General features: G+C 38.2%; 1 protein-coding gene across 1 annotated transcript; it reads right to left on the bottom strand.

Annotated features, from left to right (window-relative positions):
• Window positions 1-62145: 62145 nt before the first annotated feature.
• On the bottom strand, window positions 62146-121975 carry LOC131029958 (uncharacterized). Its single transcript, XM_057960644.2, has 4 exons — window positions 121746-121975; window positions 63332-63961; window positions 63140-63238; window positions 62146-62715 (listed from the first exon to the last, which is right to left on the bottom strand). Exons 1-4 carry the CDS (start codon window positions 121899-121901, stop codon window positions 62347-62349), a joined length of 1254 nt encoding a protein of 417 aa, XP_057816627.1. The 5' UTR covers window positions 121902-121975; the 3' UTR covers window positions 62146-62346.
• Between the last annotated feature and the right edge of the window lie 22204 nt (window positions 121976-144179).

The raw sequence follows: 144179 nt of genomic DNA, 5'->3' as shown, positions 1-144179 counted from the left end.
CTTTTTCTTCAGGGAAAACTGCTACAAAGAAGCCGTTGGGCAGAAATTTAATCATTCTGTGCTTCCCCTAGTTTTCCTTGATCTAGGTATGAATAGCCTTCCTTGGTAATTTTGGCCCCACAATTTTTGCTATGATCGCATGACTTTCAAAGATCAGTTTTTCATTATCAATGTCTTCGGTTAGGTCAATTTCAATGCCATCGGATGACTTCTCCTTTTCTGTGAAAGGGCGATGGATTAAACTATCTCCATTGTTTTCTGCTGCTCCTTCCGATTTTGTCTGCTCCTCGCAAGGGATTTCGGGATTATTTCAATCTACTTCCAATATTCGCCATTTCACAGGTCTTCGCATTCCTGTGTCTGCATCATCTCCATACTGCCCTTCGTGTGCGGTTCTCTACTTCTCGCTCCTCTGCTTTTCGCTCTCCATTTTTTTATATTTATTTATCATTGGATGATTTTATATATATATATAATCTATCTCCTTCATTATATTGTTCATAAATTTCATATAATACATCATAGAATCAACTTTAAGATGTAACATATTGACTTGAAAAACATATATTTCTCTAAATTTCTATTAAAGATATAAAATATCCCATCAATTTTATATTAACCTTAGCAATAAAGTGAAATTAAAAAATATCGCAATAATTTAGATGTAAAGTAAAAGTCAAACTGTGTCACAAGACTCTTTGCATCAATTGTGCAGTCTGATGGCTGCTAAACAATATGGTATAATTAAACATACATCATCGTATCTTGGACGGAAAATAAAAGGTAAAACAATTTACAATACCCGGGATTCTTCTGTCCCTTCCATCAGTTTAGCAGATTCTGAAGCCGCATGTTTTGTTCTATTCCATTGAATCTAATGCAGATTTTTCATCGACTGGTATAAGCTGTGTTCCCACAAAGATTGATGGAAGAAACATTCAAGTAGAAGCATTAATATAAATAGACAGTTTCTTAGTCTGGAGCACAAAAAGAAACTGCTAAATCTTTCAAGAAGTGAGATAAAACTTCATAAACAATTTGTAAATGGAGAATAGAGAAAGCAACTAACCAGTGGTTGTTGATATAGATGAGTGAAATGTAAAGCGAGGGTTGTAGTTGAAACTCCAACTGCATGTTTGGGAATATATAATTCCATAAAAACATCTGATTTTGAGGGCCCTAATGCAACGCCAAAGTCTGTCCCTCCATATTATCACTGACATTGATCCAAGCTCAATCATTGACTAAAAATAGCATAGTTGGACTACTCGTCAAAAATTCGGTGAGTTTCTAAAAACTCACTAGTTTTTCTGGCCGGTGAGTAGTAACGCCATTGACTCGCAAAAGAAACTCGTCGAGTTTTTGGCCAGTTTTTCACAAAAACTTGGCTGCATAAAAAATAGAGGCCCGAACATGTCAAAAAATTATCTTTTTTTTTTTTTCAAGTCAGTCACATTCTCTTCGTCAGAATATATACATGAAATATAACATTTAAGTATATAAGTATACTTTAAGTTATATTTCATGTATATATTGGCAGGATGTTTGAAAGTTATTTTAGATCTCTAGGAAGTATAATGCAAATTCTAGGTTTTAGAAGATCTTTTAAATTTTCAGACTTAGTCAAATTTCAGTAATCAGTAGGCTCCTATCAGCATTCTCTCGCTCTTTCTATCTCACTCACTTTATCTGCCCCGAATTTTAGACCTATCTATCTCCCTATCACTCTTCCTCTATCCCCTGTCTACCATTCTCCATCTCACTCTCTCCTCTCTCCCCCAAGATCTAGACCTATCTCTCTACCCCTCTCATTCTCACCCTCAAACCCTCGCGAAGGGTGCTACCCTCAACCTAATTTTATTTTGCAGATGCTTGGTGGCAAAGTTGGGGTGGAAATACCCCGAATCTCAAAAAAATTGCCCTCAAAATCTTATGTCAGCCTTGTAGTTCATCCAGTTGTGAGCGCAATTGGAGCTTGTTTAAGGCCATCCACACGAACAAGAGGAGAAAGTTAGCTCAAAAATGCCTTAATGACCTTGTCCTTGTGCAATATAATCCTTAGTTGTGCATAAGGAAGGTAGAGGAAGCACTAGCTGGTCCACTTGATTTGTATGATATAGATCCTTGCAATGATTGAACATCACAGGAGCAACCTCCATTGTTTATAGAGGATGACATCAATGATTTGGAGAGGCAAGCTACGAAGGAGGAGGGGGGTGGATTTGGTTTCACAATGGATGACATTGAGGAGGCACAATCACGCCCACAACAAACTTCTAGGACTAGACCCTCTAGTTCTACCTCTCCCCTAGTTTTTACTAGAGCTAGGAAGAGGAAGATGTAATTGTATTGATTTATTTACTTTTAATTCTACAAAAACTATTTATTATTTTTCTTGCATCCATTAGCATTCCTCATAAGGATGCAATTCTGTACCCACTTTGCGTTTAAATATATCGAGACTCGGCTTGTTTTTTTTGTTTTCTCATTTATTGACTCATGGTATTCATCTTCTCATTGAATTTTGCCAAAAAAATGCATTTCTAATTAAATTTAAGCAATTTTTTAAGTTTTTGAGTTTTTCCTAAGTTTTTTTTAGAGCCTTGGCGAGTTTTTGGTTTTGGCGAGTAGTTCAATTATAGATCCAACAAATACAATCCCCAACCATAATCCTACACCAACCACTAAGACATGCTCATCTACTCTGCTCCACATTGACTTCTTTGCATATGATGAAGGTGGAAGTGGAACCAAATGTCACATTTTTACATTTTGGAAAAGGGTATTCGCACAAACAAGGTGAGTTTCCATGGTAAAATATGGGATCAAAAGTTGCAAACTGTAGTCCTCCTGGTATTCAGCGACACGGACTATTGAAAGAAAAATTGAAATAGCTCAAGAGGTAAAATTTAGAGAGTTCTTGGGCTATCTACCTGCTCAAATTATTTCGAGACAAGTCCAACCACTCCAAGGTTGATATTTGACCCAGAGATGCAGGTATCCCACCTTCCAAATGATTTCCACTTAGATTTAGCAATCTCATCTAAGATAGATTCCTGATGCCTTTGGGTATTTCACCACTTAAATTGTTGTTTGATAGATTCAGTGTGGTGTTTGTTGCTAGCACATATTATAGTGAATAATCATTTCGTTTCATCACTATCTGCGGTATATCCTGATAGAGTGTGTTGTCATTAACTTGTGAAATTTCCAAGGTTATAAATCCTTGCAGCCCCTCTAAAGTAGTAGGAATATCTCCAGAAAATCTATTATTTGATAAGTCCAGCACTTGCAATCTGGTGAGATTGGTGATCCCTAGAGAAATATTCCCCTTGAGCTCATTCCGCCCCAAGCTTACAACTCTTATCTCTAAACAATTTGCAGGCAAGTTCGAAGGAAACTCACCTGTCAATCTATTATGGCTGAAATCAACAAGCTTAATCTATCTATAATTGGTCAAAGGTGCAAGCAACATCCCTAGAAAATTATTAGAGTGAACAGATAGTAATTATATGGAAGAAGAAAATCCAATTTCAAGATCTACATAGAATTATTTTTTGGACAGCTTTAGCCTCTTTAAGGTTGTACAGTTACCCAATGTTGTTGGGATTCTTCCGGACAAAAGATTGTCTGCCAATACTAGAGCACTTAGACGATTGTACTCCCCTATGGATTTTGGAATTCTTCCTCTTAGCTGGCTCTTAGATGCATCTAGTGTTTCTAGTGAAATCAACCCACCAATGCTTTGAGGAAAACCACCAAAGAGATTATTGTCGGAGATGATAAACTCCCTAAGGTTCTTGAGCTGACCAATATTATGGGGTATAGGTCCAGTCAAATTGTTTCTATACATATGCAATCCTTTCAAAGATTAGATCTCTCCTATGGCCGCTAGAATTTTCCCTGTGAAACTATTTCTATCTAAAAACTATTGTTTAAGCTTTGTTAAATTAACTATTCCTCCAAGGAGTACACCTATTAATCAATTTGATTCAAGATACAATGGACAAGCTCGTTCAGATATCCTGTCTCCTCTAGAACAAATCCGTTGAATTCATTTCTAGAGAAATTTAAATAATTCAATTGGGCCATATTAAAAATGAAATATGGTAATCTACCTCAAATAAGATTGCCACCTAAAGCAGGGTTGTGAGAGGAAGCTTTGAGATACTCATGGGCAGTGGTCCCTTATTTTGGTTTTCTGCTATATCAGGCCATTCAAGATTACTATAGTTTCCTAATTCTTGTGGAATATGGCCAATGAGATTTTCGGGCCCATACAGTCACACCGAACGAGGAGGCACAATCACGCCCACAATAGACTTCTAGGACTAGACCCTCTAGTTCTACCTCTGGGTAAGTGCACAAAGATGGGAAACCAAATAGGGGTCTTAAGATACCACTTTGTTTCTGAAATCAACAAAGTCTGAACTTTGACAAGAAAATGAACATAGTTACACTCAAAATATAAGGATGCAGCAAAATCAAGACTTGTAGTGCTCCGAGTCTACTTTCTAAACTACTAATTTTTTTTTGAAAATGGTGGAGATTAAGGGTTTCAAAAAGGGGGAGCACAAAAAGTGGTGTTATTTTTTCAGAAAAAAAAAAAACATAGCACCTAGTGTGCTCCCCCTAAAATGTCAACTTTTTTTTGGAATTTTTAAAATCTCTTCAGTGAGAAATTAGCTAACACCATGTAGTTTATGACAAATTTTTCAGCTAATTTTTTTATGAATATATGATTTTTTACTAATTTTCGAAGTGGACACATCCTAAAAAATATATATTTGACCGTACTCCCCCTAAAAATTTGTCAAAACTAATCAAAAATCATTTTTTTTTAAAATTGTGTAGAATAGTCTAGTTTTTTAAAAAGTGATTTTTTTCAAAATTCGATAAACGAGTAAAAATCTATGGCCAAAATACTACATGTTGGTTTTTTGACAAAAAACAAACACAAGTTAACAAAAGAAATTATGGATGAAGACCTTAACATTGTCAAAATTTGAAAAGAATTATATGGATGAATAGCTAAGAGAGAGCTTGATGATTGTATGGTGTTTTTTATTGCATTGAAACACGTGCAAACCTAACAAAGAGCAAGAACAAAAATTAAAAACAATATTTGTTAGAAAACATGTCTCAGGCCTGAGAAGGTTCTCTATGCCTTTGGGTTGGATTCCCAAGGCAAACCCAAGCCTTTGGCTTGGTGTTTTCCAAGGCAGCACATTTGGTGCACGCCAAATGTATTTCATAGCAATTTTTCATCTTAGAAAGAACAAAGTGTTCTCTCTCTTGGAATATATATATATAACATTTAAGTATAAGTCACATTATACTTAAAGTTATATATATATATATATATATATATATTGTCAAGATGTTTAAGAGTGGTTCCAGATCTCTAGGAGTTATAATGCAGATTCTAGTTTTTTAAGTATTCATATAAATTTCAGACTTAGTCAAATTTCAGTAATCAACATGCTCGTATCAGCATTATCTCTTTGGTCTCTTCCCTGAATTCCCCCTCTATCTTCCTTAACCCCTACCTCTCTCTCTCTTAGGTCTCTCCCTCTCTACTTCCTTCCCTCTCTCAAGTTTCTCTCCCTCTTTTTCCCATCTCGCTCACCCTATCTCTCTCTTTCATCTATCCCTCTCTTTTCCTCTTTCACTTGGGCTCTCTTTCTCTCCCCCTCTTAAGTATCTCTATCTCTCACTCTCTCCCCCTCTCTTAGGTGTCTCTCTCTCCCATTCTCTCTCTCTCTCTCTCTCTCTCTCTCTCTCTCTCTCTCTCCTCCTCTCTTAGGTATCTCTCTCTCATTCTTTCTTTATCTTTCCCTCTAACTCTTGTTCCCTCTTTGTCCCATTCCCTCTCTCCCTCTCTCTATCTCTCTTTCCCTCCCTTTCTCTCCCATTCTTTCTCTCTTAATTCTATCTCCCTCTTTGCCTCTATCTCTCTATCTCACTCTCCTCCTCTCTCAAGTGTATCTCTCTCCCATTCTCTCCCTCTCTCTCTCTCTCTCTCTCTCTCTCTCCCATTATTTATCTCTTAAGTCTCTCCCTCTCAGCCTATATCTCTATATCTCACTCTCCTCTCTCAAGTGTATCTCTCTCCCATTTATCCCTCTCCTCCCCTCCCTCTCTCCCATTCTCATTATCTCTCTTTATCTCTATCTCTCTCTCTTCACCTCTCTCTCTCTAGTCTCTTGCACTCTCCTTCCATCCCTTCTTCGCTCTCACTCAGGCTCTATCTCTCACCCTCTCTTTCTCTCTCTCACCATCCCTCCCTCCACCTCTTAGGTCTCTCTCTCTCTCACAATCCCTTCATCCACCTCTCTCTCTCTCTCTCTCTCTCTCTCTCTCTCTCTTAAGTCTCTCCCTCCCAACCTCTATCTCTCTATCTCACTCTCCTCCTCTTTCAAGTGTATCTCTCTCCCATTCTCTTCCTCTCTCCTCCCCCTCCCTTCCTCTCTAGGGTCATATGGTGTCCTAAGGGGTCATATGGTGTCCTACGGGGCCATGCATGTGTTAGAACACCATATGACCCCTTAGGACACCATATGACCCATTAGGACATCATATTGTCCTAAGGGGCCATATGTTCTCCTAAGGGGTCATATAGTATCCTAAGGCGTCATATGAGGTCCTAAGGGGCCAAGCATGTGTTAGAACACCATATGACCCCTTAGGACACCATATGACCCCTTAAGACACCATATGACCCATTAGGACATCATATTGTCCTAAGGGGTCATATGGTGTCATAAGGGGTCACATGGTGTTGTTATGGGTCATAAGGGATCCTAAGGGGCCACGCATATGTTAGAACACCATATGACCCCTTAAGACACCATGTGGACATCATATGGTCCTAAGGGGTCATATGTTGTCCTAAGGAGTGTCATAAGGGGTCATTGTTGGATATTAGAGTTGATGGAATATGTTGTTGTCATTGATGTCAACACATTCCTGTTGCAGAGAATTGGTTTGTTGCGGAGAGTTGTTTGGGTGATTTGTTGTAAATGTGTTGATGCAGTTTAATGGATTTTGAGATACTTATCTCTAGTTGATTCAGTATGAGTTTCATGATGCTATGTGGTGATTTGGTCAAGTTATGAGGTCTGGTATGTGGACTGACTTTTCAGTATTCTATGTTGTAGAGTTGTGGTATTTGATCCATATTGCTCTAGAATGATTATATCTTGAGTTGTGGGATTTTGAGAATGTTTGGAATGTTCATGTGTGTCCTCTAATCGGATGATTCATGATTTGAAAATTCACAAGTGTATCTTTCAGTTTGTCAGATGCCATTCTTGAGCTCCGGTGATGTAATAATGATGAATTTTGTTATCCAAGTTGTTGCAATGATTGCGGTGGAATTCATTTTGCTTGTTGATGTTCTCTAATCGTGTGCTATGTGTTTTGGTAGTCCGCGTTGATCATGATGAGCGTTAATAAATATTTTATTGGTCTGGTGGTATTCTTCATGTTATGCGACATATTCAGGGGTGTAACATGTTGCAGATGATCTTGGCAAATTATTTGATGGTGTAGCGTATTCGAGGATTTGATTTGGGTCCATGCTATGTCCTTATCGACATTCTATTGGTCCATTATGGATTTATGTATTGTGTGATGTAATTTTATCACTAGGTCTTATGTGTTGAGCTGACCTTAAGGTTAAGGTTGATGACTTGTATAAATAAGCATTGTAATCATGTTAGTTGTGTGTCTCCGAGTTGTATGAGGTTGTTATATGTGCGAACAAGTGAATCTATCATTCGGAAGTGTGGAGAAGAGATGAGAAGAGTTATTGTGCAGACAGTGTGCTTAACTGAAACTTTAATCAAGCATTTGGAGATGCTATTCTTTCAATTCATGTAATCTGAATTTGTTGTCCAATCTTTGTAAGGTAGTGAGCCTTGATCTGGGTTGTATCCCTTCATGTTTTTTAACAGTGAGTTCTAGGTAGTGTGCCTGAATGCATGTCCACTCATCATTGTAATATTTACACATACTACTGCAGAGTATCATCATATTGTGGGTAGGTTCCCACCGTGGTTTTTCCCTTAACTAGGTTTTCCACATTAAAAAACCATGTATTATGTGTGTTGTTGGTGTGGTGTTTATCTTTGCTATTATTTTTGTTCATCAAATCTGAAGTTGTTGTTAATTTGGTTGAGATTGGTGAAAATTGATTCACCCTCCCCCCCTCTCAGTTTTCCTGCATTGTTTCTTCCTTGCCATCAACAATTGGTATCAGAGTTAGATCCTCTGGAAGGAGCTTGACCGCTTGAGGAGATCTGGGATGGCAGCTGTTATTTTTAAAAAGGAGAGTCTGACATTTAATGGAACTAATTACTCTATATGGAAGAATCTGATGAAGTGCACTTGAATTGTCTTGGAGAAGATTATTGGAAAATTACAAAGAATGCATACATTGTTCCTACAAATGGTCATGCTACTGCAGTTGAGATCAAAGATGTTGAACATAATATATGAGCTAAGGAAGCATTGTTGAAAGCCCTGACTGATGCAGAGATGACTAATGTGATGGGATTGCAGACTACACATGAGATTTGGGTGAAGCTTAAAACCCTATATGAAGGAAATAAACATGTGAAAGTTGCTAAATTGCGGAGCTTGAAAGGAAAGTATGAGATGCTAAAGATGGGAGAAGATGAGAAATATTTCATCCTTTATGGCTAAAGTGAATGATCTTGTGCTGAACATCAGATGTACCGGTGGAGTCCTTGAAAAAGATGAGATTATGTCTAAAGTGTTGAGATCTTTGCCTCCTACTTATAAACATAAAGTTGTCGCTATTGATGAGATCGGGACTGTGACAACTGTGACAAGATATATGTTGGTTGGTAAGATTGTTGCTTTTGAATAGAGTGAACTTGGTGAATCACATGGTAAAAATAAGACTGCATTTAAAGCTACTATATCCAGAAAGCAAAAGTATGATCCGAGAGAAAGTTCAACTAGAGTTTCCATATATGAAAGAGAAATGAGAGAGATGGAAGCACGGGAAAGAGAATTGGAAGAGCTTGAAGAACTTATTGCCAGAAGATTGCCTAAGGGAGTCAGTAAGTATGAAGGAAAGTTGCCTTTGAAATGTTTTTCATGCAATAAGATTAGTCATTTTGCTTCTAGGTGTCCTCCAAGAGTTGAAAGATTGTCAAAGTATGATAAGCCTTACAAGCCCAACTAGAAGTATAGATATCAAAAGAAATATTATTATGTTGTTGATGAAGGTGTGACTGATGAGGATTCTAAGAAAGGGAATTCAAAAGACGAATTTGTGTTCATTGCTATCAAGGAAGATGATCATGTATCTACTGATTCTACAAGCTCTACTATTGAAGAGAAAGTTTTGGCTACTAAGATTGATGAGAAATATGAATGGGTGATTGACAATGGTTGTTCACATCATATGATAGGTGATAAAGGTAAATTTATAAATAAGGAGAAGTATGATAACGGTGTAGTGACATTTGGAGACAATAAAGCTTGTGTAATATGTGGTAGATGTTCTATTTCTCTTGATGGTAAGCATAATACTGATGATGTTTTATATGTTGAAGGTATGAAGCATAATCTTTTGAGTGTTGGACAAATGGTTGATCAACGATATGATTTGCAATTCAAGAATGGGCAATGTAAGATATTTAATAGCTCTCGTATAGAGATTGCATCAGGTACTAAGACTAAAGGTAATATCTTTCATCTGAATGTTGGTGCAAAAATTTGTTTGATTGCTCAAATTGATGAGAGTTGGTTGTGGCATAGAAGAATGTGTCATGTTAACTTTGACTGCATGATTAAGATTAGTTCTACTCAAGATGTTAGAAATATGTCAAAGATAGTGAACCCTACTAATGCAACATGTAAAGATTGTCAATTGGGAACACAAACAAGAATTCCATTGAAGAGAAAACTATATACATCTAATAGATTATTAGATCTTGTGCATACTGATTTATGTGGACCTTCTAGAGTGAGAAGCTTGCAGGGAGATAGATACTTAATGTTGTTGATTGATGACTATTCTAGAATTATGTGAGTCACTTTTCTAAGGGAGAAATCCGAAGCATTGGAGAAATTCAAAATATTCAAAGCTAGAGTGGAGAGAGAGATTGGATTGAAGCTAAAGTGTTTGAGGTCCGATAGAGGTGGATAATTTACCTCTGGTGAGTTTAGTTCCTTTTGTGAAGAGCATGGAATCAAAAGAAAGTTATATGCTTTGAGAACCCCTCAGCAAAATGGAGTTGTTGAAAGGAAGAACAAAACAGTTTTGGATGTTGCTAGAACTATGATGATTGAAGGAAATTTTCCGCATATCTATTGGAGAGAAGTTGTTAGAACTGTTGTATACACATTCAATCAGGTGCATATAAAAGGTGATTCTGGTAAGACCCCTTATGAACTATGGTTTGGTCATGTTCCTACAATTAGATATTTCAGAATCTTTGGAAGAAAATATTTTTGATTAAGTAAAAGCAAGTTTTAAAGGGACCAAAAACCCTATACAAGGCAGATTTTAGAAGGACCTGCAACCCGAACCAGAAGATAAACTTGAAATACCACTCAAAGAAACAGAACACAAGACAGAATTGGCCCAACCAATCAAAAGAAGGGGAACAACATTAACCCCCACCAAAAACCAATAAGTTATCAAAAACCAGTAGCCCTACCCCAACCAGGAAAGATCAAGAATTTGACCTACCCTTATGGGATCGAAGGGTCATATCAAAAGAGGACTGGGACAATTTAGATTTTTTACTTTTAACAGTAATCCATCCCTCCTCAACCCTAGCAGCAACCTTTTTCCAAGAGGAAGGGTCCAGAATAGAGGACCTCCCATCATCAGGAGGAGCAAAGCCAACATCCACAGAGACAGAGATGGCAGAAGATCCAACAACAACCTGAGATGCGGGAGGGTCATCCATCGAATCATTTTTCTCACTTGGGGTGCCACCGCAGGCATTCACACATTCCTGAGACACAGCAACACCAGGCGTACCCTCAGTCTGAGGAACCTGTGCCACCACCTAGGAGAAGCTTTTCTTTTTAACAAAATAATGTTCAGAGGATGCACCTTTCCACCAAGAAGCAGATCTTTTTTTCTTTTTATCTGTTTTACACCCTGCAGCAACATGTCCAGTCTGGAAGCACTTTCGACATCTAAAGGGGATACCTTCAAAGTCGAGTGGTTGGACCCAAGATCCCAAGGAAGATTCAATCTCTAACTCAGCTGGAAGCCCTTTAGAGATATCAATGTTAACCAAAATATGAGCATAAGTAGGATGATAAATTTGGCAAGATTCCTTATCAATCATTAGGAATTCACCTAAAGCCTCCCCCACTTCCTCTAGTAGAGAATCCATCCAAAGATGAAGGGGAAGGTTGGGGAGCCTAACCCAAATAGGAATCTCATTAAATGAATCAGTAGATGGATTAAAGCTTGAGAACCAGGGTTTAACCATCAAAACATATTTGTCCTCCCAGCTGAAAGGATTAATCCCTAAGATTTTTTATCTGTCCTCTGCAAATTCAAATTTAGCAATGAAAAAACCCTTGGCTGAGGGAAAAATGTTAACTGAACCTTTTATGATCGATTCCCAGCTTTGGGAGATCCAAGTGTGCAGCTGAGGAAGGCTTGGCCAAAAACCTCGGAACCTGCAAATCAGACCATGAGCTTCAAACACTGAGGAAGTGTGGACGATCTCCATGTCCGTATCTGCAGACACCTTGAAAACCAGAGGTTTGCAAACAGAAACCACCACAGGTCCTAAGCCACGGGTACCTCGACCAGCTGCAGATGGCGTAGGAAGCACCATACCACCATCTGAAACCCTTGTAGAGCTCCCAAGCACAGCACTAGGACTAGCCACACCAGGGGTTAGGGCAGAATGCAAAGAGTCGGTATCGCGAACAGCAGCGGCGGCCTTAGCAGCAGTCGCAGGTGGCAACATGACGGCCTTAGCAGCAGTCGTAGCCACACCAGGGGTTAGGGCAGATTGCAAAGGGTCAGCCTCACAAGCAACAGCGGTGGCCTTAGTAGTAGTTGTAGATGGCAACGCGGTGGCCTTAGCAGTCGCAGACGACATCGGCATCGGCAACAAATAAATTTCCATCACCACCCTTTGTTAATAATACCCCACAGAATGTTGAGCTCAAAGTCTTCTTCAATTTATCACTTAAAATTCATTCTTTGTGGTCAATCATTTATACACTTGCATTCTATTTGATGGGGAAAATCTAGCTGCGTTGAAGGTAAACAATCGGTGATTCTTTGGAAGCAAATGTTATATCAAAAGAGATGAGGATATAGGAAAATTTGATGCAAGATGTGATGAAGGAATCTTTTTGGGATATTCTACTAAGAGCAAAGCCTACCGGTGTTACAACAAGAGACTGAGAAAGATAGTGGAAAGTAAAAATGTGAAGGTTGATGACAATCATGAGAAGCAAATCAGAGCATGCGGATATGAGTTTGATGATCAAGATGTTACTTCAAAGAAAGTGTAGACTAAGAGTATGAAGCAGAGTAATCCGAAAGAATTTGTAATTCAAGATGTTATCAATGAAGAAATTCAAGAAGATGAAAATCAGAATAACCAGAAGACCCTTAAGTATGTAAGACTAAATCATTTAGAAAATCAGATTATTGGTGATAAAAATACAGGTGTGATGACTAGGAGAAGGATTGTTGTTGAAGATACATGTTTGATTTCTAAAATTAAGCCTAAATATGTTTTTGAAGCTTGTAAAGATGGAAATTGAGTAAAAGCTATGGAAGAAGAGTTAGATCAGATTGAGAACAAAACATGGGAACTTTTTCTTGTTAGTCCTAATCAGTGTTGAGAGGGGAGGGGTGAATCAACACTTGATCAAATCTTCACAATTAAAACTTTTAAATCTAATCTATATTTATTTAATATTCATCAATATACTTAATCACTGAAGTAGAATATGCATGCATGAAAAGTTGACAGTGAGACCAAGATTTATCTCGTGGAAACCCAAATGGGAGAAAACTACGGTGTGAGTAGGAACTCACAAAATTTGTACTCTTCTGGAGTACGCCTGGTGAGGAGCCATCCATGTTAGGAGATTACAAAGACACTTTTAGGTGCCACCTGGTTAAGGGATTTTGTTTAAGGCCCGTTAGTGCCTTTACCCTATTAAAAGTAGACTGATTAAAGGACTTAAGAACATCAATTAAGATGTCACCCGGTTAAGGGATTTTACAAAGGGGACATGTTAAAGTCCACCCGGTTAAGGGATTTAAGTTACAATGGCTAGAAAGCAACAAATGGATGATCTACTGAATTAGCTACTGATAGCTTGATCAAATCACAAATAGAATCACACTCTATTCACACCGATTGTGTCTGCTCTTACACAACACCGGTTTTCTTCTTACACCTTCAGCTCTGCACTCATTCAGTCCTCTATCCCTTGGCTCTGCACTCTGTCGGTCCTCTGACCTTCAGCTCTGCACTCTATCAGTCCTCTAACCTTTGGCTCTGCACTTAGCCGATCCTCTGCCTCTTGGCTATGCACTCAACCGGTCTTCTCAAACACCCTCTGCTCTGCTAAATCCTTTTAGCACTTCCTCTCACATTGCTCTTCACTTTGGATCGCCTTCTACAAGATCTGCCTTTTGCAAATTTTACAATCAAGTCTTTCTGAATGAACTCAAAAATATTTTATACATTTTCTATCGACACCTTCAGGTGTTCCCTCAATCAAAGCAATCACATATTTCAGAAGATTTCAAATTCAAAAATCTCCAACTCTTTCTCTGTGTGCCCTGCAACAATTCCACCAACTGTCCCACTAATTATGCCACCGCATCCCCTAAAAATAGTAACTTCTGAGTCGAGTTTAGTCATTAAGGTGAGAACCAAAAAATTTGCAGGTAATCATGGCTTGATTGCATGATAATTGAAGTTGACCTCACTGACTTGTGATTCGGCGTAGCCACAAGCTCACCAAACTCACCAACTCACCTTTTCCCACCACAATTGAATAACCGATCACCGCTCTGAGATTTATGGTGATCACCTATCTTCTTTTTCTCATATCGGTGTACCGGTAAGTCACTATGCTTTTATATTACTGGTCCATCCTTTGATTGCTAGTTTACGGTGCTATCATCAAGTCTCTTTCTATGTTTGCCAATGAGGTTCCAATTTGTATACAACCTCAAGCCTTCTTTCCTAAGTCACCTTTTGTGACTTCATCATCATCAGACTGGCCAGCCTGAAGATTTGACCTCAACACTGATCTTCTTGAGTGACAGATCGATTAGCTTAGTCTATCTTCCCTTGAGCTGATTGAACTTTGGCCATCTGCCTCTTATGTTATTTTCATGTGTTTATAAGTGTTCACCTTTTCTTGTTGAAATACACCACTCTACCAATACCACTTCACTGGTCAATGTTAGACATCAATGACAAATCTTAGTTCATATACCGGTTCTCAGGATTGACCGGTTTTGTCAATGCCAACAATCTCCCCCTTTGGCATTGATGGCAACACTTTAGAATTTGTCTTATCAGTTTCATTTCAATACCACTCATTACTTATTCCCTGAGTAATGAATATCTCCCCCTAACACTGGTAAAACTATATTTCAGCAACTTGCAACTTCAGCTCAACCAATGCTTACCAATGCTTAAAACATTATAATCATATCTCCCCCTTTGACAACAATGCCAAAGATTCATTTTAGTACACTTACAAGACTGCTCCCCCTAACTGGAGTAGTCCACACTTATCAATCAAGTCTTAGAAAAAAAAATTGAAATCATACCATATTGATATAGAGCCCTTTTTGCTTACTTTACTGTAGGTAGGGGCATCACCCCCAACTTACCACTGAGATATTCAAAGGTGTCCTTTTGTAGTGGCTTGGTGAAGATATCAGCCACCTTCTCTTTTGTTGGGATATACTCCAACATCACTTCTTTTCCTGAACTTGTTCCCTTAGATAGTGATATTTGATAGCTATATGCTTCATTTTGGAATGCATCACCAGATTCTTGGATATGTTAATGGCATGGGTCTTGTCACAATGAATCACTACCAGTCCAATCACCTTTTCTTAGATACCTTCAAATAATTGCTTGATCCAAACTATCTGTGTGCAGTTGATTGCAGTAGCTACATACTCAGCCTCGACTGTAGATTGAGTTATGCAATTTTGTTTCTTGCTTGTCCAAGATACAATCCTATCTCCAAGAAAGAATGCACCTCCACTAGTGCGCTTTATATCATCAATGCTCCCTACCCAATCCAAATCAGTGGAGACACTTAATCTAAAGTCTCCTTTATGTGGATACCAGAGACCATACTCATCAGTCCCCTTGAGGTATCTAAATATTCTCTTGACTACCATCATGTGAGTCTCTTTCAGATTTACAAAGAATCTGGCAACCAAGCCAATAACTTGTGCTATGTCTGGTCTACTATGGACAGCATACTGCAACTTACCGATCATGGACTGGTAAAGTGTCTCATTTACTTCTTCAGCATCTTCATATTTAGAGAGCTTGCATCCTGTAACTATTTAAGTTTCAATGGGTTTGCAATCTTCCATTCCAAAATTTTTTAGAATTTCTCTTATGTACTTAGTCTAACTAATGAAAATGTCATTCTTTAGCTATGAGACTTGCAGACCAATAAAAAAAATTATCTCGCCAATCATGGACATCTCAAATTCTTGCTTCATTTGTTTTGGAAAACTTCTACTCATCTCATCAACTCCTCCAAAGATGATGTCATCTACAAAGATCTTAGCAATTAGATGTTTACTTTCAGCTTCATTCTTTAGATACAAGTTACTATTATCACTAGTTGTTTTGAACCCTATGCTTAGTAGGTATGAGTGCAGCCTCTCATACCAAGCTCTTGGTGCTTGTTTTAGCCCATATAGAGCCTTCTGCAACCTGCATACCATAATTCTTCCATCTTCAGATGCAAACCCTTCTCATTGATCTATGTACACTTCTTCCTCTAACACCCCATTTAAGAATGCCGATTTGACATCCATTTGGTAAACTTTAAAAAAATTATAAGCAACATAGGCCAGCAAAATTATGACCCCTTCCAACCTGGCCACCGATGCGAAGGTTTCTCCATATTCCAAACCTTTTCTTCAGCATAACCCTTATAGACTAATCTTGCTTTGTTTCTTATCACTTTACCGGTTTCATCCATTTTATTTCTGAACACCCACTTAGTGCCAATCACATTTTTGTTTTTCGGTCTAGGTACTAGAGTCCATGTTTCATTTTTCTCAATTTGCTCTAGTTCTTCCTCCATGGCTTTGACCCAGTCATCATCTTTTAGAGCCTCCTTTGTTGTTTTGGGCTCAAACATGGAGAGTATACAACCATTCTCTCTTGCTCTTCTTATGGTTAGAACTCCTACATCTTTGTCACCGATGATATTTTCTGCATAGTGATTGTTTCTAACATACTTAGTCAATACCAGTTCACCTCTTGGAGCTTCTTCTATCAGTTGTGCGGGTTCTACTTCATAGGCTTCTTCATTTTCCACTTCAACAGGATCTTCTTCAATAGGTTCCACCGATACATTGTACTCGAACCCTTTATAGTCCTTTGGTTCACTCTTACTGTCCTATTCATTTTTCTCAGAGTACTCATCTACTCTAACATTTGCACTTTCCATAATCTTACTGGTCCTTTTGTTCAAACACTGGTATGCCTTACTCTTTGTGGAGTAACCTAAGAAGGTTCCTTCATCACTCTTGGGATCAAATTTTCTAGTGTACTCATCCCTCTTGATATAGCAATGCTTCCAAATACTTTGAAATAACAAATATTAGGTGAATATCCACACCATAATTCATAGGGAGTTTTATTCGTCCCTTTCTTTACCTGTATCCAGTTCAAGGTGTATACAACAGTGCTTATTGCTTCTTTCCAGAAAATATGTGGAATGTCCTTCTGTATCATCAGAGTCCTTGCACAATCAATAAGAGTTGTGTTTCTTCTTTTAGCAACCCCATTCTACTGAGGTGTTCTGGGTGTAGACATTTGTCTCATAATCTCCTATTCCTCACAGTAATTCATGAACTCTTGAGAGGTGAACTCTCATCCTCTATCTAATCTCAAAGACTTCATATTCTTACCGGTTCCTCTCTCTACTCGAGCCTTAAAGACTTTAAACTTGTGAAAGGCTTCAGATTTTTCCTTCAAGAATACAACCCACATCATTCTAGAGAAATCATCCACAAACAACATAAAATATCGGTCTCCATAGCAACTCTTGGTTCTCATAGGACCGCATAGGTCTGTATGAACTTAGTCCAACACATTTTCATATGAAAAGGATTTACTGCTGAAACTAGACTCGGTCAACTTTCCTAGTTGACATTCTTTGCACATAGCATTTTCAGTTTTCACTATATTAGGCATACCTCTGACAGACTTTGTCTTACTGACTTTTTCTATGCTATCAAAGTTAACATGACACGTGTCATAACCAACTATCTTCTACCTTAGCCATTATACAGCTACCTTGTTAGGATTCTCAAATATACTGAGAGGGGGGGGGTGAATCAGTATCTGACCGATTGATGAATTTTCTGAACTTATTATATGAAAAGCATACCAAAACTGTGTACCGGTAAACTAAAATTAATGCAGCAAATAAGAACAATAAGCACAACATGAAAGACACACCATAACACAATGTTTTAATGAGGAAACCTGGTGTGGGAAAAACCTCAGTGGGATTTGTGACCCATAATATTCGCTTACTGGCCAATAAGAGAATATTACTGTTACAATAGGGCACTGCACATGCAGGAAGGCCAAGTGCCTAGAGCTCACTGCTCAGTTACAAAAGAAGTCTCACTGACTTACAAAAATGGATTATACAAATCCAATGTCATGTACTGCTTCAAATCAGCATCTTCTATGCCAAGTTCAATCATGGCTTAAGCTCTGCAATAATCATAAACCCTTATCCAAAATCTGCCTTACAATTTGCACATTAGGTCTGCAATAATCCTTCCATACATACATCTCCTAAATGATATACAAGATCTCATACTTATATGAGTCATATTACAATCCGCCATGTCGGCTTAAAAAAATATTTTACAATTAAATACAAAATATAATTAAACAAAATTCATGTCTGCCATGGTATCGGTAATCTTTCTTTTCGGTGTCGGTGAACTGTATGTCGGTGTCGGTGCCTGCCTATATCATATGATTGTAAGGTTTCTATCAATGACAATACCTTCAATCACCTACAATTTCTCATTGGAGTGTGCATTTGCCAACAATCTCCCCCTTTGGCATTGATGGCAACACTCATGAGAAAAATCCAAGATTGTCCAAAAAAAGAATTTGCCAAAACTTGTCAAAACTGTGTTACCAAAATGTGTGCTCCCCATGAGCTGATGATGTCTTTCTTCTAATCATTTTTGTCATCTCCACTACTCCCCCTTTGGCATCAATGACAAAGGTTGTCATTCACTGTCAGTGGATTGTGGTTCCTGCCTAGATCCTTGTAACTGGTGGGTTACAATCTGATAGATGTCTGCCAATGCAAAATTTTGACTGTCGCTAAACCTTTCACTGTCGTTTAATGTCGCTTTTGTTCTCTGAATTGTATCGGTGAGTATGTGCATTTTCTCTTCCGGTGTCTTAAGTCTGGGAACCAGAGCCTCAGAAATTTCTTTTCTCAAAGAAATGAGGTAATCCAGTTTAGGGCCTAGTTTGCATTTTAAATCCTTTGTCTTAACCTTTATCTTTTCTTTATCTTTTTCTAACTTTTCAATTTTCTCCTCAAGAACTTCAATGTTCTTTTCAACTTCCAAAAATTAATCTGATGTTCCTATTAAGTTGTCAGCAATATTGTTGATTTCTTTTTATGTTTTGTTGATCTCTGAATCTATGTCCTCTATCAAAATATTAGTTTTGTAGGTATCTTTGTACAATTTCTTGAAATCCAAAATTGTTTCTCCTAATGTCAGTAATAAGGTTTCCATTTGTTCCTTATTCTTCTTCATTGTTTCCTCAAAGAATTTTTCTTTCTCCTTATTCATTTTCTCTTTGAATGTATCTTCATTTATCTGGTCTGGTGTTATTAGGTTGTCGGTTATATACTTAGACAATGTGTCTAGTTGATTTAAAGAATCTTTATTTTCCAAATTGCACTTTGGAGCTATCATCTTCAAAATTGGTAAAGTGTCATCTATAGTCTCATAAGCTTGTGCATTACACTATGTTATCTTATTTATTGAATCCAATAGTACCTCTGTTACATTTATTGGCCTGAATTTAGTCATTGATGTGCCGGATGACTGTCCAACTATTCTCACAATCTGTAGTTTGCTGGTTGTAGTGATAGCTTTGCTTTCCTCTTTCTCTGGAGGATCTGTTTGAGTTTGTGTTTCCATTACCAAAGGCTTGGGCTTTTTAGATGAAGCCGGTGGCACTGTCTCTGGATGAACCTATACCTCAACCTTTTTCTGTTCTTGTTTCTCAACATGTGCCTCAGTAGGTTTCACTGTGCTCTCTACTGTCGATTTCTCTGATGAAGTCTCAGTATTCACTATCGGTTTCTTAGTATGCACCTCTATACTATCCACTATCAATATCTCAACTAGTTTCACTGTGTTGTTAGCCGGTCATTCTAGCTCAGTGGGTTTAGCAATGTTTGTATTAGTCACCATTCCAGTAGACAGGGGATCAACTGATTGTTTAGTTTGTGTCTCAGCCTCAATCTCACCTTCTGCAGTCAGTGGCTCAGTAGCCACATCTTTCTTCTTATCTTCAGTGGTCTCTTTATCAACCATAATATTTACCTCTTAGGTGTCTATGTTCATAGTGTACAAAATTTCAGACTTAGGATTTTTATCTTCTTGAGGAGTCTCCATACTCTCTGTTGCCAGTTGTTTGTCAGCAATATGTACCGTTGGAGTGTCAGAAGGAGGTGGGGGTAGGTTATCAGTTATCTTTAGGCTTGGAGGTCCACTTACCTTACCTTTCCCCTTATCCTTGTCCTTTTGGTAGACTCTGATGGTCTTAGGTCTTTTAAGTTCTTCTTGTTTCTCCTTTTCAACAAAGAACATATCCCATTGATCAGCAGTTTCTTCAAATATTTCATTCATTTTGCCTGCCATTAGTGCTACATGCCGATGACTGGTTAAAAATACTGTCTGGTTGGCCTCACTGATTAATTCATCTATCTCTTTAATGGAGTTCACTGGGTGAACTGCAAGTATTTTTTCTATTTTTATCTTTTTATCTAACTCAACAATAGCTACCCTTCTTGCTTCTAGTCTTCTGTATAAATCATTGGGTATATCATCAACAATCTCCATAAAAAATTTCTTGTATATGTCTAAGTGTAAAATTACACTATTCTCTATGCTCTCTTTATCATCATTGGGAAGTGTGTTAAATAGCTTGCTAATATTTTTCAATTTTCCATCCTCAATTATTTCATTTAGAAGTTTGTCGTGTGGAGAAATAGCCTATTTTTCCTTCTTTTTCTTTGGGGTTAACTTCTTAGCTAGAGGCCTAACTGCCTATTGCTTTTGTCTTGTCTTTCTGGATGTAGGAGAGGGTGTCGGTGAGGGTTTTATTTTCCTTTCTACCCTTTTGAATACAGTCAGTATCTCACTATCAGAAGAAGTTGCAACCAGTGAAATATGTGCTTCTGGTTGAAGTCCTTCCAGTTCACTTTCCTTAATACCAGTTTTCTTTAATACATCTTCTTTTATTGCTTTAGCCTGTCTAGTTCCCTTCCTCACTATCTGTTCAGTTTTCTTGACTCTTTTCTGAGATTGGATACCACTCTCAATTGTTTCTGCATTGCCAAAAACTTTCTTAATGGTTCCTTTGGTGCTTCAAGGAGGGCTTTTGCATAAGTCTCAATTATGTTATCATTTGTATCATATCCCATCTCGATTACCCAAATAGTCTTAGGGACAACTGCCTCCATCCAGATTTCATCTTTCTTAATTCCAAAGCATATCTCTTTTTGATATTTATCAACAATTGCTTGAGATAGCCTTATTCTTGTCTTCATTCTAGCCTTCAGTGCTTGAAAATGTTCATTTGTATGTTTCTCTCTATCATCTCCCATGTTGTTTAATATATCCAACAGTTGCTTTCCTACCAGTATATCAAAACCAAAGTCTTTCCTACCAATACCGGATACTTCCTTGGTAATGTATAGCATTAAACATACAAGCAGATTTCCAAATCAGAAAGTTCCCTTCTTATCACCTTTGATTTTCTTCAGGTTGTCTATCAACTAATCTTTAAGTCATTCACACACATCAATTCTTGCATTGTTATTCACCATGTCATATGCACTTTTAATACATAGGCTGGATATTGAGTTTAACCTATTTGCATGTGTAGCCTTATAGCCAAGAATCATATTGACAAATCTAACATTCATGTCCTTCACATCATTGACTCTTAGGGATCTTTTGTCAAATGTTGTGCCGATTAAGTTCATCACAGTGTCATTAGAAACTTTATTACTTTTGTCAGGCTTGCTACCGGTGGAAGGTAATCTTGTTATTGCCCTAACTACCTCTTTAGTGATTTATGGATGGAATCCAACTAAAATAATTCGCCATGGACTCTGCTTAGGACTATTCTTATCACATCTTCAGAAAAATTAGGAATGCTAAGAATATCCATAAAACCTAGGGTTTCCACAACCTTGTGTTCCTGTTTGATATTACCATTTACATCACAGATTACAGTCCTATACATGTTCTTAATTTCATCATCTCCTAATTCCTCAATATAACAATGTATATACAGTCTAGGATCCTTTGCATAAACTACTCCCTTAGGTATTTTCGAAAATGCTCCTAGGGTATCATCTTTCTTCGCAATTTTGGGAATCAGTTTGAATACGGGTCTAGGATGCTTGATAACCTCAATCACAGTAGGGTTTGCAATAAATTCAGGTGTAGATGAAGAAGCCATAGTTATAAATACCTCAATCTGCCTTTAGGATGAGTGCTTGGATGAATTGCTTCACTTTTCGCTCAGGATTTTCGTGCTCTCGGAGATTTGAATGCTCAGTGAATGAAAAAGGAGCCAAAACACTTGCTTTATAATGTTATTTCTTTCAAGTACCACATTTAATGCCTACCGGTTAAGTCAAAAATTTAACTCATCTGCCAGTAAAGAAGTAACTCAACTTCTCACCATCAACCAAGGGTATATTAGCATATTTTTCAATTTGTTGTCAAACCCCCAAAGGATTTTTCTTCAGTTGGATGAAGAGTTTCCTACCGGTGGAGTGATACTCTATTATGCCAGTGGAGTATTCCCATCAACATTCTGATCTGACTTTCTAATCCATTGTTTTGAGAATTCTTGCTTTACCTCTTCAACTTTTTCTTTACCTCTCAGGTCGGGTCCTTTGTTGTTTGCCGGTGATGTCTTACTTCTACAAAATTTTGCAATATGTCCAATCTTGTTACAAGCATAACAAGTCACATTGTTTTTCTGAATAGCTTTCCCATATCCTATGCCGGTGTGTGTTCTGCATTGATTAGATAAGTGTCCAAATCTTCCACAAACATAACATCTTACATTCATTTTGCAATTTTCTAAATTATGACCAACTTTGTTGCATTTAGAACATTGACCGGTGGGTGTATTAGTGTTCTGATAATTTCTAGATCTACACTGATTTTCTCTATGACCATACTTGTTACAGTTAAAGCATTTCCCATTAAATTTGTAAGCATTAGGTTATCTTACTGGTTTGCTCTAATCATGATTGTTTGCAATACCAGAGCTTTCACCAACTTCAAAGCCAAGGTCATTTGTATCACCATTAGGTTTCTGATTCTTCAGCATGTCATCAAGTTCTTTTGAACTTTTCTTGAATTTCTCCTCGTGTTGATTTGCAGCAGCTAGTTCATTCTCCAAGATTCCTTTCTGTCTGATGAGTTCATTTGTGTCATTTTGTGTATGCATCAAGTCTGTCTTCAACATATCATTTACTAAGTCTTGTGTTTTCATTTCCAACATCATTCAGTCTTCTAACCAAGTCATCTTCATTCTTCTTCCGATTTTCAGTCTCTTTACAAAATATCATAGTCATATCCTGCATCTCATTCTTCATTGTACTGTTTTCTTGTCTCAATTTGTTTACCAGATCATTAAGAGTTTCCTTTTCATCATCATCATTCTGCATCTTTTCACAAAGTTCTCTTCTTTTGTTTCTTGCAATAGTGAGATTTTCTTGAAGTCCTTGAATGATATCCTGTGCAGCCTTCAGATCATCTTCAAGTTTGATATTCTTCACTTTTTATGCATCATAGTCTGAAAGAGTTGTTTCCAATTGCTTTCTCAAGTTTTCCATCTCTACCGGTGTCAGAATCTTCCTCAAGTTGTTAGGCTTTTGAAAATAGAGGACCAGGCTCTGATACCAATTGTTAGGATTTCCAAAGATACTGAGAGGTGGGGGGTGAATCAGTATCTGACTGGTTGATGAATTTTCTGAACTTATTATATGAAAAGCATACCAAAACTGTGTACCGGTAAACTAAAATTAATGCAGCAAATAAGAATAATAAGCACAACACGAAAGACATGCCATAACACAATGTTTTAACGAGGAAACCCAGTGTGTGAAAAACCTCGGTGGGATTTATGACCCACAATATTCATTTACTGGCCAATAAGAGAATATTACTGTTACAATAGGGGCCTGCACATGCAGGAAGGCCAAGTTCCTAGAGCTCACTGCTCAGTTACAAAAGAAGTCTCACTGACTTACAAAAATGGATTATACAAATCCAATGTCATGTACTGCTTCAGATCAGCATCTGCTATGCCAGGTTCAGTACCGGTTTAAGCTCTACAATAATCATAAACCCTTATCCAAAATATGTCTTACAATTCGCACATTAGGTCTGCAATAATCCTTCCATACATACATCTCCTAAATGATCTACAAGATCTCATACTTATATGAGTCATATTACAATCCGCCATGTCGACTGACAAAAATATTTTACAATTAAATACAAAATACAATTAAACAAAATTCCTGTCGGCCATGGTGCCAATAATCTTTCTTTTTGGTGTCGGTGAACTATATGTTGGTGTAGAGTCTGTCGGTGCCGATGCCTGCCAGTATCATATGATTGTAAGGTTTCCATCAATGACAATACCTTCAATCACCTACAATTTCTCATTGTTGTGTACATTTGCCAACATACCTATGGTGGTGTCTAGGTGAAACAGATTGCCTCTTGATTGTTTACCAGTAGCAATCAGACTTCCTTATTTGTCATTTATTTTGCATATTCCTTCATTGAATTCTAACCGGTAACCCTTATTGTTAAGTTGTGCAACACTTAACAAATCATATTTTAGCCCTTCTACCCAATAGACATCATCACAATGTATTGTATCATTCAGGGCTATAGATCCCTTACCTTTTACTGCACAAGGAGAATCATTTCTGAATCTCACAGTTCCTCCATTGCAATCCTCCATGCTGAGGAATTTGTTTCTGTCACCGGTCACGTGGTGAGTGCAACCACTATCAATCACCCATTCTCCACACCTGTTTGTACTAGAAATCAGTGTCATATCTCCTTCCTTTGTGCTATCCTCCTTGACTACCACAAATGCAATTCCATCTCCATCAGATCCTTCTCATTCTTCATTAGTAACTCCTTCTGCAAGATAATACTCCTTCTTGCTCTTGTCCCTATAGCTTCTGAAATTATCCTTCCTATCTCTATCATTGTCAGGACATCTTGAAGCAATATGACCTATCTTATTATAAGAGAAACACTTTAAGGGTAATTTACCTTTATACTTTCCTTTTCCTCTCGGCAATCTTCTTGCCAATAGAGCTTCGATTTCATCTTTCTCTTGTTCCTTAGATAACAAGTTGTCACTTTCATGGGAATGATCGATTCTTGTATTAGAACTATTTCCGGTTTCTTTCCTTCTCCTTGGTGCATGCATCATGGAGGCTTTGAATGCAACATCAATCTTTGGTACACTATGATGAATAATGATGAACAGTAAATACCCAACAGATATTGAGAGCGGGGGGTGAATCAGTATGGACAAAAACTTCTTAAACAACTTAAACTACAAAGACAGCACTAACTGGTAAACAATATCACCAATCTAAATCAAGGCACTACCGGTAAAACATAGTATGACTGTAAAAGACATAAAGTTGTAACATCTAGATCTTCTCAAAACCTAATATCTCATCTCAACTTCACCCATATGCTTAAGAAAGTAATACATCAGAAATACACTAACCATTGGATCAGCTTGCATTACCACTTAATAGAAAACACTAAAACATCAAATGAAAAAGCATCACACATAACATATTGATTTTTCACGTGGAAACCCAACTGGGAAAACCACGGTGGGGATGAATACCCACAAGTTGTTCTTGAACTCTTCTGAAGTCCACTCTGTTAGGAGCCTAGTTCGGTTAAATAGTTTACAACAGGTTCTGCTAGGAACCGATCCTGCTAGGAATCACTCGGTTAAGGGATGGCTAAATACCCGGTTAGAGGTTAAAACCCTGTTAAAGGTTACCTTGTAAGAGGATTTGAAGAACTCAATGATTTTGAGTCACCCTGTTAAAGGATTTACAAAAATCCTATTAAAGCTACCCGGTAAAGGGATTTTCCAACTACTGAAATGGTTAGAAGTCAACAGGTAATACATTGATCTGATAACAGCACATAATGCCAAGGCAGATCCGCTTCAATTTCTTTACATTTGCAATCACACTCTACAGATCTCTACTTACTCCTTTGGTCTGGCAAGAATCACCTCACATACATTCATTTGCCAACAACTTCAAATAAAAATCATCATCGACCTTATAGACAACAATTAGGTCGGTGGCCAAAACCTAAAACCCTAAGCATCTAGATTAATAATACAGTCGGTCCAATCCTGGCCGTTTAAACACGTTACATAGGGTAAAACAATCTTGAACAAATCTCAAGACATTCTCCATCATCTGTTCTTCACCGCTTCAGGAAGCTGATAACCCATCATGCACTCTCTACGGTTTACTAAGATTTTGCACATTCCCAAGGTAGATAGAATCAATCTTCTTCATGCAAGATCCTCAAGGAGAGCCTTCACGCGCACAAGGCTGACATGGCAACATGATCTAATCTTAATTTCAATGCTAACTCATCATAGAATGTCGTCGGTCAAATCACACAGACTTGGAATGCATCAACCAGAAACCCTGAAGCTGAGACTACCAACTGGTAGTCATATCAAATGAAACCCCAATACAAACTTTGCATATACTGGTTCACTTTTTGCATATAGACATCAATGACAACATACAATCCCATCATGTCATCAAACTCTACACATATGTGAACAATCTCCCCCTTTGGCATTGATGGCAATACACAAAGATATCTCTACATCTTCTTCCATATAATATGTCTTCAATACTACAGATAGCTTCTCTGCTTCACATCTTCTCCCCCTTTGGCATCAATACCAAATTGGAGGCACAAACATCCATGATCTACTATGTTGCTCCCCCTGAGGAGTAGCATCCTTCAACACATCAATCCTGAAAAGATTTGACAATGCAATACCTGACTGATGTGGAGCACATACCTTTAGTTCACCTCTTGAAGGGGCAGCACCCCTAATTCACCTCTTAAATAGGTAAATGTAGCCTTCGGTAGAGGCTTGTTGAATATATCTGCTAACTGCTCTTTACTGGAAACATGTTCCAATACAACCTCTTTGTTCTGAACTTTCTCCCTCAAGAAATGGTACTTGAACTCGAAGTGCTTGGTTCTAGCATGCAATACCGGGTTATTGAAAATATTAATTGTACTTGTTTTATCACAAAATATACTCACCGGTTCAAATACAGGGACTTTGAAACCACTTAATACATGCTTCATCCAAATTGTATGAGTACAGTTCATAAATGCTACTACATATTCTGCTTCTACTGCAGATTGAGAGATACAACTCTGCTTCTTGCTCATCCATGAGACTAGTCTACCACCGAGAAAGAATGCACCACCGGTTGTGCTCTTCCAATCGTCCACATTACCAGCCCAATCGGCATCTCTGAATACTTTGAGATTGAAATCATTATTGTATGGATACCACAAACCATAATCTATAGTTCCCTTTAGATATCTAAGAATCTGCTTGACTGCTACCAAGTGGGATTCTCTTGGACTTTTCTCTAAATGTGCAACAATGCCCACTACATGTGCAATGTCCGGTTTGTTATGTACTACATAGTGAAACTTACCAATCATTGATCGGTATTCCTTCACATTCACCAACACCGAGTCATCTTCTTTTGAGAATTTACAACCGGTCATCATCGGTGTACCAACCGGTTTACTATCTTCCATGCCAAAGGTCTTCAACACCTCTTTGACATACTTGAACTGAGTGATAAAGATACCATCTTTCATTTGTTGAATCTGTAGTCCAATGAAGAACTTAATCTCTTTGATTAGTGACATCTTGAATTCCTTCTTCATTTCATCTGCAAGCGCATGGCTCATCTTGTCATCTCCACGAAAAATTATGTCATCAACAAACACTTCACAGATCAGAATCTGATCTCCTTCTGTCTTCAGATAGATATTTCTATCTTCACTTATTCTTTCAAATCTAATCTTCACAAGATGGGAGTGTAAACGTTCATACCATGCTCTAAGTGTTTGCTTCAATCCATACAAGGCTTTATGTAGCCTACACACCATATCATTGTCTTCTGATAGGGAAAACCCATCTGGTTGCTCTATATACACTTCCTCTTCAAGTATTCCATTCAAGAATGCAGATTTTACATCCATCTGATACACTTTGAATCCCTTGAAGGCTGCATATGCAAGTAGCATTCGAACTCCTTCCAATCTAGCTACTGGAGCAAAGGTTTCTCCATAGTCTTCTCCTTCTTCTTGAGCATATCCCTTACATACCAATCTTGCTTTGTTTCTTACCACTATGCCATCTTCATTCAGCTTGTTTCTAAAAACCCATTTGGTGCCAATAACATTTTTGTGCTAAGCTCTGGGTACCAAAGACCATGTACCATTCTTTTCTATCTGATCAAGTTCCTCTTCCATAGCCTTAATCCAGTCTTCATCTTTGTGTACCTCTTTAAATGTTTTGGGCTCAAATTTAGAAATCATGTAAGAATTATCTCTGACCTTTCTTCTTGTAAGTATTCCTACATCCTTATCCACTATGATCTGCTTTGGATCATGATGCAGCTTTACATACCTAGGAATGATCTTAACTGATTCCTCTTGCTTTTCCCCTTCATCAGCATCTACTGGTGTAGGAGCACTGTTACTTGTACTTGGTTGTTTTGCAACCGGTTCCCAGAAGGTTATATCTGATTCATCTACCGCTCGCTCACTGCTGGTTTCCTCAGGTTTCTCGAAGATTTCATAAACTCTGGCATGGATACTTTCAACAATTCTTTAAGTCCTATTGTTAAAACTCTTGAGAGCTTTGCTCTTGGTGGAATACCCTAGGAATATTCCCTCATCACATTTTGCATCAAACTTGCTCTGGTATTCACTTCTCTTGATATAACACTTGCTACCAAACACTCTAAAGTAGCTTACTACTGGAATCTTACTGGTCCAATACTCATGAGAAGTTTTATCATTATCTTTCTTGATGAGTACCTAGTTCATAGTGTAGACTGCAGTGCTCACTTCTTCTCTCCAAAAAGTGTGAGCAACCTTCCCTTGAATCAGCATCATTCTGGCTGCTTCAACTACAGTCCGGTTGTTCCTTTCTGCTAGGCCATTCTGCTGTGGAGTTTGGGGGGCAGATAGTTGCCTCTTGATGCCATTCTCTTCATAGTACTTATTTAATTCACCAGAAGTGAACTCACCTCCTTGGTCGGTTCTAAGGCATTTAATCCTCTTACTGCTTTCCTTTTCAACTAGTGCTCTGAAGGCTTTAAACTTTTCAAAAGCTTCAGACTTGTCTTTCAAGAATGTGACCCACATCATTCTTGAGCAATCATCAGTAAGAATCATAAAGTACCTATCTCCCTAAACACTCCTAGTTTTCATAGGACCACACAAATCAGTATGCACAAGATCAAGTAAATTATCTGTTGTGAAATATTTACCTTTGAAGGTTGAGGAAGACATTTTCCCCAGTTGACATTCTTTGCACAAAGGATTCTCTGGTTTGTTCAGCACAGGCAATCCTCTAACTGCCTTGATCTTACTAGCCTTCACAATATTATCAAAATTTACATGGTAGAGTCTCTTATGCCATATCCAACTGTCATCAAACTTAGCCATTAGACATTGACTGATATTTGTATTTAACTAAAATAATTTACCTTTGGTCTGCATACCGGTGGCCATCAGTTCACCACTCTTTCCTTTTATTTTGCACACTCCATCTTTGAATTCCAGAGTGAGTCCTTTATCATTCAGCTGCGCAACACTCAAAAGGTTATGCTTGAGACCTTCTACCCAATACACATTATCAACACTTCTTTTTCCATTTAGAGAGATGGACCCTTTGCCTTTTACCATACATGGTGCATCATTACCAAATCAGACTACACCTCCATTGTACTCTTCTAGTGATAGAAACTTTTTCCGGTCACTAGTCATGTGGTGAGAACATCCACTATCAATAATCCACTCATTAGAATTATCAAAGTGGGAGACAAAAGCCTTCTTGTCTGACACATCTTCCTTAACGGCTCCAAACACTATCTTATCTTTCTTCATCTTCTGATTCATCATCAGTGACACCTTCATCGACTGCAACAAGACAGTTTCTCCTATTTCCTCCTTTGAACTTTTTAAACTTCTTCGGTTTGTCCTTATTATCACTGTTGGGACAGTTGATAGCAATGTGTCCTATCCTATTGCAAGAAAAACATTTCAAAGGGAGCTTACCTCTGTATTTTCCAGTTCCCTTAGGAAGTCTCTTGGCAACAAGAGCTTCAAACTCCATCAGGATCTCCTCATCATCCATATCCCTTCTTTGTTTGGGTTCACAGCTGGTACCAACCTCTTTTCCCTTTCTAGATAGTGTAGCAAATGCTCTAAAGGCTGATTCAGTCTTCTGAACACTACCATCATAACTGTTTAGCTCATATGCAGTCAACTTAGCAATGATGGAATCAAGGGATACCTTTGTCTTGTCAATAGATCTCAACTCCTGAATAGCAGCAACCCTTATTGCATAGACTGGCAACAAGGATATCAAAACCTTGCTAACAACGGTGGAATCATCCATTGTACCTCATGCACTCTTGATGTCTCCAACAATAGTTTTAATCCTTATCCCATATTGTTGAATGGTCTCTCCTTCAACCATCTGCATGTCTTCAAATTTTCCCCTAAGACTCTCTTCCTTAGCTTGCTTCACATGTTCATCACCACCATAGATAGTCTCCAGAGTATCTCATGCATCTTTGGGATTGTCTTTGTCTTAAAAATCTATAAACTCAATATCAGATAGACTGCTGATAAGAGCTTCCATGACTTGCCCATTCTCCTGGATTTCTCTTCTTTGATCATCGGTGAGAGTACCAGTAAGGACAACATAAGTATTCTCAGCCTAGTTCCAGTGTTGAGAACTCATGCTTTTAATGTAGATCTTCATTTTGTCCTTCCATATCTTAAATTTATCTCTGTTGAACTTAGGACCTTCCCTCTTCATCATTAGAATGGGATCTTTTCCTCAAGCGGTTAAGCTTATAACACAGAGGAACTGGAGGACGCTCTGATACCAATTGATGAATAATGATGAAAAATAAATGCCCAACAGATACTGAGAGGGGGGGGGGGTGAATCAATATGGACAAAAACTTCTTAAACAACTTAAACTGCAAAGACTGCACTAACTAGTAAACAATATCACCAATCTAAATCAAGGCACTACTGGTAAAACATAGTATGTCTGTAAAAGACATAAACTGATAACATCTAGATCTTCTCAAAACCTAATATCTCATCTCAACTTCACCCATATGCTTAAGCAAGTAATACATTAGAAATACACTGACCATTAGATCGGCTTGCATTACCGCTTAACAGAAAACACTAAAACATCACATGAAAAAGCATCACACATAACACACTAATTTTTAATGTGGAAACCCAACTGGGAAAGACCACGGTGGGGATGAATACCCACAAGTTGTTCTTGAACTCTTCTGAAGTCCGCTCTATTAGGAGCCTAGTCCGGTTAAAGACTTTACAACAGGTTCTGCTAGGAACCGATCCTGCTAGGGATCACCCGGTTACAGGTTAAAACCCTGTTAAAGGTTACCTTGTAAGAGGATTTGAAGAACTCAATGATTTTGAGTCACCCTGTTAAAGGATTTACAAAAATCCTGTTAAAGCTACCCGGTAAAGGGATTTTCCAACTGCTGAAATGGTTAGAAGTCAACAGGTAATACACTGATCTGATAACAACACTTAATGCCAAGGCATATCCGCTTTAGTTTCTTTACATCTGCAATCGCACTCTGCAGATCTCTTCTTACTCCTTTGGTCTGGAGATAATCACCTCACATACATTCATTTACCAACAACTTCAAATAAAAATCATCATCAACCTTATAGACAACAATTAGGTCAGTGGCCAAAACCTAAAACCCTAAGCATCTAGATTAACAATACAGTTAGTCCAATCCTAGCCCTTTAAACACATTATATAGGATAAAACAATCTTGAACAAATCTTAAGACGTTCTCCATCGTCTGTTCTTCACCGCTTCAGGAAGCTGATAACCCATCACGCGCTCTCCACCGTTTACTAAGATTTTGCACATTCCCGAGGTGGATAGAATCAATCTTCTTCATGCAAGATCCTCAAGGAGATCCTTCACACGTACAAGGCTGACGTGGCAACGCGATCTAATCTTCATTTCAATTCTAACTCATCACAGGATGTCGTTAGTCGAATCACACAGACTTGGAATGCATCAATCAGAAACCCTGAAGTTGAGACTACCAGCCAGTAGTCATATCAAATGAAACCCCGATACAAACTTTGCATATACCGGTTCACACTCCAACATACTGGTTCACTTTTTGCATATAGACATCAATGACAACATACAATCTCATCATGTCATCAAACTTTGCACATATGCCAACACACTATTGTCATAATTTCTCAATTCAAAAGAAGTCAACTTACCGATCAGTGAGTCAAGAGATACATTAACTGTTCCCAAGGACCTGAGTTCCTGGATAGTAGAGACCCTTATGGAATATTGTGGTAGCAAGGTTCTCGAGATTTTGCTAACCACATCATCCTACTCAAGCTTTCCTCCAGCACTTTTAATGGATTTTACTACATCCTTTATTCTCTTGCTATACTGCTCTATGTTTTCTTCTTCCTGCATTCTCATCTCATCATATTTTCCTCTCAGGTTGTCTACAATTGTTAGTCCCAATTGGTGATGAGAGGGGAGGGGTGAATCAGTACTTGATCAAATCTTCACAATTAAAACTTTTAACTCTAATATGTATTTATTTAATATTCATCAATATACTTAATCACTAAAGTAGAATATGCATGCATGAAAAGTTGACAGTGACACCAAGATTTATCTCGTGGAAACCCAAATGGGAGAAAACCACGGTGTGAGTAGGAACTCAAAAAATTTGTACTCTTCTGGAGTACGTCCAGCGAAGAGCCATCCCTGTTAGGAGATTACAAAGACACTATTAGGTGCCACCCAGTTAAGGGATTTTGTTTAAGGCCAGTTAGTGTCTTTACCCTGTTAAAGCTAGCCTGATTAAAGGACTTAAGAACATCAATTAAGATGTCACCCGGTTAAGGGATTTTACAAAAGGGGCTTGTTAAAGTCCACCCGATTAAGGGATTTAAGTTGCAATGGTTAGAAAGCAACAAATGGATGATCTGTTGAATTAGCTACTGATAGCTTGATCAGATCACAAATAGAATCACACTCTATTCACACTGGTTGTGTCTTCTCTTGCACAACACCGGTTTTCTTCTTACACCTTCAGCTCTACACTTAACCGGTCCTTTGTCCCTCGGCTTTGCACTCTATCGGTCCTCTGACCTTTGACTTTGTACTCTGTCTCTCCTCTGACCTTCGGCTCTACACTCAGTCGGTCCTCTATCTCTCAGCTCCACACACATCCAATCTTCTCAAACACCCTCTACTCTACTAAATCTTTTTAGCACTTCCTCTCACATTGCTCTTCACTTTGGATCGCCTTCTACAAGATCTGTCTTTTACAAATTTTACAATCAAGTCTTTCTAAATGAGCTCAAAAATACTTTATACATTTTTTGTCGACACCTTTAGGTGTTCCCTCAATCAAATCAATCACATATTTTGAAAGATTTTAAATTCAAAAATCTCCCACTCTTTCTTTGCACGCCCTGCCACAATTCCGCCAACTATCCAACTAATTCTACCACTGCATCCGCTAAAAATAGTAACCTCTGGGTCGAGTTCAGTCATTAAGGTGAGAACTAGAAAATTCACAAGTAATCATGGCTTGGTTGCATGATAACTGAAGTTGACCTCACCAACTTGTGATTTGGTGTAGCCACAATCTCACCAAACTCATCAACTCACCTTTTACCACCGCAACTAAATAACCGATCACCGCTCCAAGATTTATGGTGATCACCTATCTACTTTTTGTCATACCGATGTACCGGTAAGTCATTGTGCTTGTGCTTCTATATTACTGGTCCATCCTTTGATTTCCAGTTTGCGGTGCTATCATCAAGTCTCTTTCTATCTTTGCCAATGAGGTTCCAGTTTGTATACAACCTCAAACCTTCTTGCCTAAGTCACCTTTTGTGATTTCATCATCATCAGACTGGCCAACCTGAAGATCTGACCTCAACACCGATCTTCTTGAGTGACAAACCGGTTAGCTTAGTTTGTCTTCCCTTGAGCTAATTGAACTTTGGCCATCTGCCTCTTATGTTGTTTTCATACGTTTACAAGTGTTCACCTTTGCTTGCTGAAATACACCACTCTACCAATATCACTTCACCAGTCAGTGTTAGACATCAATGACAAATCGTAGTTCATATACCGGTTCTCAAGATTGACCGGTTTTGTCAATGCCAACAGTTCTGAGACCTAAGGACAAGAATGTAATTGATACTAAATGGGTGTTCCGGAATAAGCTAAATGAAGATGGACAAGTTGTTAGAAACAAAGCAAGACTGGTATGTAAGGGATATTCACAAATGGAAAATATTAATTTTGAGGAGATGTTTACTTTGGTAGCTAGAATAGAAGTTGTTAGACTATTTCTTGCGTATGTTTCTCATAAGAAATTCAAGATATATGAGATGGATGTGAAGTCAGCCTTTTTGAATGGTGAATTGGAAGAGGAAGTCTACATTGAGCAACCAGATGGATTTTCATTGACAGGTGAAGAAGACATGGTATGTAGATTGAAGAAAGCATTGTATGGACTGAAACAAGCCCCTAGATCTTGGTATGCCAGATTGGACTAGTATTTGATGAAATTGGGATTCTATAAAGGTACTGATGATAGTAATATGTACTTCAAGATTGATAATGACAATATTTTGATTGTTGAAGTCTTTGCTGGTGACATTATTTTTGGAGGAGATGATGATTTGAGTAAGAAGTTTGTTGATGATATGCAAAAAGAAATTGAGATGTCTATGATAGGTGAGATGAAATTCTTTCTGGGACTGTAATTTACACGGATTGACAAAGGCATTTTCATATCTCAATCTAAGTATGTGAAGGAATTGTTGAAGAAGTTTGGGTTAGATGATTCCAAACCTATTGGAACTCCTATGGTGACTACATGTAAGATGAAAAAAGATGATGAATCTCTGAAGGCTAACTAGAACTTGTATAGATCTATGATTTGTGGACTACTATATTTAACTCAAACTAGAGCTAACATTATGAATGGTGTATGTCTTGTTGCAAGATTTCAAGTTGATTCTAAGGAAAGTCAAGTTACTGTTGTGAAGAGGATATTCAGATATTTGAAGGGAACAGTTGATTATGGTTTGTGGTATCCAAAGGATGATGATCTCACTTTAAATGCTTATACTGATGTTGATTGGGCAGGTGATGTTGATGATCAGAAAAGCACTATCGATAGAGAATTATTTCTAGGAAAGAAGTTGGTTACTTGGACAAGCAAGAAACAAGATGCTATTTCTTTATCTATTGCAGAAGTTGAATGCATTGTTGCTGCTAGCAACTGTATTCAGGTTATTTGGATGAAGCAAATGCTAAAGGATATTAGAGTTGTTTATAGTGAGCCTACTGTTATATATTTTGATAATTCTAGTGCTATCAATATTTCTAAAAATCTGGTGTTGCATTCTAAGACAAAGCATATATCAATCAAGTTTCATTATCTAAGAGAGAAAGTTGGTGATACGGAAGTCAGATTGAAGTATGTACCTACAAAGGAACAGATTGTCGATATCTTCACTAAGCCTTTGTCTACAGAAATATTTGTATATTTAAGAGAAAAGCTAGGAGTAATTGCCCCTCCTATGAACTAGATGCATTGAGTTGCATCAATCCAGTGGACTTCAATGTCTTATCCTGATATTCAGATCGATGAGTGGGTGTTGCTACTCTGGGGGAGTAGTCAGTGTGTGATTCAGTTATTCAGATTAGTAAGTTTATCCTAAGGGGGAGATATTTTCCTTCTTAGAGGGAGAGATGCATATGAGAATAGTGATCTATATATGTCTTTTGCCTTGTTGTCAAAGGGGGAGAGAGCTTGTGAAAAACCCTGAAGTATTTTGAGTTGATTGTCTAAGGGGGAGCTGATCCTTATGATCTCAAGGGGATATTGTTGGATGTTGATTTCTTTCTTTGCATTGATTGTTTTTCACATTCATATGTGTCCATCAATGCCAAAGGGAGAGATTGTTGGATATTAGAGTTATTGGAATGTGTTGTTGTCATTGATCTCAACATATTCCTATGTTTTAGAGAATTGGTTTGTTGTAGAGAGTTGTTTGGGTGATATGTTGCAAATGTGTTGATGCAGTTTAATGGGTTTTGAGATACTTATCTCTAGTTGATTAAGTATGATTCTCATGAGGCTATGTGGTAATTTGGTCAAGTTATGAGGTCTAGTATGTGGACTAGTTTTTTAGTATTCTATGTTGCAGAGTTGTGGTATTTGATCCATATTGCTCCAGAATGATTATATCTTGAGTTGCGGATTTTGGAGAATGTTTAGGACGTTCATGTGTGTCCTCTAATCAGATGGTTCATGATTTGGAACTTCACAAGCGTATCTTTCAGTTTGTTAGTTGGTGTTCTTGAGCTTCGACAATGTAATCATGATGAATCTTGTTATCCGAGTTGTTGCGGTGATTGTGGTGGAATTCACATTGCTTGTTGATTTTCTCTAATCATGTGCTATGTGTTTTGGTGGTCCGCATTGATCGTGGTGCGCATTAATAATTAGTTTATTGGTCTAGTGGTATTCTTCATGTTATGTGACATATTCGGTGGTGTAATGTATTGCAGATGATCTTGGCGAAGTATTTGATGGTGTAGCATGTTCGAAGATTCGATTTGGGTCCATGCTATGTCGTTGACGACATTGTATTGGTCTAATTATGGATTTATGTATCGTGTGATGTAATTTTGTAACTAGGTCTTACGTGTTGAGCTGACCTTAAGGTTAAGGTTGATGACTTGTATAAATAAGCATTGTAATCATGTTAGTTGTGTGTCTCCGAGTTGTATGAGGTTGTTGTATGTGCGAACAAGAGAATCTATCATTCAGAAGTGTGGAGAAGAGAAGAGAAGAGTTATTGTGCAAACAGTGTGATTCACCGGAATTGTAATCAGGCATTTGGAGATGTTATTCTTTCAGTTCATGTAATCCGGATTGATGTTTGATCTTTGTAAGGCAGTGAGCCTTCCTCTAGGTTGTATCCCTTCATGATTTTGAGCAGTGAGCTCTAAGAAGAGTGCTTGAATGTATGTGCATTCCCCATTTTAATATTTACATATACTACTACAGAGTATCATCGTATTGTGGGTAGGTTCCCACCATGATTTTTCCCTTAACTAGGTTTTCCACATCAAAAAACCATGTGTTGTGTGTGTTGTTGATGTGGTGTTTATCTTTTCTATTGTTGTTGTTGATCAGATCTGAAGTTGTTCTTAATTTGGTTGAGATTGGTGAAAATTGATTTCACCCCCCTCTCAGTTTTACTGCATTGTTGTTGTCATTCTATCAACAGTCATGCCATGTACTCTAATGTTAAAAGGGGTAATATGGTATCCCCATGGGTCATATGGTGTTCTAAGGGGTCATATGGGGTCTTGAGGGCCCACACATGTGTTAGAACACCATATGATCCCTTAGAGCATCATATGACACCTTACAACACCATATGACCCATTAGGACATCATATTATCCTAAGGGGTCATATGGTGTCATAAGGGGTCATGTCATGTACTAGCATGTTAAAAAGGGTCATATGGTGTCATTAAGGGTCATATGGGGTCCTAAAGGCCCACACATATATTAGGACACCATATGACCCCTTAGGACACCATATGACCCATTAGGACATCATGACATCATATTGTCCTAAGGGGTAATATGATGTCATAAGGGGTCATGTGGTGTACTAGGATATTAAAAGGGGTCATATGGTATCCTCAAGGATCATATGGTGTCCTAAGGGGTCATATGGTGTTGTTAGGGGTCATATGGGGTCCTAAGGGCCCACACGTGTTAGAACACCATATGACCCCTTAGGACACCATATGATCCATTAGGACATCATATTGTCCTAAGAGGTCATATGGTGTCATAAGGGGTCATGTCATAAACTAGGATGTTAAAAGGGCTCATATGGTGTCCTCAAGGGTCATTAGGGGTCATACGAGGTGCCAAGGGCCCACACATGTGTTAGAACACCATATGACCCCTTAGGACACCATATGACCCCTTAGGACATCATGTTGTCCTGAGGGATCATATGGTGTCATAAGGGGTCATGTCGTGTACTAGGATATTAAAAGGGGTCATATGGTGTCCTAAGGGATTTTATGGTGTCGTTGGGGGTCATATGGGATTCTAAGGGCCCACGCATGTGTTAGAACACCATATGACCCCTTAGGACACCATATGACCCATTAGGACATCATATTGTCCTAAGGGGTCATATGTTATCCTAAGAGGTCATATGGTGTCCTAAGGGGTCATATGGTGTTGTTAGGGGTCATATGGGGTCCTAAGGGGCCAAGCATGTGTTAGAACACCATATGACCCCTTAGGACACCATATGACCCATTAGGACATCATATTGTCCTAAGGGGTCATATGGTGTCATAAGGGGTCACATGGTGTTGTTAGGGGTCATATGAGGTTCTAAGGGGCCATGCATGTATTAGAACACCATATGACCCATTAAGACACTATATGAACATCATATGGTCCTAAGGGATCATATGGTGTCCTAAGGGGTCATATGGTGTCCTAAGGGGTCATATGGTGTCCTAAGGGGTCATATGATGTCCTCAAGGCCCACACATGTGTTAGAACACCATATGTCCCCTTAGGACACCATATGTCCCCTTAGGACACCATATGACACCTTTGGAAACATATTGTACTAATGGGTCATATGGTGTCATAAGGGGTCATATGGTGTTCTGAGGAGTCACATGGTGTCGTTAGGGGTCATATGGGGTCCTAAGGGGCCACACAGCTATTAGAACACTATATGACCCCTTAGGACACCATATGGACATCATATGGTCTTAAGGGGTCATATGGTGTCATTAGGGTTCATATGGGGTCATAAGGGCCCACACATATGTTAGAACACCATATGACCCCTTAGAACACCATCTGACCCCTTAGGACATCATATTGTCTTAACAGGTCATATGGAGTCATAAGGGGTCATATGGTGTTTGGAGGGGTCACATGATGTCATTAGGGATCATATGGGGTCCTAAGGGGCCACACATGTTGTAGAACACCATATGACCCCTCAAGACACCATATGGACATCATATGGTCCTAAGGGATCATGTGGTGTCCTAAGGGGTCATATGATGTCATTAAGAGTTATATGGGGTCATAAGGGCCCACACATGTGTTAGAATATCATATGACCCCTTAGAACATCATATTGTCCTAAGGGGTCATATGGTGTCATGAGGGGTCATCTCATGTACTCCGATATTAAAAGGGGTCACATGGTGTCCTAAGGGGCATATGGTGTCGTTAGGGGTCTATATATCTCCCCCAATCCCTCTCTCTCTCCCCCTCTCTCTGGTGTCTCTATCCCATTCTTTCCCTCTCCCTCCCCATCCCTTTCTCTTTCTCTCTCAAGTCTCTCTCTTTCCCTCTAACTCTCATTCCCTCTCTCCCTCCTAGTCTCTCTCTCTCCCAGGTGTCTCTATCCCATTTTGTCCATTCTCTCTTAGCCCACCCCATCTCTCTCTCTCTCTCTCTCTCCGGTGTCTCTGTCCCATTTTGTATGTTCTCTTCCTCCCCCTCCCTTTCTCTTTCTCTCTCAAGTTTGTCTCTCTTTCCCTCTAAATCCATTACTCTCAAGTATCTCTCTCTCTCCCTCTAACTCTTTTTCTCTCGCAAGTTTCTCTCTCTCTTTCCCTCTAACTCTTTTTCCCTCTCTCCTTCCCAGTCCCCTTCTCCCTCTCACCCTCTATCTCAATCTCAATCTCCCATTCTCTCCATTATTTCCCTCTCTCCCTCCCCATCTCTCTCTCTCTCTCTCTCTCTCTCTGTTCTCTCAGGTCTCTCGCTCAACCCATTTCTTCCTCCCTCCCTCTCTCTTTGTCACTAGCTTAAGATCTCTCTTATCCTTGGTATTTTCCTTTCTTTCCATCAACCACTCCCTTCCTCCCTCCATCTCTCCTTGGTATTTTCTTTTCTTTCCATAAACCACAGAGAGGCACAGAGAGAGAGGTGAAGAGAGGGAGGGAGGGAGAGAGAGAGAGGGAGAAAGAGAGAGAGAGGGTGGAAGGTGGGCATTGAGGGAGAGACTAGAGGGAGAGAAACCCCAAGTGCAAGAGAGGGAGGGAGGGAAAAAGAGGAAGAAACTAGAGAGAGAGAGAGAGAGAGAGAGAGAGAGAGAGAGGTAGGGGTTGAGGAAGAGAGAGGGGGGGTATACAAGGAAGTAGAGGGAGAGACTAGAGAGAGAATGTTGATACGAGCATGTTGAATACTAAAATTTGATTAAGTTTGAAATTTATATGTGATGTCATGGAAATGGGGACAAGGCAACAACAAAGTTCAATGTTAATAAGTTAGTTTCAACCATAAAAACAAAACAAAGAACTAAAAACCATTCCAAACATATCAAAAGAGATTTCAAAAAGCATGAAAGAAGTTTAACAAAATAAAAGAAAGGAGAAGAGCCTCCCTAAGATGCTTCCATGATGCCTTTCGATGCTTCTCCCTTGTTTCTCCCCTCTCCAAGTCCCAAATGAGTGTAGCTCTCAGCTTTTAGCACTAACCATGGATGCCATATGGAGATTCAAGATGGTTGAATATGATAAGCAAATGATATGCAAGTGTAGATAGTGATGCTATGAAAAAGCTCTATGCTAATACCAGTATAACAACAATACTCTAATGCTTTCTTTTGCTTGAGGAGAAGGGTTCTATTTATAGAAGAAATGGGGAAATGAAGGGTTAAGATTGAGTAATCTTAACAAGGGTTAGGATTGAAAGATATTCAATCCATGTGAGACTTTCAACCCAATCCCATGTTGACAAGTGTCACCATGAGGAGGCTTGAGAGGAGAGATAAGGAGCATTAAATGCTTGAGGAGACATGACGGTTACCCTAGTCAAAGAAATAAATGCTTTGAAGAGACACATGGGTTACATGAGGGTTAAGTTAGGGGTCAAAGTCCTTAACCATGGGTGCAAGTGGAATTAACCATTAATGGTCATGTAAGAGCCATAAGTGGTCTGGAAGACTTTAGAGGTTAATTTGTTGAACACACAAAGCATTAATTGTTTTTCAAAGACTTTGGAGTCTTTGAGAAGTGACTCCAATTTGCTTAGGAATGTGACAATATTTAGGGGATGGATTAGGTTAATTAGGAAGGGTTTGGAAGAATCTAGAAGGGGTTTAGGCATGCAAGTGGGAGGAATTTTGGTATTTTCAATTAAAATAAAATCATTTATTTCAATTAAATGGTGTAATTTGCATTTGGGTAAATATTCAAATAAATATTAGTTTATTTAAATGAGAAAAAGGAAGATAAAGCATTAAATGCTTGAAGACTTTAAGGGAAGCAATTAAAGTTTGAAGACTTTAAGGGAAACCATTACAGTCTTAAGAAGACTTTAAGGGAAGCCATTAAGTTTGAAGACTTTAAGGGAAACCATTAAAGGTTTCAAGTGGGTGAGGATAAATAGGATTTTAAATAAATAATTTATTTAAAATAGTTGTGCAACTTGCATTTGTAGGAAAATGCAAGTGGGTGGAGGATAAAGGTGATTTAAATAAATTATTTATTTAAAATAGTTGTGCAACTTGCATTTGTAGGAAAATACAAGTGGGTGAAGGATAAAGGTGAATTAAATAAATGTTAATTTATTTAAATGTGAGAGGTGGGATTTTGGGGGATTTTAAATAAATATTAATTTATTTAAATGTGAGAGAATATTTAATTAAATAAATATGATTTATTTATTTAATTAATGGTCTGAATTTGTTAAGTGAATTAAATCAAATAAATTGAATAATTTATTTAATTAATAGGAGAAGAGGGTTAAGATGAATTAATTAAATATTAATTTAATTAATTATTAATTGATGGTTAAATAATCAAATAAATATTAAATATTCATTTAATTAAGTGGACAGATTTATGTGATTACAATATGAATACTCTAAAAATTAGAATTTGTATCATAACTCCTAGAGATATGAAACCACTCTCAAACATCCTGCCAATATATACATAAAACATAACTTAAAGTATAAGAAAGGAAAAAGACAAATGGAAATGTCACTTATACTTAAATGTTATATTTTTTGAGAGAAAGAGTGAAAATGAAAGACAACTTCATCTTTTCAAAATGAAGATGCAATTCTCAAAATGCAATGCCATTTAGCACATGCCAAATTTGGCGCTCACCTTATTTGGCGTTCGCCATATTTGGTGCACGCCAAATAGATTTGGCGCACGCCAAATAGATTTGGCGCACGCTAAATAGATTTGGCGTGACCAAACCTTAGGTTTGGCATGACAAAAATATTTGGCACATGCCAAATAGGGCGCATGCCATTTTTGGTGTGGGCCAAAGGGATTGATGAGGGCCAAAAAAAAATTTGGCATCTTTTTGGTCCCCCATCTTTGTGCCCTTACCCCTCTCTCCTAGTTTTTACTAGATCTGGGAAGAAGACGATGTAATTGTATTGATTTATTTACTTTTAGTGCCAATGCCAAGAGCCCACATCAGACTTCTTGGACTAGGCATTGCTAGTACCAGGAGCCAATCATACCGAGCGAGGAGGCACAATCATGCCCACAGTAGACTTCTACGACTAGACCCTCTAGTTCTACATCTCCCCTAGTTTTACTAGAGCTGGGAAGAGGAAGATGTAATTGTATTGATTTATTTACTTTTAGTTCTATCGAGCGAGGAGGCACAATCATGCCCACAACAGAATTTTAGGACTAGACCCTCTAGTTCTACCTCTCCCCTACTTTGTACTACAGCTGGGAAGAGAAAGATGTAATTGTATTGATTTATTTACTTTTAGTTCTACAAAAACTATTTACTATTTTTCTTCCAGCCATCAACATTCCTCGTGAGGATGCGATTTTGTACCCTTTGCGTTTAAATATGTATAGGCTCAACTTGTTTCTTTTATTTTCTCATTTATTGACTCATGGGATGTATCATGTCATTGAATTTTGCAAAAAAAAATGCATTTGTAATTAAATTTAAGCATTTTTTAAAGTTCCCAAGTTTTTTTCGGGCATTGGCAAGTTTTTGGTTTTGGCAAGTAGTTCAACTATGGATCCAACAAATCCAATCCCCAACCATAATCCTACAATAACCACTAAGACATGCTCATCTGCTCTTCTCCACACTGACTACTTTGCATATGATGAAGGTGGAAGTGGAACTGATGTCACATTTTTGTACTTTGGAAAAGGGTAGCCGCACAAACAAGGTGGGTTTCCCTGTTAAAATATGGGATCAAAAGTTGCAAATTGTGGTCCTCCTGGTATTCACCCACATAGATTGTTGAAAGAAACATTGAAATATCTCAAGAGGTACAATTTAGAGAGTTCTTGGGGTATCTACCCGCTCAAATTATTCCAAGACAAGTCCAACTGCTCCAAAGTTGATATTTGACCTAGAGATGCAAGTATCCCACCTTCCACATAATTTCCACTTAGATTTAGCAATCTCGTCTAAGATAGATTCACAATGCCTTCTAGTATTTCACCACTTAAAATGTTGTTTGAGAGATCAAGTATGGTGTTTTTTGCCAGCACATATTCTAGTGAATACTCATTTCCTTTCATCACTATCTGCAGTATATCCTCATAGAGTGTACTGCCATTCACTTGTGAAATTTTTGGGGTTATAAATCCCTATAGGCCCTCTAAAGCAGCAAGAATTTCTCCAAAAATTTATTATTCGATAAGTCCAACACTTGCAATCTGGTGATATTGGTGATCCCTAGAGGAATATTCCCCTTGATCTCATTCCACCCCAGGCTTACAACTCTTAGCTCTAAACAATTTGCAAGCAAGTTCAAAGGAAACTCACCTGTCAATCTATTATTGCTGAAATCAACAAGCTTGAGTCGTCTATAACTGGTCAAAGATGCAGGTAGCATCCCAAAAAATTTATTAGAGTGAGCAGATAGAAATTATATGGAAGAAGAAAATCCAATTTCAAGATCTTTATAGAATGAGTTTTTGGACAACTTTAGCCTCTTTAGGGCTGTGCAATCACCCAGTGTTGCTCCAGGATTCTTCCGCACAAAAGATTGTCTACCAGTACTAGAGCACTTAGACAACTGTACTCCTCTATGGATTTTGGAATTCATCCTCTTAGTTGATTTTTAGATGCATCTAGCGTTTCTAGTGAAATCAACCTACCAATGCTTTGAGGAAAAATATGAGATCAAAAGTTGCAAGCTGTGTTCCTCCCGGTATTTGCCCACACAGACTATTGAAAGAAACATTGAAATATCTCAAGAGGTACAATTTTGAAATTTCTTGCGGTATCTGCCCACTCAAATTATTTCAAGACAAGTCCAACTACTCCAAGGTTGATATTTGACCCAGAGATGCAGGTATCCCACCTTTCAGATGATTTCCACTTTGTTGCTAGGATTCTTCCGGACAAAAGGTTGTCTTCCAGTACCAGAGCACTTAAACGATTGCACTCCCCTATGGATTTTAGAATTCTTCCTTTTAACTGATTCTTAGATGCATCTAATGTTTCCAATGAAATCAACCCATCCATGGTTTGAGGAATACCACCAAAAGGATTATTGTCATAGATGATAAGCTCCTTAAGGATCTTGAGTTAATCAATACTATGGGGTATAGGTCCAATCAAATTATTTCTATACATATGCAATCCTTTCAAAGATTATATCTCCTATGGTCGCTAGAATTTTCCATGTGAAAATGTTTCAGTCTAAAAACAGTTGTTCAAACTTTGTTAAATTGCCTATTCCTTCAAGGAGTACACCTATTAATCAATTTGATTCAAGATACAATTGGACAAGCTTGTTCAGATATCCTATCTCCTCTTGAAAAAATCCATCGAATTCATTTCTAGAGAAATATAAATAATTCAATTGGGTCATATTAAAGATGAAATATGGTAATATACCTCCAATAAGATTGTCACCTAGAGCAAGGGTTGTGAGAGGAATCTTTGAGATACTCATGGGCAACAGTCCCTTAATTCGATTTTCTGCTATATCAAGCCATTGAAGATTACTTCAGTTTCCTAATTCTTTTGGAATATGGCCAATGAGATTTTTGGGCGCATACAACGATAATTGGCCAAGATCTTTCTAATTTCCTAGTTCACCCGATATGATGGCATACAAGGCATACCCTAACACCAATATTTCAAGAGAAGAACAGTTGCCAAGAGCCACAAGGATTTGAGACTTACAATTGTTAAAGTGTAATTCAAGGATTTTTAACTTGCCTAACCTCCCCATTTCAAAGGGAATGCCTCCTATCAAGTAATTGTGAGGAAATGCAATATGGTATAATTCAAAGCAATTACTGAGAGAAGGAGGGATGTTACCAGTCAACAAGTTGCCTCTAAAGTAGAGATATGATAGACCTTTTATCAAACCCAAAACAGGAGGAATTGAACCTGTGATATCATTGTAGCCAATGCTCAATTCAAGGAGAGATGTGTAGTTACTCGGATAAATTTGAATGCTTCCAACTAGCTTATTGTTCTCAGGGAAGAGACTCTCCAGCATGCCTAGGCGGCCAAATTCTGGTGATATCGTCCCAATCAAATTGTTTTTTTCTAGTATAACCCCTTGAAGGTGTGTGCAATTCCTAAGAGATTTGGGGATGAAACCTTGGAGTCCATTAAATCTAAGGTCTATTATAATTAAAGCTTTCAACTGGCCAAGTTGTGGTGGAATACTATCGGTGAAAGAATTATTAGTGAGATTGAAAATGTGTTGTAAATAGAGGGGTCCTATGGAGGGAGAGATTGTACCTTCCAATCCCAAGTTAGGGAGAATTACGGCCACAACTTTGTTGGAGTGCTTTCAGCATGGAACACTGTTCCACATGCACACATTTTCTGCATTGGAAAAAGTCCATCTTGTTGACATGTTTTTTATGACAACACCTAACACAGAATAAAGTTGTCCAATGGTCAATTCACTCTCTCTTGATCAGACTATGATTATATGCTAAGATTGCAGTACATTAAGACAATCAACTCCAAGGTTCCTATATGCAACGGATGTGACTCAATTGGCTCAATGTGATTTGCTGGTAATCCAAGGGGACTTACACACTTGAAGAAGATTTAAACAATTTTGTAACTTTCAAGGAATTTAGTCATGAATTATTTGTCAATGGGAAGCTCTTTTTTAGGATTTTTGGATTTAAAATATGCAGAAAGTAAATGGAAAGGGTTTAGGGAAATCTAGTCTAAATCAAAGAACAAAGAGACAATGATTGCTTGGGTGAAACCAAACCACACTTTGCTTCGCCAACTTCATAGAACTACACAAAGATGGTGCAATCTGCAAAGGTTGTGTAGGTTTTTTTCATGCCACCAATGGACACCATCATAGAACAATGCCCACCCGATGATCAAAGTTAAGTTTCCACATATAAAAGGCTCAGACTAACCTTACAAAGTTAATAACAATTAGCTACTAACAAAATGTATGAGCAAGGGTTTCACTACAAACAATCTCATCAATCTCGTTCATCTAACAACTAAAAGCAAATCTACTCTAAGTGAAGTATGTGAGACCATGCAAGTCATAAAACAACACAAGTATACACCATCAAATTGAACAATGTATTAAGTTAATTGCTTTGACAACTTATCACAACAATCTCAAAAAGCAATCTCTCCCCCCTTTACAAATGAGGGTGGTCACCCCTTTATATAGGCTTCATGCCTTAGCTACATGCAAACCCTAATTAGGGTTTTTTCCTAAAAGATTCCCCACACATGATGCAACAAGGTGGGAATCAACAATAAATTCTCGTTATGCCCGCATACAATTAATTCCAACCCATTACAATTGGTATCCAAAATGCATTAAATGCACCACTCTTCACTAAATTTGCCCTACATTGAATAAATTCCTCCATGCAAAAATGGCCCATTGTGTCATAAATGCACAATAATCACCACATGCAACGGTTTCATGCAAAAAGAATCAACCATAATGCCTTAAATGTTACGGATTTATGCAAAAATATGCTCCATTGATTCAACATGTATTGCCCCGGCTACCACTTGGTCAAAATATTCCAACAATAAATATGCCACTGTCATTCAATCAAATAATCCTTGTCCAAAAATGGGCGGTCATTATCTCGCTCATTATTGCCATAAGAAATGAATTTGGCGATGACGACCTCTAATTCTCCTATGGAAACACTTGGCACACTTTCTATCTTGAACTCCATCAAGGAAATTTCTTCTTCACTCTTGGAAAAGAACTTCTCCCATTCTACTACCATTTCTTGTGTCCTCCACATAGTGCTAGAAAATAAAGAAACATTTTCCAAGTGTGATCCCACAAAGAAAAATTCATGCAACTTGGCCCTTAGCAAATTTACAGTCACTCTGCCTTCATTCAACTTCCTTGCAAATAATGTCTCAACTGGGTTGAGGATCTTCTCTTGTACCCCTTTGATTGAGTCTTTCAAAGTCAAAGACTCCATGTTGAATCTTTCGAAGCCTTCCCTTCCAATATAGATGACACAAAACCACCCTAGGAAGTCATAAATCTCATTCTCTTGGATCACCTTCCCATCAATCAGTGTCTGCTTAGGAACTTTCATCAATGCCCTAAGTCGCGGAATAGTCGAGTCCTGATAAATGTTTACATCTTCCCATGAACTTTCTGTAACTTCCAGCCGGTTCAAGAGGGCAATAAGTCTAGAATGAAGACTAACCAGGTCTTCAATGAATTTTTTGGGTGCAGTGAAAACATCCTCCACCCATTCTTTAGAATATTGGGCAATTTTCCTAATCTTTTCAGCAACGTCAATGGATTCTTTAGGAAGAGAGGAAGGAGGAACAAAGAATGGATCTTCCTCCCTAAGTGGATGTTTGAAACTCTTAACATATTTGCATAAGGCTTTGTTTTCACTTTTCAGCCTTCTACACGTTTCCTTCATCTTTTGCATCTTTTGCATCTTTTCCTTCATAACCAAGGAAGATCCTTCAAATTCTTCCACCACCTGAGTCATGCAAGCACACCCCAAATCAACTTCTCTAATCACATAATCATCTGGTGTGATTTTATTTATGTCATTTTCCACTGTAGGCTTAGCTATATGCAAAGTTCTAGATCTAAACTCATCCCTTGTGATTTTGGAAAACTTTTGAGTGGCCTTCTTTTGCACTGGTTTATCCATTCTTCTCAGAAGTTCTTCCAACTCCCTCTTAGCCAATCTAGAGCAGTTGTCGGTTGATCTTGAATTTCCATACGTAACTGCTCCTGTGAAGCTTCCTCCATTTCTCCAAGGATTGTTTGTACAAAACTATCCTGACATGGCTCTTTTGGATGGGAGGGAAGTTCTTTCCTTTGACCTCCTAGTTGAGTTGGCCTGTGTGAAACGCTAATGCTAAGAACATCCTGCGCAGGCTCACTGTCAAGGAAATTGCCCTATGGTGGATTCACTGGATTTTCCTGTGCGAACATTTCCACCTCTCACACACTAGAAGAACTAGTAGGGGATTGTGCCTCTTTCACTCTCACTCTTTTATGATGTGGTTCTTCCTGGTGGACTTCTTGTTGAACATTTGGTTGGATTTTTGGTTGAACATTTGGTTGGATTTTTGGTTTTCCTTGTCCTAGGCCTCTTTGAAGCATTCTTTCCTTCATTCGGTCCAACTCCTTCCTACTGGATTTCTCCTTCCTCAACCTGGGCCTATGAAGATCCCTTTGTGGCCTTGCTATAGGAATCCATATTTCCCATAATTGGTAGCTTAAGCGGATATTTCCTTCCTTTAGTGCACTGATATGCCAGTCAACCTAATGCCTGGCAAATTTTGGAGCTGGTCTAGCCAAAATGTCCAAATTGTAAACTTCAAGTTCTGACCAATTCAAAAGTTGGATGGGTCGGTCCTTCACTTTTTAAAATTTCGACTGCACTAAGTTTGGATCTTCTTTCACTTGATCTGGTACTTGAATTATTTCACCAATCCTAATCATGTCAAGAGGTAGTCTGGAAAACATCTTCTTCCTAACCTCAAGATCATCCTTGGCACTCACCCAAAAGTCTTCTAGGTGAAACTTGTGCACAAACTTCATTCCAGTGACCTTCCTAATTTTATTATATGGGTCATCGTAAGATCTAGATGTATAGAATGCCAATTCCTCTTTTGTCTTTTCAGTTGTTGCCAGGTTTGGGCACAATTCCACAGTCACCGAGGACAATGGGGAATTCAATGGACATCTTCCTTTTCTTTTTCCGAATTTGGTCGTATGTTGTCAATTGTCTGACAAGCTCTAGCAACGCCAATCTATCTGACAGATATCTTGGTAATTTATGTGGCTGGTATGAGAATCCATGTGTCCTAATATAAGTGAATTTTGGAAACTGTAGGAACACAGCCCCAAACATTCGCACCAGTGCCCTGGCCTCTGGTGACACTCTTGTATGTTCATTCTACATCAATCTGGTTAAATACATAGTAAAAGTGCCATTCACCAAATTGAATGAACTAGTGTTGGATAAATTCAACTGGGGATAACATTCATGAACCTTCAACTACACTGGTCCACATCATATGTGCCCATTTCCTGGTAAACCATCAAAACCACCTATCCTTGCAAGTGAATAAATCATTTATGAGCTCATATAGAAGGATTGGTTCTTCTTATCCTTTAGACTTTTCAACTGTTCATGCACATAATGGTTAATCAATCTAGCCCAATCCACAAGTCCATTGGCATTCATGACTTCACCAATGAAGAAGAACATCCATGTCTCAAAATTGATGATATGCGGACACCCCACAATCCTACTCAACATCATCAATAACTCCACATATTCTTGCTTGAATTCAAAAATCGTGAGTTGCTTGGGCATCTTTGAATGTGAGGTCTTGGCCTCTGCATCCAATTCTTGTTGGCCATTTCAGCACATCTGTCTAGACCCGCATCATATACTACCTTAGCTCTATCCTTAGTCTTGTAGGTCATGGAATGACCAACTGGAATTCCAAAGGTCTCCCCTATAGCTTCCGGAGTCAAGTTGGCAAGAAGATTTCTGCATGACGTCAAAATTGCCCTTCTTTCTAGATTGTAGTGCTTCGCACATTCCAAGATTAATTTTGGACATTGGATAGATGGAGGGAACCCAGTTGCTGCGACAATTCCACTTTTAACAATTCTGGTAGCAATAGGCGATGGATCATGTCCAGTTGTTCCAAACATTTTGATCCAAAAAGAAGCCAGATTGAAAGTCCCTAGATTGGTGTCATTGATTTCCTTCCACTTGGACACAATTTTGGATTCTGGAAGAAATCCCTTCAACTCGTTTTTAATCTGTTCCTATCTAGAAATAGTTGCAACCTTACTTGCCTGTACCATTCCTGCAAAACCAAAAATAAATCAATCATTAAAATCATCATTTAAAATAAAATGGCGGGGAGGAAATTCTAGCCGAAAAATTGCTAATTAGGAATAAATTAAAACCTCCATGAACAAGGCTTTTGAAAGGAATGAAAAGTTCTTCAAGTATGATTTTTTTGCCACTTCTCTTCAACTTCAACTTTCTCCAAATTCGCACGTGAGAAATGAATTGTGTTTGCTTGTTTAAATAAAATTCTTCCACCTCCTTGCCAAGTTGGCAAAAGATCAAAATTGGCAGTTGTTTTAATGATGTGTCATACTTTCCTTTTCAACCTGCCATGCAAATGGGTCTCGCCATTATTCCTTGATTTTCAAAATGGAATTTTCCATTAATTCCTTGAGTCATGCGTCATAACTTGGAATATTCTTTCTTTTTGTGTTGCCAACTCACCATTCTTTCCATTTTGAATTTTGGAGGGATGTTTGAAAGATTTACTTGAGATTTTCACTATCCATCCACTTGGCGAGATATCCTTGGAGAGAGAAAATTTCATCTAGGAAGAATTTTCTTGAAGTTTTGAATTTTCCTTGCCTTGGAGAAGATTTTTCATCAAATTTTCACATTTCCTACTTTTTAGGAACATTTTCAAATTAGGGTTCCAAAGTCCAAGAGAGAGAAAATTCTCACTTAGCCAAATCTGAAGAAATTTTTTAATTTGGATGAATTTTGATGCCCAAAAATGGATTTTTCAAAAAATTTCTCGAGGGGAAATTTTCTTTTTCAATCTATCCTTGACTTCCATTTTCCTTCCCTTGGAATTTACTCTTCAAACCTGTGCGTGGAATTCATCATGAGGAGGAATTTGACTTGTGCAGGGAAATTCCTTCCCCTCCTTGGTTTGGCACCCTTCTCTCAATTTGGGCGCTAGATTGCTACTGTGGAGGAATTTAACTTTAAAATGCACTTCCTTGATACCCCCTTACTAGCGCTCTCCATTCTTCTTTCTAACTGGAACCAAGTTGGCGACCCATGTCGAGTGCTTAGCTAGGAAAATGTTCCTTGTTGAGAGCAGTTTCTTCACCTCCTAATATATCAGTGGCTATAGAAATGGATTTAATGGCACAATTTGTTTTTAGGTTCATGATCCCTTCGGCATCAAACTCAAGTTCTTCAAGTTCCTCTTCATCAATAATTTGTGTGGAAAACACATCTGAGTTCATGAGGAAGTCCAAAATGTGCTTATCATCCTCAAACACTTGAAAATTTGTAACATTGTTAGGCACAGAGGGAACTGAAGTCAATTCCAGGGTGAATTTATTTAAACCTTCCATAGCAAGAGGTTCTAGTGAGATAGCCGCTTGTACCAAAGCATTCACTATCTGGTTACTCGATCTGTATACTGGCTTGATATTGAATGCACTGAAACTCTCAATAACATCCCATACTGTTCCTATAGCGGGATAGTCTTTTGTCATGGCAACCATATACTTTCCTTATCTGTCGGATGACAATTTCTCCAAATACATGCAATGTCTTTGCACCTTTCTGAATAGCAAGAAGCAATCCATGGACTAATGATTCATACTCAGCAACATCGTTTGTGCAAGGAAACTGCAATCTATAGGCTGCCAAGTAAGCTTCTCTAGTTGGGCTGATCAATTCAATTCCAACTCCATTTTCCCTCTTAGATTTTGATCCATCAAATCTTAAGGTCCATACTTGATCAGTGGGTTGAGCTTCATGCAATTGAACAACTTCTTTCTTCTTTTCTTCTTGGGAAGTCTCCTCTTTTCTACATTCAGGTTTTGTCATCATCTCTTTAGGAGGATTTCAACACTACTAGTCTCTGCAACCTTCTCCATTGTTGGGGCTTATGGAACTATCTTGGATACTTGCTCAATAGCAATTTTTCACATTCCACATGTAAATTCTAAGTGAAAAGCATTATGAATCCTGCACCAGTTGGGTAACAACAAATCTCGAACACCAAGGCCTCTACCCAATTCAGTTTCTTGCTTAACACTTTTCAAGACAAAGTCTCTGAAACTTTCAAACATATCGTCACTTCCACCAGGCTACTCCTCTAGATCATCTTCAAATAGTACTTCGGTGGAGTCGGGTTTCTCTCCCATTTACTTCCCTTTTGTTGAACCGTGCAACATCATGACTTCTTCTACCTTGGGCCTATATGTACCCAAATCAGTTTCCAGAAACAAGATTTCATTCCCCTCACCATACTCGGTGATCATCAATCGGAGTCTAGGCATGCTCTCAATCTTTATCTAATTAGGGACTCCTTTCCATGGAAAACACACATGAGAAAAGTCACTAGAGATAAATCCATTCAGCTTCCTGGACCAATCTTTGCTCAAGAGCATACCGTACCCATCTGGAATGTCAACTACTAATATATCAATGCAACTCTAAACACTTAGGTCAACAACTAACTGCATATGGATGTTATTCAATTCCCCCACAACTGGTACTTTTGTCTTATCCAGTTGGGTGACCTTCTTATTTGTCTGGATAGGCATTAATCCCAACTTTTTGCACACAACCAATGACATTACATTACTTGAAGAACCAGAATCTATCAAGCAGTGATGTAGGAGTTTGCCGAAAATCCTGATAGAAACTAAGAAAGGAGCAAGTTCATCTCTTCCTTGGTAAAAGACTACAGGCTTTCGTTTTTGATCACTAGTATTATTGAATTCTTGGGTTCTTGTTCCCTGTTGAGCTTCACAGTTTCCATTTTGCACTTGAATGACATTGGTAGAGAAGCTTGTTTCACAAGCTCACTAACTCTCTGAACCATTTCTTCCTTCTTTGGCACAAGAGCATTTTATGAAGCACGTTCTATTGTTTTAGCACTTTGTTCTTTTGGAGCATTCAGTGACTTTTGTACCATCCCTATAAAGCTTGGAGGCTATTACGGAGCATCAAAAGCATTGCACGACGTCAACGGTGCATCCTGAACAACATTTGTATTTTGTGCAGAATTAGGCTAAAAATTATTAGGGGCATTCCTCTGAATGTTCATTATACCTTGCGGAATACTCCTTGTCATGGGGACATCAGTTAAACTCCCTAATAAGGTGTCCCTGATCTCAAGAACCTTCATCAGTTTGAACAAAGGTAAGCTCACCTTAATCTTCTTGAACTCTTCCTGCACATAAGAGCTTAACCTTCTCAGTTTCTCTCTCGAGGAATAATCTTGTTGTCTTTGTTCGGTCTGTTGGACAGACGGTTGTCCTCTTTCATTCTGCAAGATAGCTTGCTTGTACTCCGACGAATCCCTCAGAAAACTTGAAACATTACTCACATTTGGGTTTGAAGAAGTTGAGAAATTATTCGGAGGAATAGATGAAGTCAATGGCTCTTGATTCCAATAATTTCTCTGGTATGCCTTTGGAGTAGTATTTCCAATTGACTATTGGAATGCCTAAATCTCACCTACCGCCTCCACAAGGGCATTGTTATTTAGTAGACAAAAAACATATCCGTCCTTCACCGAAGGTTCATAAGGTGAAACTGTTGGTGGGTCTTGATACCCATGCGCCTCCACGGGACCATTTGCTGATGCTGGTGGGAATCTATGATTTCCCTATGATGTTGTGTAATCTTGAAACTCGGGCAGAAATCTAAAATCCTCTATGATTGGAGCTTAATCATATCTAGGTTTCGGGACTATTCGAATCCTGTCGTCAAAGGATTCTCAAGAACTTCAGAATTCTTCATCTCCTGCCTGAAGATATTAGCAGCTACTTGGAATTCGTGACATTGTAGCTCGAAGTGTTGATTGGTATTGTGAAGTTTGCACCAACTTGACAAGGCGGCTTCTGCAAGGAACACTTTATCTATCGGCATATTATCAAAGAGTAGTGGATTATCCAGCAATGAGGGTACTCCTCCATTCTTGATTATTATTATTATTATGTCAAAAACCATGGCTATTTTCTTGATGTCCAAACTTGTGTCCCTGGTGGTTTTCTTGATGGTTAGAAGGATTATTTTGATATCCTCTATTGGCACCCTGATATGCCTAATAATTCCTCTGCATGCTTTGCATCTAGTTATTTTGATTTATGAGGTAGTTTACCTCAATTGACAACCTTTTCACTTGTTTGATCAACTCCTTCATCTCATTATTTTCTTCTTGAGTCTTGGATGAGGTTGTTGTATTTTGTAGGATTAACTAGTTGTGGTGGTTGCACTTGTGACATTGGAGCTCCTGGATGAGGCACCAATTAATTAGTAGGAGTGAGAACTGGATTGATTGCAGGAACATAGTTGGTTGTGCCAGCTTGTCCAAAGTAAGCAGGCAGTGTCCCTATGGCAGTTGTTGGTGATCAAAGGTCAATTTTAACAACTTCATTGTAGGCTGCCTTCAAATCGTTTAGATTGGCCTACTGAACAAACTTGGAAGTGAAGCAATCCAAAGCCACATAATAGATTTGTCTGGTTGCTTCATCGTTTACATCATATGGCGTGCGCAGCCTAGAATGGGCCCTTTGGAATCTATTATTGAAGGTGTCAATTGGCTCACGTTCTTGTCTTCTTACCTTAATTAATTGTCGATATGTCTCTACTGGAGAAATAGGCAACTTGAACTTTGCCAAGAATGTACCCATCATCTATTGTCGGGTTCTAATTGAATCTATGGGCAGATTGATTTACCAGTAGAATGCTTCTTCGCCCAATGAATATGGAAATAGTCTGTAGGCGACATCCTCGTGTTGGATATCTCTATTCTGGAGAGTATCCTCAAATAATTTGATATGTTCTTCTGCAGTGCAATTAACATCATTAATGTAGAACTTGGAACATAAATGTTTCGAGTTCTTAGGCATATCATGATAAGCAGTGAAAGCTCCAAGAGGAGAAGCATTTGTCAAAGGCCAAGCCATTTCATGAAGTGATTGTTTCTGAACAACTATTGGTGTTGTTGTATGAATAGGTCCTTGTTGATTTCTTGCACGAGCTACTCCTTGCACTGGTCATTGAGGTGGTGGAGTTTGAAACAAACAAGTAAGATCTTCCACAATTGGTGAATCCTGGCTTGTAGAAGCCTCCTCCTTCTAACATCTTGATTTAGGAACAAATAACAACTCTTGAAACTCCTTTTGCTCTTGGAGTGGACCTCAAAATTCTTTGATGCTTATCCGATGAGAATGAGTTAATGCGATCCAGCGTGTATCTTCAAATTCGGCTTCTCAAATCATTGACGATGCAGAGAAAGTAGAGCAAGTGGAAATATTTGATTAAGGAGGTCTCTTTCAATTGCTACCCTGATCTCAATAGATTTATCTTGTTCTTCTCGCAATACAAGGCAATCTTCATTGTACTGAGTTTGGCTTGTGCTCGATTTCCAAGCAAGATCAACTAATCCAGAGATGATATCTTCCTAAAGATCGTGAAATCCGAAACCAGGTTGCAGAACAGGTGTTTCACGTCTAGCTGGCAACACCATCTTGAGCCATCTGAATAATTCTTCCTTGAACAATTGGTTTCTTCTTCAGTGTGAAAGTTCTTCAATGTCGCCCTCCTTCTAGCGACAATTTTGTTGACATGTTTTTTTACGACAGTGCCTAACACAAAATAAAGTTGCCCAATGGTCAATTCACTCTCTCTTGATCAAAGTACGATTGTATGCTAAGATTGTAGTAAGTTCAGACAATTGACTCCAAGGTTCCTATATGCAATGGACATGACTCAGTTGGCTTGATGTGATTTGCCAGTAATCCAAGGGGACTTATGCACACTTGAAGAAGATTTAAACAATTTGGCAACTTTCAAGGAATTTAGTCGTGAATGATTTGTCAATGGGAAGCTCTTTTTTAGAGAAATATGTAGAAAGTATGGGAAGGGTTTAGGGAAATCTAGTTTAAATCTAAGAACAAAGAGACAATGATTGCTTGGGTGAAACCAAACCCCACTTTGCTTCGCCAACTTGATACAACTACACAAAGTCGGTGCAATCTTCAAAGGTTGTGCAAGAGTTTTTCATACTACCAATGGACACCATCATAGAACTATGCCCACCTGATGATTCAAGTTAAGTTTCCACATATAAAAGGCTCAAACTAACCTTAAGAAGTTAATAAAAATCAGCTACTAACAAAAGGTATGAGCAAGGGTTTCACTGCAAACAATCTCATCAATCTCGTTCATTTAACAACTGAAAGCAAATCTACTATAAGTGAAGAGAGTGAGACTATGTGAATCATAAAACAACACAAGTATACAGTATCAAATTGAGCAATGTATTAAGTTAACTGCTTCAACAACTTATCGTAACAATCTCAAAAAGCAATCTCTCCCCCAAACACTTGCAAACTGAGAAGACTAATGAGACTATCACAAAAAGACCCAACAAACCAAAGCCAAAAGACCAAGAGGACCTAAAAAGTAGGTGGTCCCCATTTGCAATGGGGTGATGTGTGATTAGGTCACAACATAGCTGGAGAGTGATTGCATGGGATCAACTGTAATGCCATTTTTGAAAGAGAGTAGAACTTCCACGTCCCTGTAATCCAAAGCATTTGTTGATTTAATGCCCAATATTTTTGACAACTTGTACCAATAGTTGTGACTTTAAAGTTGTTAATGTGATGATGACTACCCATAATTGAATGAAATGTATCCCTAAGCACCAAAAAGCAACGAATCATGTGATGCCACATTAGCACACAAGTATCCATCTCACTTTTGCACAAGTATTAGTCTCACTTTTTTTTAGGTTCTTTTGGACACCTTGGTAAAAAGCATGTTGATGTGGCATCATATGTTGCCTTGAAACCTTAGTTATAAGCAAGGGGCTTGCCAAGTAAGCTACTATAAAAAGTTGGGAATGATTTGAAATTTCCATATAGGATTTTGAGAAGCACAAAGTTAAGAGTGCTCAACTATTGCGTCCTCTCCCCTAGATGTTGTCTTTATATCCCCTTAATGATCTGAGCTCTCTATTATTTTAGAGGAACATTTTTACTATTAATGGATAGCTCACTTAAATGCTTGTATTCCTACCCAAAGTGGTAGTGGCCCCCACTCCTATTCACAAGTCCACAATATTGTTTTCCATCTTTCCATTACAATTGAGAGATAGCCTTTTAAAATCACGGTTGAAGATTTGTTATTTTTAAACACCATCCATTATTATAGTTAATAATTGATATATATATATATATTATCACTTATATTATTATATATTTTATTTTATATAATACAATTTTCATAGTAAAAAAATTATGGTTATATTTATGTTTTACAATGCATTTATTATTATACTATTATATATTAATATTTTATGATTATATTTATTATTATAGATAAATTATATTATTATTGTATATATGAAGAGGGGTATATATAGAGTGATAGATCATGAGAGAGAAATATAAGAGATACATAAAGAAAGAGAGAGAAGAGAAGCCAGCTTTTGATTAGTTGTCTCATGTTAACAATCTCAAGATTTCATATGTTCTTGAGAATTTATGCTTAAAGTAGCATGTCCTAACTCGAGGGAGGTTTTTATTGGTTTTTGCAATAGTGTGGGCATTGAAAAGGGCACACCAAGATTTTTGAGCCACACAAACACCATATTTTGGTGCTCTAAGTGGGATAGGTCAAAATTCATTTTAGGACATTACTCTCTCTCTCTCTCTCTCTCTCTCTCTCTCTCTCTCTCTATATATATATATATAATGGTGCAAAAGTGACCTTGTGAAGGGAAGAACTATGTACCCTTGAGAGCCAGTTTCACAACATACATTCAGATATCTTCAACTAGTGAAACTAGTGATGATGATGATGATGATGATGATGATGATATATATGTGTGTGTGTGTGTGTGTGTGTGTGTGTGTGTGTGTGTGTGAATAGAAAAGATAATGATTTGACAAATAAGGGATGTGATAAATCTCAAAATGTTCAAAGACGTAAGAGAGATAGAAAGATATTACCAACAAAGCTTGAGAAAGCCAAAAAAGATACAAAGAGTATTGTAAGAGCTTGAGAGTGTTGTAGCAAACTAGACACTGTTGTAGCAAGCGAGAGAGAGCGAGCAAGAGAAAGTTGTGAGAGCCAAGAGAACAAGAGAGATTGTGTCCAAAATCAAGAGAAATTGCTTCAAGAACCAAGAGAGATAAAGCATTTTTTATCTTTTTACAAAACAGCACACTAACCAACATCTTTGATACGCAAAGAAAGGAAGCGTTCCAAATTAGGCTCCAAAAATAACCCCCAAAGAACATTAAAAAAAAACACGTGTTTCCGCTCAATACACTTGACAATATATCTCACACAAAAAACTCGAATCTTTAAAAAAAAAAAAAAAAAAACTTCTTTATCATATGTTGAACATGAGAACAAAACATTTTCCAAAACGGCTGTCCTCATCTGACGAAACTCACCTTAAAGCAAAAAGATCAAAAAAATGTTATCCTGAAGCAAACTCATAATTTCTAACAGCCACGTTTTTTACTAACAGGAACTGCATAATTGAAAATATGATTCCAAATCAGCAAGAGAAAAACAAATATCTTAATACAGCCACGTTTTCAAAAAGAATATCCAACTATCGAAATCAGCGATACTCCAACGAATTTTGATCATTACAAAAAAAGGCACCCAAACAACACATATTCTTCCAGAAATTAGTTATCATTTCAACTCAGAAAGAAATGACACACTGAACTACCTAGATTACACCGCCCAGATGGGAGAAGCTGAAACAATTCTGTGGAAACAAAGTTGGATGGCATTACAAGCACAAACCCGACAAGCAAAGAACTTTGAAGTTAACACGTATCCTTTAAAACAACTGAAGACACTTCCGGAAATATTATAGGAATGAAAAATGCCACAACGACAACTGTTTGTCAAACATTCAACAAAAGATGTGGCATAAAACCTGACTCAGCAGCTGACAAATGAACAGGTAGGTAAAGCTAAGAGCTAAGTGGGCAAGTGGACACCAAGTTCAACAAGCTCAATAAACTGATAATTAAACAATCTTGACATCAATGACAATATGCTCAACAGCCACCACCTCATTCAAAAAGGTGGATCAATTGGGTCTTGTAGTCTAAACAAAAACAATCTTTTGTGTGCAACTCTAACTGGCATCCAAATTGATACCCTCAAAAGCACTGGCTTCACGCGTCGATTGTCTAGACACATTCATATTATTATCTACCTTGTGAAGCAACTACGCCATCATATCAATCATCAAATCATACTTCCTTCTGGCCCGACTGTCAAAGTTCTCATGTGTTTGTCATCATCTCTCTTTATGCCATACTATACAACAAAATCCATAGGCGATAATTTAGTCTCTAAACTCACAATATTTCAGCTTTGTTATCTTATCGTCCTCGAGTGATACCTAGTTGCTCTATTAGTGTACTACATAAAACTAAAGCAAGCAAATTTGAACTTTGAAAACACAAGCTCGCAAGATCACCAACTTAGATACCACTATAATGTCCCAAACCAAAACTATAATGCAAATCCAATTCTTAATCTTACATAAGCACTTATTATTTGGAGAATGACACTATCAAGCCATAGTACTCAATCAAATCATAGCCAACTCAAATTTAAATCATTGTTTATGCATCAGCAATATCATTACATTTCAAACAACAAATGACAAAAATAACTACCAATATTCTTATTATATTAAACAAAAAATAACTTGTGTAAATCTCCATCTCTCTCTTATTACAATAATGGTTATATTACATTCAAATGGTCTAGCTACAACAGCAATGGTAAATTGGACCAATACAATATAGCTGGAGTTCACATCCAATAAACTTAAATACGTCCTCCAAGATCACCAAAGTTTTTGTCCTAGGATTCCCATGCTCAAACACTAGTATTCATATGGATTTTGATGGAAAGTTTGGTTGTGTAGATGATACACTTGAATGAAAACATTCGCTCTTCTATATCCTCTAGAAAAAAAAAGGCTAGGGCATCAGGGATCAAGCAATAGGCATGCTAGTAAGAGCAAGTCCAAAAGTCTGAAAAATACAATGGCAAGGCGATGGATAAATGGAAGGCATGACAGAATGGAAGTCTGGAACTCTAACAAGAAAGGAGTGGAGTTGGAAGAAAAAGCATCAAAACATAGCAGATGAAAAAAAGGAAGACCCAAGTACAAACCCGATATGCATAGACTTAGATTGACTGGAAATGGGACGTGATATTTACTAGTCCTTCCTATTATTATTTTCAAAGAAATAAATAATCATCATAATTGTTTTCTTTTTATGACCAAATCTATTTTTTTTCATTAAAACTAATATTTGGATGACAAGAGCAACCAAAACTTTAGGAGTTACAATGAGAGTACATCTTAAAAATGGCCTATCAGCGAAAAAAAATAGAAAGGCCTTTATATTTTTAAGATAGCTAACAACACAATCCATGCTCTTTATATCCAAACACCGCCACTTTGTAGAATGAATTGACCCTGTATAATTTTCTTGTCCAGACTCGGTACGAAAAGTGGGGCACTACAGAACAGAGTTTGGCAGATTTTTATGGATTAGACAAGAAAATTCTTGACAGAACACCAAGGCAGATACTGGACAAGACAACGGTGCTCCAGGTTGCATTTGCTGCATCCAGGAAAGCCTCAAAAGTTGAGCTTACATGGTTACAATTTAGTTTGCAGTAGGCTAGTAGTTCCTTCTTTTCAGTCAGTAAATCTATTCCAAATTCATAATACATGTCTGGTCTCTGTTCACTCGATATACTGAGCACAAAGGATTGCTGGTTACAATCTAAATACTCTTACATACAATGAATATAATTTTGTGTGCACAGGAATTTACAAGGAATTCCAGAAAGGTTCTCATTGAGATAGACGTAGCATAACCGGTGAAAAGATTCAAGTGTAAGATTTAATCTAAACTCAAGGTGCAGAAATTGATGTTGGGTGTTGTGGAAATGAAATATGTAGAGATGAAGAAAATGCTAGAGATACAATGTGTAAAAGCAGAAACTCTTGGCACATATTACGGAGCTACTTATCTCAAAGTAGAAAATAAGATCCCACTATGATCTGCAGTATCTTAAAATTGAAAACGTTGGAATCACAAACCAAATCACCAATAAACTCATCAAATACATCAATGATAGGGTGTGCTATGTATTCTAGATTTTGGCATTTACATTTCATTAGGATTTTCATATTTAAGATTAAAATGGAAGATGTCATTAAATAGAATGAAATTAGTAATTACTCATAGCGCAAAGAGAACCATCGTTAGAGGATTATGATGACTTCCAAGAAATTGGATCATCTGAGCTTACAGTTATTAGTGAAATGTCAGCTAGGCTCCATGCATCTGCTTGTTTCCATAATGATATCATGTGTCAGTTTGCACATACTTTGATATGGTGCAATCTTTTTCATTGCTTCTTTATTGCCAAACCTTTTATCACAGTTTTTCTTGGTCTTGGGCAATGCCCAATTTCTGTATCCTTAAACTGGATTATGCCATCAATTAGTATAATATTTACCTTTGGCAGTAATAATTTATAACAATTTTTTGACAATTAGGTTTCTGTTGGAAGTCTTAATAACCAAACAAGTTTAAATATTTTACTTTGATAAGAGTTCTGAGTCAACCATATCATGCCTCATCTGTCTTCAATGTTCATCGGGTTAAGCACAACTAGCATGTATGCGCACATCATTCTATCAATGAAGTTACAATAGCTTTTGAGCAGCAAACAAATTTCAAATGACAATAAAGGATAGACAACAAAAGGCTCATACCTGTGTTTGATATAAAATCAAGCTTGAATTTGGTTACCACTTCACATGTATTCAAAGATTTACATTATTGACAGAAACATTTATTAATCTTGAATAAGGAATGTTAGGTGACACATGCTGTTTGCAAGAAAATTCTGCAAGCAAAACTTCTTGTTGAACTTGACTTGGTTTAGTAGACTTTGTCAAACATCAACCGAACATTCATTGTTTTCAAGTTCCCCAAAAGATTGCATCCTGACTTTTGGTCCTTGCCAAGGAGCATTGACAGATATTTCTGTTAATTTAATTCCACCTGGGGAAAGTGTTCCCACTAATGGATCATCATGCTGCACTCTTCCACTTATCTCATACAAAAGACCAGTGTGAGATCCGAGCACCTTCTTGTCTCTGCGAGAGTTCCCTGCTCCAGAAGCATCTATAAATACTGGTTGTTCTCTTATATGTGGATTTGATTTTATACGATTGCTAGCTCTATCTTCAGTCACAAAAGTAGGCCGCAGTATGCTGTTCTGTGTCTCAAGCTCTGCTGCTACTTGATCAGTCATCACAACCTAAAAAATATGAATAACCAAACAACTATTCAGATACTAATTGTTTATATAATGTAAATATGAAGTATTCCATCACATAGCATATCAGAATATGCTTACCAGTAAATTGAGATAATTAATTTTTTTATGTAGGTTAAATTCTTGATACAAATTATATGAACTCTTCCATCACATAGCATCTCAGAATATGCTTACCAGTAAATTAAGATAATTAATTTATTTTATACAAATTAAACTCTTTGATACAAGCTTTAAATTTTATGCAAAATGCCAAAATGTTATTATATAACCATATGTTCCAGAAGTAAAGTCCTCTTGCTGTGTAAGTCCTCTCATTATTGATTTGAAATTAAGTAACGCTAATTTTGTAATCAACAACTAAGAAATAATTGAAGTTCCAAAGAATTCAAAGGAAGTAAATGACCTTACGACCAACTAGATCAAAGGTGACAACCACTTTGTTTCGATTAGCTTGTTTGGCTTCTTCGATTTCCTCCTGCTTCTTCTGTAAGAGCTTCTTTTCCTGCCATAGAATTTATAACTTTAGAATGTAATTCAAAACTAATTATTCTATCAACCTGCCTATGGACTTTCAATCTCCAATAGTGAGTCATACCTCTTCTGATATCCAAGTGTTCCCTTCATATTCATAATAATCACTTTGGTCATCAATCACAGATGTCCGCTCAGCTGAATTACGATCATACTCCACAAGCCTATTTTTAAAAGCCTCTGCCTTGGATTCTGCTTCGGATAACTGGAATGCAACATTATCAAGACCTGCATAATTAGATCCCTCACGTAACACAAGAGCACCACAAAAGCTGCAAGGACCTTCTCCAGCCTGTTCACAAATAATCTTACCACAAGAAAGACAATTTGTGACAAGTTTGTGCCTACGAGCTTGGCAATCACAAGGTTTCCCAGGTTGGAGAACAACAGAGCCTTTTGCAGCTTCTGCTATAGAAATAGCTCTAGACCCTTTCTTTTTCTTGACAGCATTCACTTTGCCATTTGCAGAATCCTTTACATCTGAATTTTCTGTTGGTGCTTTCATTTCCTTCTGAACAGCTACACTCTTTGTTACTTTTTTGTTTCCACCAGACCAGAATCCCTCCGCAGGGGGCTTCATATAGACTTGTATATCCTCCTTTGGAACCATGTCTAAATTGAGATTCCTTCTAGAGGATCTTCTTAGCATGTACTCTTCTACAATGTCTTGGCCTGTTTCCTTGCCAAGTATATTCTGCAAAACAAAGGTTTGTGGACAACTCCAAAATTAAATTCATTATTATTAAAAAAAAATTGTGCATTGATAAAAACTAGCATAACTATCTTTAGAAGAATATAGGTGAAGTACACAGACAGATATCCTTTTTGTTCATTATTCCACTTAAAATATTATTATATTATAATCAATATTAAATCATTATATTATGATATTGTAATTAATTGTAAATTATTATTAAAATATGATTATATTATTATGTTTTAATATATTCTTGTTAATATATTTTTATATTTCTATTAAACTCTTGACAAAGTAAAAAAAATCTTTTAAAACTACATTATTATTATTATATTATCGTATCATTATATTTTTATTTTATATTTGTTCTTAAGAAAAAAGTGGATTTTATGTAATCCCTCATTATTAATAATATTATTTCTAATCTATTATTATACTACAATTTTATTATATTCTATATTTAAAACAATGTAGAAATACTTTTTTGTTTTTATATATATTTACTAAGAATATTAACATACTAATCTTGAAATAAAAATGATTTTTTTGTTTTTTATGCATTCAAGTGACGAACATGTCAAATTAAATGCTTCTAGTTTTTATTGACGGATGTTTTTGCATCTATATGTGAGATTAATACACTTTTGGGGTACTTAATGTAAATAAAAAACTATGACAGTATTTGAAATAAAACCCACCTGATGCGTTTTAATGAAAATAAAAGATGCCAATGATCCAAAAGCATTATAATAGAAGTATGCAATTCTTGATGTTTGATGCACTCCATTACAGTCTGTTAATTTTAGATCAGACTGTCAAATATAGATAGCAATAACAGAGAACTAAAACATTGCACACAAGGAACTCCAAAATACCCTGGGAAAACCTCCCTCTTGGAGGTGAAAAACCTAGCAACTAATTTCAGATCTTTATTAGACAAATCAGTATGAGTCTTTACAATTGTACTTCAACACTTGAAGCACTCAGAAAAGCAAGGTATGCACAGCAGTATAAGAACTTATCTGCAATATGAATGCTGATCAATAACACAATTTACAGATCAAGGAGGACATTCGCTGTCTCAAGGAAGTTCGCTGCACCTTGATTCAGGTTCGCTGACCCTAGAACAAAGTTCGCTGACCTTGGAATGTAGTTCGCTATGCATAGAAGTGCATTCGCTGTACTTAGGAGATATCCGCTGACTGTAGATGGTATGCTGATCACTGCTGAAGGAGAATGTATTCGCTGTGTGTATGATTGTATTCGCTGATTGTATGTTCTTGAATGACAACTTATCTCCTTTATATAGGAGGTAGACACTTATTATAACATGTCGGCCAGGCACCTATTCACAATTGGTTGGCCTTAATAAATAACAAATAATGATATAATGCTTTCAATCTCACACGTTACAAGTTACATATTCCATATAGGGCGTGACTAAGGCCAAAGGCCAATTAGTCACATAAACATGCTAGGTCGGCCCAAGAAGGGATCCGACCTAGCTATAATATCAACACTCCCTCTTAGCTAGGGAGGAGACCTTCTCAAGATCTGAGTCACATAGTGACAACCATCATGGCTACTCCCAGAGGGTGGGTCCATCATGGCTACACCCATGAATGGAAAACAAATGAACACAAGTGCCCATCACGCAATCGTGATGTCGTCATCTCAACATGACGTTCACCATAGCTACTCCCAGAGGGTGAATAAACACAAGTGCTAGATCATGGAATTTCTTCCATGACATCCACCATACCTACTCGCAGAGGGTGGATCCACCATACCTACTCGCAAAGGGTGGAACAAGGGCTTTCACCTCAAACTTCTCTTGCAGAGAAGAATGCATTAACAAGAGCTTGCACCTCAAACTTCTCTTGCAAAGAAGAATGCATTATGATACATCTCAAGAAATCACTGATGCTAAGACTCCCTCTCAGCAAGGGCTTCATCCTCCACAAATCCAAGCTTGTCTTGAAAATGCACAAACTTCACTTTGGCAAGGTGCTTGGTGAGAATGTTTGTCATCTTCCCCTCAGTGCAAATGTATCTCAACTAAACAGCAATCCTCTGTACCATATCTCTGATGTAGTGGTACTGAATCTCAACATGTTTTAATTTGTCATGGAACACTAGATTAATCGAAAGCTTCACACAGCTTTGGTTATCACAATGAATAGTAGTAGGCTCCAACGATTGTCCGAACAATCCTGCAAGGAGCTTCCGAAGCCACACTGCTTCACGAGTTGCCACAAATGCTACAATGTATTTTGCCTTTGCGGTGCTCAGTGCTACTGAAGACTGCTTCCTGCTGCACTAGGAAATCATAGCAGAACCCAAACTAAAGCAACAACCAGAGGTGCTCTTCCGATCAATAACACATCCTGCCCAATCAAAATTAGAATAGCCTTCTAAGCTCAGGTTCACACTAGAAGAGTATTTCAAGCCATATCCAACTGTGCCACGCAAGTATCTCAAGATATGATTGGCTGCAACTAGATGTATATGTCTCGTTTCACACATGAACTGACTAAGTGCACTCACAGCATAGAAAAAGTTTGGTCTAGTGTTAACTAGATACATCAAGGATCCAATCAACTCCCTGTACATAGTAGGATCCACAAGATCTGAACTAGTTGCAACTTCCCTTAATTTCTTTAGGTTAGTTTCCATCGGAGTAGGCATAGACTTGCAATCTATCATTCCAAACCTCTTCAAGATATCAATGGTGTATTTCCCTTGACTTAGTATAATCTCATTAGGCCTCTGCCATACTTCCAAACCTAGAAAGAAGTGCATGAGTCCTAAGTCTTTCATCTCAAATTCTGAAGTCAACTCCTTACACCTATGGATGAGATGATCTTCCCCTGTAACAAATAGGTCATCAACATATAGTACCAAGATCAACATGTCACCATTGAATACCTTGAAGTAAAGATTCGGATCAGCATCATTCTTGCAGAAGCGCAAACCTGTCAAGTATCTGTCAATTCTTTCATACCATGCACGAGGAGCCTGCTTAAGGCCATATAAGGCTTTCTTCAGTTTGCATACATGAGACTCTTTCCCATGAATCATGAAACCCTCAGGTTGCTCAATGTAGACCTCTTCCTCAATTACAACATTGAGAAAAGTTGTCTTCACATCCATCTAATGTAGCTTCCATCCCTTAGCTATTGCAATGGCTATGATGGTCCTGATGGAAGTACATCGAGCAACTGGAGCAAATGTTTCTTCACAATCTATCCCTTCTTTCTGAGAGAAACCACAAGCCACAAATCTAGCCTTGTATTTCTCAATGCTTCCATCAACTGCATGCTTGATCTTGAATAGCAACTTGGAAGATACAACTGACTTGCCCTTAGGTCTTGGCACAATATCCCAAACATCATTCTTAAGGATAGATTGATATTTTTCATCCATAGCATCTTTCCATACTTGCTGATTTGAGGCTTCCTCAACACTGGTAGGCTCAGTCTCAATAAGATTACACATCAATGCAACATAGCTAGAGAATTTATGAGGTCTTTTACTTTCTCTAAATGTACCTCTAGGAGCCATGAACTGTTCTACCTCCTACATAGTGTTCCTTGCCCAAAGAGGTCTCTTCCGAGTTACAACAATATCTCTAGGCCCATCAGTAGGATCCATAGGCTCAACTGGATCATCGTGTACTTCAAGTTCTAAAGACTCCCTCTGAATCTCAGGATCATGATCAGTATCCATGTCTTGAGGATGGACTTCATCATCTATCTCCACGCATGAGCCCTTGGATTTTCTGAATGCAACATCTTCCTCAAATGTGACATCTCTGCTAACCTCAATATACCTTTGTCCTGGAATGTTGATTTTGTAGGCTTTAGAGGGTTCACTGTAGCCCACAAATATCCCTTTCTTGCCAGAAGGTTCCAACTTGGTCCTCTTGTCTTTAGGCACATTTACATATACTGGACATCCAAAGATCCTCAAGTGACTGATATCAGGCTTGATCCCTGAAAAGGCTTCTTCTAGTGTCACATTTTGCAATATCCGATGAGAACATCTATTTTGAATGTACACAGTTGTTCTAGAAGCTTCTGCCCATAGGAAAGTCTGAAGACCCTGATCATGAATCATGGCTTTTGCAGCTTCAACAATAGATCTATTCTTTCTTTCTGCAACCCCATTTTGCTGAGGGTTGTAAGTGGCATAGAACTCCCTCTTGATCCCTGCCTCAATACAAAAATCATGAAAGCTACCCGAGGTGTATTCACCTCCATTGTCAGACCTTAACACTTTAATTCTTTTCCCACATAAGTTTTCTACTAGGGCCTTAAACTCTTTGAATCTCCCTAGGACTTCATCAGACTCTTTGGACCTTAAGAAATAAATCCAAGTTTTCCTAGAGAAGTAATCTATAAAGGTTACATAATACAGAAATCCACTTGGGGATGCAATAGACATAGGTCCACATAAATCAGAATGTACAAGAGCTAATATTTCTTTAGACCTACTCTCACTACTATGAAATGGACTATTAATGTATTTACCCATAGCACATTCTTTACATGTGTCATCATGAACATGACTGAGTTTAGGCATACCTTTAACCATCTTCTCTAATGTTGGAAGAGCCTGAAAGTGAAGATGTCCAAGTCTTCTATGCCATAGCTCGCTTGAACTGGAGGAGTCATGAAGGAGAGCTTGAACTGGACGAGTGGAGAGCTTGTACAAGCTTTCATACCAATTCTCAATCACACAAGCAAATTTGATGTTGGATTTCTTTGGCCATGCAAGGACTCTTCCTTCTGAAAATGCTACTTGATAACCTTTATCCTCCAATGCTGAAATGGAGATGAGATTCCTCCTGATTCTCGGTATAGACAAGACATCACTGAGGTGGAGAGAGATTCCAGAATCAAGGTTGAGAGAAGTAGCACCGAACCCTCTCACGGAATAGCGTGCATCATCTCCAATAATCACTTGGAGGTTAGACTCCCTCTCCACCAAATCTGAAAGATGCTCCCAATAGTCAATGATGTGTCTAGAAGCTCCACTATCAATCAGCGGGTGTCGCTATCCGTGGGAACATTGCTTGACAGGGCTGAAATGAAGAGGAATTCATTGTAATGTCCCCTTCTCCTTAGACCTCAGATATTCACGGGATTGGCCTATCACCTGACCCTCGTAGGCCAAGAGGAGTGATTAGGGGGTCGATTTGCAGTGATTCATGGCTTCACATTTCATGTATACTTGATTCTACAGCGCAATAAGGAGATTACACATATTGCGAGACGTGTGCACTTTAATTATGATATAATAGTATTTTAAAAGTTTAAATTAATGTGTAATAAAATAATAATAAAGTGTACCTACAGGATAAGAAGAGAATCTTCTAGAAGGAATCACATGATTGGATATGAAAAGAATAAATAGAGTAAGGTGATTCATTGTTGGGCATCAGTTGTTGAATATCTCTTCTTGTGTAAACTTGTGGAGCCAAGGGGTTTTCTGCAGATAATCATTTGGGAACGAAAACTCCTGATGGTTAGCATAACTGAGGAGGTGAGAGATCTTCTGAGGGGTTGCTGTTAGAGAGGGGGACAATTCAGTCTTCCTATGTGTGCTTATCGAGTTGCTTTATTTCCTTGATGAATGAGCCCATCAACACATTCAGATTTTCAGATTGAGGGCTTTTTACATATCAATTTTGATTGGAGAGGGTATCCGATCCTATTGGAGGAGCTTTGGGGTAAATTGTGAGTTCACTATTCTTATCTCAGGTCTGCAACAAAATCGAACTCTCAACCCCATACCCACGATTTTGTTCATTCTTCATCTTTGAGACATCAAACACCAAATTAGGGAATAGCGATATTTTTGGAGGCCCAAGGCGATTCATCTTGTGACATTTTAAAGAGATATTGTGAAGGAATCAGGGTTCTATCAGTCTAAATCAGAATCGTACCCATCAGCTGTGAACCATCGATTTTGATTATATCTCTTCAATTTGGCTTCCAAATCCATCATTAAGGACAGCGCTCTAATTGTGGAGGAAGGGCAATTATTTTTTAAGGTAAATAGAGGACTTGCAGCTACCAAATCATCATTGTATCAGACTTCAGTTGCAGCAGCAGGGGCGATTTGTGCAGAAGGTTGAATTGGCACATTGGAGACTCCCTCACTCATGATATCGCTTGCTTCTTCAAGGTGCCTTATCCCAGGTTCATTTGCAAATAAACTTCATTGTAATTCTCAGTTTTGTGTGCATAAGACTGTCATTTGTCTTCAGAAGTTTGAAAATGGTCAATTGATATCAGTCAATATCACTGTCATTGTAATGTCACATGGGGTTATCATATGAATAAAGATTGAAGGAGTATTGGTTGCATCTTATACATAACCTTTTCTGAGGATGTATGACAACTGTTTGTCATAATGTCAGTTAGTAGTTTATCCATGTTTGAGAGCCTAATCTGATATATTACATCTCTAGGAAGTTGTTTATTCATTCTTGATAATTATTCAATCAATTCTAGTCCTTGTTAGTAGCTAAAATCAGTCAAAACATGTGTTAAATGGTTTCCTTGTCAAACTGAAATTCTGAGACAACATATCAGCGAGACCAAAACTTGGTATCAGCAGGTGGAAAAGACACTTGTTCATAAATATTCCTTGTATCTTCAGTCATTATCACTACAGGGGATATTTCAGTGGTATCAGAGCTAAGATCCTGCCATCTTGTGATTGATGAGTGAAAGAGAAATAAGGTGCTACAATAAGGAACAGCGAAGGCAACAATATCACATTCCACAGGTACCTGAAGTTGACACTTTTTCAAAGGCGTTGAGAGAGAAAGAAAGAAATAAGGCAGTCCCGAATATGGCCGAGGATGACAAGGATGCAAGAATCGAACGAAAGTTCGATACCATGATCGACATTATGTCACGGTTGCTAGGAAGAATGGAACAAACACATCATAATTAGCAACTTGAACATCAGCAAACAAATAATTCAGGGGAAGACAGTGAGAGTGGTAGCCGCAATGAAGTAGAAGGAAGAGATAGAACAACCAATCAGCGTGATGCCTACACTAGAGGATCCGTCACAAGACCACTTTTTCCCAACTTCACTCCACGTGAAGAACAACCGCAAGTTGCTGCCCCTGTACCATATGCGGATGAAGCTCGGCAAGCATATTTGGAGTATACTACCTTGCCTCCCGACTTGAGAGATATGTGGTCTTTCGACCAGTTCATGAACCAAAGGAGTAGGAGGAACGATGGGAGGAATGATTACCACACTCCGGCATGAACTGACTATCAGCATACCTTAGGGAAGATCACCATGCCTTACTTTGATGGGAGTGACAAAAGTACAGTGAGAGCATGGGTGCAAAAGTTGGATAACTATTTGTCACTCAGGCCGATGCCCGAAGAGGATGCTATCAGGTTCACCACATTGCATTTGGAGGGTGTTGCTCATGAATGGTGGTATCATGGATTAGTTACACTTGGCCACAATCACATCACCACCTATGCTAAGTTCACTAACAGGTTGATAGAGAGGTTCGATCGCAAGGACCCAAAGATGTACTTCAAGGAATTGGCACAATTGAAACAGGTTGGTAGTTTGGAGACATATATTCGAGAATTTCAGAGACTTGCAGAGATGGTGCCTAGCATTTCAAAAAGGAGGTTGGTCATACTATTCATAGAGGGATTATTGGAGCCTTTGAGAGGTTGGGTTAAGGCATTCGACCCACCTACATTGTTGGAAGCCATGAAGAAAGCACAAAGTATGGAGCTGGCAGCACCTAGAAGTAAGTTTCCATCTAAATTTTCTTCCAACAAAGATAGTAAATTCCCTCACAAGAAGAAAGAGAAGTCAGATTTAAAAAACATGTTTCCAATGGGTAGAAATCAAGAAAGTTTAAATGAATTTTGTTTTTGGTGTAAACCACCCTATACACCTGAACATGAGTGTCCCATGAGACCCAAGGCCAAGGCAAAGAAGATGGAATGGGTTTATGAGCATGAGGATAATTCTGATTTTTCAGACCAGCAGACTGATCATGAGGATATAGAATCTGAAAAAGCCTCAGAAGTATCAAAAACAGAGTCAGAAGGGAAGAGGACTACCATGTGCATCACTTCCTTGCATCGTGAAGGTTCTTTCCAAATGACGGGAATCATAGCAGGGCAGCAATTCATCACTCTCTTTGATACAAGAGCAACACACAACTTCATTGATGAGAAGTTGGTAGCTAGACGTGGGATCCAGACACAGGAATTTGAGGGGGTTCGTGTTAGAGTTGCTGATGGTTTTGCCCTCACTTGTAATAAGATGATTACTGATCTCCCTATGCGTTTGAGTGACTATGAATTCAAGGCTGATTTCTATGTAGTTAATATGGGAGATATGGAGGTGGTACTTGGGATGACTTGGATCCATGCAATTGAGGAGCTCACACTCAATGTAAAACATATGGAGCTGCAATTTGAGGCGAATGGAAGGAAGCATGTGCTCAAAGCAATCACAGACATGAGCTTGCAAATGATATCTTTTAGGAGAATGGAGAGACTAATTCGCCATGATCAGCTAGAGTGGGCAGCAGCTTATAGAATAATGCCTACACAAACAGAGCAGCAGAAGGTCGAGTATGCACCTGATATTCAAAGCTTGTTAACTAAACACCCCAAGGTGTTTAGTGCTCTTCCACCAGGTAGGCCTTCTGATAGGAGCATTGAGCATATCATTGAGCTTGAGGAGGGTGCCAAACCCATCATGATTACACCATATAGGCATCCAAAAGATGAAAGATGAAATTGAGAAGACCATCAAGGAGTTGTTGGACATGGGCCATATACGTCCAAGTAAGTCTCCTTTTGCTTCATCAGTGGTGTTGGTTAAAAAGAAGGATGGTACTCTTTGGATGTGCATAGATTACAAGGCTTTGAATAAGAGAACCATCAAGAACCGATACCCTATTCTGTGCATTGATGAGCTGATTGATGAGTTGCATGGAGCTTGCTATTTCTCGAAAATTGAATTGAGATTAGGATATCATCAAATTCGGGTAAGGGAGCAAGACATAGAAAAGACAGTTTTTCGATGCCATTTTGGACACTTTCAGTTCTTGGTCATGCCCTTTGGGTTGACCAATGCGCCAACTACTTTCCAGTCCACCATGAACAAGGTTTTCCAGTGCTAGTTGAGGAAATATGTCCTTGTGTTCTTTGATGATATTTTGATTTATAGCAGGACATGGCAGGAGCACTTAGTACATTTGGATGAGGTATTGAGTATTTTAGAGGAGTCCTTGTATGCTAAGGAGTCCAAGTGTGCTTTGGGATTGACAGAATTGCTATACCTTGGCCACATTATTAGTGTTGAGGGGGTGCAAATGGATCTCGATAAGGTTCAAGCCATTATAGAATGGCCTACTCCTGAGAACCTTACACAGCGTAGAGGATTCATAAGATTGTGGTTTCTACAGACGCTTCCTCAAGGGCTTTTCTCAGCAGGCAGCACCATTGACAGACTTGACAAAGAAGGGGGCTTTCGTTTGGACTAATCAGGCACAGCAGTGTTTTGAAAAGTTCAAACAGTTGTTGACCACATGTCCAGTGTTGGCTGTCCTAGATTTCTCTAGACCCTTTGAGCTTCAATGTGATGCATCAGGAGAGGGTATTGGTGCAGTTCTCATGCAGGACAAGCAATCTATTGCTTTTGAGAGCCAAAAATTGAGAGGGCCTGAGCGGACTTATAGCATATATGATAAGGAGATGTTGGCCATTATGCATGCATTGGCCAAGTTCAGGCAGTACTTGGTGGGCTCTAAATTCAGTATCAAAACGGACCATAACAGTTTGAGACACTTCCTTGTGCAACGTGATTTGAATGACCGCCAACAGAAGTGGGTTAGTAAACTGCAAGCGTATGACTTTGACATCACCTATGTCAAAAGGAAGAATAATGTTGTTGCTGATGCATTGTCTCGCAGGCCACATTTGAATGCTATGATTGAGATTACTAAGGATTGGAGACATTTGATTTCAGCAGAATATGCTAAGGATTCATGGGCCTCTAGCATTATGAATGGTACAGCGCAGGATAGCAGGTATTCCATTGTGAATGATCTTATCATTTACAAAGGGAGAATTTTCCTTGTACCAAGATCAGAGATGAAGAACGAGATTTTGAGAGCCTTGCATGATTCTCCCATGGCCAGACATCCAGGTTACTATAAAACATATAGACAGGTCAGGGAACGGTTTACTTGGAAAGGGCTCAAGTCTGATGGTCTTCAGTATGTTAGGGAGTGTCCTATTTATCAGCAGAACAAGCAGGAACATACTTATCCAGCAGGACTTCTCCAGCCACTGCCCATTCCTTACAAGAAGTGGGAATGCCTATCGATGGATTTCATTACAGGATTGCCTAGAGTCCATGACAGTGATTGTATCTATGTGGTTGTTGATCGGCTTACGAAGTTTGCCCACTTCTTTCCGCTCTCAGCTACTTATTCAGTAGTGAAAGTGGCAGATTTATTTTTCCGAGAGGTTTTCAAACTCCATGGGTTGCCTCGGAGCATAGTCAGTGACAGGGACAGCAGATTTATGAGTCATTTTTGGCAAGAGCTATTCAGACTTAGTGGTACCGAGCTTACTCCCAGTATGAGCTACCATCCGCAAACTGATGGTCAGACAGAGAATGTGAACAAATGGGTGGAAGGTTACCTCCGGAACTACATAGTCGGACAACAGAGGACATGGGTTAAGTGGTTGCACCTATGTGAGTATTGTTATAATACTACTTACCACATGTCCATCCAAATGACACAATTCATGGCCTTGTATGGGTACGATGCACCCAACTTCTTGGATCTTTTGTTGAGTGATAGCAGAGTGCCGAGTGCTAGGGATCTTCTTCAAGAGAGTCAAGACATTGTGAGATCATTGAAGGAGAACATATAGAAGGCACAAAATCAGCAAAAACAATACGCAGATCAGAAGCAAGTTGAGCGGTCATTTGATGTAGGTGACATGGTATATTTGATGTTGCAGCCATACAAGCAATCCACACTCAAGAAGAGTGGTGCGAAGAAGATCAAGGCGCGCTATTATGGGCCATTCAGGATTGTTAGGAGAGTTGGAGAGGTGGCCTATGAGCTTGAGCTATCGGCAAATGCAAAGGTACATAACGTTTTTCATGTATCACACCTTAAAAAGGCAATAGGACATCATGTTGTACCTTCTACAGTGCTGCCTCCTTTTGATGAAGAGGGGAAATTGATATTAGTACCTAAGGCAATCATTGATTCCAAGGAGCGTAGGTTGAGGAACAGAGTCATCAAGGAATATTTGGTGAAGTGGAAAGATTTGCCGGTTGAGGATGCTACTTGGGAGAGAGAGGATATTCTGAAACAAGGTTATCTGAACTACCACTATCAATTATAACTTTACAACACTTACCAACTACTTTACATCTTGTCTTGAATAAATTCTTCCTCTGCAAAGGTTCTTGGTTGTCTCTGGTGTGGCATAATGCTCTCCTCATCATCAATAATTCTCCATCTTCAAGTCTATTAGCTGATCCAGTAGGTTCTTCTTCCACCCATGCTGCTCTTCCATTGATCTCTGCCTTCTTACATTCAAAAGCATGATGTCCTTCTTCTCCGCACTTAAAGCAAGTTCCTCTAAACATTTTCTTATCCCGTCTTCTGTCTTCCTTTCCATAACCCTCATTCCAGTAACCATCATGTTCTCTTCTCCAGTAATAATTTTTGTCATCCCTCCGATATGAACTATCATCTCTGCTAGCTTCCTTATCTTTGTTTTGATCTGCACAAAGTCCTCTTCCTCCTGTATAGGTCCTTCCTCCCTGAAATCTTCCACCTTTGCCTCTTTGCTTCTGCTCATGTCTTTTATTCAACTTCTCCTCCGCCTTCAGGGCATATTGGTAAGCTTCCTCAACACTCTGCAACTTGATTAGACTGAGTTCAAACTGTATAGACATCTGCAACCCATTCAAGTATCTAGTGACTTATTCAATCTCATCATTAGTGTGTCCGGATCTGATATCCAACTTGTCGAATGCTTCAGTATATTCCTTCACACTAGATTCCTTCTGCTTCAGGTTCTGCAACTCCCAGAACAAATTCACTTGATAATCGGTAGGCAAGATCTTTGATTTCAACTTGTTAACCATCTGCTCCCAAGATTTAATCTTTTTTTACCTCTCCTCTATCTATCTACCTACAAATGTTCCCACCAAAGAGACGCATGTCCTTTCAACTTGGTGCAAGCATATTTCACTTTCTTCTCTTCAGCTGTGCTCTCAAATTCAAAATACTTTTCCATCTCCGTAATCCAATCGAGCAATTCATCTGAATCTAACTTGCCATCATAATCCGGTGGGTTAAAATGTGGTCTGGTATTCACTCTTGTCAAGGCTCTTAGAAATCTCTCTTCTTTCGGATCGATCACCGGTGGATTTACTCCTCCCGCCACCTCTTCTTCCTCGTCATCACTCACATCTCCAACATGTTGACCTCTTCTCTGGTCCATTTCAACAGCTTCCAATCGAGCTGCAATTCCTCTCAAAATTTCCATCACAACAGGGTCTACATTTCCACGCGCTCCACCACCTCTAGCATTTCCTCTCCGGGCCATCTTTACGCCAGTCCTCTGCAGCTACAAGTCGGATCCTCACTCCGCCACCCCACAACAAAATTCTTACAGGACTCTACAATCTCCGTGAAGAGCACACGGTTATACTAAGAGGGGGGGAGTGAATTAGTATAACAATGAATTTAAACTTTTTCAACTTCAATCACAAGTATAAACTTATCACATTAACATATTCATTGCATACCAACATTCATATCCGATCTACCTAATATGAACACAAGTAGAATACGTGGAAACCCTTACGGGAGAAAACCACAGCAAAATAATGCTTTTATATTTCTTCTTTTACAATGTTTATAGGCACCAACCCCTAAGTTTGCTTGTGCTTTGCAGCCAAGTTCATCCTCTTCTTCAACTGATCATCTGAGTTGAAAATGCCTTCCAAGGTAACTAGACCTTTGGGCAGCTTGTTGGAGTTGAGCTGCGTGATTTGATCTCCATACTGGTCTTGTAGCTTAGGCTGATTTTTAGCAGAAAATTCTGCTTCATTTTGCAAGAAGTTGACAATCTACTAAACACTTTTGAACACTTGCCAATTTACCTGATTGTTTGGGACAGCAAGCCTCACAACAAGCCTGATGTGTTGTTCCTTCTCACTTGCAACATGCACTGGTATGTCGAATTGAGCACCAACCGCTGCAAGCCTATCACAATGCTTGTTCTCACTTCTAGGGATGCTCTGGATATTGAAAGCCTCGAATCCTTCAATCAAATCCCAAACCATATGTTTGTATGATTTGAGTAGGTTGTTCTTTGATATACTAACTATCTCCAAATACTTGCAAAGATCTGATCTTTCTGCTTTGTGCAAGTTGGAGGCCTTGGATCAAGGCTTCATACTTAACGACATTGTTGGTGCAACCAAACTGAAGCCTAAAAGAGAAGAAATATCTCTCTTGCTCAAGAGAAACAAGCATCACACCAGCACCTGCACCATTCTTGTATCTTGAACCATCAAAAAACATGCTCCATAACCCCTCTGAGTCTCCTTGTGCCTTAATGAGGTTAGGGATAGGAGTATCCTCTTCATGGATACAGTAGGTGCCAAGCCCAGTCTCTTCAGTCTCAGCTAATGGATCAAACTGAAAAGCATTGGCCCATTCATCCAGCACACAATCAAGGACCTCTTGCAAAAGAGTAGCAGCCTCACGGACATTACACTCCTCCCCCTCTTCGTGCAAAGTGCAATTCATGTTTATAGGGTTGGGGGTGTAGGGCTCAATGTGGTTTTGTGCAATGGGCTCTGCCCTTATGGTAACCTTGGTACCATACCTTGTTCAAAATAGCATGTGGGACCAATCAGAAGACAAGTATCCACCTATCTTGGCGGTGAAGTCTCTAGATAGGCAGATGGCAAAGAAGGCAGGGAGGTCGATGATTGATACATCTTGCAAGACAGTGCAACCAGGGCATGCATGCAAGGTTAACTTCAAGTTTTTAACAACCCCTATTGTCTTAATAGAAGTGCAATCTAATTGGACCACCCCTTTAGTCACAGGTTCATATTCTATGCCAAGAAGATCAACTACCTTCTTAGGCATGACTAAGCTACTAGCTCCTGAATCTATCATGCAGTTGTAAACTAAGTTATCTCTTATGATTAAAGAGAGATAGAAGGGGAGAGGCTTGCTGATCTTGCTTGATTCTTCCTCCTCCATGGGTTGCAACAAACTGGTGGAGACTGCCTTTCTGTTGACTATTGCCTCATCACCTGACTGGTCGACGTCCTTCAGTGCCTCCTTAAGCAAATCCCTTTTAGATGAGATGGAAAGGGCCTCCCACATAGTGACATTGAGGTTGGCCTTCTTCATCTAATCAACTATGTTGAAAGGAACACCAGCTGATTTTAGAGGCCCCTTTGAGGCTACAAGGTCTGCCTTTGCTCTTTGGGCGACCTAGGCCTCCTCCTACCTCTTGCTCCCTTGCATGGTATTTTGGCTTGTATCATGGACAGCTACATTGGGCGTTGGAGCTTGGGCTGATGTTGAAGGTGAGGCAGCTTCCATGGCTCTCTTCTTTGACATTGTATGTTGCAGCATAGATTCACCATTTGTTTGATTCAAACCACAGAATTCTGCCTCCTGCCAATTGACAAAGGTAGAATCACCCTACAAGTAAGCCTGAGTGCCAACACTAGGCTGATTTGCGTCCTCTTGCTGGCCAAAGGTGATTGGCTCATCCTGCACAACTAAAGTTTGGACAAACGCTCCACTTTGGCATGCACCTTGGTTGTGTGGCTGATTGCATGGTTGACACCAATCCTGCTCCTGGGCGAGGTTGTTTTGCATTGGAACCATTGCTTTTGAGTTGCTTGCAGCTGTGGGGTTCACACTATTCAAAGGCCTGGCGTTGCTCCATTGGTTTTGCCCTTGAAAGGGTGGCCTATTCTGCTAATAGTTCTGATTTTGTGCTTGATAAGGTCTGCTATGTTGGGCTTGTTGCCTCTTTAGTGTCACCAGCTCATTGCTAAAGTTTTGCAATAGAGCCTTGACTTCATGGAGCTCATTGGAGGATGTAGAGGATGCGGATGGTTGACCTGCGAGCGCCATGGGGACAGGAGCCAAGGTGGGTTGTTGAGTAGGAGCTTCTGGGAAGAGAGGCATTGGGGACCTTGGAGCTATCTTCCCAGCCTGTATCAAATAGCTTTCTGGCCTTATGGTTATGTCGTATGCACCTGGTAAAGAGGCTCCACCCATTAATTGTATCATAACAGCTATATTGTTGTTGAGAGCTCTAAGATAATACAAGAAGGCATGATTTGGAGATGGCTTCACTAGAGCAGGAATTCTATTCCATGTCTTATGGAATCTGAAATTGAAATCTCCCATGAACTCATGAGGTGCCCTCTTGATCATAGTCAACTGCTCCACGAGTGATAGGTGATTACTTTTGTCTTCGAAATGATTGCACAACCTCTCCCCCAATTCATCCCAATTGTGAATGGGGCTAGACGACAACCTTCTATACCACTGCAAAGCTTTGTCTTTCAAAGATGTGGCTAAGAGTCTAATAGCAACATCATCCTGAGTGATTATGGACGGAGCAGATGTTTGCAATGTCGTAAATGTGCTCGACGAGGGTAGTAGTTGTTTCACCAGTGAAGTATGGTATACTCTTTAATGCAGCCACTGGGATATCATTTCATTGAGTCAAAATAAGGGGACTCCCCCCATTGAGTCAAAATAAGGGGGCTCCCCCCATTGAAGATAACAAAAACCTGATTTCTTGCCATGTGAAACAATGGTCTATTGATATGAGTGGTGGGATCCCTTGACAGTAATGGTCTTGTAAATGGAGGGGTAGAATGAGACCTGGGAGATGGAGCGTTTACAACCTTGACCTCCCTAACTGGTGATAATGAAGGTCTACCTCTCTGCCTTCTAGTGCCTGAAGATGAGAGTTCTTCGAACTGGAAACTACCTCTAGAAGACGCCCTTGTATGAATTATGAGCATGAAATCAGCAACAAGTCGTGAAAAACGGTGGACCTGTGAGCAGAGACCTCAGAACCTCGAGGTTCTGGACTTAGGCACTTCGGAACCTAGGGATTCCGGAGTTCCGGAGTTGCGATGACTTGGGAACCTGGGGGTTCCGAGGTTCCAGAGTTAGGAACTTGGCATGAACAAGAATTGGACTTTCCAGCAGAGTCGCCAAGTGCTTGAAAGATGACTACCTCTAAAGGCTGAAACACTAAGAACAGCACTGAATCCTCAGCATAAAAACCAAAAGGAAGTCCCACCGGGCAAGCTAAAAACTGTTATCACAAAAGCTTGCACCCTTGCTGAGCTATAAACTCAGCAACCTTGTGAAACATGGAAACAACCCCGAAGTGTGGGACCTTGCGCAAGTGGGTTGAATCTCCAGAGAAGGCCGGCTTCCTTCTCAATCTAGGTGCAAGTGTTGAACCAACTCAACACTTCAAAACTTACTCCTAAGCCTATCCTAACAACTTGCAGAGGAAAAGGGAAGAGGGAAATGCTTAAAATGAAAGGAGGTGATACACCAAGATAAGAGATTGTTTCTCTCCCTACCCAAAATGACACAAAGAATCAACTGGGATACCCAGGGGATGCACAAACTTCAGGTGTATGAATGACCCCAATGCATGTATGGAAGTTAGAATTCGCTGAATGTCAAAAGGGGAGAAGGATTCCCACAAGTCACACTCAAAAATAAATTAACACAGCATATATGAGAGAAGAGCCACAAAACACACACCTATGATGAAGGTAACGAAACATGCACAACATACATAAGTTGAAGGAAGGCAAAAATAGCAATTTCAATTCCTTCAAAGGCTAATGGCCAAACTTACAGTTGCAAAAATGCAAGATAAATACAAGAGAAGTGAAAGAGCGTAGAATATAGAAAATTGGTTACAAGAGTGATCATGACCCTTGTGTGTGCAGGGAAATGTCAGTCTGGGAATGCAGGGAAGTGCATGCACCTGACTTTCTGTACATGCAAGCAACCTAGCCATACCCTTAAAATGCAACCCTGAGAAGGGTGGATTGACTAACATTACAAAGTCAGAGCATGCAGATATGACATAAGTCACCACAACAAGCATGGCCTTGTACCTCTCTTGATGGAAATCCTGCCAAAATCATTAAATGCACCCTTGTAGCTCCACAAAAGAAGGTGCACAAGTCACAAAAGTCGTCGGAGCATTTAAAATTGAGTGCTGATCATACCATTCGAAAGTGTTGCAAGCCGAAACGAAGTCCGAGGACTTCGAAAACTCGGGTTCCCAAAGTGGGGAAGACAAGGAAAGAACTTCGGAACCTCAGTATTCCGGAGTTCCGGGAAGGAAAAAGGAGAGGCAGCAAGGAACTTCGGAACCTCGAGGTTCCGAAGATCCGGGGAACTTCAGAGAGAAGGCAAGGAAAGGAAAAGGCAAGACCTACTAAAGGAACTTCGGAACCTCGGGGTTCCGAAGTTCCGGGAAAGGAAAAGGCCAAAGGGAAGAACTTTGGAACCTCGAGGTTCCGAAGTTCTGGAGAAAAGAAAGGGAAGGCTAAGGAAAGAACTTCGGAACCTCGAGGTTCCGGAGTTCCGGGAAAGGAAAGGGAAAGGAACTTCGGAACCTCGAGGTTCCGTAGTTCCAAAGAACAAAAGAGGAGGGGGAAGGAAAGGGAGGAACTTCGGAACCTCGAGGTTCCGAAGAAGAAAAGAAGAGAAGGCAAAGAGAAGGAACTTCGGAACCTCGGGGTTCCAGAGTTTCAGGGAACATGAAAGAAAAGGAAGCAAAGGGAACTTCGGAACCTCGGGGTTTTGGAGTTCCTGGGAAGAAAGAAAAGGCTAAGGAAGGAACTTCCTCCAAGTAAAACAACACTTCACACTTCATAGCTCCACTGTCTTTCTCTTTGATCGACTAGGGCAGCGCTGGTCCATGGAACATATCTCTGATTGACTCTCACTGATGGACCAAGGGTGTCATAAAATGACAACAATGTTATTGAAAGAGTATGTTCTGAAAGGTATTAATGTTTTAAGGATATCATTCTGAAAAAGGGAATTTATCGGGCTCTTTTTGGGCAATTGGTGTTAAAAAAGATATGCTAAATCAATTAAAACTATGACTGGATAATGGTGTGGTTGTTGGCTGTGCCTGATGTGTTAAAAGGAAGGCAAGAGCGGTGTTCTAAGAGTAGTTTTATTTATTTCTGAGTATAACTTGGCAGATAATATGCAATCCATGTTGATTTCATGGTGAGTTGTGTATATTACTATTGCAGCATTGCCATTCTAGGTAGTGTGTTTTTTGTTCAGACTTGTAGAGTCTTTGAGAAGATGATATTTGATTATTTTGGAGCCACTTTTTGACTGCAGATTAAGAGGTGTTGAATAGTGTTGTGTTCTAATTTGTACTGTTTTAGTTGGGTGTGTTGCCTCCACTGACTGGAGGTGGTGCTTCAGCATTCGGAGTTGGTGCTTCGAAAAGAGTTGGTGCTCTCTAAGAATTTGTACTCTTTGTGGGTTGGTGCTCACATTTGTAATCAAGGTTGGTGCCCATTTCTGCTAATAAAAGTTCTTGTATGCCATTGTTTTTTACCCAAAAGGGTTTTCCACAAGAAATTTGGAGTTTGTCTCTTGTTGTTTAGTTTCTTGAGTTTTTTGTGGTTTTATGTATTGAAAAGAATTGAAATACTAATTCATAATACAGATACAAAAGCATATGGATTTCAAAGAATCGATGTTGTTCAATAAATCAAGGAGACAAAGCTCATTTAAATAGAGTTACCAAGACGATGTTTCTTTAACTAGAGGCAAAATTAGAAACAACTTAAATGACCATTAATAACACAAAGAGAAAGATATTATTCTAATACCCTCCCTTAATGGTCATCGTTCTAACTACCAAGAGGAATAACAGAGAAGGTTGCCCCCTTCTTCTCCGAACACACTGCAACAGAAGACGAGCCAGCCACTGACTTTGCCACTTGAGATGAGTCTGCCACCAACCCTCTCAAAAACTGCAGAACTTCTGGAGATACCCAAAACAACACCAACAATCCAACCTGATGTTGGAGAACTGTCCCTCCCTGTAACCAGAGGCACACCAAGAATAGTTGTCACGATTTTGAGGAAAAAATTGGCAAACCCTCCAAACTATTGCAAATGAGCAAGATGCCCAAAAAATAGACTACAAACAAGAGATTGGTGAAAATGTTCGCACAACAACTCCAAGTGCAACAAAAAACAGACTGCAACAAAGTACAATTTTTTAGGAAAAAATTATAAACCCTCCCATGATTTTTTTTCAAGGACAAAAAATATTTAAAAACACAGATAATTTTTTAGGACAAAATTATTAAAACCCACAGATTTTTTTAAGGGAAAAAAAAAATTTAAAACCCATCAGAATTTTTTTTTTCAAAAAAACCGAAACAAACATCGATGCCCAAAAGCCATCTTCATGTTTTTTGAGGCACAAAAAACAAGGTACTGAGAAGATGTTGAATGCACGAAACCCAAGGTACGAAGTTCAATGCACTGGATAAGTACATGCACAAATTTGCTAGCACAAAATTTGAGGCATGGAAAACGAGGCGCCTAGAAAAATATGAGACCAACCCAGAAAAGCTCTCGATAAACCCACCAAGAATCTGAAATCAAAATGCAGATCTAATGGCTCAAAAATTGAGACACGAAAAACGGTGCACCCAAAAAACCTAACAACGACCCAGTTGAGGTCTCGAAAAACCCACGAAGAATCTACAAACAGAATAAAATTTCGACTTGAACTCAAGGGTCAAAACCCTAGTCGAAAATTGCAAAACCCTAGGCGGCCATGAATGAACCAGATCGAACAAAAACACGTGGAGAATAGACTTGGATCGAGGGCAAAGACACGTGATGTGATTTGCAGCAAAAAATCCACAAACTGGAAGCAAACCACTTGAAAAACTTTTGAAATTTTTCCTAAAAAATTCCTTTCGAAAATTTTTTAGAATAGCTAAAAATCTCAAAAATTATCTCTGCTCTGATACCATAATACAGATGCAAAAGCATATGGATTTCAAAGAATCGATGTTGTTCAATTAATCAAGGAAGCAAAGCTCCTTTAAATAGAGTTACAAAGACGATGTTTCTAAAAGAAACAATCGTTAACTAAAGGCAAAATTAGAAACAACTTAAATGACCATTAATAACACAGAGAAAGATATTATTCTAATAATTCACCCCCCCTCCCTCTCAATATTTCTTGTGTGCTTCTCAATTGGTATCAGAGTAGTTACCTTCAGAATAGAGCTTAAAAACTTGGAGGTTGGTCCTATCAACAGACAAGAATGCTCTAGAAGGACTTGCAACAATCAAAGCTCATCTGCTTGATGGATCCAGCTATGCCTTTTGGTCAGAATGCAAGCCTACCTTACGTCATTTGGCTTTGATGTCTAAAACAACGTGATGTCGGGCTATACAGCTCCTCAAAATCCTCCATCCACTATTGATGAAAAGAGAGCTTTTGAAAGCAACGCTAAGGCCATGAATGCAATATTGTGGGGATTGTCAAACTCTGAATTTGTAAAAGTCATGCATTGTGAGACTGCTCAAGCCATGTTGGATAAGCTCAAGAATGCCTATGAAGGAGATGATAAGGTAAAGAAAGTCAAACTCTAAACTCACATAATGCAGTTTGAGAGTTTGAGGATGAAAGATGAAGAAAATGTGGCTGCTTATTTTCTAAGGGTGGATGAAGTTGTAAACTCCCTTAAGGGACAATGTAGTCATTAAAAAAATTTTAAGGTCTTTACCTTTAAGATTTGATGCAAAGATTTCAGCAATAGAAGAGATGGTTGATCTTAATAAGATGTCCATTGACAAGCTCCATGGTATATTGACTGCATATGAGATGAGGACGAATACTAACTCTTCATCAAAGAAAGAGACTACCTTCAAAGCTTCAAAAAAAGGCAAACAAAACAAGCAAGCTTCAAGTGATAGTTCGGATGATGATTCTAATTTTGAAGAAGCCTTGTTCATGAGAAAGTTAAAGAAGGATTCCAGCAAGCACAAGAAGAAGATGCCTCCCAAGTGTTTTAACTATGGAATGGTAAGGCAACAACTGCTAAGCATTTTAAAGTTTTTGGCAGCCCTTGTTATATTAAAAAAGATGAAGACAATCTAGGTAAATTTGATCCTAGAGCTGATGAAGGTATTTTTCTAGGATATTCTTCTAAGAGTAAAGCTTATAAATGTTCTAATAAGAGGTTGCATAAAATGGTTGAAAGTACTAATGTTAGAGTTCATGAGATTTCTAACTCCCCTGAAAAGTTGAAAGGTTGTGATGATTATTTGCAAAATGATGAAGCTGAAAGTACTGATCAGCAACCTTCTTCTAGTATGCAAATTGGAACAGCAAGTAATAATGCTGGAAATACTTATGTAAATAGTCAAAATGAAGTAGTCGATGCACATCTAGATAGTGAAGCAACAGACTATCAGTTTGGAACAGCAAATACTTCAGCTGGACATACACCTTCTCCTAATCAAAATAGGACCAGAATCAAAACAACTCTAAAGACTTCTTCAAGATTTGTTCAAAAGAATCATCCAATCAACCAGATTTTACAAGAGGACGGACCTAGAGCAACAAGAAGGAATGTTCATTATTATGAAGATGATGCCATCTCCTTGTTGTCCATGTTTGAAACAAAAAGCTTTGAAGAAGTGACTAAAGATAAGTTTTGGGCAACTGCTATGAAGGAAGAGCTAGATCAGATTCAAAAGAGTGGAACTTGGGAACTTGTCCCAAGGCCTAAGGACAAGAATGTGATTGGTACAAAATGGGTTTTCGGGAAAAAAATTGGACGAAGATGGCCAAGTTATGAGAAACAAGGCAAAGCTTGTTTGTATGTAAAGGATATGTCCAGGTAGAAGGTATAGATTTTAATGAAACATTTGCTCCTGTTGCTTGTTTAGAAGCAATCAAAATGTTTTTAGCCTCTATTTCCTTTAAAGGTTTTAAAGTTTTCCAAATGGATGTCAAATCGACCTTTTTGAATGGTAATCTAAATGAAGAAGTGTATGTAGAACAGCTTGATGGATTTGTGTCATCAGAAAATCAAAACTATGTGTGTAAGCTGAAAAAGGCTCTTTATGGCTTTAAACAAGCACCACATGCTTGGTATGATAAACCGGACTGTTATCTACAACACCAAGGGTTCAAAAGAGGAATTGTGGACAGCAACTTGTATATGAAAGAAGGTAATCGTATGCTGATTGTAGTTGTTTATGTTGATAATCTAATTTTTGGTAGTGACTGTGAACAAATGAGAGAAGTTGTTAGGCCGTAATTAGGGAATAAAACTTTTAAGTTATTGTTATGTCTTTTTGTTATATTTGGAGTCGGTAGTGTGGGTTCCCGTGTTAGTTGTGATGGTTGGTAACTCCGCCAAACGCCAGTTAGTATAAATTGCCATGTAAGAGAACCCCGGCAATAATGTTGATGTATTGGTATATTCTGGGAATGGAATAAAGATATCATACTTCTGCCATATTTGTGTTTTCTGCAATTGTTACTTGTGCTTTAATATATATGAATGTTACTTGCATAGCTGTATTGTTGGTACATGTTTTGTGCTTATTTCGTGATTCATTCTAGAACTTAAATCATTCACAGCAGGGAACAAACATTTTGGCGTGGTTGCCTGTACGAACCTAGAGATAACTATGGCTGCAAGCGGAAGGAATTAATGGGCTGGCCATTCAACCAGCAATTAACTGTCGTGGACAGTGACACAAAGAAGGTACCGAGGAAAAGGCACGAGAGGATCAGTTGACGGCAGACTTGGTAGAGTTGTGGGACGTGTCAGTCACGCAGTACGTGCAGAGGGAGGCTCAGGAGAGAGCCGTCTCTGAAGGCACGATACGTGGTGAACTCACCGTCAACACTCCCGTCATTGATCTGCTCGGAAGCATTCCAAGGTTGCTCACCAGGAATCTGATTGCACTCCAAGACCAAAGAGAGGAAACTACACAGGAACTCCGTCGGCAACAAGTACTCCAAAGGTACTAAGAGCGGAACCGTAGGGAGGAAGAGGAAAGGGATACAAGTCGACACCGTACCCCCGGCACTTGATGCCCCTACAGCCAAACAAAGGCAAACGTACCACGACCACTGAGGGAGTAGACGAAGGAACCGTACGGAGATCCCTCCGCATAAAAGAACAGGCTGAGTGGAGATGATGGCTAAGGGAAGTTGCTAACTCAAGGAGCCCTGAGGAACGTAACAGAAGTCGGAGTGTGAGTCGGAGTCGTAGTCGGGAGAGACAGAGACCGTGTACGTGGAAGGAGTTGGAGGAGGTCGCCAGGAACCTGCCACTTCCAGACGTAGCGGAGGAGGTCGCCAGGAACCTAGGCCCCACACTCGACGTCGAGTGAAGAGGACTCCGGAGCCGAGTCGCAGAGTAATACGTCGGAGTATTCTGAACAAGGAGAGGAGGCGATACGGGATCTGCACGAAATCGCCAATATTTTTGAAATGACATTATCCCGCATCGGGAATTTGTCCTTGACAAAGGAAACCAAAATAGGAGGGTCACACCCAAAAACCCCAAGAGGGAGGGACTATAGGAGCGAGGTTGACCAAAGCCTTGCAGGGGTCCAACCAAGTCAAACGCGTGCGGTACCTTCCAGACACATAATACCTTCCAAGCATATAATAACTTCCAAGCACTACATAAAACCCTCCAAACGAAGACAATGGCACACACTCCAGAGAAACAGAAGCTTCCAAAATTCATGGCCAACGGGTCGGAGGACCCTATATGACATTGTAAGACATGCGTGACCATTTGGGAGGCAAATGGCCAAAACAACCAGGATTACTAGTTGAAGGCATTTTCGGCCACCCTGCGAGGAATAGCAATTGACTGGTATACGTGTTGACGTGTTTTTTATGACGGTAGCCAACACAGAATAAAGTTGCCCAACGGTCACTTCACTCTCTCTTGATCAAAGTACGATTGCATGCTGATATAGTTGGAGAATCAGACAACCGACTCCAAGGTTCCTTTATGCTATAGATGTGACTCAGTTGGCTGATATGATTGCTAGTAATCCAAGGGGCCTTACGTATGTCGAAGAAATTTGTGCAAGCTCAAGAATTTATTGACGCGGATGATTTGCAATAAAGCTCTAAGTTTTAGATTTTTAGATTTCGAAATATGCAGAAAGTAAATAGGAATAGGGCAGAGGGAAACTAAACTAAAGGTAATCTAATCCTAGGAACAAGGAGACGGGATAACTTGTGCAAAATCCAACCACGCTTCGCTTCTCCAGCAAAGCACAACTTACACGAAGGCGGTGCAATCTTCAAGGGGAGTGCTAAAGATTTTCAAATCGTCAAAAGAAACCATCAAATAGAACAATCTCTTCTAACAATCGAAGTTGAACATACACATATAACGAGGCTCAGACTAACTTTGCACGGTATGCAACAATCAGCTACACACCAAAAGTATGAGCAAGAATTTGGCAACAAGCGATCCTATGAAATCCAGTTCATCTAATAGCATGAAAACAAATCTAATCTATGAAGAGAACGAGACCATGCGAGTTCCAAAACAACACAAGAACACACCAACAATTGAACAATGTATTAAGTGTTTGCTTCAAAAACTCTTAGCAACAATCTCTGATAATAGTCTCTCCTTTACAAATGAGGGGGTCACCCCTTTATATAGGCCTCAAGCCATGATTACATGCAAAACCCTAATTAGGGTTTCCTCTAAAGATTCTCCACTCAAGATGCAACAAGGTGGGAATCTCCAATTAATAACCCATCATGCCCATATACAATTAATTCCATCCCATTACAATTAATTACATTCCAGAAGTGCCCACTATGCAATGAATGTTACAATTAATTACATTCCAGAAGTGCCCACTATGCAATGAATGTACCTTCATGCAAAAATCGCCCATGATGCCATAAATGCACCATCATCTTCTTAATGTGACGGCTGCATGCAGAAGGAATCTGACATAATGCCATAAATGTGATGGCTGCATGCAGTGAGATGCTTCATTAATTCAACGTTCGTTGACTCGGCTGCTACTTGGCGAGAAAACCTTGGAGAGAGAAAACTTCAGGAGAGAAGAATCTTTGATTCTGGAAGTATTTTCTTTAAGTTTTTGAACTTGCCTTGCTCTAGAAAAGATTTTCAATGATTTTTCAACGTCTCCTATTTTTTAGGAATTTTGCATAAATTAGGGTTTCAAGTCCAGGAGGAAGAGAATTGTCCTACGAATCCAAATCTGTAAAACTTTTGAAATTTGGATGTGATTTGATGCCCGAGAATGGATTTTTCCCTGCGGGGGAAATTTCTTGTTTAGTTCATCCCTGATTCCTTCCTTGCCTTAGAAATTTTATCTTCAATTCATCCTTGGGTGTGATTTCTTGTTGTGGAGGAATTCTCCTTTGGAAAGAAATTTGTTCCTTACCCTGAGGCAGGAAATTCTTCATGCCTTAGCCAATTTTCATGATTTCCAAGAACTATGTCCTGAAGGAAGAAATTTCAAACACTTAGTCATTTTTTTACCTTTCCTGGAATTTCTTCTTCTTGGGTGCAATTCTTCCCCGATGAAGGAATTCATCTTTTTGTGCACTGTCCATGAGAAGATCATTTTAGCGCACTCCTGTGTTCCTAGGCGGCATTTTACACTTGGTGGGGAATTCTTTCAATTCCATGGATTCCTTGCATCCCTCTATCTGGCGCTCCTTCTATCACTTGGGCGCTAAAATGCCTCGGTCAAGGACTCTTGCAATTTGCCTGTTTCTCCATGCACTCTTCATTCTGGCGCCCTCCACAAGGCTAGGGCGGAAATTCCTCCTGATGAAGGAATTCATTGTTTTGTGAATTGTCCATGTCTTCTTTTCAACATCCCTATTTTTTAGGGATCCTCCTAAAGTTTAGGAGCCAGGTTCATTGGATGGGGAATTTCATCCCGATTCCGAATTTATAAGATTTTCCATGCTTGGTCGAGATTTGGTGTCTAAAAATAGCATATTCGAAAATTCGTCCGAGGGGAATTTTGCTTTTTATTCCTCCTTGACTCCTTGGATTCCATGCCTTAGGCGAAATTCCAATTCTTTTAGCTCAGGTGAGATTTTCAACAATTCCCATGGATTCATGGATTTTCTACCTGTGAATGCCTTCCTAGTTTCAGTGCTCCAGCCCAAATCTGGGCGCATTTTCAACATGTCCATGGAGAGGTGGATTTTTCCACTTGTGAATTCATTCTTGGTTTCAGCGACCCAACCCTGACTTGGGCGCATTTTCAACATGTCCATGGAGAGGTGGATTTTTCCACTCGTGAATTCATTCTTGGTTTTAGCGCCCCAGCCTTGATTTCAACATGCCAATGGAGAGGTGGATTTTTCCACTTGTGAATGCCTTCTTCATTTTAGTGCCCCAGTCCAGTCTTGGGCACATTTTGGCCATGTCCATGGACTGATGGATTTTTCCTCTTGTGAATGCCTTCTTCATTTTAGCGCCCCAGCCCAGTCTTGGGTTCATTTTGGCCATGTCCATGGACTGATGGATTTTTCCTCCTGTGAATGCCTTCTTCATTTTAGCGCCCCAATCCAGTCTTGGGCGCATTTTGGCCATGTCCATGGACTGATGGATTTTTTTCACAAGTTCCAAGCTCTTCGTCAGGATATATATATGAAATATAACATTTAAGTATAAGAAAGGAAAAAGACATATTGAACTTTAAGTTATATTTCATATATATTGTTAGGATGTTTGAGAGTGGTTTCAGGTCCATAGGAATCATAATGCAAATTCTAGATTTTGGAAGATCTTCAAAATCTCCAGACTTAGTCAAATTTCAGGCCATTTTCGGATCAGGATGACATTGGTGGATTGATGTGAATTTCTGGACTTGGATGATTTTGCATGCTTTCCTCTTTTGGAATAGGAGTTCCAAACTTAACCATTTTTTGATCCAACTTGTCTGCCTCCTGACTCTTCCGGATTTAGAAATGGTCTTCAAGAACGTTCAGTCTTTAGAGATATTCAGCTTTCAGTGTTTTCCTGTGAAGAACCTGCCAAAAATAGATTTTTCCAAATAGTAAGTGTTTGAAAATGTCAAGGTTTGGGCAAAATAGGTCAGAAAAGCACTTACTAAAAATAGAAACTTACTAAAAATAGAACTTACTAAAAATAGTAAGTTTAATTTTTGGCAAAATTAGACCAATTCGGGAATAGGAACTTTCTAAAAATAGAAAGTTGCTCCGTTTTGACTCAAATTTTACTGGGAGGTTCCTTGAAGGGTCCTGATTCCAGTTGTATGTTCAATTTTCCTCAAACCCTAACAGAAACCCCTAAAATCTAGGACAGAAGGCGAAACACCCTAAAATTCACAAAACGAGTCCTAGACTTAGCCGAATTTGCTCAAACGAAAGGCAGACTTGACCAATATGACCCTTAAACACTTGCAAAGCAGAGAGACTGACGAGACTGCTAGACCCCAAAAATGCAAGCCAAAAGACCAAGAGGGCCTAAAAAGAAGGGGGTCCCCATTTGCAATGGGGCGATGTGTGAAAACGTCACAACAATACGGACCTGGAAGCCCAATATAAAACATCATGGAACAACATGAAGAAGGCTTTCCAAGAGGAGTTTAAACTCCTACGGAATGACAATGAAATCATGGCGGAGATTTACAATACCAAGCAGGAAAAAGTGAAAGTGTGCGGGCCTACAATAGAAGGCTGAGGGAACTGCTCAACAAAATGGAGAACCAATCAGCTGATGGCCTGAAGAAGAGATGGTTTGTCAAAGGTCTGGTACCGTCCCTCAGACAAAAGATGAAGGTGGTCCCTCCGCCCTCGTATGATGAAGCATACAACCGCGCGATGGATATTGAGAGTGAAAATAAGACATCCCGAGGGAAGTGTCGGGTGAGTGATGGTGATACTTCGGATGAAGACAGCGACGGGGAATCTAAGACCGTACAAGCACTCCGAAGGGATATGATGAGGATGATGAAAGAACTAAAGGCTGACAAAGAAAATGGCAAGGAAGGAAAGGAACTATGGTGCACCGACTGTAAGATAGAAGGGCACACTAAGGGGAGTTGCCCTCGAAAAGCCTTCTGTGACATCTGCCAAGTAATGGGACATTCCATCAAGGAATGCCCGTACAACTTGAAAGCACAGAGAACCCAAGTGCTCTACGCCCAACCCAACCAAGTCACACCGCTAGCGACACCTCCGAAGCCGGCAGCAAACTCGGACGCCTCTCTTGGAGGGTACTAAAACAACCGGCGGGGTAACAACAGGTCCAACAATAACACGCCGAGGAGTAGAATTCAGTACGATGCAAAAGGACAACCCATGATCCAATGTCGAAAATGCAATGAATGGGGTCACTTTGTGCGGGAATGTCAAAATGGAGATAGTGCGGGGAGTTTGTTGTGCAAATGGTGCAGTCTGGGAGAAATCACGAGGACACAGAGTGTCCAAAGCAAAAAGGGGTGAATATGCTGGAGGTAAAGGAACCGGAGGAGGGTGTACTGGCAATCACAAGATTGCAAAGTAAGAAAGCCACGTACCCTGACCCTCGCACGGAGAAGGAAAGACTCTAGGAGGCCAGGGCAGACATTGAACGTGCAATGGCAAAAGAACGGAGGGCCTCGCACTAGGCTGCCAGTACTCTACTTCGGTCGAGACCGGAAAGAACTATCATTAAGCAGATGTTACAGACCACTATACCCGTACGGATATCTAACCTCCTACAAACCATGTCGCAGTTGAGGATGGCCTTGACAAATGCAGTCGGTGACACCACTGCCAACCAGGAACACCGAACGGCAATAGAATCACCTAGTACGGAACCTGGTACGGATGCCACAGACCCTATGCTGCTCACAGTAAGCATTGGATGGAAACCTGTCGTGGTGGAGATGGAGATAATGGGGCAAAAGCTCACAAACACCATTGTGGATGGCGGGTCTGGTGTCAACGTACTACCAGAAGAAACTTGGAAGGGTCTTGGCAAGCCTACCCTTTGGCCACCAACATTCCACCTCATCGGCGCGGATCAACACGGCATCAAACCCCTCGAGACTCTCATGGCACAAAAGGTGGTGATTGGGACACAGCAATTCCTTCTGGACTTCGTAGTCATTCCACTAGAGAGGAAAGCATACGACACCCTCCTCGAAAGAGGATGGACGATCATGGCCAGAGCCAATCATAACTGGAAGAAGAATACACTCTCGATTGAGAGTGAAGGCCATAAGTATGTGATTGACCTGAGGAACCAGGTCGTCAGTGAAGAGCTTGAGTCATCTGATTCCGACTCGGAGGACTCAAACAGATGGGAGTGGGGTTCCGAAGGAGACAGAGGAGGGATGGAACCCAACAAGGAAAGAGTGTTGGAACTAGACAGATGCTCTGAAGATGAAACCAGTTCATTGGCCGAACTCTTCCATTGGCAGATGCAGGACTACGAGGTCTTCCACCCGGAGTGCCGCATGCTGCAAATATGCGAGATTGAGGAATCAAGTGGCGATACGGAAGAGCAGTCATTTTCCTCAGAGTACGGTAGGTACCAGGAAGGGGTGGCACGGGTGGATGACACACCAGCCCACCGGTTTGAACGGGATAAACCTATCAAGTACGAGGAAACTGATGTGAAAAAAGTCAATCTAGGCAAGGACGAAGACCCGCAGGTGATACTCGTAGGGGATGATTGGAACCCCGTACTGAAGCCGGCAGCCTTCAGGATATTCCTGGAGTACAAAGATGTCTTTCTTGGACCTACAAGGACTTGAAGGGGGTACCTCTGGAACTGTGCGTACACCGCATATCCCTCGTACCAGGAGCCCAACCCATACGAAGGAGACCGTACAGGAGGCGAGTGATGCAGTACCGTAGCCACCTAAAGGTACGAGGATTAAAATTTAAAAGCAGTTGCCAAATTAGAAAATTGAAAAGATATTTTAAAAGGCAAGTACTAACAATAGAAAAAATAAAGCATGACTTAGAAATCAAAAGGGAAGGGTTGGAAATAATTAAAAAATTAAAACAAAAGGTGGCAATGATGAAAATGGAAAAAGGAAAACTAATGAGGTTGAAAAAAAGATTATTTTATAAAAAATTACTGAATTTTTCCCTAACCCTAAAAATGAGAAAACTCTATAAATTATTCCGAGTGGCCAATTTCCTCACACCGGAAGACAAAAATTGTGAAGAAGAGATCCGTACAAGGAGATCACGGGAAATCCGTACAAGTTGTACAGTAGCAGTAGGGCCAAAAATTCTTTCGGAGAGAGTACAGAAATTGCAGAGCACGAAACTTGCAAAGAAAGGAAATTGCAGAGTATGGAAATCGCAATGTACAGGAATTGCAGTATACAGAAATTGTAGAGTACAGAAATTGGAATTGCAACTGACCGTATGGTAATTGCAAAAGATGGAAATCCATACGCGAGGTGTACAAAGGTCGCAACCGATCAAAGCCTGTACGGAGATTCCAACGAGACAGCGATGTACAGACACCGTACAGAATTAGAAGTGGCACGCGAATCAGGAGGCAAGTTGTACGGCGGCAGTGGAAATCCGTACCATAGCATTGGCAACGACATTCGTACGGCAATCCGTACACGGCAAATGAAGGTACGAGAAAGAGTTATTGAAATCCGTACGAAATTGGCACAAATCCATACAGAATTGGGACATTGTGGAATTCCATACAGCCGAAAAAGTCCGTACAACTGTGTTGTGACCTTTTCACACATCGCCCCATTGCTAACGGGGACCCCCTCTTTTCCTGCTTTCTGCGTTGTTAGGTTAGGGTTTTGGCTGCTTGGTGGGCAATTTTGTGTTTCTTGTGCCCGAGTCTCGGAGTTTTGATCTGCCTAGTGCCGTTTAGGGTTTTGAAGTTATAGGATCAAGTGCGTGAAAATTACGATTTCTAAATGATCCTAGTTTTGTCAAAGTGTAGACCCTTTTGGAGCGTTAACGTGTTTTTAATGTCTTCGTCGGTGATTTAAGGTGCTAAGGTGTTTTCAGGCCTTTTGAAGTTGTTTTCTCGCTCCTAGGGAATTATTCAAGATGATTTCACACTTTATCCCAATAGTTTTCCTTGTGTTGCGCTCCAATTTTTGACGAATTTGCCTAAGTCCAATTAAGTTTTATTAAGTTGTGGAGTTTCTAAGTGATTTTGAGTGGAAAAATCATCATTTTCCGGAGTGAAATCCATATTCTAAGGGTTAAAAGGTCAAAATTCCGTGCTAGAGGTGCTTTTCCCCTCATATTCCTGACTACCCATGGTTTTCCCCACTCAAAATCCAGACTAGACATGAATTTCCCCTTAAATCTATACATGCCCCATTTTTCCACCACTGTGAATCCATACTAGAGTCGTTTTTCCCCTGGAAGCATTAAAATTTGACTAGTTGTCAGGATTTATCCTAACTACCCACGTTTTTCCACCAGGGAGGTATGGATAGGTTGTTGATGATGTTTGCATTCATTCCACACCTGGTTCGATTTTCCACCAAGTATTTGTGGCAAGTTTTTAAGGATTTTTGTCCGGATTTTCATCCAGACTCATAGCTATTTTCCACTGAGAGTGCATTTCATAATTTTGAGTCCGGATTTTCATCCAGACTGAGGTCTTTTTTCCACCAGAGGGGTATTTTTGGGTGATGACTTAATTTTTGGTGGAATTTTTCATTCCACACTCATCGATTTTCCCCTGGCCCTATTTTGTGCACATTTGATGATTTTGAGTCCGGATTTTCATCCAAACTGGGATCAATTTTCCCCTAAGGGGATACTTGACGTTTTTTAAAGTGATTTTGTGAGGATTTTTTAATCCTTACTAGGATCGATTTTCCCCAATTGGCCCATTTTTTATTCAAATTGATATATTTTAAATCAATCAGCCCCATTTTAATTGTTCTTAATAAAAGGCAATGATTATTTAAAAGATGAAAGCAATTAATAAATGATTTGCAATGAGCATTTAATGTTTTCAACCTTCTATAAGCAAGTTAGTTTCATCCAAACAAGTATAAGAACAAGTGTTTATCCCACATTGCTTGTGTGGTGAAATTTGGTGATGAAAGTAAGTTTAAAGGGAGGAGTCCAGCAATATTTTATTATTAAGTTTGTCAGGTGTCTCCATGCAAAAGCGATTTTCTCTCTTATTGGTGAATTTTGGCGAAGTGTTTTGGTGTAGTGTTAGATTGAAAGCTTCCATTTTTTCCTCCATTTTTTCCAGCCGGACAATCCTCTCCTTTGCTGCCATTGAAGCTTGTTGACTCCATTGTCTTCAGATTTTCGATTTTGGGAGATAGTGATTTTCCAAGTTTGGCAACTTTGGTGGCTAGGCGATTTTCTTCAAGTTTGATGATTTTAATGAAGTCCGCCATTTTTACTTGCTGATTGGAGTGCCATTGAGACCTCTCCCAAGCCACGATTTTAGTGATATCCGCAATTTTTGGTGTATTTGGCGATTTTGGTAAAGGATAGCGATTTTGGTATTGGTGAACTTTGACGATTTTTACTTGACACCACCATCATTGCTTGCTGTTTTCAGACCATTTTCAGACCATTGTTGGCAGATTGGAGTGTGCATTGAAGACATTTTCAGATTTAAGTGCTTGCGCCATAGCTGGAAAATACGATTTTGATTTGGCAAGAGTTTGGTGCCTTTTTGGGTGGATTACCTCGTGTTTGGTGGTCACCATTATTCCCTACTTGCTGATGTTGCTTCAAATCTAAGTCTTGACACAATTATTGCAGTTGGTTCAACCTCCATTGTTGGCTGGTTATCTATTTTCAGACCTAAACTTTCATTACCAGCCAGCTCCTGCTTCAAGGATTTTCCTTTGGGAGGATTTTCCGAGTCATTTTCAGTCAATCATTTGACCATTTGAGGGCTGTTACAGGTCTGCAACTTCGCCATGGCTGCTTGTTTTCAAAAAAATTATCTTTTACCAGCCATACCTATGTTCCCAAAATTGATTTGTTTTCATCATCAAGACTGATTTTTATCAAGTTTGTGCATATTGTTAGATAATTGCAACATGTTTTGAGAGGTTAAATTATTAGTTGCAGGTTGTCTTCAAATTTGTGACCTCCATTGTTGACTGTGGAAGGTGTCTTCAGACATAAATTTTGTGAAAACACAACCTTTCACACCTTTCCTTAGTCACTCTTAATCCGGTATACTCCTTTGCACTATGATTTGCATGAAATTTCTAAGTATAAGGAGGTGTTGATTTCATGAGGGTTTCATACCCTAGTCTTGTCACATTTTGTGTTTAAATTGTTAAGATCTACCTAGAGTGTGGACTGTTTTCCTGACTTCATGCTCTAATTAGCCTAGATCATTAGGAAGTCAGGAATTCTATTAAGAATATTGTATTTTTTCCTAAGTCTAACTACAAGCTTCATACAGGTGCGATGTCGAAGTCCGGATTTAAGGAGAGAAGAGAACAACAAAAGATACTGGAGACTGAATTCTATCCAGAGTCTAAGATGTCATCCAGATGGAAGGAGATAACGGATACAAACATGCATTTCTTCAGCGTAAACCTGATGCGACAGCGGATGTTCGGAGTTGGAAATCAAATTCCTTCCCCAGCGTATGTAAACATTATGAAGAGTGGTATTTTTTAAGCCGCTGGATTTTCACAGTCCATACAATGCAGTGAGCTTATCCTGGAGTGCGCACGATGTTATGATCCTCGCTCACAAATGATCAAGACTCCTAAGGGCATTGTCATTGCCTACCTTGTTGAGGATGCGATTGCTGAGGTGTTTGGAATTCCACGCAGAGTAGATATGAAGGATGAATATGAAGAATGGTACACGAAGAAGATGGATGCGTGTAAGAGTATGATAAACAAAGAGTGGATGATTGAGCCTAGGCTTCATCATTCCAAGGCTCCCAAGACACTCATGTGCACAGACTTTAAAGAGGAATATAGTGACTTAGTGATGGGGATGCCGCAAGGTGCAATATTCGATGGATGGATGTTCTACTTCATCCAGGATTGTCTTAGAGGGACATTGATAAATTGGTCTAGAATCATAAGTGACAATATGGACTTTCAGCTGAGGAATGTAGAGCGGTCCAAGTCATTCGCCATGACTTCCTACTTGGTATACCTGCTTGCACGATTCGTTTCATACAAAGGATTGATATGCAAAGGTGAAGTTGGGAATGGACAAGGACAATTCAAAAGTCATGAGTGCTATCCCCAGCTGAACATGTATAGAATTGAAGACTATAAGAGAATGAAAGATGTATTCACCATGTACATCACGCGGATGCTGCAAGGCGGAATCCACAAGAGATTGTCCAAGGAGGCAACAGAGCTAATAGAGAAATATGGATCGTGGTATATTCAGTTTCCCACTTTCACGTACCTTAGGATTCATGAGTTTCAATCCGAACCCTACAGGCTTCCTAGGTATCCATCCGACAGAATGATCTTGTTGGAAGTGGTGAGATAGCTTCTAGAGTTTGATTCCATTCAAAGAGAGAAGCATAGGACAGGCATGACATTCCCTATTTCAGTTGGGAAGACGTTGGAGGTTTGCCAATCTGCCTTAGCCGCCAGCACTGCGAGTGAGGAGCTTGCATTCTATCAATTTGCAACCTTCAAGAAAAGAGAAAGATTTGATCCAGATAAGAAAGTGGGAAGCATCGGGGGAGAGAAGTTCATCCACAAGGTAGACATAGAAGATTATTGGGCCAACCTGATGGACGAGCAGGCAGTGAAGAGACAAATGTGATCTAGAATGTCAGTGGATTTCATGAGGAAGTGTGGACTTTTCCTTATTCCTGATCAAGTGTTAGATGACAGGGATCATACACATCCACAATATGAGAATGAAATGAAGAAGGCAATCTTATTGCCTAATTGGTCAGAATCAGAAGAGATTGATTTGAATATATTGATGAGAGAGGTCTTGAGTTTCTCCCATACATGGGTAGATATTCAGATGAATAAGTTAGTTGACATGGATGTTTCCTTCACTTATGAAAAGATGAAGCCAGAAGAGTCTACTTCCGAAGATGATCAGAGGACTATCAGTGATGTCGAGATTCATGCAGATGAAGAGAGTCAAGCTCCCAAGAGAAGGAAAAACACCCCAGGAGGAGTCAAGGCTAGAGGGAAAAAGATTGAGGAGGTGAAGAAGAAGAAACAAAAGACTATCATTCCTCCACCTATCATTCCTTCACCACCTCTCAATGTCTCATCAATTAAGGTAATTGAAATAACAGAGCAGAATAAAGAAACCTAGCAATGTTCCAACACAGTGATACTACCAAAGAATATTCAAGAGTTACATGCCACAGCGACATCTGCTCCACCAAATGAGAATGATGATCAACCGGGATCCCCTACTATCCTTTTGGAGGTTAGTTTGGGAAATGAGGTATACGATTTGACTAGGAATAATCCTAATGATGATAATGATGTTATCTCGGCATTGAGAGGGCTTGATCAAGAGATGTGTCTCGATGATGGTATGGAGATGGCCACTATTCCTGATTCGCTAATGAGAAGTATGGAAAAGAGTAAGAAAATGATAGAGGTACAACCTATTGATAACATTGATGATTACCTCGCTAAGAGCAATAAAGAGAAAAAACCAAAGAGAGCTGAGATTTTGTCGCACATAACTAGAGATGAGACAGGAATGCGGATTATGCAGGTTGTTGTTCCTATTGGAGGTGTGACAACGGACATTGCTACTCCTATGGATTTCCAGATTACTTCGGTTGCCCTTGGTCATACATCAAGAGAGCAAGAGTTTCAAGAGGTTGGTGATAACCTTAAGGCGATCAACGCCAGGTTAGATAGAGAAATAGAAGAGAAAGAGAAGTACAGAGAAGAGAATATCAGACTTAGAGAGTATATTGCAAGGATAAGGCGTGAGAATCCCACCCTTATTTCCCCTATTGCGATTGATCATGGACTACATTCACACTATGAGGCAGCAAGAGATACACTCTCGAAGGTGGAAAAATGGATTGAGAGTGCAAGAAAACAGGCAGATGATTTCCTTACTCAGTTTGTCCAGGCATATTATAGGACAACAGCTCATGTTTAGAATACAGTATTTGGAGGGAGTGTGGGAAGAATTCCGGCCTATTCAGGAGAAGACTATTCCACGCCTCAAGGCTTTGAAGAGGATTCCTAATTCCACCTTGGTCAGCGAGAGCATTGTGCATAGTGGAGACAGATACGATTTCCATGGCCGGTATTGTTCATTGGCCGTGAAGAGATCAACTTATGAGATCGCCCAGTTGAGTTGTATGGAGATGGAGGGATTGATTGAGGACATTCAGATGAAGATCCTTGCCTCAATTGAGGAGTTATTGGGTGTTGATGTTAGTGATGCTAGTGGTTTACACTTAGCCGAATTAAGAGACAAGATGAAACTTATGTATTTTTGCCAATTGGACTCTGTGAAGAAGAGTCAGATAGATGACTTGGTCTCTTTGTTGATTCATGTTCATAGTTTGCAGAAGCTCATGCCAGATTGGGAGAACACTTTGGACGCTTGCTCGGATTCACTGGACGTGATTGATTTGCAGCAAGATACCTTGCCTAGCATTTCCATGGAGTTAGATTCTATATTGGCTAGATTCTTGAAATATGCTAGGAGAGAGAGAGAGATGCAGCGAGGAGTCTTCTAGAAGATTCCCTATTTGATGACTAGGTATCTTTTTATTGGGTCATATGTTGGTGGCACCATTTTTTATGTAAACCCTAATTAGGGCAATTCTAGGGTTTTGTTGGCATGGTCTTGATCGTTGATCTTGTATCAATCTTGGCCATCCATTTTGTAAGAGACTCTATACATACCTCCTTGTCTCTCATTTGTAAGGGAGAGTTTTTGTAGAATTGTTGGTATATGTTGCAGCTATTTGAATCTAAATCATTGTTCAACTGTTGGTGATTTTGCTCTTCAAATGTTGTCTTTGCATTCATGGTTCTCAATTCCTCCAAGTTAGATTAGAATTTTTAGATTAGAATTTGTTTTCATGTTTGTTAGATTGAGTGAAAGATTTGTTGAATATATTTGTGTGGAATCCTTAATCCATACCACTAGCCTCTTGCCACTAGTAAGTGTGCCTTGTGTGGTCAACTGGAGATTTGAGTAAGCTTAACTTCAATTATTATGTAACCTTTGACAAGCATCAACTTGGATGGTGTCAATGTGTGATGGTAATAGTCTGAAAATCCTTGAGAATATCTTAGACGATTGCACTAAGCTTGTGTCAATACCTATTTGTGAGACCCTGCCTAGTTTGATTCCACTAGATTTGTTCATCATTTCCTACATTCTTAGGCCTAGAATAGATTTCCTGAACCCTATTCATTTTGCCCCTTTTTTAGTAAGAATTAAATCCAAAGCCATATTGTTAAATCCTAAGTTGTCAGCACACCTATTCTGCATATTTCATGATCGAAGAAGATAATCCTAACATTTGCGTAAGTCCCCAAGTGAACACAGCAATTCACATCGACCATTGAGTTACCCACTCGTCAAGACCTGACATGTAGAAACCTCGGAATCATTTTAGTTGATCTTATCCTTAGCATCTGAGGTGATTTTGTTCAAGAGAGGCTAAATTACCTTGGTATTTTATTCTGAAATGTTATGTGCACAAAACACACATCAACATGTTGGAAAGAGACCGAAATTCCGTACGGCTGGTACACAGGGAATTCGTACAATGAACCAAAGGCGGCCAGCTCGTCGTACAAAGCAATTAGCACATGTCAGGATTCAGCTGATTGTGGGAACGGTTGGGCTAACGGATTTGACAATGATAGAGTGGACCCGGTAGGAGAATTGAACAAGGAATTGCAACTTATAAAAGTTGACTCAGTTATGCCACGACTGAATTTTGGCAACCCAAGTGACAAAAGCACAATCGTTTTCGTCGAGAACATGGCCACACTAGGCAGCAGCAAAGGGAAGAAGGTGCAGGCACCTGTGCAGAGAGACGAGCCTGTAACGGTGCAGTCTTTGACATGGGAAGTGTTGAATGGCAGCGACTGCAGGACATGGTGGGAGGAGACGGACAACACCAATATCATCAAGATGAATCTGAAGAGGACAGGGCTTGACCACATTCTGACCATGCCAGTCTTCAGCATTAAGGAATTTGAGCATGTATTGAAGGGAATGGTGGTTGGATATGATAGGCATACACACACGTCTATGGTACAATACGGGGGATGTCACCTCACCATTTCGTATTCTGCCCCTAAGTTCGCTAGAATTTTTGGAATTCCTAACCAGGGTAGCCCTGTCATTAAAAGAAAAATGACATTAGAACAAAAGCAGCAATTGGTTCGACTGGTTTGCTGAGGGGACCTGACACAGGGCGAACAGGAAAGCATATGGAGGTCTAGCAGTAGCCGCGGGATGAAGCGGACACTTCTGGCCAATGCAGAGTAGCGATGCATCATGGACATCATCAAAAGCAGACTGACAAGAGCCAGTCGAGGGTCGGACATCGTCGTGTGGATGTTGTATTTGATGAACGGGTTGCGGAATGGCACGATCTTCAACTAAGCATCATTCCTTTATGAACGCATCTGTGAATGCTAATTAGGACTCCAACACAAGGTTTTTTATATGTCACATCATGCCATCGCCATGTTCCTGGATGTTGTTCGTACAGGAGTGCCATCGGAGAAGAGGGGCGACTTGCAGCCATTGGCCAAGCTAGAGCCATATAGACCCCCTATCTTTTATTGGACGCATCTGGACATCATGACAGCCGGCGGCAAACCACAACGGAAGAGGTGACGGCAAGATGTTGGGCAATCTCCCAGTGCAGGCAGCAAGGATAGTGAGGAAGATGTCGTGGAGGCACCCTCGTCTGACGACAATGAGAGTGGAGAAGATGACAGTTTTCGCTTGGCTCTAGCCATGGGCCGACGGCCAGTTGAGGTTAGAACGGAGGGTGGTGATATTTTAGTGGCCGAGGAGGTGACAGAAGGGGCAGGAGACAACAGCATGGTCGTGGAAGTGACGGTGGCCAAGAACCCTCTCGACGGACCTCATGTTGTTGAGCAGGAGGATGTACCAACCTAGGTGATTGATGTCGTGGGTGTGGAGGCATCACCGCCACCGCCGCTTCGAGTGACCCTTGGGCAAGAGGAGACCATCCCACACTTGAGTCCCACCCATGCTAATGACCACCGGGAGCAAACGATCGACTCTTGGTTGTTGGAGACCCTTGGAGTAAGCGTGGAGAAATTGCCTGAACTACCGCCATCACCTGGTGGGGATGGAGGACTTGATACCAGCACTTTGCAGATTGGCAGTATGGAATCTGCTGCAGGGAAGGATCTCTAGATTCCCAAGACTACAAAAGAACTTACACTGCACAAGGAAGTTCAGGAAGGGAGGGGGGAATCTTCCTCGCCTCATATAGAAGAATTGATACTTCGGCTAGAGAGACCCGACCCCGCAAACCCAATTGGCACCTTGCAGTGTTGTATGCTCCAGTTGGAGGGCATGGCGAAGTTCCTGAGTGACGTCGGCCATATTGTGAAGGGTGTGGAAGTTGGCCAGGTTCCGAGGATAGCTCAAGTGGTCGAGCGCCTGCTGTCCTTTGTCAGGGAAGACTGTGAGGGGGAATTCTTTCGATGCTTCATGGCCAAAGGATGGCTGAAGACAGAGACTCCAAAGATGACGGATACCTGGATGAGGAACATGATAATGACAGAAGAGAGTGGGCTTTATGGTTCCATGTGGGGAATAGAGACAGCTTTTCGGGACCTAGTCTTGAAGTATCGGCGTATGGCAGTGATGCGGCTGGAAGCTATGAAGACCCAACGGGATCAGGCACTGCGGGAAGCAAAGTGTCAAGAAAACATTGGCCCAGGAGCACTCTCGGATTACCACATTGGAGGAGACAGTTGCCAAGCACATGCAGGAGTTGGAAGTGAGTGGTAAGGCGAAGGATGAGCTGACAGATAAGGTAGCAAGCTTGGAGGCCTGATTGGCAGAGAAGGAGCAACAGTTGCAGGTGCAGGGCCAGGAGATTCAGAAAGCCCGCAACAAAATTGTTGAGGTTGCCCATATGGTCAAGCTGGCACGAGAGCGGGAACTAGCGGCCACACAGCGACTCCATCGAGCGGGCACATCTCAGTCATCTGTACTTCCATGGACACCTTCTCATCCCTCCTCACATTAGTTTCTGTTGTTTCCATCAGCTTCCATTTGTTTGTCGTCTGGAAGACGACTTCTTTTTTGGGGGGGGGCTGATGTTAGGCCGTAATTAGGGAATAAAACTTTTCAATTATTGTTATGTTTGGAGTTGGCCGTGTGGGTTCCCGCGTTAGTTGTAATGGTTGGTACCTTCGCCAACCACCAGTTAGTATACATTGCCATGTACGGGAACCCCGGCAATAATGTTGATGTATTGGTATATTCTGGGAATGGAATAAAGATATCATACTTCTGCCATATTTGTGTTTTTTGTAATTGTTACTTATGCTTTAATATATATGAATGTTACTTGCATAGCTGTATTGTTGGTACATGTTCTGTGCTTATTCCGTGATTCATTCTAGAACTTAAATCATTCACAGTAGGGAACAAACAAAGTTTTTGCTACAAACATAAAGATGGAGTTTGAAATGTCTATGTTGGGAGAGTTATCCTTCTTTCTTAGGCTGCAAATTCGTCAATCTAAGGAAAGTATCTTTATTTCTCTAACAAAGTACATTAGAGAGATGCTTAAAAGGTCAAAGATGGAAGATTGTAAGCCTATAAGCACTGCTATGGTGATTGGTCGTAAACCTAGTAAGGATGATGAGTCTTTAGATGCTAATCAGACACTTTACAGGTCTATGATAGGAAGTTTGTTGTATGTAACAGCTACTAGACCTAACATAATGCAAGTTGTTGGATATGTTGCTAGATTTTAGGCTACTCCTAAAGAAACACATGTTCATGCAGTTAAAAGAATTTTCAAGTATCTCAAAGGTACTGTGGACTATGGACTTTGGTATCCTAAAAGAAATGATTTCACACTTACAGCCTGTATAGATGCAGATTGGGGTGGCTCGGTTGATTATAGGAAGAGCACAAGTGGAGGTGTGTTTTTCCTTGGGAGTTGCTTAGTTTCTTGGCATAGTAAAAAGCAAGCATCTATCTCTTTATCAACGGCTGAAGCGGAGTATATTGCAGTAATGTCTTGTTGTACACAGGTTCTTTGGATGAAGCAAACATTAAAAGATATTAAGGTAGATTTCAGTCATCCTATATCTATCTTTTGTGACAATACGAGTGCCATTAATATATCTAAAAATCCTGTTTTGCACTCTAGAACCAAGCATATTCCTATAAAGTACCATTTCTTAAGAGAACGGGTTAGTAATCAAGAGGTTAAACTTGAATATGTTTTTACTAAAAATTAGATTGCAGATTTGTTCACTAAGCCATTGCCAAGAGATACATTTGAAAGGCTAAGATACAAGTTAGGAGTGGTTTTACTCTAGAATTGAAGAGTTGTCTTGTTCAGGGGGAGTGTTTATTGCCATAGTTTATGCCCCATTTCAGTTATGAAGATTGTTTTCAGTTATGCAGATTTGGTTCAATCATTGATGTCAAAGGGGGAGTAATATCTCAGGGAGAGCAGCATTGGTTTGGTTTTAGGTGGTTGCAAATGGAAATGGAGTTGCCATCAATGACAAAGGGGGAGTTTGTTGCAGATTTTGTCATTGATGTCAAAGATCAGTTAGTTTATGTTCAAGATAGATTTTTGGTTGAGCTACTTGGCTTCTTGCTTGAGTTGCTTGGTTACTTGCTTGAGGTGCTTTAGTGCGTACTTAAGCTGCCTATGTGCCTAGTTGAGCTGGTTGGTTATGTGCTTCAGCTGCTTACTTTGTTGCTTCAACTACTTGGTTGCCTGCTTCAGCTGGCTACTTGTTTGCTTGAGCTATGTGTGTGTTAGCTTAAGCTGGTTGTGTGCCTACATGTCTACTTGTTTGCCATTATAGATTATATGCTATGTTAGCCTGAGTTTCCAGGACGAGGGGACAAGGGGACGGGGAAATGTGTAATGTCCCCTTCTCGATGATGTGCTTTCAGTGGTCCATTGGCCTATTCCTGAGACCCATAGGCTATGTGGAATGAAGAATTAGGGTTTCAAACGTTGGTGAGGCAAGAACTTACTATTTTTAGTAAGTTAAGGGTTGGCTGTTTGGATGATGCTGTCCTACTGAGCTTTCCATGCTCTGTCACTGGGTGCGAAGATCATGCTTTTCGGAGCAGTAATTCATGACTTACTATTTTTAGTAAGTGGCAGTATGGAGTATTTCTATTTTTGGCAGTGGACAGGGTCCTGCTCCTGCTCCTGCAACAGTTCTTTGGACTTCTCTACTCCGCTTCATCCTGGTTTCTGTTAATGATCAATATGAGAGTCATAAGTAATTTAATTAAATATTATTTCCTTGTCAAAGGTTTAATATTTAAATATTTGCAGTTACTGATTAATTGTTGAGGATGACTTAGGGAAAAATAATTAATTGATATTCATGTGTTATTTCCTAAGTCAAAGGGCGAATTTGTTGGTGGCAATTAAGGTGGATTAAACATCTTTTGTTTAATGTTTAATATTGCAAAAAGACGCCACCTAAGGCAAAGTTCGAACTTGCCTAGGAAAGGTAAGTGGGCGCCATGTTGGTGGGAGACATAAGGCGAAATGAAAGTGAATTTGAATGGAGTTTGGGTGCCATTTGCATTTGCATTTCGGGAGGCATGAAGTTATAAATATGAGCCTTGGGCTCTCATTTTGCCATCTTGAAAATTTGCATCGTTATGCTACCGGATTGGCATCTGAACTTTGAAGCTTCGGAGTGCGGCTCCCTAGTGTTTTCCAGTTTCGTACTTGAGATATAGTACCTAGCTGCGTGCTGCAATCTATGATACTTTCATTGCATATTTCAATGTTTTTGGAGTTTTGAATGATTTCTGGAGTTGCCGGTTTCCCTGCAGCTGAAGCACGTTTTTTATCACACCTCTCTACCTAAGTGACTACTCGTTCTGGGTACTAGTTCAATCATCCTTCTTGCTGTTAGCGATTCCTATTGTAAGTTTGTGGCACTTTTCATTGAGCATTGAATTTAATAATGCAAATCGAAAATATCTAGCTAGGTGTGGGTTTTAGAGGGTGCTTTGGGATGCGTGCAAATTAATTTGTGGTGTTTTGGTAGCTTCATTTTGGTTTGTCTTAGCTGCTGCTGGTCTAGTGTTGGTGTGGGAGTGATTTGGGATGAATTGAGTGAGATTTGAGAGAGATATGAGTGTTTTAGTGAGTCTATGGGTTGTTAGTTATGTATTTCCAGCCTGTTGTTTTTGATGTTGAAAGAGTTCCATGATTATTATCTCCTATGTTCAGCATTATTCTTCTACTCTCACTTCCCTTTTTATTGTAAGGTTAAGTGGTAGTACTACTAACCCATTCTGGATTGTAATCTCTTATCCCACTGAAAAAGTGGAAGAGGCTGGCTTGCCACCTACATCTGATAAATTGTAATTCAGTCCTCCCGCTGCATAAGTGGTCGAGTGATGTTGGTTGTAATGGTCCTCCCGCTGCATAAGCGGTTGAGTTGAGTAATTTGTAATTCAGTCCTCCAACATCACTCGAAAATAATCATGGAGGACTGAATTTATAGAGTGAAATAATGCGGTAGAGTGATTTGTGTCTGCAGTATTGTTCTCTAGGCTGGTTCACCGCCAAGTTCCTTGCTTTCCCACTGGATAAGCGGAAGGGGCTGGCTTGCCGCCTAGTATTGTATTTGCTTTATCATTTCCAGCAGATTTGTGAGCTAACGAACCCCTTATCACTGTATGCTCTCACCTTCCCACATTGGGCACTTGGTGATCAGAAAGTGGAAGGGTTGCATTTTCAACAAGCTTTGAGATTATGTTTTCTAACCTTAACGTGTTATGTGTTGGTTGGTAATTCTTATTGCTCTTAAAAACAAAAAAAATTATCCGGGATATTATAAAATGGGTTTCCGTGATTTTTTTTTCCTAGAGCAAGGGACGGCTATATATATATATATAGGAAAATCTGAAATTTTAAATATATTCCTGAATTATATATTTATATAACATTGTAACACAGTAAACATTCATCATAGCAACATAATAACATTGATAAATCAAAATCTAGATTCTAAATCTAAAATCATTGAATCAATGATCATCATAGAATAAGAACATAGGATAGCATCATAATCAAATGAATCAAATTATACCAATCATGAAGACGCCACCCAAGTTGATGAGGACGACACACTGCAAGGATTGCTTGGCGTTCCATTGGATGATGCAACCTTTGAGGCTCAGGCTGACAGTGACAATGACATTGATATTAAATTATTAATTCCATTAATTAATATCGCTTCACTTCGATATTAAAAATATTACTCATCGCTTTAGTTAGCATTTTAAACTTTTAATATAAAAAATAGATTTCATAAAAAAAATTGTTTTTTAATCCATCTTGCCGCCAAAAACGGTCGTCCCTCCCCAGGACAGTCGGGGGACGGCTTGGTCGTCCCCAACCATCCAAGAGACGATCAACGGTCTCCGACCACATCGTTGACCGTTTCTGAGTTTTTGGGACGATTTCCGAAAAAAAATCTTGATTAGTAACGGGTTGGAAACATTTTCGGTCGTCCCCCCGTACCCGAAACCGTTTTCGTTTCTGAAACGTGTGCCTTTAGGGTGGAAACGCGTTTCCGGGTAACATTGATTATATGCCTTGTCAGCATTGAATATTCCAAACAATCGATTTCTTTAGACTTTAAATGTGGTTATGGGACGGCTAAGTTTAAATTTTGTAATGCCTCCAATTAAAGGCTTCGCAACAAGTCATGGAATCGAATTTAATAAAAAGTCTGTGCAATCGTTTTAAGAAGAAATCATGCAAGTTTTTTTTGCTATCATATTAGTTGCGGAGAGTTTATGGTTGAAGATGACTAGGATGCATTACCATTTGGTGTTGTGCACTATTTACTCTTTGGTGATGTGAATTAATAATGGTAGAACATCATGGGTATGAAAAAAAAAATCTTAATCTATCATGAGATTTGAATTAGAAAATACGATGTCTATTTTGGGGTGTCTTGTCGTTACTAAGATTGCTCTCTAAAACAAGCTAAACACGTTATCATTATAGATAGGCAAGGTTGTTGAATTTCGTGTGACTGACACTAATTGTTTTTTGGTTCGGAATACTTTGTAAAGCCCTTTTCTTTTGCTAGACGGTGGAGTTGTAGGTAAAAATATATTGCAGGAGTGCATAGAGCTAAATACAGAGCAGAAACCTACTGTCTTATAAGTATTGAGATTGATGGTATCGATGGGGGATATCTGTGAGTATAGCATTTTGAAGGCAGTATTTTTGTTTTCAATTTTGAGGAGTATATGAATCATTAAAAAGGCAGTGTGTTGGATAGCTTTGAGTAAAGCTTGTAAGGAGGTATTGCTATTGAGTTGTTCAGTTTTATTGAAAGAGTATGTTCTAAAAGGTATTAATGTTTTAAGGATGTCATTCTGAAAAAGGGAATTTATCGGGCTCTTTCTGGGCAAGTGGTGTTAAAAAGATATGCTGAGTCAATTAAAATTGTGACTGGATAATGGTGTGGCTGTTGGCTGTGCATGGTGTTAAAATGAAGGCAAGAGCGGTGTTCTAAGAGTAGTGTTATTTATTTCCGAGTATAACTGAGCAGATAATATGAAATCCATGTTGATTTCATGGTGAGCTGCGTTTATTACTATTGCCATTCTGGGTAGTGTGTTTTTTGTTCAGACTTGTAGATTCTCTAAGAAAAAGGATATTTGATTATTTTGGAGCCACTTTTTGACTGAAGATTAAGAGGTGTTGAATAGTGCTGTGTGTTCTAATTTTTACTGTTTTTAGTTGGGTTTGGTGCTTCGTAGTTCGGAGTTGGTGTTTTGAAAAGGGTTGGTGCTCTCTGAGAATTTGTACTCTCTGCGGGTTGGTGCTCACATTTGTAATCAAGGTTGGTGCCCATTTCTGCTAATAAAAGTTCTTGTATGCAGTGGTTTTTTTCCCGAAAGGGTTTTCCACGATAAATTTGGTGTGTCTCTTGTTGTTTAATTTATTGAGTTTTATGTGGTTTTATGTATTGAAAAGAACTGAAATACTAATTCACCCCCCTCCCCCCTCACAGTATTTCCTATGTGCTTCTCAGGTTGTTTATTCATAGGAGAAGGGAAGAAGAGAGTTCCAGCTGTGGATATGGTTGTGGATCTATATATGGAATTATATCATAATATAAGAAAGGGGATAATCAAGGTGGAGGTAAAGATAAGGCAAAGGCAGAAACAAAAGCTAACAAAGTACCAGCAAAAGGAGCTGCAACAATTAGCGTTTAAGTTGGGAGTATGGTGCACGTTGGAAGATTATGAGGCATGCAAAAATAAAAAGCCAAAGAAAAATAAATCTACAAAAAAGACACTTGAGAGTTATGAGAAGGTGAAAAAGAATGGTGAGGAAAATTATTCAGCTTATGGGCAAGAGCCATTCTCAAAGAGGAGAGCCATTGAGTCAAAGATTAGACATGGAGTGGAACTGTTAAAAAAAAAGAAAGACAGAATCCATTGAAGAGTTGGCAGAAATATTAATGGATGCAAGACGTTTGAGTGAGATCTTCCAAGAGTCACAAAGAGCAGAAATAGTTGAATGGGATGATGATGAAGAGATTGTTGAGTTTAATGGAGCTACTGAGTTGTGTTACCCCGAAGAAGGGGAAAGCATTGAAGATTACAATGCAGAACGAGAAGAGTTGAAAGACTGCAATGAGAAAGAATGCAGCCTATCACAAAAGGAGGCCCAAATTGTTGTAGTGTTGGAGGCAGTCCATGTTGGAGAGGGAGCTGCAATACAGATAGAGATCTTTGGAAGCTCCATATGTGAAGGGGAAGGCATTGAAGATTATAATACAGAACAAGAAGAGTTGAAAGACTATAATGAGAAGGAATGCAACCTATTGCAAGAGGAGGCCAAAATATTATAGTAGTCAAAGCAGTCCATGTTGGAGAGGAAGCTACAACAGAGACGAAGGTCTTAGAGAGCTCCACATGTGATGAAGATTTAATGTTTTAAAAGAACATAAGTTGTTAGCAACGACTAGAATAATGTTCCGAGAATCCCATTAGTGAAGAAAAAGGGGTAGAGGATCAGCACTTCCTTAAGAAGGGAACAAAAATGATTGAGGTATAGAGTACAGATATGTTCAATTGTGGTATAAAGGACAATGTCCAAAAGGATTTGACTAGTGAATCGCATCACACTAAGCTAAGAAATGAAGTCCACCTCAAAATATGAAAAGGAAAGAATGCCTAAATGGCATAATGCAAATAAGGATAAAGTATTTATGGGAAATTTTTATTCCCTTAAATTTATTTCTGTTTTTACTGATTTATGTGCAGGTGTAATAAGTGCTAGTAGGAGTGATGCAAAGAGCGATGATGATTTTCAGTGGAGGACTACTAAGCCTTCAAGGGACTGCAAAAAGAGAAGGGGCACAAATCGGAAGAAGAGGATGATCTTTGTTCTGACAAGAGGTTAAAGGTGATAGAAGAAAAATATGATGATTTACAAAAATATCTAATTTGGTGGAAGGGAACACCATGCTTGATTCTTCAGACCGAAAGATAATTTTTTATATTAGTAATCTCTTGAAGTTCTCCAATTTGGACTCTTCTGAACCAGGAGGATCAAAAAATTTCGGAGGATGTAATGTCCCCTTTCTGAAATAGGATTTAATAAAAATAATAATAATAAAATTAAAATATAAAAAAATAATAAAATATAATATAATATAATATAATATAATTAAAAGTTAATAAGTTTAATAAATGGTCAAGAAGCATGTAATGAAGAGTTGTGAGCCCCTCAAACATGAGATATAAAAGGGAGAAGAGTTCGTTTGAAAGGAGATATGGAGGAAGAAAGAAAGAATGGAGCATACGAATTAAGGAAAAATTAATGGAAGAAGAAAGGAATGGGAAGAAAATAAGGAAGTGACTTTTCAAGGGCAGAAATGATGAAAGGTTGTACTCTTTCAAAAGGGTGGTAATTGTGAAAGGTTGTGACTCTCTCAAAGGTCAGAAATAATGAAGGGTTGTGACTCTTTCAAAGGGTGGTAATTATGAAAAGTTGAGACTCTTTCGAAGGGCAAAAATTATGAAGGGTTGTACTCTTTCAAAGGGTGGTAATTGTGAAAGGTCGTGACGCTTGCAAGGGAAGACATGATGAAAAGGTGTGACTCTCCGTCACATTAAAAGATATAAAGGGGAGAAGGTTTCATTTGAGGAGGGCATACAAGGGAAATCAATTTGGAAAATTATTTATTATTCTCAAAAAGCAGCATTGGAGGGTGGTGACTCAATTCTTATGAAAGGTGGTGACACTTTCACCAATAAAGTATAAAGGAGAAATCATTCCAAGCCAAGGATCACTTATCAATCATCACTCATGAATCCACAAAAGCAATCATCAATTATCAAATCAAGCAAATGATCAATCAGAAAATCATTCTATCAAATCAGCAATCCTTCAATCATCATTTACCAATATATCAAACAAGCATTCATTGCATCATCACTCACCAATCATCTAATCAACTATCACTTAATCTATCACTCACCAATACCTCAAATCACATAAGGAAAGGAATTCATTCAATCAATCGATCATTCATACAAATATCAATCATTCAACAAAAAAAACCATTAAGGATAAAAAAGGAATGATGAAGAAAATAAGCAGAAAAAGAATAATGATCAGAACTGGAAATTAATATTAGCAGCAATGCTACTTAAGAGATAAAGCTGATAAATTAGTAGAAGTATAGATCTAAACATATGTGTTCATACAATAAAGATATTTGCAGAAATTGCTGATCTTGCAAGTAATCCAAATGCTCTTTTATTATAAACATATAATGGAAGATTCATATGATAGTGCATTCTGAATTTAGATGAACAAGTTGTGTTGACGTGCGTTTTGTGACCACGTGCAACACAGAATAAAGTTTCCCAACGGTCACCTTATCCTCTCTTGATCAAAATCAGATGTATGCTAAGATTGCAGGAAGATCATACATTGACTCCAAGGTTCCAACTGCGTACTAGCGACTTTACTGCAAATATAGACTCGTTTGGCTTTGATGTTTGCTGGTAATCCAAAGGGACTTACATTTGAATCATTCTTTCACTTCTTTGCTATGGCTGGAACTTCATCATTGGATATAGTGATTCTGTGATGCTTCTACTTCGAATGAAATGAACAAGAATGGACTGCAATTTAAAGGGGAAAGGGTTCGGGAAGACTAAGCTAAATCTAAGAACATAGGCGACAATGATTACTTAAGTGAAATCAACCACACTTTGTTTCACCAACTTCGTACAACTACACAAAGGCGGTGCAATCTTCGAAGGTTGTGCAAGAGATTTTCATAACACCAATGAACACCATCAAAGAACAATGTTCATCCAATGATCGAAGTTAAACTTTCACATAAAAGGGCTCAGGCTAACCTTACACTGCAAATAAAAATCATCTATTTGCAAAAGGTATGAGCAAAAGATTTCACTATGAACACGATCATCAATCCCGTTCATCTAAATGCTTGGAAAATAAAATTCTACTCTGAGGAAGGTGAAACCATTCAAGTTTTGAAAAATAACTTAAGTGGACACCATCAAAGAACAATGTTTCGTTGTTATTATCTCAATAACTTATCTCAACAATTTCATACAAATCTCCCTGCTTTACAAATGAAGGGGTCGCCCCCTTATATAGCCTCCAGCATTGATTACATGCAAACCCTATTTAGGGTTTGACCCAAAAGATTCCACATACATGATGCCACAAGGTGGGAATAAACATTAATGACCCATTATGCCCATTATCAACTAATTACATTCTTGCCAAAAAAGGTGCCCATAAAGCATTAATTAACCATTACATTCAAAAAGTGCCCACTATGCAATAAAAGCACCCTCATGCAAAAGATCGCCCATCGTGCAATAAATGCACCATCACCTCCAAATTTGCCCAATATGCATTGAATGCACCATCACTTCCAGGATTATGGTAGCCGCCATGCATTAAGTATGCCCCTACTTGTTGGTGTATGTTTTATCATCTACCAAACATTAGAATAAGATACCCAAAGGTATTCTATCATCTCCAGAAAAATCAGTGCTGATTCCAAGGTCTATATGTACGAACAAGCAACTTTAGTGGGATAGCTACTTGGGTAGTGTATGCTGAAAATCTCAAGGGGGACTTACGATTACGAATGTCTTTCAAGCTTCTGGACTTAGATAGATTTGTCCATTTGAAGCTCTCTCTCTCTTGTTTTTTGGATTTTCCGGGATTTAAGCTTTTAAAAAAAGGAAAAAAAAGGAGATAGGGTTAAGAAAGCTGATCTAAACCTATGAACTTTGGAGACGGTATTAACTAGGTGTTCTCGGGAAACCACACTTTGCTTCGCCGCACTGAGGACAACTACACAAAGCGGGTGCAATCTTCAATGGGTTGTGCTTATGATCGAAATGTTGGCATACATAGGGGATAGGCTCAGACTAACTTTGCACAGTGAAATGGAAATCATCCATTCACCAAAGGTATGAGCAGAGATACGCCGTTAGTTAATACTTATCAAATCCCTCATACAATTCTAACAACTTTGAAAGCAAATCTAAATTAACTTCTAATTAATGTGTTGAGGAAATTGAAACCATGCCAATCACTCAAACAACAGAGATTACAAAGCCTTAAGAGAAAGCGCACATGCAATGTATTATTTGAAAAATGACCTTCACGCAACAATATATCAAAAACCTCACACTCTCCAAATGAGAGGAGGTAGCCTTATATAGTTTTTCAGAAAATAATGAACGGCCGAGATCAAACAATGATCAAGGGCCTAGATTGAAAGATAAAACCCTAATTAGGGTTTCCCAAAACTAACTACCCCTCGACCAATGAGAAAATTACATTTGGGGACACTTGTCCTTCTTGCTAAATATGAACCAACAATGAAAATAGAAGGTTGTTGCATTGTGAAGTGTGCCCTTCTAGAAGCTTCTGGATAAGTCAGGTTCATTGAACCTGGACATGCTGACTTGGAACAATCTGATTGGTTGGAAAATGACGAGGCACCACCTAAGCATGTTGGATGTCTTTTCTGAATTCTCCAATCTGTGTGAAGAAATTGTCTAAGTATGGAAATTTGATTTCTTCTTGTCACCATTTGATTCTGATTTGGAGCTTGTCTTTTAAATTTCTTTAGGAGATGAAACCCTTCAAGAAGTTGGAAATTCTTTTCAATATTTTCACCAAGTTTGAGAACTTTCTTTCTTGATGCCTTGAGATGCTCGGATAACCTTGCTCGTGGTCTTGTCTTCAACTCTGAATTTGGCTCGAAACTCCATTGGTGTTTTTAGTGATGGTCTCGCCTTCCGCTGCCAATTTATGTTGCGCGGGAGGAGGGTAAAAAAAGGCTCTGGATAACCCCTTGCAAATATGAATTTATGTTATCAAATTGATAATTCTTTCAAGTGCCTTGAATTTGGAGAAGAATTTCTCCATGCCTTAGAATATTTTCCATGATAGATTCTGCTGTCATTATCTTCTTGTCTTCCATTTCAGCAAGTATCTTACTTGGGTGGACTTACTTCAAGTTGGGGAGCTAAACCAGGCACCACACTCCAGCATAGGGCGGCCTTTGGAAGATTGGGGGAACAAGACAAGGTACCATACTTCATATTCATTCATACTTAACCAAAATCTGATCATTTCATCCAGAACTTGAACTCCTCTTCAGCTTAATACCTCATCTTCAGACCTGATCTTACCATGATCTAATCATTTTCAAGGCATACTTTGGATGATCTTTCATCAGTGGGGCTGACTTCAACCAACTCATGGCATCACACTTGTTCATCTTTTGGGGCGGAGTTTAGAGAGTTTGTGGCACCACACAATCATCTTCATTAATACTTCCAAGGGCGGACTTTATGAAGTTCATGGAACAGCTCTTTCAAACATAGGGCAGAGTTTTTGAAACTCATGGAACAGCACTTGGAACCAAACTATTCACCTTGGGCGGAGTTTCTTGAGCACATGGAACAAGTCTTAGCACTTCATCAAGTAGGGCGGAGATTTTCAAACCTTTCGAACCTTTCATCTGCAGCAGGGCAGACTTTGCTGAAGTTGAGCATTATAGACCTGCAGGTTAGGCAGACTTTCTTGATGTCATGCACCCTATGTTCTACTTCTTGAGCAGACTTGATCTGATTCTTGGCACCACTTCATACACTTAGCCATATCTCCCCATCCTCAAGGTAAACTTCTCAATACCTCCAAGGCGGACTTTACTAACTGCATGTACCTTACTCATGGCTGACTTTACTGATCTTGAGCTCCATGAAGGCGGACTTTATGATGCTTAGGAGCTTTATGCAGGTTAGGCGGACTTTCTTAACTCCAAGAACCAAGGTGAGGGCGGACTTTACTGATCTTATGCACCTTACATTTAACCAAGTTCGGACTTTGTCCATCTTAGGCACCAAGGAGGGCGGACTTGGTGAAGTTCATGCTCATATCTTAGGCAGATTTCATCATTTCCCTGCACCTTTCACAAGTTGCTTCTTACATTCTTGGGCGGAGTTTTTTTTTGACTTACTTCAACCTTCATCAAAGATAGGGGACTTTTTTTGATGTTGTTTACCATCATATGTTGATGTAGGGCGGAGTTTTTTGAGAGTTGGGAACCATCACGTGCTTGAGGCCTTAACCATAGGGCGGACTTTTCCTGACTCAGGAACCATCTTACACTCATCACCTTGGGCGGACTTTGCTTCATCTTAAGCTCCAAGGAGGGCGGACTTTGTTTATCTCAGACACCATAGTCTTTGACCAAGGGTGGACTTTTCTCTCCTCCATGGCGGACTTTGTGAGTCTATAACACCATTCACCTTGGGCGGACTTTCATAGTTCACCTTCATGGGCGGACTTTTGGAGTTCACCTTCATGGCGGACTTTCTTGGGCTCCCTCTCCATCATCTTGGGGCGGACTTTGTGAGACTTATGCACCTCTTTGCTTGGGCAGACTTTCTCCTACATGTGCACTTTGGAGGGCGGAGTTTTGGAGTTCATGACCTTGCCTTCTTCTTGGGCGGACTTTTCAACCTCATGCACTTTGAAAGGCAGACTTTTCTCTTCCTAGGCACCAAGGAGGGCAGAGTTTGAGCTGGCCATGATGTTAGGAGGGCAGACTTTTGATTTCACCTTTAGCAGACTTCTTTATCTTTATGGCACCAATGAGGGCGGACTTTTTGAGAAGCTCCTATCCCAACATTAAACACCATTAGCCAGACTTAGAAATATTTGGAAAACTTTAAAATTTGATAATTTCACCAATTTTCGCCAAATTAGAATGATATTTGAAATCCATACTCAAGTAACCCATCTGAAGCATCATGACCCCTAAAAAGTAGGAACTCAACTTTTTGGGTCAAAACTTGAAAGTCATCCCTAAAAAATAGGGAAAACTTTCTAAAAATAGACATCCCGAGGATCGAGCTAAAAATGCCAAAAACGAAACTTCCTAAAAAATAGGAAAAAGCAAACTTTCTAAAACTAGAAAGTTGTCTAAATCCATTCAAATCAATTGCGTTCTTTGTCCTTTGGCGCTTCTGGGCACTTTGACGGTGTCTAGACTTTGTTATCACTTGGTTTGCAAAAACTGACTTTCAATCCTTAGGACTCAAACCGTTCAAAACTTGACAAAACTGAGCAAAACTGAAGCGAAAGGCCACGGGACACTAACAAAAACCCTAGAAAGCAGGAAAGGAGAGGGTCCCCATTCTCGATGGGGCGATGTGTGAAAAAGGTCATAACACTACTCAGTCAAGGTGTCCACTAGCAATAAATTCGCCATCATGTTGTCATGAACTCAATAGATTCTCACCATGCAAATAGACCCCGCCATCATAGGAACTTTTATAATTTTCCGAGTTGTGCTTCATTAATACAAAATATTCCCTTTGCATGTTGCCAACTCATCTTTTGCAAGAATCTTTCTATTCCAGGCTCACAAAAGACATTTTGGAAGATTTTCTTGCCTTAGAAGAATTTTAACAATCTTTTCCACTTCTGAAGGATGATTGTACATCCGAAATTCAAGGAGAGAGAAAATCTTTGTAGAGAGATTTTGTCCTTAAGGGAAAAATTTTGTGCACACTTCATCTTGAAGGAAGGTTTTCTTGACCACTGACCATTTTTCGCGCTTAAGGAATTGTCTTGTTCTAAGCTCTAGAGAGAGAAAATCTTCTTACTTAGCCAATTTTCCTTGTGCCTTGAAATTCTTCACCTTGGCGCATTTCTTCCCTAAGGAAGGAATTTTTCAAATTCTTTAAGTTTTCTTCCTAAACCTTGATTTTCACATCTTGCTTCCAACCTTGGGCACATTTTGGAACTGGAGAACAAATTTTGAAAATTTGTTCCTTGAGGAAGGAATTTTTGTGCTTTTTGAATTCATCATAACCTGAAGGAAATCCTTGATCAATTTTTCACTTTTCCTAATTTTTAGGAATTTTTCCATTTTTAGCTCCAGAATTCAGGAGAGAGAAGACTTCTCTCACTTGACCAATTTTTCTTCTCATCTTGAAATTTCTTCATTCTTTGGCGAATTTCCATGCTTGGGAGAGGAATTTTGAATTCCTCGATTGAGATTTCCATGCCCCTCTTCCAATGCCATTTCATCACGTGGAGGAATTTCCCCCTTCCTTACCCCTATCCAGCACTCCTCTCCTAAACTGGGCACTAAATCCATGGTATGCAGGTATTTGTGCCTTGGAGGAAAAATCCCCCAGAACCCCCATATGGTGCCCATCCATCTTGGAACCCATTTTGCCAACGCAAGGATTTTTCATTGATCCTTCACCAGACTTAGCCAATTTTTGCTCATTTTCCAAATTTTGATGCCCATTTGGGATTGAAGTGGATTTTCTCTACCTTAGGAGATTTTCAATGCTTTCCACTTTAGGAAAGAACTCCACACTTAGCCGTTTTTTCGATCAACTGCCCTACTATTTCGACTTTTCGGATTTAGACAAATATTCAAGAATGTTCGGTCTTCAATGTCGGGACCCCTACCTGTGAAGAACCTACCAAAAATAGAATTACTAAAAATAGTAAGTACTTCAAAACGTCAAAATTAGGGCAAATCGAGGCAAGATAACACTTACTACAAATATAAACTTACTAAAAATAGAAACTGCAAAAAACGGTAGGTTTGATTTTTGGCAAAATAAAGACAATCTGGGAGGCAATGAAATTCCCTAAAAAATAGGAACTTTCTAAAAATAGAAAGTTGCTCAGAATTCGCTCAAATTTCACTAATAGCTTCCTTGAAGGGTCCTGAATTCATCGCAACATTCAGTTTTTCCAAAACCCTAAGGAAAAGACCCCAAACCTAAGTCTAAAGAGCAAACCCCTAAAATAGACCAAACGAGTTCCAAAATTAGCCAAATTTGCTCAAACGACTTGCAGACTTGATCAAATTCACACAGAACACTTGCAAACCAAGGAGACCAAAGAGACTACTGCAAAAAGACCCAAAGAACCAAAACCAAAAGACCCAAAAAGTAGGGGGTCCCCATTTGCAATGGGGCGATGTGTGAAAAGGTCACAACAGGTTGCAAAACAAGAAGGCCAGTCAGCTTTTTGAGTTCACGAGAGGTGAAAAGCTGACCTATCTTTCATCAAGCATGCCACCTCAAGATGGGGCGCTTGTGGGCTAGGAGGTTGGTTAGTGCTCCTAAGCTTGATCAAGGAGAATGGAGCACCTCCAAGTTGAATTGAGGGGTGGAGTCGACTTATGATCCTACCATACGCCGTGGGCCAAGGGGTGAGTGAGTGCCCTTGAGCTTGGGGAATTCTCCAAGTATGCCAACCCGCAATGGATATTGTGGGCCAGGGAGCAAATGAGTGCCCTTGGGCTTGAGGTTCCCCCTCTAGTATGCCAACCCACAAGGATGGACTAAGCCCTACCCATGCTCTCGCAGTATAAGGGAATCTCCCCTTGAGACTGCGGTTTGCAATATGAATGATATTTATGGATATCATGATGTTTACTAATGATTAGTATGTTATATGATATTATGGCTTATGATTTAATGCCAATTTCCAATTACTTAACATTGTGTTCAGGACCTAGATCAGGTTTTCTCTTATAGAAGGCATTTCAATCAGTAAATTTGTATTATTTAATGTTCTTTATTTCTTATGTCAGTTGGAATTGTGATTTTAGGACAAAATATAGTAATATCCCCAAAAGGGACATTACAGAGCAGGGGAGGATGATGCTCAGCATCTCCCATTATTGTCCTTATCCACATTCTGACTGTGGAATTAAAAAAATTGGCTATATTTGGACTTTCTGTATTGTGCCTGCTATTTCAGTTTTGTCTGCTACTTTTTGCTTCTGTTATTCTGGTCTTGGTCAGTTTTTAGGTTTGGTGTGGTGGTTTGGTAGAGAGTGGCCATGCTGGCTTGAAACAGCTATCCAACCCCTAGAATGCACCAAGGCATCATTATCCTTTGTACATTATAATAGATGTTTGGTGCATTCTAGGGGATGGGTAGCCATTCCTCGCTCGTTGGATGTTATTTTTGGGGAGTCTTTTTATTTAAGTTGGTGGTCTGTGATTAGGAAGCGGAAACTGGGAGTAGAGGTGAAATAAAAATACAGAGATCCATGCCCGTGTCTCTAATGTGGTTTATTTTCAGTGATGTATTTTATGTTTGCTAATGAGGAAATAAAATGCTATACCCATTTATAATTTGAAAATATTGCAGCTGAGTTTGCTATTGTTTATTTATGTTCCTGGTTATTGTTTTTATTTTCTCTAGTCTATTCTACAGCTTCTGGTTTTCAGCTGCATCACTTTGTCTTCCAGTTCTATAACTTCATTATAAGAACGTACATAGATTCGTGACGGGCCGCAATCATCAATCTTCTTCACAAGAATGTCATATATTGAATGTGCATGATTAGAAAGCTCAATATCAGTTGCGTATCTCTCTCCCATTTTATTAATGTTTTTTTCTGTTTCTGGTATATTTTTTTGAGTTTATGACCATCGATGGTATGACTCTTTACTAGCTTTAAGCCCTTCTCCCATATCATGTTGTTTATGTTTCCTTTATTGATGTTTCCTTCTGCCTATACCAGTTTGGGTTTACGCAATTTACAGTGTTGTCCACCTGGGCATTCTTAACTAAAGATCAGACGAAAATCCTTGAACAATTTGAAAGATGGGAATACGCCTACAATCAAAATTGTTTCCTTCTGTATTAGCCCATGGGAATTTAATTTAGCCTCAAAATCTCAGAATATTTGCATTGAGAGCTCTAGATTTTACAACCTCAATTTTGCATCTGTTAAGGAATTTTCAACCCGAAAACCACAATTAGACAAGTAAGATTCAAGAGGAAATGAAGAATGGAGAAAACTCACAATAATATATTCTTTGGCATCCTCAGGAAGGGCATTTTCACAATAGTATACAAGTCCTGAGATGACATCATTGTCCAGCTGCAACCCAGATTCCACTTTGCTGCAGAGCTGTTGCAAGGAATCTTCAAGCCACTTACCTGATTCTGTACTCACCATCTTGCCCTTTCATTGGAAACACCCTCCCAGCAAGAACCCTCGCGGTTAGGAAATTGAGATTATATATATAGAGATTAATCTTAAAATTCCAGTCAGTTAGGGTAGTGTAGTTAAAATAGCCCGTCTTTAAACGCCAATAGGAATGTCAATGTAAGGTTCAAATGTCTCACATAAGATAGATTTAGGTTAATTAAATAAATCTAATATAATTGTATTTAGTTTAGATTAATTAGAATTAGAGTTAATTTTAATCATAAATCTAAATTAGGAAAAAAATTTAGAGATGTTTCAATTATGGTTCTTAAGAGCATTGCATTATCAAATCAATTTGACAATGACCACAAAATATACTAAACATCAAATGTTTCAAGGGTAGCAAAACATGTCACTCCCCTAGCAATAAAAATAGGGGACTATTACAAAGTTTATATGACTGTACATACACCATAATTACAAATTAATTACATCATATATTACACAGACAGACATATTTATGTATGTATGTATGTATGTATCTTATAGACTATTAGCAAGTGACATAACAAAGACTAAATGAAGACATGAAATTTTCATAATTCATAATGTTAACTTGAAAAAAAATTATTAATTTTATAATTCATAATGTAACTTGAAATTTTTTTCTTCATTAACTTTTCGGATTACATTCTAAGATCCGTCATCAAGATGACTAAGAAAGAGAAGAAAATTGAGAGATGAGTAGCAAACCAAATAGTTAAATAAATGAAGGGAAGGGGTGACTCGAGAACCAAGACAATGAATTGGTCAACCAGATTTTAAGACTCGAAAAGAAAGAAAAAGATAAAGGAATTGAGAATAGAAGAGGAATAGTATAACAGTTAAAATAAAAGGCAAACAAGGAAAAGGACAATCCAAGTGAGCAAGAGGATGAGACTAAATCAAGAATTTGAAACAAATGTGAAAAGGGATGAAAAAAGAGGATAGACTAGCAATATCTAAAGAGCTAGCTAGATATATTAAAAAACATATAATTTTAAGTAATAAAGATGAGATAAATTAATACAAAGAAAAAAGGGGCGAGATGAAATTAAATGACCATTAGTAGAAGTGTAAAATTGATCCAAAGGACAGTGAATTAAGGAGAAACATTACAATATAATGAAAATGATAACAATAGATGAATACGTGAACCAATATGTGCATGTGAATTAATGTATGTATGTGTCTGTAAATCATTAATGGTGATCCCATGATAGTGTAGCTCACTTATTGGCAACATAGGACATTGAAATCAACATTTTGAACCAGATTTCAACTTTCTGACAACTATAGTATTAAGAATTTAAATAGTATATAAACTAGTGATTTTTGAGATTTCGTTTATAGATTTTTTTCAATTTCAAAAGCTAACTTGTGATTTTTTTTTTGTATTGTTTAATAACTTGTTTTTTATAGTTAACAATATTTTTGAAAAGTGGTGTTGCATATGTAAAGCATAACTTTATTTTTAGAAAGAATAAAACTATAAATTTTCAAACATAGATTTATAACACCAATATCTAATGCACAAATATTTTTTCATACTTTTATGTTGCATATTTTATTTTCAATATTTTTTTGAAGTGAGATTAACTATAATTTAGACATAGGTTACTTCTACACACAAGGGCTTCGCTGGCTAGGCAATATTATATCACATGCGTTCATATTGGGGGGTTTAATATCCCAAAAAATGAAAATAATATATTATCTATTTAGTGATAATAGGGGGGTTTTAATTTGGGCTATGAAAAAATACAATATCTGGTCAAAATAGGGTTTTTTTTAATTCGAGCTATGTATTGGGAGGGGGTTGTGTGAGTGAAAATCATGTGCAAATAAAAGAGATTGAAACCTAAACTAACAATCAAAGCAAACACAAAATTCCATCAAAAACTCAAGATGAGAACGTCATAGAAGTAAAATTGGAAATAACAAATGAAATTAAACAAATGTAAACCCAAAATTAACTTCTCTTTGATAGTTCTCTGATTTGATGTGTGCTCATGGCATTGTGAATGCTTAATTTTTGCTCCATGATGGATGATGCAAAGATGTGGTTGATGATTATGCAAGTGGATGAGTAATTAATTCGGCATTGGGATGGTATAAGTGTGAAAAAGTGGATGAAATGCATAGAAAATGGAGGGATTAAATAGGATTTGGATGAGAGATGAGAGGATTTGAAAATGAGCCACTTGTGCTCAAAGAGGACAAGTGGAAAGCCTCAAGGTGCCATGTGGAATGGGATTCCATGGATGTCACTTGTCCTCTACAGGAAATGACAAGTGTCTTTGGAAAAGACAAGTGTCAAAGATGGAAGTGACATGTATCCTTAGGGATGCATGTTTATTTGGGAGATAACCACCCAAATAATAGAGATCCTTTTTCCAAATATTAAATGTGTTAGGAATGTGCACACATATGTGAGGGGGAGTTTAGAAGGGATGAGGTTGGTTAAGTGGATAGGGTTGGTTAGAACCCATGGGTTAGGCTAGGATGAGGGTTGGATGGGGGTTTAGGTTAGGAGACATGAACTAAGTAAAATAATTAAATTATTCTATTCGGTAGAGGAAGGGTAAAAGGGGAATCAATTAATTGGATGTCACATTATTAATTAAATTAATTTAGCCAAAAGGGATGCCATACCCAATTAAATAATATGGGTTATTTAATTAATACAAGCGACTAAGGGAATTCAATTTGATTAAATTAATTAATCAAATTTAAGTGTCTACAAGGGTGACAAAAAGGAGTTTAGGGCAATATTCTTTGAAAATAGGGAGATTATTTAGTATGCTATAAACACACGTGATATAACCCAGGTTCACTAAGTGAAGCCCCCGTGCTTCTACAATGCATAACTTTTTTATATGCATTCAAATTAATTGATTTTTTTTGTTGAAATAAGAACATCAATACCTAGAGCATAGATACTTTTCAAACAACATATATATATATATATAAAGAGAGAGAGAGAGAGAGAGAGAGAGATTCAAATGTTCATGGCATAATGTAATGGTTAAATCATGGCATTGTTGTTGTAGCCACCAAGGTTGAAACCTCTGTTGGGTCATTATGATTGTGGATATTATGTCCTCCCTAATCCAATGTGTTCACAAGCTTGAAACTTCACGTTGAAGTGGTGGGTGTTAATTCTCTTGCCTTCATGTTCCAAATACTCACTAGGTCAATGTGCTCGCGAGCTCTATGTTCCTAGGTTATCGAACTCGTGAGTTTAAACTATTCACGTTAAAGTTTCGTGTTCAAGTTGAGGATGAGGTCCCTCATCTGTGGCCTCACCTAACTCAAACTAGGCTTAAAAAATTGAGGTACCAATCATATATGTGTATAAATAGTAAGTTAGTTAAGATATATATATATATATATATATATATATATATATATATATATATATATATATATATATATATATATATATATATATATATATATATATATATATATATATATATATATATATATATATATATATATATATATATATATATATATATATATATATATATATATATATGTGTGTGTGTGTGTGTATACATACATAAATACATATATATTTATATCTATGTATGTGTGTGTATACATACATATATACATATATATATATATACACACACATACATACATATATACACACACACACATACATACACACACACACATGTGTGTGTATACGTATGTGTATATGTGTATATGTATATGTGTATATGTATATGTGTGTATATGTATATGTGTGTATATATATGTATATGGATATATACATATACATATACATATATGCATACATATATATACATACACACACATATATACACATATATAAATATACACATGTACATATACATACATACACACACACACACATATATGTATATGTATATGTATATGTATACATATATATGTATATGTATATGTATATGTATATATATATATGATATATATGTATATGTATATGGATATATACATATACATATACATATACATATATGCATACATATATATACATACATATACACATATATACACATATATAAATATACACACATATATATACATATATACGTATATATATATATATATATATATATGTGTGTATACATATATACATATATGTATATAGATATATATATATATATATATATATACATATATATATATATACATATATGTATATGTGTGTGTGTATATACATATATATATATATATATATGTATATATATATACATATATGTATATATGTATACATATACATATATGTATATGTATATATGTATATATATATATACATATATATGTATATGTGTATGTACATGTACATATACACATATATACATCTATATATATCTGTGTGTGTATACATATGTGTGTGTGTGTGTATATTTGTATGTATGTGTATATAAATACATGTATATATATGTGTATGTGTGTGTGTGTGTGTGTGTACACACACACACACACATGTATGTATGTATTATGTATATGTATATATATATATGTATTTATGTATGTATACACACACACACACACACACACACACACACACACACACACACACACACACACACACACACACACACACACACACACACACATATACATACATATATACACATATATACATACATGTATATATACATGTATATATATAGATACATATATACATGAATGTATGTATACACACACACACACACTCACACACACACACACACACACACACACACACACACACACACACACACACACACACACACACATATACATACAGGGAAGGTAGGATCTGAGAAGAAGCTAGTTGATGGTAACAACTCTGGAAGGATAAAGCAATTAAGAGGAGGAATAAAGAGTTCAGTTGAAGTCAATAATCTGAGTTCTAGCCTCCCTTATTTGTTAGTGTTCGAGTAGGAAATTCAACCACAAATCTTATCTCTCCTCAAATGACCAGAGGGTTACCAACCTTCAGCTTTGGGTAGAGGGGTTATGCCAGTTGAACTAGATTATTTATGGATGGAAAGCCTATAATTTGCCCCCAGTAAAGCCGCCCGACATGTACATGTATATATATATATATATATATATATATATATATATATATATATATATATACATGTGTGTGTGTGTGTCTTTATATATATATATATACACATGCATAATACACACACACACACACACACACACACACACACACACAAGTATATATATGTATGTATGTATACATACATACATACATACATACATTTATATATATATATATGTGTGTGTGTGTGTGTGTGTGTGTGTATGTATACATACATACATACATATATATATATATATGTACAATGTATGTATACATTGTATATACATACATACATATATATATATACATACATATATATATGTATAGATATGTATAGATATGTATATATATATATATATATATATGTATATATATATATATATGTATGTATATATATATATATATGTATGTATATATATATATATATACATACATATATATATATACATACATATATATATATATACATACATATGTATGTATGTATGTATGTATGTATGTATACATGTGTGTGTGTGTGTGCGTGCGCGCATGTGCATGTGCATGTGCATGTGTGTGTGTGTGTGTGTGTGTGTGTGTGTGTGTAGCTTGGGATGCATCTAGGCAGCTTCTCATAATACAAATGATAAGGCAAAAGTTTGATTCTTTAATTGAAGGATTGAAATTGTACATGGAGATGAACATCAAATCCATAGACATAGAGGGATACTCTATGATATGCATCAACATTGTATAGTCATATATGGTGGTGAACTTAACATTCTACAAAAAACTTGACTTGATTATTTTCTTTATGAATCAGTTCAAGGATTTTTTAATATAGCACACTTTTAGGGATTTTGACAACATTGTGGATTTGCTAGAAAATCATGGTTGTGTGTAAGAAGATGAGATAATATTATCTAATATCTCAAATAACTATTTGAATATGGACTAGATCATGATCTTTCAAGTTTCACTAGGTTCTAATGATGCATTCCTAGGGGATTGGGATTTCCCAAGGCATGTGGTGAAGATCTTGTAGATGATTTCTGAGTCCCATAGGTTCTTGTACGGTGGGGTATAAAATATTATTTTAGGATAATTTGGGAAGTTCCTCATGAAAGTTGGATAATATATTAGTTATTGACATGATTAGACGCAATTACAAGCAAGAGGAGGTCTCTATGTAGCTCTGGTACATCTTCTCCATTTGGATTCAGTGGAAGGAGGTGATAGTCATGGTAATCAATGGAGTGAGTATACTTGTTGGTGATCATATTCACAAACATGTTATTTTTGACACTTCCTCACAACCTACATTGACTTATCAAGTAGGAAATTGGTTGCTTAGATTAGTGCAAGTTACTTTCTATGGAATGTTTGGGTGAAGAAAGTTTAATCAATCATTGTAAACTTTGATAAAAATAATGAAGATCATGCCTAAAATGGTGTATTTAAACATATAAAACTAATGGCAAATGCATCCCTTAAAGAGTTTCACAACGTGTTCACCAAGTGTCTCATATTATGTAATTTTCAAGTCTTCAAAAAGTTTATTTCAGTGATTTTGAATATTCTCTTGATGCGCCAATGAGACATTTAATTTCAAGATGAACACAATGTTGATGCAAAAAATTATGAGTTGCATGCTCATGACATAGGATATCCTAAGGAACTCAAACATATTTCCCAATAGTCCAAGCCACCTAAAGACGTGAAAACCCCCTAGGTGTAGCAATGTTGTAGGTTAAAAATTAATATCATCTAGTGATGAGGCAAAGTTCTTGCATAGCATTGTGATATTGCTACTAGAGCAAAGGGAAACCACATGTGCAATAGTAAGAAATTATAATGGGAAAAAAATAATATGAGGAATATTAGTGTTATAAAGAAGGTAATAGAGAAAAAGATGAGTTCAATGTAACAATGGGTAGTAAAGAAGAAAGAGGTGCTAGTAGCTCATGAACATGAAGTTCCAAAGAGAGAAAATATGAATAATGATTAAGCGTAGTTAGTTAAACCTCTACCATTGGAAGACTTATGTGTAGGAAATGAGATGAAGAAGGAACCAAATATTCCTTCTTGCAATCAAGGCATGTATTACATATATAATAGACATGGCTCAAGAGATTGTCTTATTTGATAAAAAAAAACTACAATTTGAAAAGTTCAAAATAAAAAGGGAAAAGGAGTTCTTGCACATCAATGAGGACAACTACAACATCACAATTGAGACGTAATCCATTGATTTTTATAAATATTTTCTCTTTGGAATTCATTATTGTTGGATGAAATATTTGTAAACTAGGAAGGTTTATAAAATGGTAGTTTTTTGCCACAATATGATGAGATTTAATCTCTCCTCGCAAAGGGGAGGCCGCCTTCTTATTGTAATTTGATAATTAGTATCTATTAAACTTCTATCTCCTAAACTATTTCTCAAGGTATTACAATCACTATATTCTCTTTTTTTCAAAATAAGTGTTTATCCAACTCTCTTACTTCAGAGTGAACTTTCTCCTTCACAACAAATTACTAATTACAAGATAATAACTTGAGCAATAATAACTAAAACAAGTCCCATATAAACAAAAGAATAACTTGAAGATGTATTAGAAAATCTATACTAACTATGAAACCACTATAAGCCCAAAGTCTCATACGGTCTCTCTCTTACTAATTCTTAAAACTTGAACTACAATATACATGTAGCTCAAAATCTTACACATATATCACAATCATTTCTACTCTATACAGATAACTTGGTACAACACAAAGTCTCCACCTTATTATCAATCACATAAAATTGATTCATAATAAGCTACTATAGCACAAAGTCTACACCACATCACCTTTATACCTTTTAATCCAATAACTTCCCACAATGCACAATTCAATCTTTAGAGATAGTATGTTAAGAATGACATAAGAACACTCTAACATACAACAAAATACTTCCAAGACAAAGATTGGAGAACAAATCTATTTTGTTATTGATGGAATTTTTAGATTTTCACTACAAGCACAAAGTCTATGATAGAGTTTCGATGCACTAGCCAAAAGATAGATATTTACAATGAGGTCACTCCTTTATTTAGAGAAGAGCCTTGAGAAAATTTAGGAAATCTACAAGTAATTTTGACTTATTCAAAGTACAGTCCGATTTTACATAGGACTTGTACTTTCTTTACATGAAAACTACATGTGTACAATTAGACATCTAAAATTACAATAATAAAACTTAGATAAAAACTACTAAGTGTTGAGGGACACTTCTTCTTCTTCTTCAAAATTCTTCTTTACAAGTTGCTCAAATTTTTTGAGGGATTCTTTCATTAAGGATTCATTAGTTTCATTAATAGGAGTTGCAATAACATGAGCTCGAGTGACTGAATCACCAATGTTGACACACCCTTTCTTATGTTTTCTTCGAAAGAGATTCCAAATTATCCAAGATTGCCTGAAAGTCTATCAATTTGTCAATAGAAGTAACTAAAAATGCTTCTTTATCCATTTTTGTACTAACCAATAGACTAAATTCTTGGATAATAAATTCAATAGGCAAGAGCTTCTGATCATCATCAACTAGCTTGCCTGGAAACTGAGAGACTTTATTAATAATATCAAGCCTTTTCTCATTACAGTCCTTTTGATATTTATGAAGATCTTTGATTAGTTGTTCAAATCCATCCATTTTGTATTCTAGGGATTCTCATTATTTAATATACATTTGAAGACCGGGAATGACTTCATTGTCAACGAGAACATCCAGTTCAAAATCCTCAATCTTAAGCCAAGCATCAAAGTCCTTTTCTTGTACCTATAGTTCTTGTGATAGCAGATCGATTATTTGATCCAGTTGAGATATCACATTATCCAAGTTGTTTAACAACTTGACCGTAGAAATCAAAAGGTGAGTTCCTTGAGATAACATCCTATCTACCCATTCAACAACAACTTTCCCATGAGACATAATTTTTTTTGCCTTTTTCACAACTTATTCATCAATAAAGGATCCAACAGGCTCAACCACTTGTGAAGACTGAGTGATTTTGTACAACACATAAATATTTTTTTCTACTTGAAGTTTAAGCTTGTCTTTGATCTATTTATCTCTATCATATCTCTTAACCAAAGCTTCAAGTGTTGATTGAGCATCCTCTTTGACACTCTCATGGGGTTTCTTTTCGAGGTCGATCCTCCTTATTTCATAGTCTATTTCTTGAATCTCATCCCTTACTTTTCCTTGAGGTGGGATCGCCACTTCTTCATATTTATTTCTTTACTCATCCACTCTAATCCTTGAAAGAGTTTTTTGTTTTTTTATGCCTTTTGGCTTAGGAGGTGCCAATTTCCCAAAATCAAACTCTTTTGGAGAGATTACTTGCTTCTTTCTCTTTGGGGTTACTGACTGCAACCAAGGGGGAAAAGTAGAAATCATTCCAATACAAGCTATTGCAATATGGATAGGCATGGTTTGTTATGGAATGGAGGAAATTACAATGGGCTCTATGTGAGTCATAATTGTGGGAGGAACTTCTGTAGTTGAGGTTCTTGGAAGGGAATTAGACATAAACTTGTCAAAGTCAATGTAAGCCTCACCAAGCATTATGGTAGTAACTTCTGAAAGGCTTGGAAAAGAAGAGAGGGAGCCAAGAACATTTGTTACATTATCCTGAGGTGTCTCTAGGAGTGACTCGGTCAAAGTAGATGAATGAATAAAAATGACAAGGAACAACATTAGGAATGGTAGAGACAATAGGTGTTGACACCATCGTAAAATCTTTAGGCATAGAGGAAATAACAAGAACTAAAGCAAAACATTGTACACCTGTAGTGACAAGAGGAGTTGAAGCCTCTGGAGCTACCTCAGAGTAGATGCTTGTCCCGTTACCATGGGAGGTTCTAAAAAAAAATTCTTCATGTAAGCTTTCCTCATGTTCATGTTCTTCATCAAGTTCAACAATATCAACTTGTGTCTGCACCTGAAGGGGTGTTTTATCCTTATCTTTTTCTTTTATTTACCCACTGTAAATTTGAGATTTAGACCCTTCTTTGGAGTAGAGGGATCCTCTTTGTTCTTGGTTCTAAGTTCTGATCTCTTCCCAGGACGTTCTGTAGTATTTTCCTCAGATCTTGTCTTGAAAGATTCAATTTGATCCCTTTCTTTTGTGACCAAACTTTAGTATTGGCAAGAATGTATTGAAACCTTTCCTTGATGGAGGTAGATTCCTTTTGAGACCATTGGATCCTAGGAAGTGGAGTTTCAACTATTTTATCTTGTACACATTTAGTATCCACTATATCATAAGTATCCTCCATGGTGTCAAGGATATTTTCTATATCAATATTCTCAATTTGCTTAAGTGTGAGCTGACTGTAATCTAACCACCTTACATCTTCATTAGTCTTGCAATCTTCCCAGATGTCTTCAATATTGTGTACATGAGTGTAATTCTTTTTGAGTTTGTCTTTCATGTCACAATAATCGAAGTTTTCTTTCATCTTGAATCTCTTCATAGTTACCAATTGCATTTCATTCTCCATTTATTTTGCCTTGTAGGATGTATCTATTGAGTAATGACCTATTTCAAGAGGGAAATTGAAACCTTCTTTGTGTGCTTCATATTGTTGACCATGAACAATTATGATTTATCAACTCATATCCACTAGAAAAATCTTATCACTTGGGTACTTGGGAAACATGAAGGGTTTTCCTTCATAACAACCAATTCTGATGTAGGAAAATGTGGGAAACTAGAGAAAAAGGCATCCACACTTCTTCACTATGTACCAAACCTCTTTTGAAACTCTTCACTTCTTCAAGGTTGGGTCAAGTGATCACATCAATGCTTCAAAGAAAGCATCATTGACCCTTGATTCAAGCTCCGTTTGTAGTTCAACTAAGGGTAATACTTATAAACAAGGATGTCATTTATATCTCCCTCCATGGTAAGGCATGGAAAATGTTTCATAGATGTAGTTGCATACACCAGATATGAAGTCATGTAGAATTTCAGTGTTATATTTACTTGATATAGTTGCTCACAAATTGAGTCACTGATTAACTCTCCCCAATAGATCATATCTCCACCTTTCCTAATTATTTAGATGGAGTGATACTTCCAAACTTGAAATACATTAGATGTGGGTAGACCTTTGACCCTACTTAGGAGAGTTACCATATCTCTTATTTCTTCCTTGGAATCACTTCTATTTAGAGACTTAGGCCATTTGGTTGTTGTAGATCTAGATGCCTCCAACAAATTGGTTTTTATGCTCTTCTTACACTTTTCAGTGTTCTTATCATAATATTCTTGAGCCATGTCGAAAGAAACATCCACATATTCTTCTACATTTGGATACCTGAAAATTCTATCAAAGAATTATGCATCCAGCCTAATGACCACCTATCTGTTTGGGCCTTTCATGCTTCTTGTTTCTTTGTTGAAGTAGGTTCTTTCTGCTAAGATAAACTTGAGATCATGAGTTGCAATAAGGTGACAACACTAGGTGAAGACCAATGTTGATGAGTGCAAGCATGTCAAATATTTGTGGTTTTTTCTCTATACATTGCAAGAATTCAACCATGTCCACATGTTTAATTTCATTATCCTTGATGTCCTTGACATTTGAGGAGACTGAACTCTCTAAGAACATGTTTAGGTACTTGTTGATATTTATACTTCATATTCTTTCTAGGTGGTGGCTCTAACATTTGATGTTGTGAGATTGTCTGAGGAAATCTCACTGGTGTTAGAAAAAAATCACTATATGAGAAGAATTGTAAATCAGGTTTTAAAACTTGATTTTCAACATAATATGGATGAGAACTTACAAATTAGGTTTTAAAACCCAATTCACAAGTTTATGGGATTAAAACAACAAAGGATGCAAATGGGGTTTCAAAACCCGATTTATAAGTATGGGCACTTAACCTGCAAATTGGGTTTTGAAACCCGATTTTCAAGTTTGGGGAAAAACTTGTAGAATCTTGTAAATGTGTTCATTGAGTTTTAAAACCTAATGAACAAGAAATATAGTAGGTCGATTTGTTCATTGAGTTTTAAAAACCAATGAACACATTAGTAGATCAAAATACATTAGTTGAGGTTTGAAACCTGACCAACACTTTGTACAGGTTGGTCAGGTTTTAAACCTCGACTAACATATTGCACATTGGAATTATTTTCAGAGAGTCCTTTTGTTGTTGGCTAGTGTTTAAAACTAACCAAAAAAAACAAATATATTGTTGTCGACATGTGGGACAAGGTTCAAAAACCACCCAACACATATTACGTGTTGGCTGGGGTTTGAAACTCGACCCATGTGATAACAAAGTATGGGTTCATAATCGATAATAGCAAAGTGTTGAGGAAGGATCGCTCTCTGATCAACACCATAGGGTGTTGATTGGAAAGTGAGCTCTGCTCAAGACTATAGTATTAACAAAAACTTGAAAGCAAAGCAAACAAAAAAATAATAATAAAAAACCCTAAACAAATGTAGAGTAATCTTGCTAAAAAGAACTCAAAACTCAAAAGAAGAGAATTCCACCAATGATCTAAAAAACAAGGAATATAAACTCCAAGCCACAACCAAAGGTGCGAGAGTAGAGGAAAAAACAAATAAAAGAAAAGCATAAAATGAAATTTGATATAGAGTTTTAAAAGGACTCAAAAATAAAGCTCATAAATGTCGAGTTCATGTGTAATTAATAAGGTACGTTTTGGGTTTAGAAACCCGATGTGCATCTAATTGGACATTGGGTTTCAAAACCCGAAGTGCAACTAACAATGCAAAACAAAAGAAGACTTGCAATTTGGGTATCAAAACCTGAATCGTAAGTGACACAAACAATGTGTAATTTAGGTTTTGAAACCCATGAATTTCAAGGCATCATTCCAAGATGCATTAGACATGTTCAAGCCATGAAAAAGGAAAAAATAAAAGGGGTCCTCAATTCTCAAGTGATTTAGAATTGAGGATAATAATTATGAAGAAGATTAAACTATTAGCAAGCTCCTTAGGTTTGTCTTGCTCCAATTAAAAAAATATAAAAGATGAATTAGTCACTTGGAGAAGGAAACTGATTCATGCATATGTACACCTCAAATAAACTCTTCGGGATGCACCATCTCTCTGTTATCCCTCTCCCACATCATATCCCTGTTATCTAAATTTTGAATCATCAAAATTTGATAGGCCTATGATCAGCCTTACACATCAAATGAAAGAAAGGTACACAAAAAATTTCTTTATACTTCATTTATCAGATTTGAATATATAAAAGAACTATTATTTTCAGAATGTAATGTATTTCAGTAATGTACTTTTAAAACTACATATGAAAGAGCCTTTTTCATTTACATAAATGTGTAAGGACCCACACAAGCCATGGGTATTACTGAGAAGTACAATAAGTATAATGATAGACATATGTATAAATAAAAGAGAGAGAAAAGGGGATTCGTCATTGTCTTTCAATGACTAACCATTGATGTGATCAAGCTGCATCTTGTATCTTCATGCTCCTAGCACTCCTAGAGTTCTTGCAAGAGGTGAAGGACAAGTGTGTTAGAGCTTGGGATCTCAAATTATCTAGCAAATACACTCATACACATGTATATCAGACTACAGATGGAAAGAATCAGAACAGAACAACAAGTGAATCAGAGATCAAAGTATCAAATCATCAGAAGCTTCATGAGCTTCTTATTTTTTCTAACCTGTTTGTTCACTATGCAGGTATAAGATAGGTTTCCATTTCATAAAGATCAAGTATGTGGGACAAAATGGGCTCCCACAAGGGTTGAGCTCATCATACTAGTCATCACCCACAGGGTGACACTAATCAACTATCAAACATGGAGCACAACTGTATCCACGGTCCCATATATTGGCATTCAATGACAGTATAAATTGCCATCCAATGACAACACATACAACAATGAATGAAACCGTGTTCCATGGTCAATAGGTGACTAAAGCCATCACATGAGCAAAGGCAAGTATACAGACTCAGAATTAACATCATGTCAAATAGAACAAAGATTCTAGTAATCAATGATATCATAATAAGAAAAGACATGCATTAATCCATGCCATAGCTTATTATAAATCACAGATGAATCAAGGCAGCAATGTATAAGGACAGTCCTACTCAAGTGATCTCAAATCCATGCCAGAGATAGAGCAGCATTAAGCTTTTTACCAGCCAACAATAAAGGCAGATTAACAGTCACGAAGGTCAAGTATCAAGATGGTTTGGATAGTGAGCAGTGTCGTTGAAGAGCTTAAAAAGCATGATCAGCAGTCTAAAAGCCTATGAAAGTCAGGGCATAGTGTCATAACCTTGTCCAAAGTTTCAGGAGGAGCAAAAGATATCATTATCTCCATAATACACAGTGAAATAATGTTTAAATGCAGCCCCTGTCATCATTTGGAGATCTTTGTGACAACAAATAGGATCCCTAAGTCAAAGGTTATGTGCAATAAATAAAGACCGTTAAGTGCAAACCTGAGGAAGGTGTTATGACAACCATTGAAGGGTATGGACAAGGTATTGCATATACCCACTTAAGCACTCATATAGAAATCAAAACCATTAGAGCAGTGCACAATAATGAAGACAAAAGTCTAAATCAATAAGACCTATTTAGCAGCCTCAATTAGCACCAACAAGGTGATCATAACATGATGCATCCATTAAGGAATATACAATCATACACTGTAACAACAAATTTGACAGAGGTGGAATGTACAAAAGGTTTTGCATTGGGTAATTCCATCATGATAAAGATTATGATTGTTTTCAGAGCAGAGAGATCATATCTATAAAGAATAGTCCTTGTTAAGCTACAAGACTTATGATATCAAAGGAACACTACAAACAATATTGTAAGCCATGAAGATATTTCTAGCAGTCTGGAAAAAGAGGACAAAGGTCAATACAATAAACATAGACATGATAGTCATAATGTCATGAGTAAGCCTTCAAAGGGAAAGCTAAGTTCTATGAATATAGAGGGTATACAGAAAATACAATCACAAAGAATATAATTGCTTTTTTACAGCTTGAAGAGCAGGTCAAACAATGATGGAGCAACTGTATGCATGTACATTCATATCATCAGTGGTCTTCATGAATGAGCATTTCAAAGGATGATGATTATAATTATGAAAGGAAAAATATAGTCATAAAAGACATCCATCATAGCTCAATCCATCTCACAACATATACCCATGTACCAATGCAACTCTTAGTAGAGAAGGACAGTCACAAAATTCATTAAATCAATTATCTAGAGTCAATAATAGTAGCCCTTGCCATAATATCAGTGAGCAGTGATATATATATATCTTAAGGAGCAGGCCTTAAAACATTTTATAATTCATACAAGAACATGCAAAATGATAATAAGAGATCATTTACAACCAGTTTATGTATTTCCAGTCAATAGAATCTTATAAGTTGAACACAATGATAATAGAGATGACAAAGAAGCTTGATATTTACATGGTAGAATAAGAATAGTCATACTATAGTGAATATATGCAAGAGCAACAGTCAATATATTAGTCTAAAGATTCATCAACAGAGATATAGTTAAAGTAAAAGGGCAGATTGTTCAAACCAATCAATCCACAAAGAAACCAAGGAGTCTTCATCAACAATCAAAGGCATGAGAGGTCAACAAAGTATTTTTCATATACAATTCTCCAAAAACAAAGAGCGTATATAAGCATCAACAACACCTTCAAGAGATAAGTGAGCAACAATAAAAAGACAATCAACTAAGCATCAATGATACTGTTAGAAAGTCACAACAACAATGCCTTGTATATACAACTCAACAATACAGCTAAAATCACCACCAAATACAATGATAGTGAGAGCCCAATATCTGAGACATGAGTTTGTTGGGTAAACTTTCATGACAATTACATGCATACCATCTATTCATTGTCAACACACCATACACAGTCCATTAAACAATGATATAAAGTGCAATCCTGACATAGAAGCAGCTAATCAAAAGATGGCAAAATAAAAAATAGAGCATAAGGATACACCAATCCCTAAGAGGACATTCATAGTCACACATGGTCAACATGAAACCCATCCGTCAAAGATAGCATAGCAAAAGATTTTTGATATGCAACAAATACAGTCACATAGAAATTCAAAAGACTCACAAAGCCTAAATACAAGGAGAGCACCAACAGATGGGTTTCCCTTTTGTCTGTTACAAGGTATCAGATCAGATTCAAACAGTGATCTAAGAAGCAACCAATACCCGTCAACATTATAACAACATATCTAAGCTTGAAGACAGGTATGTTACAATTCCAGTATCAAAGAAATCATATACCATAGTGGTAGTCCATTATCTCCCATATAACAGAGCAAAAGATTTTTAATATGCAAGAACAACCCTTGCTACAATTTCACAAGCCACAATGCAATAACTAGGGCAAGTAATATAGTCCTAAGGGTAAAAAGAGAATCATAGACAACATATTTGTAGAGTTAATAGTCAGATAGTTGCACTATAAGCCATGGACCTATGAGCCTTTCTCAATCAACATGGTATATAAGGAGTTATGCACAGAAGAAAAGAGAAATGCCATTTTTATTATTTTTTGAGCCAAGAAAATAACATAGCAACACCTTGGGACAACCATGTTTGAATGGCAAAGGTACAAAGATACCCTGTTACAAAAAAAGCTATATTATCCAAGGGTAGAAGGGAGTCATTCAAAAATCACATTTACCATCATGTAACTATATAGTGGTTTTAATGTTAGATATTGCAATCATTATTAAAGATAAGGAACTATTAATCTGTAGCAACAAAACCCTTTCATAAGAGGTTACAATACAATGATTATGCGCTCCAAAGGTCAACAAACCCTAAACAACATGAAGGCCTAGTATAAGTCATGAAATGTAGCTCACAGAGCATATGTAAAGCTGAGTATCGTAATACAGTCTAGGGTATTCATGCAATACTATAATAAAACACAAAAATATTGCAGTTATAATCCGTATTCATGCACAAGATGCATGTAAAAGGCAATATATACAAATACAAAAGCTCTAAATTAAGCAAGATAGAGAAAAGCGAAGATAAATGAAAGAAATGAAGGCATACTGTGAGATGATCCAAGTAAAAATCCCCATTTCTAGTTCAAAACCCCAATGAGAGCCAATGAGAGCATGATGGCCGCCAAAGGAAGTCTTTTTAGGAAGGATGAATGCAAAGTAAACAATGCATTTTTAGGGTTTTCTTACCCTTTTATCCCTTTGCATGCCCTAGTTCTTTTTGAATTATGATGGACTTTATTTCTTTTTAGAAGATGTTGTTAATTATTTGAGTGGTGGTCAGTTTTAACTCCCCCACAGGGACTTCATGTCCTACTCATGACAGTCGTGGGGGGCTTAAAACCCTAGATATATATATTTTTAAGTGTATTAATGGTTTTATTGTAATTATTTTATTTATTTATTTAATAATGGTATTAGAAAATAATGAAAAATATAAATATACTATTATTAGTAAATAAATAAAAAACAATTAATTTAATGCACTTAGGGATTTTATTTTTCTGTCATTTACACGCATGCATAGCTGAAATGTAAAATAAATATTAAAGTGATAATTCTATAAATCACTTCTAATATTTATTCTATGAATATAAGTGATGAGATTACATTTACATAATAGATATTAGAAGCGAAGTCATTATTGGCTAACTTTACTAGTTATTCTATTATCCCCTTATACACACATGCATCTGACAGAGGATTAGTTTTCAGCGGCAGTTTCAGTGAACAGAGGCAGTTAGCAGCAGTTTGAGGCTATTTTTGGAGATCTTTTTGGGTTTCATATTGAATTGAGGGCTTTTTGGCAGTATTGTTGCATCTTTTCATGCAGATTTGGCACCTATTTTTTCAGGTTTTTTCCTTGAGCTCGGATTTCAAACTTGAGTTCATCTTTTGAGAGTGTAGTTCTTCTTTTAGGGTTTGCATACTTTATTTTTTGTATATAGAGGAAAGCTTGTTATCTTTTTCCTCAGTTCTTGCCTTTTTTTTCTCTTTCCTTAAGAGAATTTCAAAGATTTGTAGCTCAGACATTGATATATAGAGATTTGCAGCAGTTTTTTCAGTTCTATTTTTAGCAAGATTCCTTTTATTTGCAGATTTTCATGAGTTTGCCTTGATAATTGTGTTTGTTCATGACAAATTTGATAGAATTATTTTTTTGTTTCATCTGAAACCTTTATACTTTTGTCTCCTTAGTGTGCATGCATCATTGCTTTTTTCAGAATCACAAGTCTTAGTTTGTGTTGCAGTTTTTGGTAAATTTGTGTTGAGAAATTAATTTTCCTTCCAAGTTTATTAATTACTTAGACTTTCTAAGAAATTCTCATTGATTGGGAAGTTAATTATCTTGTGTGGACAAAATTTTTGATAGATTTTTGTGAGTCATGATAGTTTTATCATCACAGTTTAGTGCATCACCTCCTAGAATAGTTTTAGTTTTAAGCTTAATCCAATAATTTTTTTTACTCTTTTCCCATACCCATCATTAGTTTTAGGAGGTATTTCAAAGGGAGTCGATACCTTGTAACAAACAAAAGGGAAACCCATCTATTGGTTCTCTCCTTGTATTTAGGCTCTGTGAATCTTTTGAATTTTTGTGTGACTATATTTGTTGCATATCAAAAATCTTTGCTCTACTATCTTTGACGGATGGGCTGCTTGTTGACCATGTGTGACTGTGAATGTCCTCTTAGGGATTGTTGTATCCTTATGCTCTATCTTTCATTTTGTCATCTTTTGATTGGCTGCTTCTATGTCAGGACTGCACTTTATATCATTGTTTGATGGATTGTGTATGGTGTGTTGAAAGTGAATAGGTGGTATGCATGTACTTGTCATGAAAGTTTACCAAACAAACTCATGTCTCAAATATTGGGCTCTCACTATCATTGTATTTGGCAGTGATTTTAGTTGTATTGTTGATTTGTATATACACGGAATTGTTGTTGTGACTTTCTAATAGTATCATTGATGCTTAGTTGACTGTGTTTTTATTGTTGCTCACTTATCTCTTGAAGGCATTGTTGATGCTTATATATGCTCTTTGTTTTTGGAGAACTGTATATGCAAAATACTTTGTTGACCTCTCATGCCTTTGATTGCTAATGAACACTCCTTGGTTTCTTTGTGGATTGATTGGTTTGAACAGTCTATCCTTTTACTTTAACTATGTCTCTATTGATGAATATTTAGACTGATATATTGATTGTTGCTCTTGGATATATATTCACTGTAGTATGATTGTTCTTATTCTGCCGTGTAAATATCAAGGTTCTCTGTCATCTCTATTATCATTGTGTTCAACTTATAAGAGTCTATTGACCGGAAATACATAAACTGATTGTAAATGATCTCTTATTATTATTGTTCATGTTCTTGTATGAACTATGAAATGTTTTAAGGCCTACTCCTTAAGAGATATATCACTGCTCACTGAGATTATGGCAAGGGCTACTATTATTGATTCTAGATAGTTGATTTAATGAAGTTTGTGATTGTCCTTCTGTATTGAGAGCTGCATTGGTACATGGGTAGATGTTGTGAGATGGATTGAGCTATGATGGATGTCTTTTATGACTATATTTTTCCTTTCATAATTATGATCATCATCCTTTGAAATTCTCATTCGTGAAGACCACTGATGATATGAATGTACATGCATACAGTTGCTCCATCATTGTTTGGCTTGCTCTTCAAGCTGTCAAAAAGGAATTATATTCTTTGTGACTGTATTTTATGTATACCCTCTATATTCATAGAACTTAATTTTCCCCTTGAATGCTCACTCATGACATTATGACTATCATGCCTATGTTCATTGTATTGACCTTTGCCCTCTTTTTTCAGACTGCTAGAAATATCTTCATGGCTTACAATATTGTTCATATTGTTCCTTTGATATCATGAAGTCTTGTAGCTTAACAAGGACTGTTCTTTATAGATATGATCTCTCTGCTCTAAAAACAATCATAATCTTTATCATGATGGAATTACCCAATGCAAAACCTTTTGTACATTCTACCTCTATCAAATTTGATGTTAAAGTGTATGACTATATATTCGTTAATGGATGCATCCTGTTATGATTACCTTGTTGGTGCTAATTGAGGCTGCTAAATAGGTCTTATTGATTTAGACTTTTGTCATCATGATTGTACACTGCTCTAATGGTTATGACTTCTATATGAGTGCTTAAGTGGGTATATGCAATACCTTGTCCACATCTTTCAATGACTATCATAGTACCTTCCTTAGGTCTACACTTAACGGTCTTTATTTATTGCACATAACCTTTGACTTAGGGCTCCTATTTGTTGTCACAAAGATCCCCAAATCATGACAGGGACTATATTTAAATATTATTTCACTGTGTATTATGGAGACAGTGATATATTTTTCTCCTCATGAAACTTTGGAAAAGGTTATGACACTATGCCCTAACTTTCATAGTCTTTTAGACTACTCATCATGGTTTTTAAGCTCTTCAACGACCCTGCTCACTGTCCAAACCATCTTGATGCTTGACCTTTGTGACTATTAATCTACCTGTATTGTTGGTTGGTAAAAAGCTTAATGTTGCTCTATCTCTGGCATGGAATTGAGATCACTTGAGTAGGACTCTCCTTATATATTGCTACCTTGATTCAACTATGATTGCTAATAAGCTATGGCATGGATTAATGCATGTCTTTTCTTATTATGATATAATTGATTACTAGAATCTTTGTTCTATTTGACATGATGTTAATTTCGAGTCTATATACTTGCCTTTGCTCATGTGATGGATTTAGTCACCTATTGACCATGGAATATAGTTTTATTCACTGTTGTATGTGTTGTCATTGGATGGTAGTTTATATTGTCATTGAATGCCAATATATGGGACCGTGGATACAATTGTGCTCCATGTTTGATAGCTGATTAGTGTCACCCTGTGGGTGATAACTAGTATGTTGAGCTCAACCCTTGTGGGAGCCCATTTTAGCCCACATACTTGATCTTTATGAAATGGAAACCTGTCTTATACCCGCACAGTGAACAAGCAAGTTAGAAGAAATAAGAAGCTCATGAAGCTTCTAATGATTTGACACTTTTATCTCTGATTCACTTGTTGTTCTATTTTGATTCTTTCCATTTATAGTCTGATATACATGTGTATGAGTGGATATTCTAGATAATTTGAGATCCCGAGCTCCAACAGACATGTCCTTCACCTCTTGCAGGCACTCTAGGAGCATTAGGAGCATGAAGATACAAGATGCAGCTTGATCACATCAATGGTTCGTCATTGAAAGGCAATGACAGATCCCCTTTTCTCTCTCTTTTATTTATACATATGCCTATCATTCTACTTATTGTACTTCTCAGTCATACCCACAACTTCTATGGGTCCTTACACATTTATGTAAATGAAAAATCTTCTTTCATATGCAGTTTTAAAAGTACATTACTAAAATGCATTGCATTCTGAAATTAATTCTTCATTTATATATTCAAAACTGATAAATGATGAAGTATAAAGAAAATTTGTGTGTACCTTTCTTTCATTTGATGTGTAAGGCCGATCATAGGCCTATCAAATTTTGATGATTCAAAATTTAGATAACAATTCCTTTACCACTATTGTACTTAGGGAGAATGAATATGGGTAGGGAATACCTATTGTATTGATTAGTAGGTATTCACAAGATGATACGTGGATGTGTGCACTATGGAGCAACACGATCACATCCATGGAAGATATTTGTGTCAATATGGATGCAACAAATTTCAATGAGAAATATTTCAAATCTACATACGCCTTTGTTACTTCTAGAATGATCCAAGATGTCAAGATGTGATATTTTTCTTGGAGAATTAAGTTGTCCACCTATATAAAATCATAGTCAACAAATAGTGCCTAATTTTTCATTCTAGAGGCATGTGTGGATGCTATGATAAAGTTAGAATGTGATGATACTCAAGTGTTTCAAGTAGAAAAATATATGGCTTGTGGTGTGGCCACATAAATTTGTCTAGAGGTATGATGATAATGCATACTACCTCAAGAACTTGGCCAAAGAATTGATGAGGCTAGTGATCCATGATACTT

Source organism: Cryptomeria japonica, chromosome 10, assembly GCF_030272615.1.
Source record: "Cryptomeria japonica chromosome 10, Sugi_1.0, whole genome shotgun sequence".
NCBI classification, from domain to species: Eukaryota; Viridiplantae; Streptophyta; class Pinopsida; order Cupressales; family Cupressaceae; genus Cryptomeria; species Cryptomeria japonica.
The sequence above is the reverse complement of the archived record's forward strand: the minus strand, read 5'-3'. Positions and strand labels throughout refer to the sequence as shown.

Coding starts and splice junctions, on each gene's coding strand:
- LOC131029958 (XM_057960644.2), bottom strand. CDS start 121,901: ATGGTGAGTACAGAATCAGGTAAGTGGCTTGAAGATTCCTTGCAACAG. Junction 63,962..121,745: donor ATGCCAAAGAATATATTATT/GTGAGTTTTCTC, acceptor TTTGTTTTGCAG/AATATACTTGGCAAGGAAAC. Junction 62,716..63,139: donor TTGATCTAGTTGGTCGTAAG/GTCATTTACTTC, acceptor CATATTTTTTAG/GTTGTGATGACTGATCAAGT.